The 135,219-nt window shown below is 38.1% G+C and overlaps 2 protein-coding genes and 1 long non-coding RNA gene across 8 annotated transcripts; 1 reads left to right on the top strand and 2 right to left on the bottom strand.

The window, feature by feature from the left end:
• Positions 1–25,606: 25,606 nt before the first annotated feature.
• On the bottom strand, positions 25,607–106,114 carry trappc8 (trafficking protein particle complex subunit 8). Of its 4 annotated transcripts, none has more exons than XM_081378670.1 (30): positions 105,788–106,074; positions 101,507–101,701; positions 98,055–98,138; positions 92,973–93,062; positions 91,786–91,960; positions 87,946–88,099; positions 84,482–84,566; positions 84,123–84,373; positions 83,140–83,255; positions 82,915–83,065; positions 82,681–82,781; positions 77,683–77,788; positions 76,272–76,403; positions 69,104–69,328; positions 66,829–66,937; positions 58,076–58,270; positions 52,661–52,827; positions 52,488–52,562; positions 52,290–52,383; positions 52,022–52,179; positions 47,364–47,797; positions 45,596–45,773; positions 44,269–44,365; positions 40,680–40,748; positions 40,368–40,426; positions 39,893–40,096; positions 37,319–37,420; positions 32,218–32,360; positions 30,238–30,327; positions 25,607–26,832 (listed from the first exon to the last, which is right to left on the bottom strand). In XM_081378670.1, the coding sequence occupies exons 1-30, from the start codon at positions 105,942–105,944 to the stop codon at positions 26,598–26,600; spliced, it is 4,431 nt and encodes a 1,476-aa protein (XP_081234796.1). In that variant the 5' UTR covers positions 105,945–106,074; the 3' UTR covers positions 25,607–26,597. The 4 variants fall into 4 exon arrangements, with proteins under 4 accessions (XP_081234796.1, XP_081234797.1, XP_081234798.1 ...); XM_081378671.1 differs by having other exon boundaries at positions 98,055–98,123; XM_081378672.1 differs by lacking the exon at positions 98,055–98,138 and having other exon boundaries at positions 105,788–106,114.
• Positions 106,115–107,114: 1,000 nt separating this feature from the next.
• rnf125 (ring finger protein 125, E3 ubiquitin protein ligase) lies at positions 107,115–110,476 on the top strand. The gene is made up of 8 exons (XM_081378683.1): positions 107,115–107,409; positions 107,915–108,002; positions 108,096–108,178; positions 108,258–108,635; positions 108,715–108,765; positions 109,288–109,396; positions 109,620–109,727; positions 109,833–110,476. The coding sequence occupies exons 1-8, from the start codon at positions 107,327–107,329 to the stop codon at positions 109,899–109,901; spliced, it is 969 nt and encodes a 322-aa protein (XP_081234809.1). The 5' UTR covers positions 107,115–107,326; the 3' UTR covers positions 109,902–110,476.
• A 4,879-nt stretch (positions 110,477–115,355) lies between these two features.
• Positions 115,356–118,763, bottom strand: LOC308698557. 3 transcript variants are annotated; one of them, XR_014031076.1, is made up of 6 exons: positions 117,999–118,763; positions 117,753–117,817; positions 117,426–117,481; positions 116,993–117,073; positions 116,450–116,557; positions 115,356–115,902 (listed from the first exon to the last, which is right to left on the bottom strand). It is a non-coding gene; the product is annotated as an uncharacterized lncRNA (long non-coding RNA). The 3 variants fall into 3 exon arrangements; XR_014031075.1 differs by having other exon boundaries at positions 116,993–117,033; positions 117,753–118,763; XR_014031074.1 differs by having other exon boundaries at positions 116,993–117,033; positions 117,426–118,763.
• Positions 118,764–135,219: the final 16,456 nt, after the last annotated feature.

Raw genomic sequence — 135,219 nt, 5'->3', positions numbered from 1 at the left:
AAGTGTTTTTGAACCACTTTTTCAACTTCTGATTCCATTTCTAGCAAGAAACTAGTAATTAAACATTTGCTTAGTAATCACAAAAGCTCTGTCTCTATTTTGTTGTACATCATTAAAGCATTATGCTGCCTCAGAAGTCTGTCTGAAATCAGTTTTGTGCGGTAGCTTTGTGTGCAAACACTGTCTGCAAAGTCATTGACAACAAGTCAGCCGCAGTCCTGTGTTTTTGGATGGAAATTTACACAATTTATACAAAAATATGCTGGGGAATGTATTAGTGTCACATGGTACCCAGAGACGATAATCATTATATTTTTCCATTTTCCAAATGTTAAATAAATGTTGAGAAACGCATGCATTAAACCATAATTTAATGGTAATTCATTAACTTATTGATTCAGGTAGAGGTGATATAGCAACAAAAGGGTAACTACAGTTTCTGCATTTTTTAATTATGTTAAGGCATAAGTTAAAGCAGCACTAGGTAACTTTTCAACCTTCATTCTATATATCCAAGACTCTTGTGATGGTACATCGACTTACAATAGGTTGAATGACACGTCTGCCATAGCCTGACAGGGTCTGTATCGTTTTTAATCGTACTTTTAAACTTCGGGGTTCGGGTAGTAACCCGCGCACAAAAAGAACTACAAAATTCGACTGCTTTAAGGCATAGGCTGTGTCAATCTCCAACATCACATGCTGTTGGACTTGTAAGTATATTGCTTATATTGTATATCACTCGGACAAGCTTTCACTCGTTGTGAGCTAAAAAGCACCTGGCGTTCTTGTTGATGGATTGGTAACTTAGACATCTTCGGAGGCTAGCTGTGCTTGTTCGATGTCCGACGATTTGTAACGCGTTGTGTTTATCCCCCAATCGAACTCGTGTAACTGTCTGTCACACGTTCTACCGTCCACAGCATTACTTGATAGACAAAAATAGGACAAGAATGAGCATCAAACAGAAACAACCCGCTTACGGGGTGTTCGAGGCGCACATACAATACAGACTGCCGACAGTTAAACAGGGCGCGCGCAGCTCTTAAAGGGGACACACTTTATTTCCACTCGTTACAGCTTCCATCCGACCAGAGCCCGTCTACGGAGAGCCTACCCACTCCTTATTAAGTCCTATTGTACCGAGTTTTGGTTGTAGTTCCACCAGAGTTCCACTGGGGGCGATCTTCCATGAGTGCAGAATGAATGGGAGTCTATGGGGCTAGACGGCTAAATGTGTCTCTTTCACCTGATTGCCGTTGAGAAATGTCAGATTTGATTGTAGGTTTTGCAAGTTCAACATGGGTTTTAGGTCGAAAGTTGAATGAACGAGTACTTATGTCCTTTCGATTTCTTACAGGTTGAGTTGTTGTTGCCCATAACACGCTAGCATTCTGCTAATGAACACTGATTGGTCAGTGAAGGACTGATTACGACCAGAGATACCGCTTGATGGCATCGTCGCATCCGAAGCGGGACCAGAAACAAACAAAACAAAAACTCTTCTAGCACGTGTTTTTACCTGTGTCAGCTGTGTTGTCGATGCCTTGAGTGAAAAGAAAGTGCAGAGCGCGAACGCAACAGAGTGACTGAAGGATTGCCGTAAAGCAGTATCTCTGGTCGTACGATGTGTATGACGTCATTGACATTTTAAAAGACTTTTTAAAGCAAATAAGTGACTCTAAAAAAATCGAACACCCAGCAATGTGTAATTTCTTTGCATCTCTTTTCGAATACAACATTCAAATTACTAGACAAAAAATTATATCCTGAGAAAAGTGGATTTTGATGTGTATAGCGCCATAGACCTCCATTCATTCTGCACTCGTCCTGTGAGCGCCCTCATATGGAATCAGAGTGGAACTGCAACCAGTTCAGAAGCCGGAAGTGTACTGAGAGTGAACCTTCTCCCCTTATTAGACATTCTCTGATCCGACTGAACAGGGACCGGTATACAGGGGGGAGGGGATCAGGCTGTGAGTGAAGAGACTGCTCTGTGTGAGTGGTATTTACGACAGTAACGTTAAATACAAGTAGTCCACAGCGACTGTAGGGGTCGTTGTTTGACCAAAACGGAATTCCTACCTAGTGGGGCTTTAAACAATTTCTTTAAAGAAAATGGCAAATAAAAATGCTTTGCAATACCACACTTCATTGCAGCACATGTAAGAATAAAAAGTAGTTATTATTTGTGTTTTTTTCACCACTTTATGAGCAAATTTGACTTAAAATCATGCTATTCACAGAAATCTCTAGTTTTGTAAAGCTGAACGAGCAACAGTAAACAAGAGGATGGAACTTAGTGAAAAGCCAATTATTCAATTCTTGGAAGGGCTGCTGTTGTGTATGAAAACTTTGTGGCCAGAAACAAGCCATTAGAAATAGCTTGGTGCCGTATGTCATTTCCCTGAATTGCGCGCTAACAAGGACACTAAACACTGCATTCTCTACTGTCAGTTTCCAGCGCAGGGCAGAGAATTTGACCTGCACAGCTCTCACTAGCTGACCTCAGTTAGTTGCACACGCAATGCAAGAGTGGATGTCTGTTTATCATAGCAGAAGCAAAGAGAAAATAAGATGAACGAACGACAAGCACAAAAAATGTACTTACAGTACACAAGAGTATATACAAGCAAGAGTTGGTTGTTGGTCTCCATCAGCAGCAGCAGCTCCAGACAAACAATAACACTCAAAACTGTCCTGCTGTAGCTAACATTAACAACAGCATATCTTGGTTCTGTGAAACTGCAAAATCAATGTTACTCGCGTATCAAGCAGAAACAACACAACCTCCTGACCTGTTTTCAGGTCTTCCCGCTCAGGTCTCTCCAGCGTTGGAAAGCTTTTCTAATATTAACGCGGGTCCTAAAGCTCTTGGCCTGATTATAACCCATCATTTTCTAGTGATATTCCTCTGAGCTTTTCTCTTTTGTAATGTCTCTCAGCCATCTCTTTCTACAGTCTTTCTTCAAAACTCCCTCTCGCTCTCTCTCCTCCCCCACAATGAGTGGACACGCCCCCCACTGCTGATTGGCTACATGTTTGTTGTGCTGCTCGGTTTGACAACTTTTTTGAAAAATCGCTTACTGCACCTTTAATGTTGGTTGATATTAGATTACTAAACAGATTTACATTATTATAGATTTGATTTAAGGCTTTAAGGCTTAACAACAATGATTTGAAGGAATATTCCTTGCCTGTCAGATTTCAGCATTATTAAATCCGCTTTAATCAGATTGGAGAACACACTCACTCAGCTGGTTAGAATACTTCATAAAATGCATTTTCGGTTTATTAAGCATTTTGACAGAAATGATCAGCAAACCACCTTTAGATCATGAACCATACTGTCATCTCATTAAATTTATGCTGATATTGGCTAGCTTCAAATGCGCTCTGAGCCCTTCTGTAAAGGAACAGCAAGCACATAACTGAAGGCTGAAACCTTGGCGATAAACTTAAGCTTTAATGCATGTAACACTGAGTTATTTCATCAATAAAATACGCCATGGTAAAATTCCCATTACAGGTATCATGTAAATTAACCTGACAGAGTTGTCTTGTCACCTTGTTCAAGAGTTCAAGAGCATAGTTCTGCTCTTTAGTTCATAAACGCCAGAGGAGAACTGGCCCCCGACTGAGCCCGGGTTCTCCCAAGGTTTTTTTTTCTCCATTAGGTCACCTGATGGAGTTTTTCGGTTCCTTGCCACTGTTGCCTTTGGCTTGCTCAGTTGGGGATATTTGGGGATATTTAATTGAATTAATCAATCAACGATACCATTGATCAGCATTACCAAACGTGGACGTTCCACTAGAAACAAACATTGATGTATTGTTTTAATTTATTACTGTGAAGCTGCTTTGATACAACCTATGTTGTGAAAAGTGCTATATAAATAAACTTGACTTGACTTGACTTACCCTTGTAAAGTTGTATGAAGACAGACCGATTGTACATTATCCCTTTTGGTACAGCTTCTTATCAAATAAATGGAAATGAAATATGGATTTTAGAATGATTTTATGTTACTTGTAAAGTATATAAAGCTTCCACTAACAGACTTTTTTCACAATACTCCACTATTGCATTCCCACAACTTTCCAAAAGAGCAAGAAAATGCTGAGAGATGGATGGTGAACTTTAGAGAAAAGATTTACGATCAGAATTATCATCAAATTATCAGTCAAAACCTCAGAAATATTTCTAAAACCCTAACACAGGATTGTTAGCAAAGTTTATTTAATATAACAAAGTGATGGCCATATTAATTATTTAAAAATGAATAAAAAACTTCAACTATACATACAGTACATACATACATACACATACATACATACACACACACACACACACACACACACACACATATACACATATATATATATATATATATATATATATATATATATATATATATATATATATATATATATATATATATATATATATATATATATATATATATATATATATATATATATATATATATATATATATACACACACACAGAATAATTATATTTATTGATTTGGCATCTTTGTTGCTGCCAATTTCTACACTTGTGCAATCTTCTAAAACTCATAATAGTAAGAATACCAAATTTCTTAAGGACTATCTTTTCTTTCTTACTGATTGAAGTTTCCTTACTTTTTTCCTTCCATCTTCCTTTTACGTTCTTTTGTATGTTTCAAATGCAGTTCTTTTTCTTCTTTGCAATCAACAATTAAAGACTCAGATACTCCATTACAATGTAGAAAACAATATAGGAGAAGTGATACGAGAAACATTAAATAGCAAAGGAATATTGCCAGGGGCAAATGTAAAATATACAGTTCAGTAGTCAAATATTTGATAGTTCAATGGTCAGAATCAAGTACAGATGCAATGAGAGGGAAGAAAAGAGAGCGAGAAGCAAAAGACACCAAAGAAAGGAGAAGGTCAATGCTTTGTATGTCGAATTGCAAAAGCCAATTAGCATATGGCACGCAAGTATTCTGGCATTCAATCCACCTCCATTGTTTCTGTCCCAAACGCATCAATAATTATGATGCTGAAAGTGAATACTTTCATCAACCACATGTCTAATTATTTTAATCACGCTGCAATGAACTATGCAAGGAACTGACAAAAAAGAAAACAAATAAATAAATCAGTTAGACCAAGGATGATCATAAGTTGTTCTGTAGTGCTCAAGCTTTTTCTTTTTCCACTTGTGTTCAAGCTGTATGTGCAGGCATAGGTGTTACCTTCAATCCAACCATTCATCAAACAGAAAGGACACAGCAAAGTACTTTATTGTGGAACATGTAGCCTATATTTTGTATGCATTTGAACTGCCGAATTTGCTTTAAAAGTTAACTAAAAGACACCAAAAGAATTTCTTTGAGGGTATTAATGCTGCAGGATCCTAAATAAAAATTAATAAATCAAAATAAATGATTTGTGGAAACAGGAACACTTAATTTAAATGTTATCTGATCAGTTTATTACCCCCTAATATCAATTAGAAATAATTTTTACAGCCACATAAGAATATTTTGGTTTAAACATATCTGCAGGTGCATCATGGCCATAACCAACAATCTGGACATGTGTAATTATTTCATTTTCACAAAACAGAATTTGAGGTTATATAAAACCGCCTGAAAAATCAGCAGTAGAATAACAGTAGAATAACATCGGCTATTTCATTCATTTTAGAAATGACGTAATTTGCAAAGTACACTAAAGGCCAAGTTAATTTAGCAATTGTAGAATGGCAAAACACACTATGTATTTTAAAATACATATGCATTGCATGTCAGCAATCACAATTTCATTTTAGCGTTCTGATAATCACAAACCTAATCAGTACCTGCATGTGTAGAACAATCATATAAGAACATCCAGCACTGGAGATATAAACTGAGCTCAGAACTGTACACATGTGCACTGTTTCACTCACGTATGTTAATTTAAGGGCATAGGATGCCAGAACACAGCCATGCAATTGCAAGTGCAGTCCACACTTTCTCTCAGCGGTAGATGGAAAACCTGTAATTCGGTTATGGTTCATAGAACAAACTTGATGAGAATGCAGATGAAAAAATAAACGAATTCTCGCTCTTACCAAAAAGGGAGTAAACCACGCCCACTGTGATGTCAGCAGCCACTGGTATGTTAGACTGGAAGCTGCTGTTGTCCAGTCCTCGCATCTGTAAAACAGAGAGAGAGAGAGAGAGAGAGAGAGAGAGAGAGAGAGAGAGAGAGAGAGAGAGAGAGAGAGAGAGAGAGAGAGAGAGAGAGAAAAAACTCTGTTTTTGGTATTAAGAGCCAACATTCAGACTTTAAAAAGGAAATTCATGATTCTGACATCATAATACTGCAGGAAACATGGAATGTTAGGGATTTGTCCACTGGCTGCCCGACTGGATTTAGGGAAGTAGTTCTACCATCAACGAAACTAAGAGGGGTGACTCAGGGCAGAGAGTCAGGGGGGATGCTGATATGGTATAGAGCAAATCTCATAGACTCAATCAAAACCATACAAATCAGAAAATTTTACATTTGGTTAAAAATCCAAAAAGACATCGTCTCCACAGACCGGGACATATTCTTGTGTGCTATATACCTCCCCCCAGCCGAGTCTCCCTACTATAGTGAAGAAACCTTCTCCATCCTGCAAGATGAGATTAGCCATTTCCAGATCAAAGGGAATGTGTTAATGTGTGGCGATTTAAACGCCAGAACTGGAAACGAACCAGACTTTGTCAGCACACAGGGAGACAAGTATACAAACACCAGCCACCCTCTGCCTTCATACCAGCTCAGAAATAATTATGACCAATTTACAAACAGAAGTGGGAGAAGTCTACTTGAGCTCTGTCGATCACTGGGCCTGTATATAGTGAACGGTCGCATACGGGGAGACTCTTTTGGTTGTTATACCTTTAATTCTTTCCTGGGCAACAGTACTGTCGATTATTTCATCACAGACATTGACCCAGTGCATCTCAGAGCATTCACAGTCAGTCCTCAAACACCTCTGTCAGACCACTGTACAATTACGCTATATTTAAGACGAACTCATAACAATGAATCAAGCAGACAGCCCTCCCATTTACTGAAGCTGCAACAGCCCTACAAGTGGACAAAAAACAGCACAGAAAACTATCAAAATGCAATAGAAAGCCAAACGATCCAATTATTATTAGACAAATTTATAACTAACACATATTCACAAAATAAATTAGGCATAAATCTGGCACTAAGTGAAATTACCAACATTTTCCACCAAACAGCATCCATGTGCAATTTGAAAAAGAAATCAACAAAAAGAAAACCAAAAAACACCAGCGAAACGTGGTTTGACAGTGAGTGCAAACATATCCGAACAACAGTACGAAATCTGTCAAATCAAAAACACAGAGATCCTGACAATGAAGAACTCCGCCATCAATATCATGAAGCTCTTAGACTGTACAAACAAACTCTAAGAGTAAAAAAGGAAAAACACACAGAACAATTATTTCAAGAAATGGAGGAGTCCATAAATACCAGTAACTTCTGGAACAACTGGAACAATCTCTATAGACCACAGCAGGAAGAACTGGCCATTCAAAACGGGAACATATGGAGGACACACTTTGAAAATCTGTACAAAACACCTGAAACAAATCCTGCTCGAAATGAATTAAAAACCAAATTAGAAATCCTGAAAGAAAAAATTAAAGACAACCAGAACCCCCTAGATTTCCCAATCACTGTAGATGAGCTTATAGAGAGACTACATGCTTTAAAACCCAACAAGGCATGTGGCATTGACGGAATATTAAACGAAATGATCAAATACACAGATGACAAGTTCAAAACCGCAATAATCAAATTATTCAATATTGTTTTGAGTGTAGGATATTTCCCCGACTCCTGGAACCAAGGCCTGATTACATCGATATTTAAACAAGGAGACAAATATGAGCCAAACAATTACAGAGGTATATGTGTCAATAGCAACCTGGGGAAAATATTCTGTTCGATTGTTAATATAAGACTGCAGAACTTTCTTAAAACACACAAAATTCTGGACAAAAGTCAGATTGGTTTTCTGCCCAAACACAGAACATCTGACCACATCTACACCCTCCACACCATCATTGATAAACATGTTTACCAGAATAAATCTAAAGTCTTCGCTTGCTTTATTGACTTTGAGAAGGCTTTCGACTCGATCTTTCACGAAGGACTCTTCCTAAAACTACTGGAAAATGGGATTGGAGGGAAAACATTTGATTTGATAAACACCATGTATAAAAACAACACATGTGCTGTAAAAATAGGGAATAGTCGAACAGAATTTTTCCCCCAAAATCAAGGAGTCAGACAAGGTTGCCCATTGAGCCCCACTCTATTTAACATCTATATAAATGAATTAGCCAAAGCCTTGAATAGCTCCACTGCCCCCGGCCCAACCCTGACGGACTCAGAGGTCAGATGTCTGCTCTTTGCAGATGATCTAGTCATTCTGTCAGAAACAAAAGAGGGACTACAACAGCTCCTCGACGTCGTAGAGACATTCAGTCTAACGTGGGCTCTCAAAATTAACTTAGCTAAAACAAAAATAATGATTTTTCAAAATAGATCCAGGTGTAGGGAAAATAAATATGTCTTCAGAGCAGGAAACCAAGTCCTCCAACACACCCACGAATACACATATCTGGGACTAAAGCTGAGTTCAACAGGGAACTTCAATCTGGCTGTGAATGAACTGAAAGCGAAAGCAATGAGAGTCTTCTACATGATTAAAAACACTATTCGGCATGAAATTCCAATTCAAACCTGGCTAAAAATCCTTAAAGCAATAATTGAACCCATTGCTCTGTATGGCAGTGAGATATGGGGACCTCTCAAAACCCAAGATTTCTCAAAATGGGAAAAAGAAGAAATCGAAACTCTGCATACCCAAATTTGTAAAAGCATCCTATAACAGAGCGACACCAAACAACTCGTGCAGAGCTGAATTAGGACAATACCCCCTGCTGATCACTATCCAGAAAAGAGCTGTGAAGTTCTACCAGCACCTGAAGCGCAGTGACCCGAGCTCATACCAGGCTGAGGCCCTGCGGTGTCAAGAGCAGAACCGGCACCGGAGCGCACTCTCTCAGCTGATGCTGAAACTACAGCCAGACCAGCACTGCACTATCTGGCCCAACCAAATTATTAAATTACAAAAACAAAATTACATTACCTATTGGAAAGATGCAACTAAATCACAAAAGAAGATGGAACTCTATTTACTCCTGAAAAGAGATTATAAACCAGCAGAATACCTGAGCTGTGTGAAAGAGCATAAAGTGAGAAAGACCCTGACCAAGTACAGGCTGAGTGACCACAGTCTGGCTGTAGAGAGAGGCCGGCACAGGCAGAGATGGCAGCCGAGAGAGCAGAGACTGTGTTCACTGTGCTCTCAGAGAGAGGTGGAGACAGAAGAACACTTCCTGATACACTGTGATCACTATCACAGCATTAGATCAGACTATTTCACTAGATTCCAACAACTAGAACCACATTTTATGGCACTACCAAATTCAGAAAAATTAAATCATATTCTGGGAGAGAACTTCAGCTCAATCACAACAGCAGCAAAATATGTGACAGCCTGCCACAAACTACGAGAGTCAGCCAGTGGACAAAACTAAAGTCAGAATCATCCTTATCTCGTCTGAATGTTGGTACAAATGTACAAAGGTGTTTTTTTTTTTATATATATAAATGTATTCATGCATTTGTTTACTGATTGATTTATTGAATTTATTGATTATCTGTGTATGTAATGTCCATTTATGTAATGGCCAATGCTTTGGCAATACTATACAAGTCATGCCAATAAAGCTCATTTGAATTTGAATTTGAGAGAGAGAGAGAGAGAGAGAGAGAGAGAGAGAGAGAGAGAGAGAGAGAGAGAGAGAGAGAGAGAGAGAGAGAGAGAGAGAGAGAGAGAGAGAGAGAGAGAGAGAGAGAGAGAGAGAGAGAGAGAGAGAGAGAGAGAGAGAGAGAGAGAGATTTCAAGCTCACACATTTACATGTCGATTACAGAAGACTGTTGTGGGTTTGTAATGAATTGCCTCATTCTTTGAGTACATTATTTTGACATATATGAGTCAGGAATCGGTGCCATATCCCCATAACTTACTAGTGATATAATTTATGGGATATTGAACTTAAGTCTCATTATTTAATGAATTATTTTAAATGTCAACCAATGTGCATAACTGTGTCCATTACAATAGTACATAAATAATTAATTTTAAACATTTTAAATATAGCTTTTATTGAATTTATATAAAGTTTATATAAAGAATATCGTCGCTGTCGGGTGGAATCCTCGCATCTCCGAAACCATTATTTTTCAGGAAATTAAAAAAATGGCTTTTTTTTTTTGAGTTATTAAACATTGTACCGTTAAAGTTGGTATTTTACCTTATATTGCTATCATATACTGTTGTGTGCCAACATTAACACAACATTTCCCCAAAATCATGTTTAATTAGAGATACAAGATTTATGACTTGGGAGCCTACGAGATTACGCTGTCATTGATAAGAATGGTACGGACACAGACGTCGCTGCTGCCAGCAGTGTTCATCAAAGTCTGCGGTCGCTTTGAGCCTTTTGACAAGAGACAAGGCTTTAAGAGCTGATCAAAGCTAATGATTGTGGCAACATACATCTTCCTAAACTCTATTTTAAACGTTTAAGAGCTATGAGTGATGCAATACCAAAATAAAACGATAAGCTGACTATCTAATAGGTGAAAATTAGCCTAATCTAGACAGTGAAAGCTTTATATTATAAAGCTTGTCTAGGTTTTTTTTTTTTTTTTTTCTAAAATGCATTATGCATTTCAAAGAAAATACATATGCCACTGCATTTGTGTTTAGCTCAATCAGTCTAGCCTAGGCAATGGATCATGTTTGAATGCTTGAAAAAATGTTTTATGTGTAGCTAAAGCATCTGCTAAATGCATATGTAAATGCAATTAAAGTTGTTACACATTTCACAGTTAATCCTGACATCAACCTGGCTGTTCACGAGAAAAGTTTTGTGCGAAGATTTGTAAATAAACGAGTCAAAGCTCTGAGTCAGATGATCAGGCTCTCAAAACCAGTCTGAATAAAATAAATGGATGACAGATTGTTCATTTTTAACACCAGCTGTTCTTTTAACCTGCTTGCAAACACAGCCACTACAGATGAGAGACTGTGAGAGAGAAGGAAATGTGGTGATTGTATGTAAAAATATGCTGACAGTTATTCTTCTATCGCATAGCCTCCTTATCTTACAATCATTTCAGAAAACATTCGGGAATGCCTGCTCAATCCTTCCTAGTAATCTCCTTTTTAGTAAATCTGGAGCATATTTCTCTGAATTTTGTTTTATAAATGTGTGCATGTGTGCTCTATAGACCCTTTTAGTTTTAGAAGCATGCTTTGCTGAGAGTAACAGTTGTGAACGATTGTTAAAAACTGTGTCCCATAGCCTTTAACCTCCATTTGGCTAATTGCCAGGCTCTTTAAATCGCATCTGTATAAATATTCCATCTCTCTCTCTCTTTTTGTCTCCCTTCTTCCTTATCTACTTCCCTCAAACGCACACATGCAGCATACTGATCAGTTGTGGAGCGAAAGGCTGAGTCTGCACACACAAACCTCTCCGGAGATTGAAAATCCCAGACCTACATTTCCTTCTACGCAAATTCAAGTGTCTTAAGAATTAGTCTGAACAGCTAGCAGTCAAGTCAGTCTTAAATTCAAATAAGACCAGTCAATATGTAAATATCTAGTTCAGCCATTAAACATAGGGTTCAGGTTAATCGCAGCATTACTGCATGGCACAAGCCGATTGGTCTCTGCTGATCCTGCAGCCAATGAGAGTGCTTGCTCAAAATTGAAATAGTCTGGTTCAGTGTTTGCTGTAAGCTAGTCCCAGCACGCTATCAGAGTTCCTCTGATACCCTCCACCTCCCCTAGCTCCACCTGTCTAGATCTGCTACAGGATTTATGTCTATTTATGCAGAGCATAGCTGTAGCAAGTCCAAACTTGCTCTGCAGAAATAGCAGCAGCAGATCTAGTCGACCAAAACAAAATACATTAACATTGCCATATTCAGTAACATGCTAAAACTATTCCGAGAGTTGTCATGAACTGACTTTAAAAAGTGATTACAAGTCTTAAAAAAAAAGAAGGCTAACAAGCAAAACTAGTCTAAGCAGTTTATACTTTAAAGTCCACATGAAATCAAAATTGACCATATTTACTTTGTTTGCCTAAATTGATCGTTTTGTGGTGAACAATTCATCCATGCAAGTCAATCCACACAAAACATTTTTTTGGCTTCGTAATCTTTAATCAAAATCTGAAAATGCCCCTCCCTCTGCTTTGGAGGACCTTCTCTGATGACGTCAGTTTGACGGCTTGGGTTGGGAAACGCTTAACCACTCCCCTCAAACCGTTAGTCTGTTATGAGCAGAGATGGAGAGGAGGAGTGCTAGAGTAAAACCCTGCCCTCTGTTCAATATTCCGTTTCACTGGGAAGTACGTCACAACACTGGAGAAAAGTCATTTGCAACTTCCGGTTCACGCAGACTTTAAAATTACTGGAAGAACGTTTGCTCATAGGAATATATAAATGAGTGCCTGTAAAAATGGCAGATATCATCAACATCTTTTGAACACTCGCTTCTATTCTGCCATTACAGCTTGACATCTTTCTTCTCACGCACACAAACACACATTCATCTTTGTCGAGTCTCATCACTGCGCTCAAAGTGTTATTACTAACGGCAAACATTCGCACAGCCAAAGGCAGGTTGGGCTTTACATTCCTCAAGCCCCTGTGCCAAATGTAATAACCAAGTGAAAGAATTAACAAAAGTAGATTCTGCTCCAAAATGACTTCACACCTTTACAACAAGATTATTTAAAAACACTGCAGCCTGGAGTGTTTGGTGCCAGTGATGTTGCAACATATCTCATATTTCTTATTAAAAACAGCTTCAGAACCGCCAAAACACACACAGGTGGGCATGAGTTTGTGAAAGCCATTTTATAGCGTATTAGCCTGCTAGGCAAAGAGCAATATTAATGACAACTGAAATAAGCATAACTGATGTTGAGCAGATGAACGCTCACAGCTCAAATTGTATAACTCTATGAGGCTACACACTCATCCCAACACACACAGAGAGTGATAAATCAGAGAATGTCTTTAATTCACCTGCTGCTTATCAGCTGAGAACTGAGGATCAGTCAGCCAAAGAGTCATCCACTGATCACACACACAACGACTCATGAATATACGAATGCAGTGCCGTTCACAAAAGAAAGGTCTGGGGACTGGGGTCTCAGTCTGTGATTTAATAAAAGGAGGGACCACGGGGCTGTCTCCATCAGATTGTTCTGGCCTGGACAAAAAGTCTTCATGTCTCCAGATATGCATTCATAACTCAATCTATATGTATTCCAAACCACTCTCAGGGCATGCATTTGAGCCAGTCAGCCGCAATGATTCAAAATCCATCTGGATTTATGGTCGATTCCAAGAAAAAAGGGTGGTTTTGTCATTTGTGTTTCCACCGTTGTCACGTATAGACTGAGAAAAGTCCACCTCACATCTTCCTGAATTCAACAGTTCTAAAGATATTCTCAAAGCTCATTAATGAGGAAAAACAAGTGGTAAATATAAGTAACAAGTCTTGTGAAAGTCATATGATATCAACCACAGCATTGAGATCGATCAAATATTTAGATAAGTGGCATAAACTGGCATTTCCCACTGGATGTGACTATGCTGGGGGGACTTCAGACCCTCTAGGGGGTCCCGTAAAAAAATTTATTTTAAATGCATTGGTTCTGGTGCACTTTGAGGGCAAATTTAAAGGAACACTCCACCGTTTTTTTGAAATAGGGCTTATTCATCTTCTTTCCTACATTTAGATAGGTGGGCAAATGCATTTTTGTCTCAGTGCATGCATTGTTTTAGTTTGACAGGGTCGAGCTAGCTTAGCTTAGCATAATGAATGGAATCCTTTGTTGCCAGCTAGCATGTCCTGAGTAAAAGTGATATAAAAAAAAAAACAAAAAACACCTAATTACTTCTTGTGGCCTGCGTATTCACAACAAGTACAAATAGCGATGCAGATTAACACTAGGCGATTTCTATAGGCAGATATTGACTTGAGACTATATTAGGGGGAAGCACAGGTGAAGCACTGCTACTTGGGCGCAGAGATATCACGCCCAAGTAGCAGTGCTTCCCCCTAATATAGTCCTTAATATATAAGTCAATATCTGCCTAGGAAATCGCCTAGTGTTAATCTGCATCACTATTTGTACTTGTGAATACGCAGGCCACAAGAAGTAAATAGGTGGTTTTTTAAATATTTTATATCACTTTTATTCAGGACATGCTAGCTGGCAACAAAGGATTCCATTCATTATGCTAAGCTAAGCTAGCGCCGACCCTGTCAAACTAAAACAATGCATGCACTGAGACAAAAATGCATTTGCCCACCTATCTAAATGTAGGAAAGAAGGTGAATAAGCCCTTTTTCAAAAAACGGTGGAGTGTTCCTTTAAGAGACCCGGTAACACTTTACATTAGTTAACTACCTTAGTTAACATGAACTATGAATGAACAATACTTCTTCAGCATTTATAAATCTTAGTTAATATTAATTTCAACACTTACTAATACGTTATTACAATCAAAGGTTATATTTCTTAATGCACTGTGAACTAACATGAACATACAATGAACAGCTGTATTTTTATTAACTAACATTAACAAATATTAATAAATACTGTAACAAATGTATTGCTCATTGTTAACTAATGAACCTTATTAAGTATTACCAGAGAGCCTTTTCAGTGATCAAATTGAACAGTAAAAAGAAAAACGTCTTTGCATTGACTTTTGCCTGAGCTTTTTAGGTCCACGTCACATTCACACTGGTTTTAGGATCTGATTTGACTGAAATGTCATCATTGAAATTTGAATGTAAAGATATCAAATTAACAGAAAAAACAGGAAATAACTGTTTTAAGTCATTTAACTAAATATTTAACAAATAACTCAGAGTATAGATTTATGTAAACAATTTACAGGCTTCATAATGCATTAAGCTTTCAAATATTTTGAACACATTTCACCCATCTATCCCAACAAATCTATTGTAACTTTATTCCACTCTGATAATAATAGTATTTTTATTATTATTAACTCTAAGACAAAAACATATTACTAGTACAACTGCACTGTAAAATGAAAAATAAATTGTTAATTACTGTATAGGACAAGAGTAAAATTACGTCTTGATTTCTTCGCCTGCAGTTTTTATTGTAGGGGAAATCTCCAAAGAGTCATTTCTGTTTTCAGCAGGTCAAACGCTGTATTTCATGGGCTCTGCCAATCGCTGATTGACCTCAAACTAATCCAGCACTTGTTCCACCGCTCAATTTTGGTCTCTATTCTCTGCCTTGTTCTGAAAGATTGAAGACCCTTGTTTGAGTGAACTACAAAACCCAACAAAAAGCTTACTGTAAGTGTCAATCATTGTGTGACTTTCAAAGCTTGATTTAAGTAGCCTATATTATTAACAGGTACAGAAAGTTTTTTTTTTTTTTTTTTTTAGATTTACAAGACAGCCAAAATACCATAAACATTCCTGATTATAATCACAAACGGATTGCATTAAAGGTAGGGTAGGTAGGAATTGTCTAAAAAAACTTCTTTTCCAAATTTGTTTAAACTTTATTTATATATCAATACATAATTAAAATGTAAGTACTCTGAAAAAGAGTATAAAAATCGAGTGTCTGTAGACCTCTCACGACTGTTGTAAACACAGCTCATTATTTCCATTCACTCCACCCCCTCCCTTCTGAGCTCCTTCCAAAGCCACGCCCCCAAAACACATGAACGCACGACTCCGACCGCTGAGCTGGAAGACACATTTATTTACCTGAGACGAGTAGAGAGGAAGGAGCGCAGTGCATGTAGTGACATCATGTCAGAATCACATGTAATAAAAAAATCTAACTTTATCATTATGAATATAAACAAATAAGATGGCTTTTAGTACTCACTATCAAGCTAGCATATTGATATTGGTAAAGTTTAAAATATATATTTTTTGATTCGCTAACGAGCTAGTTATATCTATAAGGCAAAGCTAAAAACAGGTTGTATTGATACACGTTTTTCCATTACCATCAGTTACACTGTGATGAAGATGAATTTCGTGTAAGATTCATAACATATATGGTGTTCTGCTAGTAAGAGTTTCCATGATGAAAACATTGTTGACTCTGATGAGGACTAACGTTACACTCCAGAGACAATTAGCCTACCGCATCGTCAGCTCGAGGACAGGTCCGGGGTCGAGGGCGAAGCAGAGGAGGTCGTGCAAGAGGCCGTGCAACTAGGGTCCGAGGATATTGACAGGCGTTTTATTTCTTTGTTTATCCAAATACTTTTTTTTCATTACCTTTTCTAGTACTGTCTTCCTTTTTTGCCTTGTTTGCCTTCGCTAACTGCATATGCCGGTAATGTGAATTTTGATTGCTCTTTCTCTGCCATTGTTTTGCTATTTCTAGGTTCTGTGCCTCTTGAATTCCTCAAATCAAACAGGTTCGCGCAAGTGGGCAGATCCTGTGGCAAAAGGGAGGTTGCCATGGTTGCGAAGGAGTGACAGTCGCCTAAGCCAATCAATTGTTTTGTCCCGAATGGAAATAATGAGCTGTGTTTAATGCAGATTAAACGGTCTAGAGTCACTCGATTTTTATACTCCTTTTTTTCAGAGTACTTACATTTTAATTATGTATTGATATATATATAGAAAGTTTAAACAAATTTGGAAAAAAGTTTTTTTTTATAAAATTCCTACCTACCCTACTTTTAAGTATTATATGCTTTCCTGTCTGTTTTGATATGCCCCACTTTCTGGCACTCTCATGTATTCATCGGAGTAATATACTTAAGTAATATGCTGACCTGTTAAAATCACCATAAGAATGCCTGTCAATTTACTATATTGATAGGAGGAAGGGCTGCAGTCAGGGACAGGTGAAGGAGGAAAGAAAGCGTTACATGATGAATCCCTGCCAGGGCTCTTCATCTATGAGTGTTGAGTCTGAGATGACAGACTCCAGGCTCAGACCACAGGCACAGCTAAAGGCTGTTAGTAATGAACTTCAGTGGGAAACACACTAGCAAAACTTCAGATTTGAAAGGAAAAGGCATTAAATAGGAGGTATTGGATTACTGGAATATTTTAAATATTAATATGAGTGAATAATAACAAAAAAAGGTTATTAGCAGGGAGTGTTGTGGGAAATGAACTACAGATGGGGAGAAATCACTATCACACATGACCTTCACCCCCCTGAGGTGACAGTAGAACATGTAAGTCTCTGTGTGAGAAACAACATGGCTTACAATTTGATATGTTAATGGATTTTAAATGACATACTGTAACTGGTTACATCTTGTTTAATTTATAATATTTAATGCCCACTTCTCATCTAGATTTGAAAATATAGTGGTTGACCAGACATTAAGGGTTTTAATTACTGTAAAAAAATATTTTCATTATTTGTAATCACAACTTTTTATCTTTTGTCAAATCAACTTAATTAATGTGGTTCAGATAACATAATATTTTGAGTTTCTATTGATTAAACCAATCTCCTTCATTGCATTAACTCAATTGTTTAATTTCAATTAACTCAAATTTTTAAGGCAACCAAGTAACTTACTTTTTTTTAAGTTAAATCAACAAATTTTTTACAGTGTACATATCTAGCATCTTTGACAACATGTGTTTTTACATTGCATTAACTCATCAAAATAAGTTAAGCAATTTTCCATTTTTTTAAATAAATTATATCCAACTCATTTTTTTTAAAAAAGTCAGTTTAATGTAGCCTAATTATGACCGCCGCTAGCGTAGCTAGCGAAAGCGGTCATATAGGGATTGTCAAAGTTTTTTTTTTTTTTTTTTTCGTCACCTTACTGAATTTTTCGTCAACGATACCAGGGACACCGAAGCACCGGGGAACATGAAATTGGGTGGGCATGTAGCCCCACTAGACTTCTACGGAAAAATTTCGTTTGGTCCCCGGGGGCCACTCCCCCCCCGCGCTGGGCCCCCCCAACCCCAAAAAAATGCAGTTTTTCCTAAATAACTACCTGAACCGTGGCACCGAGGATGAAGAAATTTTTATGGTATGTTGGTCTACTAGACTTTTACGGAAAAATTTCGTTTGGTCCCCGGGGGCCACTTCCCCCCCCCCCGCGCTGGGGCCCCCGTAAATTTTTCGTCAACGATACCAGGGACACCGAAGCACCGGGGAACATGAAATTTGGTGGGCATGTAGCCCCACTAGACTTCTAAGGAAAAATTTCGTTTGGTCCCCGGGGGCCACTCCCCCCCCGCGCTGGGCCCCCCCAAACCCAAAAAAATGCAGTTTTTCCTAAATAACTACCTGAACCGTGGCACCGAGGATGAAGAAATTTTTATGGTATGTTGGTCTACTAGACTTTTACGGAAAAATTTCGTTTGGTCCCCGGGGGCCACTTCCCCCCCCCGCGCTGGGGCCCCCGTAAATTTTTCGTCAACGATACCAGGGACACCGAAGCACCGGGGAACATGAAATTTGGTGGGCATGTAGCCCCACTAGACTTCTAAGGAAAAATTTCGTTTGGTCCCCGGGGGCCCTTCCCCCCCCGCGCTGGGCCCCCCCAAACCCAAAAAAATGCAGTTTTTCCTAAATAACTACCTGAACCGTGGCACCGAGGATGAAGAAATTTTTATGGTATGTTGGTCTACTAGACTTTTATGGAAAAATTTCGTTTGGTCCCCGGGGGCCACTTCCCCCCCCCCGCGCTGGGGCCCCCGTAAATTTTTCGTCAACGATACCAGGGACACCGAAGCACCGGGGAACATGAAATTTGGTGGGCATGTAGACCCACTAGACTTCTAAGGAAAAATTTCGTTTAGTCCCCGGGGGCCCTTCCCCCCCCGCGCTGGGCCCCCCCAAACCCAAAAAAATGCAGTTTTTCCTAAATAACTACCTGAACCGTGGCACCGAGGATGAAGAAATTTTTATGGTATGTTGGTCTACTAGACTTTTACGGAAAAATTTCGTTTGGTCCCCGGGGGCCACTTCCCCCCCCCCCCGCGCTGGGGCCCCCGTAAATTTTTCGTCAACGATACCAGGGACACCGAAGCACCGGGGAACATGAAATTTGGTGGGCATGTAGCCCCACTAGACTTCTAAGGAAAAATTTAGTTTGGTCCCCGGGGGCCCTTCCCCCCCCGCGCTGGGCCCCCCCAAACCCAAAAAAATGCAGTTTTTCCTAAATAACTACCTGAACCGTGGCACCGAGGATGAAGAAATTTTTATGGTATGTTGGTCTACTAGACTTTTATGGAAAAATTTCGTTTGGTCCCCGGGGGCCACTTCCCCCCCCCGCGCTGGGGCCCCCGTAAATTTTTCGTCAACGATACCAGGGACACCGAAGCACCGGGGAACATGAAATTTGGTGGGCATGTAGACCCACTAGACTTCTAAGGAAAAATTTCGTTTAGTCCCCGGGGGCCCTTCCCCCCCCGCGCTGGGCCCCCCCAAACCCAAAAAAATGCAGTTTTTCCTAAATAACTACCTGAACCGTGGCACCGAGGATGAAGAAATTTTTATGGTATGTTGGTCTACTAGACTTTTACGGAAAAATTTCGTTTGGTCCCCGGGGGCCACTTCCCCCCCCCCCCGCGCTGGGGCCCCCGTAAATTTTTCGTCAACGATACCAGGGACACCGAAGCACCGGGGAACATGAAATTTGGTGGGCATGTAGCCCCACTAGACTTCTAAGGAAAAATTTCGTTTGGTCCCCGGGGGCCACTCCCCCCCGCGCTGGGCCCCCCCAAACCCAAAAAAAATGCAGTTTTTCCTAAATAACTACCTGAACCGTGGCACCGAGGATGAAGAAATTTTTATGGTATGTTGGTCTACTAGACTTTTACGGAAAAATTTCGTTTGGTCCCCGGGGGCCACTTCCCCCCCCGCGCTGGGGCCCCCGTAAATTTTTCGTCAACGATACCAGGGACACCGAAGCACCGGGGAACATGAAATTTGGTGGACATGTAGCCCCACTAGACTTCTAAGGAAAAATTGCGTTTGGTCCCCGGGGGCCCTTCCCCCCCCGCGCTGGGCCCCCCCAAACCCAAAAAAATGCAGTTTTTCCTAAATAACTACCTGAACCGTGGCACCGAGGATGAAGAAATTTTTATGGTATGTTGGTCTACTAGACTTTTATGGAAAAATTTCGTTTGGTCCCCGGGGGCCACTTCCCCCCCCCGCGCTGGGGCCCCCGTAAATTTTTCGTCAACGATACCAGGGACACCGAAGCACCGGGGAACATGAAATTTGGTGGGCATGTAGCCCCACTAGACTTCTAAGGAAAAATTTCGTTTAGTCCCCGGGGGCCCTTCCCCCCCCGCGCTGGGCCCCCCCAAACCCAAAAAAATGCAGTTTTTCCTAAATAACTACCTGAACCGTGGCACCGAGGATGAAGAAATTTTTATGGTATGTTGGTCTACTAGACTTTTACGGAAAAATTTCGTTTGGTCCCCGGGGGCCACTTCCCCCCCCCCCCCCCCGCGCTGGGGCCCCCGTAAATTTTTCGTCAACGATACCAGGGACACCGAAGCACCGGGGAACATGAAATTTGGTGGGCATGTAGCCCCACTAGACTTCTAAGGAAAAATTTCGTTTGGTCCCCGGGGGCCACTCCCCCCCCGCGCTGGGCCCCCCCAAACCCAAAAAAATGCAGTTTTTCCTAAATAACTACCTGAACCGTGGCACCGAGGATGAAGAAATGTTTATGGTATGTTGGTCTACTAGACTTTTACGGAAAAATTTCATTTGGTCCCCAGGGGCCACTTCCCCCACCCGCGCTGGGGCCCCCGTAAATTTTTCGTCAACGATACCAGGGACACCGAAGCACCGGGGGAACATGAAATTTGGTGGGCATGTAGCCCCACTAGACTTCTAAGGAAAAATTTCGTTTGGTCCCCGGGGGCCACTCCCCCCCCCGCGCTGGGCCCCCCCAAACCCAAAAAAATGCAGTTTTTCCTGAATAACTACCTGAACCGTGGCACCGGGGATGAAGAAATTTTTATGGTATGTTGGTCTACTAGACTTTTACGGAAAAATTTCGTTTGGTCCCCGGGGGCCACTTCCCCCCCCCCCGCGCTGGGGCCCCCGTAAATTTTTCGTCAACGATACCAGGGACACCGAAACACCGGGGAACATGAAATTTGGTGGGCATGTAGCCCCATTAGACTTCTACGGAAAAATTTCGTTTGGTCCCCGGGGGCCACTCCCCCCCCCGCGCTGGGCCCCCCCAAACCCAAAAAAATGCTGTTTTTCCTAAATAACTACCTGAACCGTGGCACCGAGGATGAAGAAATTTTTATGGTATGTTGGTCTACTAGACTTTTACGGAAAAATTTCGTTTGGTCCCCGGGGGCCACTCCCCCCCCCCGCGCTGGGGCACCCGTAAATTTTTCGTCAATGATACCAGGGACACCGAAGCACCGGGGAACATGAAATTTGGTGGGCATGTAGCCCCACTAGACTTCTACGGAAAAATTTCGTTTGGTCCCCGGGGGCCACTCCCCCCCCGCGCTGGGCCCCCCCAACCCCAAAAAAATGCAGTTTTTCCTAAATAACTACCTGAACCGTGGCACCGAGGATGAAGAAATTTTTATGGTATGTTGGTCTACTAGACTTTTACGGAAAAATTTCGTTTGGTCCCCGGGGGCCACTTCCCCCCCCCCCGCGCTGGGGCCCCCGTAAATTTTTCGTCAACGATACCAGGGACACCGAAGCACCGGGGAACATGAAATTTGGTGGGCATGTAGCCCCACTAGACTTCTAAGGAAAAATTTCGTTTGGTCCCCGGGGGCCACTCCCCCCCCCGCGCTGGGCCCCCCCAAACCCAAAAAAATGCAGTTTTTCCTAAATAACTACCTGAACCGTGGCACCGAGGATGAATAAATTTTTATGGTATGTTGCTCTTAAGGGCCCACATCAACCTAGCCCATAATCACTCATTTGTGATTTGCGCCCCTCCCATAAAAAATTAAAATGCAATATTATTCTGCTTTAATCGCCCCTATCTTCAGTGGAGATGTTCAGAACTGCACCATATTTCATGTGTATGATTAACTTGACATCCTCTGGGGGTATCCTCTGCTAAGTTTTGTAGAATTTCATCCATGGGGGGTATAAAATAAATTCATTTATGTGCACATTTAGTGACTGTACACTCATCGGCCTGTAGATGGTGCTCTTGAGCGAAGGGTTGCTGGTTTAGGATGATACTGTCACACACACACATGCAGGAATACAAACAAACGCAAGCATGCACACACACTGACATCCACACGCAGACACACACCCATACACACACATACAAATCCACATGCACAGACACACACACACAAACACACACGCGCACACATGTACGCACACATACATACACACACGCACAGACACACACACACACACACACACACACACACAGACACACACATACACAAACACACACACATACACACACACACACAGACAGACATGCACATACTATTACTTTTTTTAGGTATATACATAAACACGCAATACAGCCAAATTACTCGACGTCATTTATTTTTGTGGAAAGCCAGTGCAGGCCTGAGCGGCGGTCATATTTTGTATACAAAATATGTATACAAAATATGTATACAAAATATGTATACAATACCGCGATGCGGTACATCTAGTTTAAGTTGAAATGACTTAAACACCCAAGTTGATAGTAAAATAAAATAAAATAAATTGTTGCCTTAAAATTAAGTACAGTCTAATGTACACACTAAGATAGTACAAAATGAGACAAAAAGGCACACACACGCAGGTTTCCATGTTTTGTGGGGACTTCTTAAAGACATAATGGTTTTTATACTGTACGAACTGTATATTAACCCTACCATCACAGAAAACTAGTTTATCATTTTGAATTAAAATGAAATTAGCTGATGATGCAACGAGCTGATGAGGGAGGTGATAATTATTTTGAAATAAGTACATTTGATTGCTACAATAAAGTCATGCAATGTCCATGTATATTTGGTGTTACAAACACCAAAGTAGTGGGGTCGATTGTAAAAGCACTCTTTTATGAAAAGTTGTGGATTTATAAAATTTGCGATTTAAAAAATACAATTTGATACATACAGTGCAAAATAACACAGACGTTTAAGAAAAATGTGTTACAACACTGACCGGTCTCTGTGCGAAGAGAAAGCGCAGCACTCATCCAATAAGCGCACAAGCCTTCAGCTTCTTTCATTCACTAATAAGACCAAAACTAAAGCCTGGGAAAACACCACATGACTTTGGATTACAACCAATCAACAAGTGTATGGGGTAAATGCATGCAGAATGCCATCACTAAACCATACAATTGAAGAGAAAAGCGGAATAATCGCAGACCCTCGGGTTCCGGGCGCGCGCCTCGGCACCAAACTCTCGCTTCCACACCTGTTCCCTTTGCGCGCTATTTATCTAAATGCACCTGCTTGCTGGGACCTATTCGATGTCATCACTCGGCAAATTCCTTTAATGCAAAGTGGTTTCAAAGAACCATGACTGCTCTCTTCCACTCAACATCACCCCCTCTTACCGTGACAGCCGTCAGCCTCGCCTCTCCTCGGGAAGCCGAAGGGATTCATCCGCTTTATTCGTGATCATTCGTCAAAGCTCCTCAGTTCGGACCCACATCGCGGTGGCACGCGCAGTCGTGTGGATGCGCGTGGGAGACCAAAAGCGACATCAGACCTTCCGGTGATCAGATGAGTTTTTGCGCAAGACTGTGTGCGCGCAAATGCACGTGCAGGTGATCCCGAGTGATTCACAGTGAGTTGTGAATGGCCCCACCACTACGGTTTGGAAATACACATATCACATTTGACGACAGCAGCCTCTCGTGCCTTTACACGCACTCACTGGGTTTTACTGGGACAGCAGGTTCACCATTCCCGTTCAAGTGCAAAATTATTAGTGCGCTTTTTTTTGTTTAAACTGAATGTATGAATAATTACAATAAGCAAACAATAAAGAAGAAAAGAGAAGGCATGGAAAGCAACGGAAAGACACTAACAGAGATGAAAAGGAAGGAGATGAAAAAGGAGGAAGGGACAGAAGAGGAAAGAACGAAACGCAACAAAAAGGAAGGGGAAGGAAGAAGAAAACAAAGGAGGAAAAATGTGCATCTAATTAATAAAATATATCGGTAAGCCTTCATCTGGATATTCAGAGATTAGCTTTAAACTATTTAATCCCACGCACCATTTGTAAACAAAATTTACTTTTGAGGTTAAAGGGTCTAAAAAGTTGCTGTATTTAAAATACACAGAATTATGAGTTCAAATAAGACAGGCGGGCTTTCAATTACGTTTGGCGACTTTGTTAAGCTACACCAACGTACAAAAAAAAAAAAAAAAAAATCACTAACTGTGCAGCGTTTCCTCAAACGAGAGCGCGCGCACATTAAATTGCACGTGAGCGCTCGTTCAATCTGAAGCGCGTGGATGCAGCGGCGGGAAGCGTGTACTCGGTGACGGAGCATCACCGGGCTGAACAAACCTTCCTTCCAGCGTCGTTACCGTTGACAATTTACCTGAACATCTTACGGAAAGAATCTGCAGAAAATTATGATTCAAATGTATGGAGGAGTCAATTTCCAATATTAAAAGGCAGGGAAATGCATTTGGACTTTTTGGAACTATAAAAACCAATATAAAACAGACATTAGCATACAGAGAAAACCAAATATGCTATACCTGTATTTGCTACAGATGGGAACACATCTAATTTGTATGCTAATTTAAGTGCATGAAAAAAAGTTCAGAGATAAAATAGTCATTTGTGCTATAACAAAGTATGATCAAATCAAAATTGATAGAAAAAATAAATAATCAATCAAATATGTGGGCACACTTATGTCTATTGCTCTGAAATTTGTCACATTCCTTTCACTGATGTTTCAGCTGCCATTTTCCACAGAATGATGTTCAAGCATGTAGATTTTTCCAGCTAGTTTGTTTGTTTCAGGGACAAAATGCAAAACATTTTAGACATACCTAGAGGTTCAGTTCAGCTGTCCAGCCTTACATACAGGAAATAAAAGCACAATACCACTGACAGAACCAGCCGTGCTGAATGATTTTAGTCACGAGAAGCATTTCTGGCACGATTTTGAAGCTCAGTTTTGTGTAACTTGTTAAAAATTCAAGAAGCTGATAGCCAGGCAGAAAAAAGAAAAATACTCTTATTAAAAACAAATCAAAAGCCTCGCATTTATCAATTTACCACCACGTTCAATTACATGCTTCCCAGGGATTGCATATTAGAGAACAACCTTGCATGTTGTGCTTGGTAAATGGTACTTGCCAAATCAATATAGTAAATTACATTTCTAAAGCAAAAACTAAAAACACCTAAGGACGCAACAGGCAGCCAGGATCTTGGTTATTGGTTACATTTTATTCTATGTACAGTAATTTGTTATAAATATAATACATCATTTTTTTTTCTCTCCAGAAAAGCAGTCATGTAGATACATTTAAATAACAGTTTGATCATAGTAGTGGAGATGAAAATGAAAGCTGAGGTGGTGGGAGAAGATGATTGGTTTGTAGAAAATTAAAAATTTCTTGAGAAAACAGCACAGCCCACCCACACAAAGATGCACAAACACAAATATGCTCTCAAACGGTGACTTTTACCCTCTTGGTGTTCTTACAGGTCCTTAAAAGTCTCTGCTGTTTGACTGGGCAACATGGATTCTGCCAATTCCTTACTGGGTTACGAACATTAAGATGGCTCCACATTGGACTTCGCCAATTCCACTGGCTTCTCATAAGGTGATGTTGAGTTCCACTTAACTCCACATTTGCAGACTGACTGGATTCTGCCTTTCAGCAGTTGCAAAGTTATCAACCGGTTACAGTGTTTCATCTTCTGGTTTCAAGATAGCACTGGAGATGTTTTTATGTTACTGAGGCAACAGATCACAGTGGGCAACCATGAAACATCCAGTAGGGCAGTACGAGGCAGAGATGCATAGCCATTTACATTACCACATGTTTGGGATCTTGAAAAATATATAGTTCTAAAAACAAAAATATTTAATAAAACAAGCAAAAATCTTCAAAATAATACATGGACTGACATGAGAGATAAATTAACATGGGAAAAAAACAAAAAAAAAAACAGATCCAGTCACACTTCAGGTGCATTTAAGACAAAACATCTAGAGTCTGTTTGTGTTTAGCTCACCATGGCAAGCACATCAGATGCAGTGTTAAGTTGAAATATTTGTGTTCAAGTTTTTTTAATTACTTATCTCTCTCAATTAGATTTTGTTTTAGCAAGAAGTAAAAAAAAATCTTGGACTCCGGTCCGTTTCATTTATTTAGGTGGGCCGAGAACAGGGAAACATTGTGGAGTTACCTCAAACGCTGTTGATGATAATAAGTGCAGGCATGGCGCTCTGCTGGCTGGTCTCACACATAGCGCTGGTCTGTGCCAACTTGGCGAAGACACGAGGTGTACCCAAATTATAAACTCCAGCCTGGAAGAAACAGGCTTTCAAGGAAAGCATGTACACCTCTTGAGCTTGGAGTTGTAACTTATATTGGGTCTGGCCCAGCCAGCTAAAGGAACCATGCACTTCCAGTGACTCCGGGCTGCATAAAAAGATAACATACAAAGAGAGTGAGAGACAAATACCTTTCATATTTATAACATTTGCACCTAAAGGCCCCGATATACTCATGGTGAAGTTCTTTTCATTCTTCGCTTAGGGGTAAAAAGATGTTCGAAATACGTGACCACAGGTATACTGTCAGTGAACACCCCAACCCCGCCCTCACTGCTGAGAGTGATGTTTAGATGAATAAGTAAATATATGCTGCACTCTTGCAATAACAATATAAATACAACAAAAATGACAGTGGTGAGAAAACATGAGTTAAAGGGGGGGTGAAATGCTATTTCATGCATTCTGAGTTTTTAACACTGTTAAAGAGTTGGATTCCCATGCTAAACATGGACAAAGTTTCAAAAATTAAGTTGTACGTTTGAAGGAGTATTTTTGTTCCAAAAATGCTCCTTCCGGTTTGTCACAAGTTTCGGAAAGTTTTTTTCGAGTATGGGCATGTGTGACGTCAGATGTAGCGGAATTTCCTTATATGGGTCCTAAGGGCACTTCTCCCGGAACAGCGCGCGCGCACACGTAGACCAGAGCAGAGACATTGACTGACCAGAGCGAGAGAGCGAAATGTCACCAAAGTGTGTTTTTGGTTGCCAGGGCAAGACAACCCTGCACAGATTACCAAAAAAAACAGCATTAAGGGACCAGTGGATGGAGTTTATTTTTACAGAGCATCAACGGAGTTGTGCAAGTGTTTTTGTTTGTTTCCTGCATTTCGACGATGCTTGTTTTATAAACAAAGCCCAGATCGACGGATTTGCAGATCGTCTAATGCTTAAGGATCGAGCAGTCGCAATGATAAAGGTTCGCGGTCGTGCGTTGGAACCGGGCGGTGAGTAAAACTGCTTCAAATGTCTCTGTGTGTTGTTAGCTCGGCGCGTTAGCACAGCTTTAGCTTCGCCCACACGGCCCGCCTCCAGCCGCTCGTTTTTTTCCGGAAAGACTCAGTACAGCCTATCTTTCTTTTATAAATATAATAAAACTAAAGACTTTTTGGAGATATGAAGGATGCAATACTACTCTATAGGTACTCAAGATTAACAGGAGATTGAGTGAAAATGAGCATTTCACCCCCCCTTTAAAAAAAGCATCTGATCATAGTGATGTGGATGTTTGCAGCAGCTCTGAAATTTGGCACTTCAGTAAAGTCACGTCACATTTTTTTATTTAGACTATATAGCAATAGATTGTTTAAAGGGGTCATGAATTTGAGAAATCAAATTTTCCTTGAGCTCTGGACATAAGAGGTCATCATACTATAAAAATATCCTGTAAGTTTCAAAACTGAAAACTTCCTTGATTTCATTGTAACCAAGTCCAGAGAATGGCTCATTATGGAATGTAACTATCTATAGGTGACCTATCATTAAATTATATATAGAAAGCAATCAAAGAACGCTCCCTTTATAATTGCTGGAGCTGTCAATCAAACAGTGCGAGTTTATCAGTGAAACTCCTGATATAATCAACAATGAATCTCTTATTTACATCGTGTTTGCACTGTTAGATATAATAGCATTCATGAAAGTGCAGAAATCGAGTTACAATGACGAGATCACTGCATTCATGCGCTCAACATGTCTGTAATCCGCTACAATGCTCATCGCCCCAACCTTTCATGCCACAATCTAAATATGATGCTATATATCTAAATATAATACTATAATCAACATCTTTTCAGGAATAGTTAACTTTGACAGCTGTAATAGTGAAAATGTGGTAAAAGTTTACGAGAGTTCCACATGTAATTCTTAGCTATTTCATATGCAAAGATTTTAGCCAATCACAGCAGTGGGCCTCTCACAGCAGACACGCCCCTTCAAACAGAGCGTTAGCTAAAATCAGGGTAGGAATTTGGGTGCTTTTATTTATTTATTTATTTATTAAAACATGCTTTTATTTTTTTAATTATGACAATTTTTTATACTAAAAATCACACTAACATTATAAGTGAACCACAGGAAACATTCTAAAACAATAAAACATTGCAGTTCATGACCCCTTTAATGTAAAGCAAGCAGCTTTACATTTTTAAAAAAGAAAAAGTGTCAGTATCTTTTTCAATTACAAATACAGTACCAGTCAAAAGTTTGGAAACGTTACTATTTTTAATGTATTTAATGTTTTAATGTATTTAATTAATATTTAATGTTTTTGAAAGAAGTCTCTTATGCTCATCAAGCCTGCAGTAAAAAAAAAAAAAAAAAAAAAAAAAAAAAACGTAATATGAAATATTATTACAATTTAAAATAATGGTTCTCTTTTTTAATATACTTTAAAATGTAATTTATTTTTGTGATGCAAAGCTGAATTTTCATCAGCAAGTACTCCAGTCTTTGGTGTCTTATGATCCTTCAGAAATCATTCTAATATGATGATTTATGATCAATGTTGGAAACAGTTGTGCTGCTTAATATTTTTTTTATAACCTGAGATACTTTTTTCAGGATTATTTGATGAATAAAAAGTTAAAAAGAACTGTATTTATTTAGAATAAAAATCTTTTGTAACAATATACACTACCGTTCAAAAGTTTGGGAACAATAACTATTTTTTTTTTTAAGAAATTAGTAATTTAATTCAACAAGGATGCGTTAAATTGATAAAAGGTGATGGTAACGATTTATATTGTTAGAAATGTTTTTATTTAGAATAAATGCTGTTTTTATGAATAAATGCTGTTAAAGTTTTACTCATCAATGAATCCTGAAAAAAGTATTCCAAAAAAATATATTAAACAGCACAACTGTTTCCATCATTGATAATAACTGAGTATCAAATCATCATATTAGAATGATTTCTGAAGGATCACAAGACACCAAAGACTGGAGTACTTGCTGATGAAAATTCAGCTTTGCATCACAAAAATAAATTACATTTTAAAATATATTAAAAAAGAGAACCATTATTTTAAATTGTAATAATATTTCATAATATTACTGTTTTTTTTTTAACTGCAGGCTTGATGAGCATAAGAGACTTCTTTCAAAAACATTAAAAATAGTAATGTTTCCAAACTTTTGACTGGTACTGTACATCATTTATTATTATAAAGCAGCTCCCCAGTGTGTTCATGTTTTTACTCGCAGATGTCTGACCTCAACGGATTGAAGCGAAGAAATGAACCGCAGAGGATTTCCATGTCAAAGAAGGCGGAGTCTCATTTACAACATCGCCACGGACCAATGGTAGTTCGAAGGTGTTTACCAGCTAGATCGTACTTTTCCGGAAAGTTCACCTTGGCAAGCGGTTTCGATCTTCCGAAACAAACACCAAACGAACTTCGTTTTGACCTGATTTAGTTTGAAATGATGTCACACCAGTTTGTTTTTGTTAAATATATTGGGGCCTTTAGGGATCAGGAAAAGCTGAGATGTACCTGGTCGTTTTATGCCGCAGATCAATGATGACATCTACCTTAGCCAAGGAACAGTTGGACAACGTCAGGGTGACTGGTACCATACATAAACTAGGGGAAAAAAGGGAAAAAATGTCAAGTACAGCAAGATTTGAAAGATGGGTTTCAGATGTGTGTGTAATACTGGAAATTTATCCTCTTGATGCAGTGCTTGTGCATCCATAAAAGCAAACCAAATTCAAAAATGCACTAGAATACATTTCTTGCATCTCATGACCACATATCATGAGCCCAAGTTTTCAAGCTAGACAAAATTGATTATTCTCTTGATTCTCTCATCTTCAAACTGAAATTGATTATTCAATTTTGTGATGTAAAATAGAGAACTCTTGATTTTCATCTGGATATTACTTTGATAAATGGTTCTCATAACTTCTGTTAATCTTACACTGGTGCGCAGCAACTTTAAGTCATTTGTCCTGAAGCACAAATATGGATGAACTAAACCTCTGCCTCTTGTCCGGAACATTCATCTCATCATGCTACAAGATGTTTAGTTCAATTTCCTGGCAAATTTATGTTCTTTATGTCAATGCTGTAGCACAGTGGGATGTTTTTAGGTTTTCAGTTCTGTTCCTCCACTTTCCTATCTCCCTCCCCATCCTAAATTTAAAAAGAAAATTATTCAAATTATTTAAAATAATTCCTTAAAGTGTATTATGTTGCCATGGCATGAAAAAGAACCCTATATATTTTGTAAAAGCATGTTATAGATCTTTTGAATGATTCTTCCATGAATGTGTTTCTCCTTTTTCGACATTTAATCAAAATGTCAATTGGATTTTCCAGTGAAAAAAACAGACTTCTGGTGAAGTACTGCAAAACTTCAAGCCATTTGTCTGTTCACATTAAAAGCAGCAATGACTATGCAGCAATACGCAATCAATCTTAAAATATCTGATTTGCAGTATACAGTTATGCTGTGTGGGATTTTTGGCCAATGAGATTCGACTGTGGGCAGGGCCACCCAGCAAAGTGCAGCCAAAATAGAAAATGTCCTAACGCTTGTGTTTGGTTAGGTCTAAAACTTGACAGTAAAGAGCTTTTTAGTGCTTGAAAGTTGATCAGATTTTATTAGGACACTTTGTAAGGGTTGTTTATAGTATACCTCAAGAAATAAACTCAGAATTGCTTGCTTATATCGCAATTCTGACTTTATAACACGCAATTGTGAGATATAAAGTCAGAATTGCATGATATAAAATCTCAATTGCGTGTTATTATATCTTTATATATCTTGTTATTATATATTTTGTTATTATATCTTTATATCTCACGCAATTGTGAGATATAAAGTCAGAATTGCATGATATAAAGTCGCAATTGCGTGTTATAAAGAAAGAATTGTGAGATCTAAACTCGCAATTCTGAGGAAAAAAGTCAGTCTTTTTTACCTTAGAATTGGACTTTATAACACTTGCATTTGCGAGTTTATATCTCACAATTCTGAGAAAAGATGTCAGAATTGTGAGATATGAACTCGCAATTGCGTGTTTCTGATTTTTTGTGACTTTAGATCACGCAATTCTGACTTCATATCTCGCAATTCCGACTATGTCAACTCGCAACTGTGAGATAAAAAGTCGCTATTATCTTTTAAAATGCTTTATTCTGTGGCGGAAACAAGCTTCCATACTTTGTTCCTCACAGAACGACCAAACAAACGTATGTGAGCACATTCGCACAAATCTATCTAATCTAGCTATGAGTGATGACTGTCTGCTTAGAGTGCCATAACCACGAAATGGTCCAGTTTATCTCCATCTTTCACACTTTCATGCGAACACACCTACTTTCCACGCACCACTGCAGAACTAGGCCAGAAAAACGCTCCTGTGGGCGTGACTGGGCATTAGTGTACGTCTCTGCAAGTCTTATCACCTCTGAAACACAGTCTGTGGATTTCGGGCAAAAAATAGTGTTTGTTTGTGTGCGTTTCACCTCTTTTGTGGGAAAGGATGATCATAAGACTCTGGGTAGTGGAGGCAGGTCTTTATGAGATGGGAAAGCTGTTCAAGTGAGGGCTTGCTTACAGGAGGTGGAACGTCAGGCTTGAACTTCAGAAGCACCATCTCTTGAGTTTCCTAATAGACAAAGCAGAAGTTTTATTTAATCTGAAAGCTTAAAGGAAACTTCTCAGCTCCAGCAGAGGAAATTGCTTTGTTATGTTTTTCATTCAGTTTAAAGTGCGTGCGTGGCTGAGAGAAGGGAACGGGGTGGATGAGACAGATTGAACTCTAAAGGGAGAAAAAACACAAGCTCACGTGAGTGTTTCTATAAAAAGACTTTGAGATCAACATGTGTGACGCCATTCCCTCACGTGAGGCACTTCCTCTGCAATGAATGAGTGTTGCTATGCTACGGGTGCAGAGGGAAATTTCAGACTGGATAGAATCAGGCCCAACAAGTAGGAGGGAAACAGAGGGGAAAATAAACAACTGACAGAACAAGGGAATGAATAAAGAGCTGAAATGGAGAAGGAGAGACACAGCTTGAACATTGATGATTTTCAAAGGAAATTGTAAAAATCAGTCAACACACACACACACACACACACACACACACGAAGGTCAGAGCCTTTCTGCTGTCTGGCTCTGACTGTTTAAAGCACCTTGGGATTGTAATGGAAATTTTACATTTAGATGTGTTCTTTTACATTTAGGTGTGTGCAACTTGTTAACGTTGAACATTTATTTTTACTCATAAGCATTTAAAGAAATATAATCATATAGGCTTGCAGGGGCAAAATGTTCTGGGTAGCAAAGAGACTATGAGTACTCAAAGTGACCTATTGTGTACTTCAAGTGTGAAAAGTATGTGCGCAGCTTTGATGAAAATAGAGATAGGCAAAATGTGTGAAATCGAGCAGCAGCTAATAACAGGAAACTTTTGCAGACATGGTATATTTTTGCAGACATGGTATTGTCCTGTCTAGATAGAATTTATGTTAGAAGAGATCTCGAACAAGACGTGTTGCCTTTTAAGGTAAACCAAGGCGATCTTTTGAGACAGACCAGGATGTGTTAAGGGTATATAAGCTTGGCAAAAAGGAGAAGTCAGCGCCTTCTCATATCAGACTCTGACTGATGTGTGAACAGCCAATTTCTTGCAAGAAATAAAGATCTTTATAACTTTTGAAATCTCCAGCTGTCTTCCAATTATTATTTAAAGTTGAGAAAAGAATTTCCACAACAGGATGCATCCATCTTCATAAAGAGCAGGACTCACTTACAGTGCTCTCAAAGTCACTTTGCTCTTGCACTCTGTCTCGAATGGAGAAAATAGAAAGTCAAATTATGAGAGGAAGACTTGAGCGAGAGCCAGAGCAGAGGACATTTGTCTTGTATTCGAGGGCTGTACAGTATGCACTTCTCTTATCATGGTGTAGGGATTTAAAGTATATTTATTTAAAATAGAGTAGCATCATACAACCTAATTTGAAGTTAACACACACTGAAATAAATCTAATCAAAGCCAAAAGACAAAGACAAAGTGCATGGTGCGAGACACTGAAAAAAAGAGATGTAATGCAAAGGCCAAAAATGTCCATCTGTGATGGGCTCTCTTGAGTTTGGTGTGCCTTAGAGGGGTTTGGGTTCCTCTGGAGTGCTCACACGTCCCCTGAGAAAGTGTGAAAACCTACAATTTACTGAATGTCACAGAGTTTTTGCAAGGAACACAAGCTTATTAAACGGATAGTTCACCAAAAGAGTAAAATTCTGTCATCATTTAATCACCTTCATGTCATTCCAAACTAATAACACTTTTGTTCATCTTCAAAACGCAAATTAAGATTTTTTTTATGAAACATGACATTTGTCCATTCCACCAAAACTGACACTTTATAAAGCTCATATAGACATTGTAAAAGAAATCCATATGAAATCATCTGAAAAAACATGTTTGCTTTATATGACGAACAGATTTAATTTATTAACATATAAATAGATCAACATGCATACATGGCACTCATCAAATATGTGACCCTTGTCCACAAAACCATTCATAAGTCGCACGGGTATATTTGTGGCAATAGCCAACAATACATTGTATGGGTCAAAATTATCGATTTTTCTTTTATGCCAAAATTATTAGGATATTAAGTAAAGATCATGATCTATGAAGATATTTTGTAAATTTCCTACCTTAAATGTATAAAAAAAATATTTTGAACATAATTGGACAACTGTAAAGGCGATTTTCTCAATATTTACATTTTTTTGCACCCTCAGATTCCATTTTAAAATAGTTGTATCTTGGCCAAATCTGGTCCTATCCTAACAAACCATACATCATCAATGGAAAGCTTATTTATTCAGCTTTCAGGTGATGCATAAATCCATAAGACTGGTTTTGTGGTCCAGGGTCACATATGGTAAACAGAATCTCAACAAACCTCACTGGTTCTTGAATGTCAAGCAAGTATGTTTGAGCCTCCGTTTACCATATTTGATGTCCTCTAGGTATGTGCATCATATAAAGCAATTGTGTCTTTTCAGAAGACTTGGGTTAAACTACTTGATTCACGTGGATTGCTTTTACCATCTTTTACTTTTTATTTTGAAGTGCCATAGTGTTGATGGAATGAACTTTCAATGAAAGGACAGAAATCTCTTTAGGTTGAAGAAAATCGATGAAAAATGAACAGTATTTTAGTTTCCGTCAATGTAGTGAACTACTTTTTTGGCTTCCACAAGAAGTTTCAAGGTCTCTAATATAAATCACACACTATGATGAGCCTCAAGGTCTGTGTCCTCCATTTTATCCATCCTTGTGCTGTGAACACTAAATAAAACTTCCTTCCAACCTTTACCCTTCTTCATAAAAAAAGCCAGAGGATTTGGCCAGGAAGGTCAGGAGACTGAAATTATTTCTTTTTTCACATTCTTCAAAGTGCCTTTATAACCACACATGCACTACAAAAGCATCAAGGCTCTGATGGACTCCTGACACAAAGCACACAAAAAAATGACTTGAAGCGAAAGTGTTAACAAATGCCTTAACAATTCCGACGTCCATTACTTGAGCTATAACGAGAGATAAACACAGCCCTGAATTAAAATAACTTTGATCTCTTTATCATTGTTGGTCTGATCTCTGATGGATTTTATCAGAAAGTCATTCACGAAAAGTGTGCCTTTAGTGGGCACGTCAGTGTTTTGATTCAGCGCACAAGTGTGTTATCTTGAGTTAACCGTCTGCCAGTCAGTGATGAATTGGCTCACTAAATTTGAATTCCATCCCTACTTTATGAGACAGACGTTCTAGAAGGGTGTGTTTGACTACCACAGGTTCAAAAAGACACTTTTCTTGCAGCGTCAGAAGACAAGACATTAAAATTGAAGGCCAAAAAATAGACTAAAAATTTAATTTTAATGTCGTGTCTTCTGGCAATGCAAGAAAAATCTGTATAAAGTATTATAGTTCTGAGGATTGTTACACTGAGTTCAAACTCTTTCCCAAGAGGGATATCACTGATACACCGAAAAAAAGGGCAAACTATTGCTTGGCAAAGCTAAGTTTGTATTCATTCAATTGAGAGCTTAAAGCTATGTAATTTCTTTCGCCGCTAAGGGTCGCTAACCTCTTACAATAACAAAGGCATATGTTGATGTCGCATAAGCGGAATTATGGAACTTGCCGTCATGCCGAAGGATCTAATAATGTTTATGGATGAGTGAACACACTGATGTTTTTAACATGACTTTGGTATCAGCAGAGACAGATATCAGCACCACACGCCGCGGATATAAAGGAATAAGGACATTTCATTTCAGGACATTTGCTGAATAATACTCACACAGGTCAGTTTATTAGATGAATGAAACTTGTGAGGTAATGCAGCGCTGTTTCATTTGGTCTACACTATCACACTAAACTGCATTTGAGTGTGTTGAAAGTTATAATGTTATTTTGTTAGTTTATCTGTATGAGACTAGCAGTAAGCTATATCAACATTAGAATAACATACTGATCATATTCTAACATTTCATCCTGTTGAGCTATATACCATCGATTAGTTTTATGTACATTTGCTCACCTTTCTAATAAAGTACATGCAAGACGTCTCTGTTAAGTCGAAGTTTGTCACGGAAGTGGAGCTCTCGGCATCTTGAAAACGCCATGCTGATATTGATCCTCATTTTTGATGATCTTTTGTCCAAAGTCTGCTTGCCATGGTCCATAATGTTTGAAACGAAACAATAACAGCGCAAGTGTGCCGCTAGACGTAACGCAGTTGTCCACGTCTGTCGCCATGGATACTATGGCAGTACGAGCGGAAACCAGGGATAACGCGGATATTACATCATTGACAGGTGACAAGTGGGACAGGGCGACAGGGATGAGCCATTATTTAAAATTGGAATTTCTCTGAAATTAAAAATCTTTGGGAAGTTTTGGGATATTGTAAGTACACAACTGCAGGAAATATATCTCACTGTGCCAGGGATTTTTGGATATTTTATTACAAAAATCGTACATATTGTAGCTTTAACCTGAATGTACTAAGATGAGGACATCTTGGTCTGTAAATGGTCACACACACAAAATATTATCTAGTCATGTGCATACTAGGCTTGCTGCGATGTCGCGTGTTCAGCGTGCGCTGAATGAGAGACACAGCACAAATCAGCAGCAGGAGTCAGATTTCACCGCACTTCGACCATTTCGCCTCACTCTTGACTTACAAGACGATGGCAGAAGATTTGGTTTCAAAGCGAAATGGAAAAGCACCTATTTAAGTGAATTTGTCATTGTACTGTTTTGTTGTGTTTTTTCATTAAGAATAATAATTAACTCACCATTCAAGCAACTGCCGGCCCTGAATTAGCGTCAATTCGGGGGCGGTAGTTCAAGTCACATCCCTAGTGCATACATTGGTATACACTCACCAATTCTCTTTGAAAAGATAGAGTGGTCTCCTGCACTAGAGGAAGTACATTCTCTATAGAGTGAATCTATATTTATGTACATTTATAAAGCACCCAACGTGAAGAGCCGAATAGCAAAAGCGTGTCATTGTGTTCTGTATGTACCGTACCTCTTTCTGCGAGAGCGAGCAGGCCTCTTTGCCAATGGTTTGCAGTGCAACATGAAGCTGCCCCTCTAAAATGAGCTGTTTGTTATCCTCCACAACATATGCCTGAAATACAACACCATATGATTAATACAATGACATTCTGACCTCAAATCGTAAAGCATCAATACTGTCACCAAGCATTATTTACATCAAAAGTTCTTTGAGATAAAGGAACTGATTTTGTATTGACAGAAAAAGTCATTAACACCAGCAGTGTTTAGCTCTAGTGCATCGATCCAAAACCAACACTTGCTAAGCGCAAAATAGTCAAGTCAATTACTGGTAGTTGGCGAATAAACATGAGTAACTGGCAAGTTGGCTGGTAATATTTTTAGGAAACATGTTCTTATAAAGGGTTTAAATTTCCATGGGGTCAGTTGAACAGTTAAAGTGCTTACAAACATTTTTGGAAGGTGACAGTATATAGTAAATAAGGTGACAATTCTAATCACTATTGGAGGAATAAAAACTATATGCACTGTACTTCGTATGCTGCGTTCACACTGGCGACATGCAGCCATTAAGTAGTACTGGTAGTGTGAAGCTTTACTGTTAAAAAGTAGTAGAATAAAATAATCATTAATCTCATGAATTCTGAACAGTCTTTAGGAAAAAGAAAGAATAAGAAACGGTCATATCAAATTTGGTAAATGCGTTATTGTGCTATTTGGTAAATGGTAAATTACTGCCATAGACATATATCTTAGGCTAACATGTTAACTTTGCTAGTCCTAATAATAATTGCTTTATAAACAAATACAATTACCTGACCCCCACCCCCCCAAAAAAAATAAAAATAAATAATAATAATTATATATATATATACATACAGTGAGGAAAATAAGTATTTGAACACCCTGCTATTTTGCAAGTTCTCCCACTTAGAAACCATGGAGTGGTCTGAAATTGTCATCGTAGGTGCATGTCCACTGTGAGAGACATAATCTAAAAAAAAAAAATCCAGAAATCACAATGTATGATTTTTTAACTATTTATTTGTATGATACAGCTGCAAATAAATATTTGAACACCTGAGAAAATCAATGTTAATATTTGGTACAGTAGCCTCTGTTTGCAATTACAGAGGTCAAACGTTTCCTGTAGTTTTTCACCAGGTTTGCACACACTGCAGGAGGGATTTTGGCCCACTCCTCCACACAGATCTTCTCTAGATCAGTCAGGTTTCTGGGCTGTCGCTGAGAAACACGGAGTTTGAGCTCCCTCCAAACATTCTCTATTGGGTTTAGGTCTGGAGACTGGCTAGGCCACGCCAGAACCTTGATATGCTTCTTACAGAGCCACTCCTTGGTTATCCTGGCTGTGTGCTTCGGGTCATTGTCATGTTGGAAGACCCAGCCTCGACCCATCTTCAATGCTCTAACTGAGGGAAGGAGGTTGTTCCCCAAAATCTCGCAATACATGGCCCCGGTCATCCTCTCCTTAATACAGTGCAGTCGCCCTGTCCCATGTGCAGAAAAACACCCCCAAAGCATGATGCTACCACCCCCATGCTTCACAGTAGGGATGGTGTTCTTGGGATGGTACTCATCATCATTCTTCTTCCTCCAAACACGTTTAGTGGAATTATGACCAAAAAGTTCAATTTTGGTCTCATCTGACCACATGACTTTCTCCCATGACTCCTCTGGATCATCCAAATGGTCATTGGCAAACTTAAGACGGGCCTTGACATGTGCTGGTTTAAGCAGGGGAACCTTCCGTGCCATGCATGATTTTAAACCATGACGTCTTAGTGTATTACCAACAGTAACCTTGGAAACGGTGGTCCCAGCTCTTTTCAGGTCATTGACCAGCTCCTCCCGTGTAGTTCTGGGCTGATTTCTCACCTTTCTTAGGATCATTGAGACCCCACGAGGTGAGATCTTGCATGGAGCCCCAGTCCGAGGGAGATTGACAGTCATGTTTAGCTTCTTCCATTTTCTAATGATTGCTCCAACAGTAGACCTTTTTTCACCAAGCTGCTTGGCAATTTCCCCGTAGCCCTTTCCAGCCTTGTGGAGGTGTACAATTTTGTCTCTAGTGTCTTTGGACAGCTCTTTGGTCTTGGCCATGTTAGTAGTTGGATTCTTACTGATTTTATGGGGTGGACAGGTGTCTTTATGCAGCTAACGACCTCAAACAGGTGCATCTAATTTAGGATAATAAATGGAGTGGAGGTGGACATTTTAAACGCAGACTAACAGGTCTTTGAGGGTCAGAATTCTAGCTGATAGACAGGTGTTCAAATACTTATTTGCAGCTGTATCATACAAATAAATAGTTAAAAAATCATACATTGTGATTTCTGGATTTTTTTTTTTAGATTATGTCTCTCACAGTGGACATGCACCTACGATGACAATTTCAGACCCCTCCATGATTTCCAAGTGGGAGAACTTGCAAAATAGCAGGGTGTTCAAATACTTATTTTCCTCACTGTATATATATATATATATATATATATATATATATATATATATATATATATATAAAAATTCAAAATGTTTACAATTTCTCAGCAATTGTAGGAGTTACCTTCCAAAGGATGATGATGTCAAGCTCTACTTCGCTGCATTTTCTGACGATGTTTGTAACACCTTCATCAATCTCGCTCTGATGCGCGAGGCTGTGTCTCCGCATTTGACTAGCACCGCCTGCAGACACGCCTCCTCTCCTGGGTTCAGCGGGCAGACTCCTCCGGAAGAAAAAATCAGCACATGGAGTGGTAGAGCTGACAATCTAAAAGAATAAGAGGAAAAGCCAAAGAGAGAGAAATATGTTGAGGACAGTTGAGAAGCTGAATGAGGATGACAGTCAGTGACTCTTAATCAGAAAATCATTCACGAAAAGCGTGCCTTTAGTGGACACTTCAGTGCTCAAATGCGTTATCTTGAGTTAACCGTCTGCCAGACGGGATTAATCAAACGGTGTTTAATCGCCTAACATTCAACAAAATTTGATTCGAGTCAGTATCACTGAAATAGTAGTGAGAACAAAAGGGCTTTCTTACTTGTTCATTGCCAAGGTTGAGGTCAGCAAAGGTGTATTTTTTTGCTGCATCTGAGGTAGCTTAGATGTTGAGAACAAAAAAAGTCAGCATGTTCATACATCAATATGTTAACCACAGTTTGCTGCATTTTAATTGGCTGAGAGCAGCTGTGATTGTGGATTGAAAGTCACATCTAGGAATTTATTTGGTAAATGTGATTTGAAGTTTATGCACGTTGTCTTGCACATTAAAAACTATTTGCTTATTATTCTGTATTTCAGAATTTGAGGCTGTGAAGGTTTTGTGTATATGCGCATATACTGAAAGCCTTACCTTCCTCTGTTCTGCATCTTGTGGCTTTGAAGCACAGCTTTCCCCTCTCCCTGCTGGCCAGCTTAGAGTCTGCAAACATAACATGAATTGAAGGAAAGGCAAGAAAGAAGATGAGCGTTCATCCACTTATTCTCCAAAAATCTTTCTTTTTGATTCTCCTACATCATAGACCCCATACACAAAAACAGTTTAGATGTCAAGGCCAGTTAATCAAGCATGTTAAAGTTAAAGAATTTCAAAGTAGACTGATGAATGCAGGGCACTTCAAAAGTTTTCCTTTTTTCTTTATTATTGCTTCAAAGGACACGCTTTAATTAACCATTATTAAAGAACCATCTTGAAGAACATATTCAGCCTTTTTGTATGCATCTTTTTAATATGCGGATATGTGAAAGATATAAAAGATACAGAAAATGTTCCGTGTATAATAGCTTGAACATATATGATGTGCTCTATACATGTCCAAATATGAGAATAAAAGTGTAAATTAAATCTGTTCATCATATAAAGTGATCGTGTCTCATCAGGAGACTTGGAGTAAAACACTCAGTTCATATGGATTACTTTTACAATGTCTTTATATACTTTTTGAAGCGTCAAAGTTTTGGTGAAATGTACTTTAAATGGAGGGACACAAGTCTTCATTTGTGTTTCAAAGATGAACCAGTCTTTTAGGTTCTGAATGACACAAGCATGAGTAAATGATGACAATTTAAAATTTTGGGGGAACTAACAATTTAAGTGTGAGAAGCAAGCACGAGTATGCAGCTATTGTGATAAACAGATCAAACTTTCAGATTAGATCTTCAGAACTCAAGATCTTTCAATCCCATGATACCTGGTGTGCTTTCAAGTCTTAATCCTTTTTTTCTTTAAAAAAAATAAAAAGTATTCAAAGACTAACAACAAGGAGGTATTCATTATTTGTTTGTAGCTGTAGGTCCGTCCTCCACCATCTCCTCAGGTTAAAGCCACTGTTCCATAAGGCAGATAAATTAATTAAAATTACTGAATTAATTAACTTACAAAAGACGATGCAGCGTAAGCACAAATACCGCTAAACAACAAGCCGCTAGGCTTCATTGAGAGACTTTGAGAGTTCACACACTTAAGCACAAGCAGGAAACTGATTTAGCCTTGGAGTTGGAAGTGTTGCACTCGCTTAAAGATGCATTGTTTAGAAGCCATGAATTCATATCTATATTTTCACATCATTACATTTATTTACCCATCTGAAGCTGACACTACGAAATGAGGGCACACACAGGATTCAATTTGCAATTTAGTGAGCCACTAAAATGCATGCGCCTGCATGTTTCACGCACTCAGCACAATTTGAACGTGACCTAATTTCATCTCAGCATTTCAGAGTTGCTGCATCACTCTCTGCAGAGTGTGTAGGAGCACACCCGTCCAGATGACTCAACACAAACTCAATGTGAACCATTTTCAATAGGCCACTTAAGGGCTGCCGGTCACGGAGTGTATCATTGTGTGTTTGTTCCCGTTCCCAGCTTCTTTTTATACTCTGCCCGCTTTTCTGGCAAGCAATCAAATTCCTTTCCGTCAATATTCACAGTGCTGGCGGTATGTATGGATTTATGTATGCAGATCGCTCTTTACAAGGCACTTTAAAGAAAGGTCCGTGTGATGTTTCAAAGGAACTACAAATGTGCAAACTAGTAAAACTGACTATAGAGTTCTCAAAAGTACAGACTTCGGTACCAAATCTGTACTGAAATTTGAAAAATGTGACAATACCAACATCTCCATCTAGCATTTTGAGCACTGTTAAAATTTCAGACTTTTGACAACTCTAACCGACTAGTTGGTGGGTTGTCTGAAGTAGGGGCTTCCAAAATCTTTGATTTTTGATGATTTCCCCCCTTCTAATAATAACCAGCTATATAATATTTACAAGAAACCCATTTGTGGAAAAAATCATAAATGTTTTTAGGGCTGTAATTGGTAAACGTGTGCAACGTGTGTCAGCACATTTGATAACCTTTCTATTTCATTCTACTTATTTAATAAAAAAAATGTATGGAAATATGAGATTAATGGCAATTATTTTGTCCTGCTGGAGGCAGCACTTTTTTTTGACCAGTCAGAAGAAAAAAAAAACAAATTTGCATCAAAAAATTTAGATACATTAGTCAGTTTCTGGATGACCATTCTGCCAACCCTTGAAAGACATATCTACACAAATCATACACACAGACACAATTTCACCACCACCATCATCATTATCTCAGCCAGCGGGACCAGTTATATCCAGCACCTGAATGCAGTCACTGTATCCATAGTAACTACAAAAATAACATGATAACTGCAAAGGAGAAGAATCAAAATGATTATACTTCTGATTATACTGAGCTACATTTGAGACAAAAGGACAAAAGACTCAAAATACATATTTAGCTTGGTTTGGTTTTAGTAGCTTGGTTTTAGTTTTCAGAGCTTTGCATGGTCAGGCACCCTCTTATATTAGTGACCTGATTCAGCGCTACACCCCTGTGCGTGCTCTGAGGTCTGTGGATCAGAATCTGTTGACGGTTCCGCGCACTCGCTATCGTACTAGAGGTGACCGATCTTTTCAGGCTGTTGCTTCTAGGTTGTGGAATGACCTCCCACCTTCTATGCGCTCTATTGACTCTGTTGATGCCTTCAAATGCAGACTAAAGACTCATCTATTTGTTCAGGCTTTTAATTAGCTGCTTGTGGGTTGATATGATCATGTTCTGTCTATGCTTTTATTGTGTGTATTTTATGATATAAATGTTTTTGTTGTGAAGCACTTTGTGGCCTTATACCTGTGAAAGGTGCTATATAAATAAAACTTACTTACTTACTTACTACTTACTTATATTTATGAAGGACCACCATTATTAGTTTTTGGACATTCCTAGTGTGGACATTTTGCAACATTTCCTTTTGTGTTGGATGGAATAAAAAAAAAAATTATACTAGTTTTAGGAACCAAATTCGATGTTTGGATGAAATACCACACACAGTTTCTGCCAATCCCATGTTAATCTGAAGAATCTTTAGTTTTATCAGATTTATATAAGACATATGCTGTACTGATTCTTTCCGAAAACAGCCGAGCTCCTGGAGGTGTGCCGTGGCCGCAGCTAAAGAGTCACGCGCTATCCCTGGAAAACTTTTGATTCACTATACTTTCGTATTGTTTACATTATATACACTTACGCTCCAATTGCCAACAAAACACTCTTCCGGGAGAAGTGCCCATACGAGGAAATACGCCCTTTATGACGTCATATAGGGCCATACTCAAAAAAAATCAGAAACTTGAAACTCCGAATCCTGAAGGAGTGTATTTGGCACAGAAATACTCCGTCATACGTCCATCTCTCTCTCTTTTTTTATTTTTACTTTGGCCATGTTTAACAGAGTACATAAGTCAAAATGCATAAAATAGCATTAGACATTCCCTTTAAAAGGAGCGATCCACATTCTAACAAGCAACGTTGAGCAAAACACTTAACCCCAGGTGGCTGAGGGAGGAATAAAAGGAACTGAAAAGCAGCTAAGTGCATGTTTCCAAAGCATTCTAGAGGATTCATACCTTTCTCTCCCACAGGGTTGATGCACTTGTGCAGCCTCCATTGCCGACTGCTGCTAGACACCTGAACTATGTGGAATTCACGAACACCTGCTTCACTCTGAGAGCACGAGAGAAAGAGAAGATTCAAATCAACACATATCATTTAGAAGATAAGTTTAAACTGATCTCCACAAATAAATCAACTCAGATCACAGAGGAATGGGTGGGAACTGTGCAAACACCAATGATTTGGGCAGTCAAATTAATACAATATACTAATGTAATAGACTGTAATATACAGTTATATACTAATGTAGTATATGATATGATTTAATACTATTCTTCTAAAGCCATTTTTTTAAGTGTCTATTCAATGCTTCATATTCCACAATAACGTAATGCATTTGAATATGATACAGATTATGTGATTAATTGTACTTTTTTATTTTCATTTTATTTATTCATTTTTAAATCAGCTGACAGCCCTGCTTATGATGTGTTTATCTTAACCTGTATGGGAAAAGTAGTTAACTATAAAAATATGTGTGTGTTAAAGCGTGTCAAAATAAGTTATTGGGCAATAGTAGAATTTTTTTAATCTGTACGAGCAGTTATTGAATATTTACTTGTGTGAGCTTAATTACTTTATTTTAAAATGTAGATTACCTCTGCTGTCATCTAACACTCGCTTGAAGATTAAATTGAAAACACTAATAATAATTTAATAACACTGGTAAATGTAATCTTAAGCAAATTGCAATATCAATATTTTTTTTTGCTGTAAATAATGGTGTGATGCCTCAATTAATTTGTAGCATTCAAAATTTTAGATTTAAAATTTTATATTTATTTAGACAGTTTATTATTTTATTACTTTTTTTATAATTGTATAATGCTGACAAATCGATTAATCGCATCTAACAAAAATTTCGTTTATACATGCACACATACATATATACACACATATACATATATATATATATACACACATACACATACACATATATATACACATATACACACATACATACACATATACACACACACATATGTATATGTGTGTGTATATATATATATATATATATATATATATATATATATATACACACACACACACACACACACACACACACACACACACACATACATACATACATACATACGCCAATATATTATGTAAACAAAAACCTTTATGTTAGATGCGATTAATCACGAATAATCGATTTGACAGCACTATAATTTTATTATGTGTGCATCCGTAATGCCATAGTGCAAAAAGAGAAAGTATTATTATAAAAAAAGACACAGCAGCTCTGCTTGAGTTGTCCATGTGTGGGAAAGAGCTCACCGTGTTAATGTTCTCCACGTCTACAAAGACCAGCATGTTGCCATTCTTTTCCTCCCTTCCTCTGCCCTCTTCTCTCTCTCGCTCTCCGTAATGCAGCGTGTTGCTGCGGCTGGCCGTGGCTCTGACGCTGAGAGAGCGACTTGCACAGATGAAAACCGTGTGTCGAAGAACCCTGTGACTAAAAGTTTCAGAGAAAGTAAAGATGAGTCACGGGAAGTCATGCGGTAATTTTCAAACACTTAATTATGTAGCAGGTCAATTAGTCCCCTTTAAACAGACAGCAGATTTCCAAATGAAAATGTATGCGCTCATGTTAGATTATCAGCCACTATCAAATTGCTCAGCATCAACAGTAGCCAATGAAAGGAAATTAAACTCTTTTTCATCTTTGAAGAAAAATTAAAGATGTTGTTTAATTTTTGTGTTTGTGTCAATCTTTAACACTCTATATGCAGAATAAGTAATATTGTTGGGCTTTTTTATTAAGATAGTACAGTCAAGAGAGAGAGGAATGGGGTGGAGAAAGGACCACAAACCGTGACTCGAACATTTGTCGCCCGTATTGTTGCGCTATACGTTGGCACACGTTGGTTTTTACTTAGTTATACATTTTTTAATACCCATAAATGCTGCCATTTGCTGAGTCCCTAAAACAAATGGCACCCTTTTAACAAGAAACAACAGGATTCACAGGTAAAGTAGCTTACTTACAGAACATATTGTATTTAACTTAATCATAAAGTACTGTACTTTAATTTACATTAGAGCAGGGGTGTCCAAAGTTTGCAGCTTGTCTATTAAAATACATTGCATGTGGCCCGCCACGTATATTTTACAAATCATGCAGTTTCACAATGTCAGCACAAGGTGACAGTACTCGATTTTAGGCTAGGAGTTGCACTAAACCGTGAGTAAAACAAAACTTGATAACTGAAAAGCGCTGCCATTTCTGTTGCTTATGAGAAACATTAAACGCGGCAAACGCGGAACGCCGACTGGTCTCCATCACGCGGCCACTACACAGCGCAGTGAGATCCAGTGACAAGAGTTCGATACAAGAGGTCTACGATGCAAACCTCAAACGTCTCTGTGATTTAAACTAGTTTAAAGCCGAATGAAACAGCTGTGACATTCTCAGCAACACTGACGCAGAAAACAAGAAAAGCATTGAGCCAAAACGAATACTTTTCAATTCCCAAATCTCCAACATTTACCATGGATTTACTGTAATAATAACACAAACTTTAAACATGGTATTGTGGCAAAAATGTGGGATATTCATATTGAATTTTATTAGATAATATGTACATGCATTAAATATTAAAGGAGAAATTAAATATAGGGCAAATTACAGAAACCAATGGTTAACTTTAATAAGTGAAGAGTTCTAACTCAGTAAGAATATTAAAAAATTAGGCTGTTAAAATTTTACAGATGTTACTCTGTGTTATGAAATAAATTTACGGTACATCAGTCCCAGCTTGAGTCCTAACTCAAGCTATTGTCAAATGTGCATTTCCAAGAGACAAAACATTGGATGGATGGATGGATGGATGGTTCAAATCTTTCTAAAAATCCCTCTTTTGAACCCATAAATCCAAGTGCAAGTAGTAAATCAATCAAAAAAGACAGTCCAACAAGATTTTCCAAAATGACAATTGAGTGAATACAGCCAAAAAAGCTGCACTTGCTTAATAAGGAAACCTTCTCAAACAAACCCAGTTCATTGTATTGTCTATTATTAGTAAATAAGTATACAGCCACATACCTGAGCTTGGCAGTCTTCTCTGTACTCTCATAGTAAAACAGGAAGTTGATTTCATGCACACCCTCTAGTTCAGGCCCCCTCAGCCACAGCGGGATCTGTAACGCCTCCCCTGGTCCCAGCACACCTCGTGACAAGGGAATCTCCGCCACCATCGGCCGGTCACCGCTTGTGACCCCGAATGCCGCTGGTGACACGAGCGACACTGTGGCCACTGACGGGGGCATGGACACAGTCTTGTAGGCGGAGCAGTGCTCTGCTGCTGTGGGGGTCACTGGGGTGAGGTCAGAGGCGGCACTCCCGAATGTGAAGAACTCTGGGTGTGTGGACGCCACCCGAAGACCAGTAAGAGGGACTGCACTCACGTTCACAAACTCCACCCACGCTTTTCGGATCTCACCACACAATAAACCAGTGGGGAAGTTAATAAAAAACACCTGAGAGGAAAAAGAAAGAGAAATAGTGATTACATGATGGTTTGTCTCACAGAAGACTGACTACTTGCATAAAGACTGGTCCACACGTAGCTTATTCTCGCCAAGAACCGCCACTTAACCCTTTTAGGCGAAGAGAGAAACTGCCAGTTTATTTTGTTACCCCTTATATATGTATAGTCGTGTGAAAAAGAAAACACAATCAAAAATCATCTGGTCCTTGGTAGGTCTTAAAATTACATAATACAACCTCAGATGAACAACATCACATAACATTACACCATGTCATTATTTATTTAACAAAAACTAGGCCAAAATGGAACCCTTACTGCTTCCATAGGAATTAAGAGGGCGAGCAGCAGTCAGGCACTGCTAATCAACTGTCTTTGATTAATTGATCATCAGGAAGTGTGATCACCTCTATATGTTTTGGCAGTTTGCCGTCTGGAGCATTCAGGTGTGTGTTAACAATGCCAAGGAAGAAAGACATCAGCAATGATCTTAGAGAAGCAATTATTGCTGCTATCAATCTGAGAAGGGTTATATGGCCATTTACAAACAATTTGAAGCCCATTATTCTACAGTAAGAAAGATTATTCACAAGTGAAAAAAATTCAAGACAGTTGGCAATCTTCCGAGGGGTGGACGTCCCAGCAAATTCACCCCAATGTCAGACCGTGCAATGCTCAGAGAAATCACAAAACACCCAAGAACTTCACCTGAGACTAACATGTTAAAATGTTAAAGTTCATGGAAGTACAATTTTAAAAAGATGGGACAAGTATGGCATGTTTGGAAGGGTTGCCACCAGGAGAAGCTTCTTCTCTGTAAAAAGAACATGGCAGCATGGCTTAGTTGCATCTGAACAAACCTCAAGACTTCTGAAACAATGTCCTTTGGACAGATGAGACCAAAGTAGAGATGTATGGCTATAATGCACAGCGCCAAGTTAGGAGTAAATCACATACAGCATATCAGCACAAACACCTCATACCAACTGCCAAGCACAGTGGTTGTGGGTTGATGATTTTTGGCTTGTTTTGCAGCCACAGGACCTGGGCAACTTGCAGTCATTGAGTCGACCATGAACTCCTCTGCATACCAAAGTATACTAGAGTCAAACGTGAGGCCATCTGTCCGACAGCTAAAGCTTGGCCGATATTGGGTCACGCAACAGGACAATGATCCCAAGCACACCAGCAAATCTACAACAGAATGGCTGAAGACCTCAACCCAACTGAAATGCTGTTGCGGGACCTAAAGAGAGCTGTGCATAAACAGATGCCCACAAAACTCAATGAAGTGAAGAAATATTGTAAAGAAGAGCAGGCAAAAATTCCTCCAGAACGATGTGAGAGACTGATACGGTAATACAGAAAACAATTCCTTTAACTTATTGCGGCTAAAAGTGGCTCTACAAGCAATTGAATCATAAGGTGTACTTAGTTTGTCACCCATGGCTTTTCCAGTTTGGCTATATTTTTGTTAAATAAATAATGACACAGTGTAATATGTAATTTGGTGTTACTCATCTGAGGTTGTATTTACCTAATTTTAAGACCTGCTAAAGACCAGATGATTTTTTATTATGTTCTGATATGTAAAACCATAAAATTCTAAAGGGTATCCTTTCTATTACACATGACTGTGTGTGTGTATACTATCTATTTATGATGTTATTTTTGAAAGCAACCTCACTTTACAACATTTTAAGTGCCTATAACTTTTCACAGTACTGTAATTTAGCAGGTAGGTTTCTTCAAGCATCTTGGAGGAAATTATTTAAATCACTGCAATATTTACACCATAGCATAATTTATATACCTCCATCTAAATCAATCTCAATATATTGCGAATATTCAATATATCCCAGCCTTGGAGTGCAATCTGAGCACTGCAAATCATTAAACAGTCTTGATTTAACTGTGACTAATGGTTTTATACTAAATCTGCTCTTAGTTCTCAGGACGAGGTTAGGTCATGTAGCTTATTAAAGTCAGCATGAAATCAAATTGTCAAATATATATATATATTTTATGGAATATTGCAGTATTTATTATAAATGATTTATCTATGCACAACATTTTTTTTTAATTCATGTGCCGTCAATCTTTAATCAAAATAACTTCCCCTCCATCTTGCAGCAACATCTCTTCTCTTCTCTGATGACAACCTGTCACCCAAATGACATCACAGCAATATCAAACCACATCCAATCAATTCCTGATTCACAAAATCAAGTTCGGCCAACATTTTTTTCTTGTTCAAGAAGCAGTTTCACTTGGATATACTTCACAACAGGGGGAAAAAAAGACTATGCCGTCTTTAAAACTTAAAAGTGCCCCATTATGCTTTTTTGGATATTACCTTTCATGTAGTGTGTAATATAGCTGTTTGTGAAAGTTCTGCAAAGTTTCAAAATTCAAAGTGCACAATAAATGTAGTTATTGCCTCCCAAAAGAACAGATTCTGAACTGCCAAATTGTCAGTAATTCCAGCCTTACTTCCTGAACAAACCCACATAGGTTTATAACAAATTTGCATAATGGCAGCCTTTAGTCTTCACTGGCTGCCTGCGAACAATGTCTACTTTGACCTTCAAACACTGTACTTGTAACTGAGGCCTGGAAGAGTTTGGTTCATGTTGTCAACATGATAAAAAGATGCTGTTATCTGCACTAAAAAGCAAATCAAGTCAAGTCAAATCAGAACTCAAGCTCGAAATGATACAGTAAAACTGACACCATCGGTACTGTTCGTATCACCGTGCATCAAGTGCTCCAGGGCTGAAATTCAGATACGCTAATTGGAGTTTCAATTCTGATGCGCTGTAAGCAGTTGACCAATCACAACAGACAGGGCCCCCTGATCAATCAGAGTAGAGTCGGCTTTCAGAGATAAGAGGTTTAGAGAAAATTAATCCTTTATCAAACCATTTCAGACACGGCCAGAAAATAGGCGATGCTCGCCAGACACTTTATTAGGTGCACCTTTACAACTGCTTGTTAACACAAATATCAGCCAATCAAATGGCAACAACTCAACGCATTTAGGCATGTAGTCAAACATGGTCAAGTTGATCTGCTGAAGCAACTTTGAATGTGGCATTGTTGTTGGTGCCAGACAGGCTGGTCTGAGCATTTCAGAAACTGCGGATCTACTGGTATTTTCACACACAACACTCTCTAGGGTTTACAGAGAATGGTCTGAAAGAGAAACCATCCAGTGAGCAGCAGATCTGTGGATAAAAATGGCTAGTTGATGCCAGAGGTCAGAGGTGAATGGCCAGACTGGTTCGAGCTGATAGAAAGGCAACTGTAACTTAACCACTCGTTACAACAGAGGTCTGCAGAAGAGTATCACTGAACGCACAACACGTCGAACCTTGAATCAGATGGGCTACAGCAGCAGAACACCACAGAAAGTGCCACTCCTGTCTGCCAAGGACAGGAAACTGAGGCTACAATTCGCACAGGCTCACCAAAGTTGGACAATAGAAGATTGAAATAATGTCGAGTCAGAATTTGGTGTAAAACAACATAAAAGCATAGATCCATCCCTCCTTTTATCAACGGTTCAGGCTGCTGGTGGTGTAATGGTGTGAGGGATATTTTCTTGGCACACTTTGGTAAGTAACAAATGAGGATTGTTTAAATGCCACAACCTTCCTGAGAATTGTTGCTGAACATGTCCATCCCTTTATGACCACAGTGTCCCATCTTCTTATTGCTACTTGTAACGGGATAACGCACCATGTCACAAAGCTCAAATCATCTCAAACTGGTTTCTACAACATGGGTAACTATCCTCAAATGGCCTCCACAGTCACCAGATCTCAGTCCAATAGAGCACCTTTGGGATGTGGTGGAACAGGAGATTCACATCATGGATGTGCAGCCGACAAATCAGCAGCAACTACTTGATGCTATATGAAGTCATGTCAATATGGACCAAAATCTCAGAGGAATGTTTCAAGCACCTTGTTGAATCTATGCCACGAAGAATTAAGGCAGTTGTGAAGGCAAAAAGGGGTCCAACCCAGTACTAGCAAGGTGTAGCTAATAAAGAGGCCGGTGAGTGTATATCATGAGAAAATACCTTGGATGCATGTAAACCTATTGTAGGAGACAATATATATATATATATATATATATATATATATATATATATATATATATATATATATAGGGGCACAATAAAGTCAAGCTTTGATTGACTTAAACACACCTCCAGTGAGGGCATTGGAGGGGTGATGATGGGGTCCAGGCGGCGGTCTGGTCCATATTTGACTGAAGTCTTTTCTTCTTTGGTTACATTGAGTCTGGGCCCCTGGATCTCCAGATTCTGCTGTCCACGCACACACATCAGATCACCAGGCAGTGAACCTGCAGCACAAACCAACCGCATCTACAGTTAGTGCCACATCACATAAATCACATTAACTAATTGTTTCATTGTTTACATGCATGTCAAAGAATGTGCATTTGTTTTACACCTTCACTGTTGCCCACTTCTCCAGTGTCCAGGTTGTACACCACACCGAGAACATGCAACTCTCCTGTCTTACGAGGAAGCAGCTTCAAACGAGCCTGAGAAAGCAGGAGAGAGAGAAAGATAAAAAGCCAATTCAGTTAAAGCAACAGAAAAAAAGAGAGAGTAGACGGAGAGAGAGAAGAGAAAAAGGTGCTCGAACCACTTTGGTCTCCTCTGGACTTATGTTGAACTCTGGAATGACTTGCGTTTCAATTATGTCATTGAGGGCTGTGGTCTGGAACGGATTCAAATGCAGAGAAGTTAATCAAACTGATGAAAAACCCAAACCTGGATGCCTTAGGCATGATGAACTGAGATGACTAACAGCCTTACTTCTTTTAAAGACGCTGCCTCTTTCTCATTGGTGATGGTTTCTCCAGTTGTGCCACCCTGAGAGCCTGAGAAGTCTTTCAGAGTAAACTTCCACAGCAGAGACAGAGCCGACAGAGCCAAGGGAACCTTCAAGGGGTTACGGAAAACCACCTCCACAATGATGGGTTCTGTGGGTTCACAAAATGATAAAGAAGCCAATGTTTTAATAGCAAACGACATGGCAGAAAATTATGGGGAAGGAGAACAAAACATGACTCGGGATCTGAGGATGTACCAGGTGAGCTGATACAGTGAAAATGCAAAAGGCTAAATAATTAATGAAGTATCCTGAAGCTTGATACGTCACATAAAAATATACATTTATTTACACAAAAATACTTGATATTTATTACAATAGGTTTGTGTGAGAATTGTTTTCTTTATTTTCAAAGTTGCTAAATACCATGTTCTGTAATTGTTATTAAATGATTCACAAAAATCTGATAATTTGTAGTTTAGGCCTACATGATGACTTATACACTACAATTTCAAATATACACTACAAAAGTTTGGGGTCAGTTACATAAAAAAAAAAAAAAAAAAATAATAATATATATATATATATATATATATATATATATATATATATATATATATATATATATATATATATATATATATATATATATATATATATATATATATATATATATATATATTTTAATATATCTTAAAATGTAATTGTTATGGCCATTTTTTTTTGCCCTGAATAAACGGAGTGATTGATATTATAATAATGTAAATTATGTAAATACTTTATATTATCTTTGTATTATTTACATTTGTATTCTGTGTATATTTCCATTCAGACATTCCAATGGATCCTCGATACACTCAGAGCTTTGAACAGTTGGATTTGAAACTATAAGGCTTGCTTTGGTTTGTGAGTACAGAGGAAATTAAGATTTTAAAAAAAGATTGTATTGAGAGAGCTGGTTGGACTGTTGCCGAAACCTGATATGTTATGAGCGAAGGACGCCTCAAGAATGTAACGCCTATGTGGACAATAAATGAGATTGCGTTTGACATAGGAAAGGAGGTAAACCAATGATAATTATAAATGATAAGAACGCATAATTAAGATGATGGAAGGAGAGGATCAATCACTTACTTATTGGCTCTCGTAGAGCCGTAGAGCAAGACTGGGCATTTTAACGAGAAAGGTAAATTAGCTTCAGAGTTTTATGAAGAAAGGAAATGTGGAAAACGTTTTAAAAGGTGTTGATGAATTCAGTGAAACACTAAATGAATTTAATGATTAGCATGCCTCAGTACAGAGGCTTTGCTCAGGTGGATTGTATGAGCCAACATTTCATCGCTTTATTGATTTTCAAAGGGAATCGGATATATGGGTGGATAACATGAGCTCATTAAATGTACCAGCCCAGCCCAAACAGACACTGCGCAGGCCCAGTCTGATAACACTGGTGCAGTTGATTTACATGTGAGCCTGAGAAGACAGTCGCTTCCAGCAAAGCCTCTAAGGGTTCTTCTTCATCTGCCCGTGCACAAGCTGCTATAATGACACAAGCTGCTGCCTTAGATGAGAAACATGCTCAAGTAAAAGGTGATTGAGCAGTTCGAACTATCAACTCAAGTTTGTCCTAATGTGCCTAGGGATGGCATGAATGCTTCAAATGTATGATCCTTCTGATGCAGAACCAAGCTTACATTTTAAGTCATGTTGTAAGGGACTCCAGAAGCAGTTCAACAAGCTCAAGTAAATTTAGCGCTCCTGTTCTAACCGGAGTTCTGAAAAAGAACTGTTGACTTAATTGCAAGGCAACAGAGTATCTTCACTTCCAGTAAGGGAAATACCAGGGTTTGATGGCAATCCACTTAAATGTTTCCTTTATAAGAGCGTTTAAACACAGATTTGAGGACAAGACAGACAATGCCAAGGATAAACTGTACTTCTTAGAGCAGTATACCAAAAGAGCTGATACAAAGCTGTCTGTACATGGATCCTAAGAAATTATTCTTTGAGGCATAAATGAAATTGCTCTGCACAATTATGAACTATTTTTGAGAGCTTCTCTGAATGATACAAAAAACACTGAGGTGGACACTTCAACCAACATCAGAACTATTGTCTCTAAACTTCTATTCAAGCTGAGAGACAAGTGGAGAAGCTGTGCATGTGATCTGTCTGATATGCAGAACAAAAGCGCAAAGTTTAATGACCCAGTGGAATTTGTAGAAAAGCAGGCACGAATAAGTCTGGATCCAGTTTATGGAAATATTATAGATCCTGTGCAGAAACACAGCAGCCTCAGTGCGAATCCAGGTCAAGGCTCCAAGCAAAGCAGAGCAAAGGCAATCCAAAATTGCATCCACAAATAGAGAAAGTAGTTTTGACACAACAAATCCATCCGTCATAAACAAACTCCATGTGGCTCCAAGGGGTTAATAAAGTTTGTGTAAGAAAATATTCATATTTAAAACTTTATAAAGTAAAATAACTAGCTTCCGGCCAAACGAACATACGGATTCGACTTAAGTCTAAGCGCAACTTATGCGAGTAATGCAACGTACTGCTGATATTTACACTACACCATGACGTACTACACTACTGCTGACGTCATAAGTTGCACAAGTAGACTGCGTATGGCTGTTTGGCCGGAAGCTAGAATTTTACTTTGTGTGAGAAAATTATCCATATTTAACACGTTACAAACTCATCGCTTTGCTTCAGAAGGCCTGTATTAACCCCTTGGAGCGATGTGGAGATTGTTTATGATGGATGGATTCACTTTTTTGAGCTTCAAACTGTTGGTTGCAATTCACTGCCATTATAAAGCTTGGAGGAGCCAGGATATTTTTTTAATAAAACTCCGACTGTATTCATCTGAAAGAAGAAAGCCATATACACATAGGATGACTTGAGGGTGAGTAAATCATGGGGTAACTTTCATTTTAAAGTGAACTACTCCTTTAAGAGAAGCTATAAAGAGTATGGATCACAATACAATTAAAAAGATACTCTCTGAGGACAATATGATATGGATATTCAACCCTCCTTTAGGTGCACACCATGGCAGTGTATGGGAAAGAATAACTGGATTGATAAAGAAAACCCTTAATCCCATTTTTAAACAACAAACGATTGATGAATTTTTGCAGACTGCTGTGTGAAGCTGAAGCCATCCTAAATGATCGTCCCTTAACAGCCTCTTTTAACCTCAATGACCTTGAACCTTTAACACCCAACCATCTGCTTCTTCTGAAAGGAAAACCAATAATGCCAACACTGGCCTGTTTAATAAAGATGATGTGTAGCAGGCTAAATACCTGGCATATTTATTCTGGGAACGGTGGGTATGAGAATACCTCCCACCTATGCAACTACGACAGAAATTAACACAAAAGATGAGAAGTTCCGAATGTGGATGTATTGTTCTAATTGCAGACAACACTGCAACCTGCAAGTCATTGCAAATTAGCAAGGGGATTGAAGTATTTCCAGATTCCAAAGGTCTGGTTCGTCATGTCTGCATCAAAACAAAGACCAGTATCTTGGAATAACCCCGTTAATAAATTATGTCTGCTACAAGAAGCAGAAAGGGAATTTTTCAAAGGGTTTAAATAAAGAACAAAATGGATTTGTTATGCTTTGATTTTGTTACTTATGGAGCGAAATGTTTAAACTTGTGGACTTATTACAAAATATATCCAAGGGAACAATTAGGGGCTTAAATAATGTTATGGCCACTTTAATGTTTCATTTTTTTTTTAAATGTTTTATTATTTATATCATAATTATGATAAATATTAATTTATTTGTATTATATTTGTATTATTTACTTTTGTATTTTATGTATATTTCTATGAGCTTATTTCTATTGAATTGTACTATTGTCACCCCCTGTAGTGACACACATTCAACTAGTGACAGGAAAAGGCAACGGGTGGGAGCGAACCAGTTTTTAAAGGCAATATAAATGTGGCAGTGTATGCCGAACAAAGGAAATAAGAAAATAAACTGCTTATTACAAAGAGGAAATACTGGACTGCTTGTTTGATACTAGCCCTCCGACGGAGAAGTCAAAGCTTAATGGTCTGATGCTTTTACAGTCATTTATTCCTGTGATAAAAGCTGAGTTTACAGCATCATTACTCCAGTCTTCAGTGTCACATGATCCTTCAGAAATCATTCTAATATGCTGATTTACTGCTCAAGAAACATTTCTTCTTGTTATTTATTTGAAATCGAAATCTTTCGTAACATTACAAATGTCTTTAATGCTACTTTTGATAAATTTCATTTGTACCTAATGAATAAAACTTTTGGATGCAAACAAACAAAACAAAAAATCTATGTTAATAGTGGTAATATTATCTATATTGGCAGTATTGGGAATGATGATTCTTGGTAAATATTTTTATTTTATCAAAATATTTTTTATTTTTACAAATATTCTTCAAAATATTTTTGTTTTGTTTTAACTACAGAAAAGTGTGGACTTAATTAGTTAAATATTTTTAACCGATTCAAATCCTATATTAAATTTATAGCAGATTTATTTTGTAAATAAGCAAAGTTTTTACTGAGCATTTAAAAGAATGAAACCGCTCATATTTTTCCTTGTCGCCTGTACTTCACATCATTGCTGAAGGATTCAAGACTGAGCACATTCTAGAGGTTCCATTAGCCAATCAGGAACAGGAATGCTACCGGACAGCTTTCTCCAGGTATCGCAGACTTCCTTGTCTAAACCACGTCAGAAAAAAACAGAGAAGGGTCAAACCTGTGCAACAACCAAATAACTACTTGATCTAACATAAAATCTATTGAACCGTGATGTTTACAAATAGTATAGTTTATATGATGTGCTTGGCTGCTGAAATATTTGCTAATAAGGAATACAAATAAGTAGGAACATAGCAACATCAGCAAAGGGTATTTGCATGTTCTTCCAGTTCCTCTATAATCATCCCCTACGAGGTGTTGAAAGGTGAATGTTCATGTAGTATGATAACTAATTCAATTCAAAAATCAATACTAGTCTCACGTGCACTACTGAATATTCTACTGAAGAGGCAGTGAGGCAATTCGGTCAAATCCAGGTAAAGGTCTCTCTGCTTCATTGGTTCTCTCATAGGAACAGTCAGTTTCTACAGATTTCATGAAATAAAGAGGAAAGCAAATGGTAAATAATTGATTTCAGTCCAATTAAAAATTCACTAACAAACCAAAAACGCAGCCACGGAAGGCATCAAATGGAATAATGAAGACCCTTAAGTGCATCAACACCTCAAGAGAAACCAAGAGTTTGTGTCAATGGAGCAATCAAAGCAATGGAGGAATCAAAATTTGGAAGACCAGATATACAGCACACATAAAAATGCTTAAGCAGGTGGAGGGGGGAAACGTACCCTCCACCACGGCGAGGGGGTATCTGAGGTTGTCAGTCTGGCTGTTCAGGCAGCACTGGGAGGGCTGGAAGGTGACGGGAACCGTCCCTCTGTTCGCCACAGCGACAACCCGCTCCTCCAACTCCCTCCACATCTGGGAAAGATCACGGTCAAACTCCTGGTCCAAAGAGACATGTGTTGCGGCCTGTTTCTCGCCTGTTGGAAAACAAGTCAGAGATGCAAAATGCCACTGATTACATAATGATGACATGGGCATATCTAGAATTTAGGTTCAAATTGGCTTAGATGTGTACATAAAAGTTTATATTTTAATAGTGGTCATTGGCCATTTTTATTAATCACTAACTTGTTTAAATTGTTTAAAGGCCTGTATTCATAAAAATGATTCCATGTTGTCTGCATGTATAATTGTACAAGAAAAAATACTGATTAGTAGTCGTCAAGATTTATAATATAATATAATATATATAAAAAAAAAACTTATTAAGCAAGGATGCATTAAATTGATCAAAAGTGACATAAATCTTTTCTAACAATGTAAACAATCTTCTATTTCAAATAAATATTGTTCTTTTGAACTTTCAAAGAATCCTGTGAGAAAAAAAAAAGAACAATAAGAATAATATTTTCAATAATAAGAAGAAATGTTTCTTGAGTACCAAATCAGCACATTAGAATGATTTCAGCAATACATTACATTTTAAAGTGTTAAAATAGAAAAAAAGTTCTTTACTGTACTATACTGTTGGGCACTGTGCGGGGTCTGAGATTACACTAAAAATCTGGGATTCAAAACTCGGAAATGAGCAGGACGTTTTAGGATTAAAAAACAAAGCAACATTCCAGTATGACATAAATAGTGAAGAATCTTAAATGTTTCTTATTCATTTTACAGGTTGCTAGTCAAATAAGTAAATTTGTGACATTGATTATGTGACACTTTACGGACGGATCTTTACAGATGCTCTTCTTCCACTGAAGCTCAAGACACTCTTTGGATCATTCCAAAGAATATGAAGAATATAGAGAATATGATCATCAGGTTACCTCTCACATTTCATCTCTCTGTACGAATATGACTGACAAATCATGGCAGTGAAAAAATTATATTTTGGGAATTAACCATATATAAACTCAACAGAGTTGCCTTATGTCCATTCAGCCGGTGTCTCAGAGGAAAATTGGGATTCAGAGCCTAAGGCAAGCAGAGCACTGGAACATGTTTATTTATCATTCAACACACACCAGTACATCCCCGCTCCTCTTTCAGTGTGAGATCTGGGCAAAGACTTTAATTAAATAGTTTTTCACACCTCCTCTGGCCTGTTCTCTTCACTCCAACATTCAATTCCCTGCTTTTTTTTTTTTTTTTTTTTTACACGCATCTGAGTTTTGTGATATTCCTGAAATTAGTCTTTTTGTTTGCTTCTCTTTAATTGAAGCGAAGCTCATAGCAGATATCGAATGTGGTAGTCCGTGTTCTTTCTCATTTTAAATGTCATTTATTCTGTGATGTAAGGAGCAGCTTCTCAGCACCACTCTTCTCTTTTGAAGTTTTCACTGGAAATTACTTTTTTTTAATCAGAGTATATAAATGGTGCTGTGATCATCTTTATTTAACTGTGGGCATTATGGGAGAAAGGTCATCACAACTTAAAGGGCACCTATTATGCAAAATTCACTTTTACATGGTGTTTGAACATAAATGTATGTTGGCAGTGTGTGAGCAAAACCACCGTAGAATGATAAAAATCCACCCAGTAGTTTTTTTACTATCTCAATAAATCATAAGCACTGTCTCAGAACACCCTGTTCTAGAATTCCCTCACTGTGACGTAGAAATGAGCTAAGCCCCACCGACGTGATTTGATTGACATCTGGTTTTGGCATAGACCCCGCCCTCGGTGATCTGTGTACACCATTGTTTCAACGACAGCCGGTAATGTCTCCTAAGAAGTGTAGGTGTTCTGTTGTGGGATGTAAGAATGGACATAGTCTTCACTGACATCAGAGCCACTGAAAACGCAGCGGATGGATTTTATTTATGAAGAAAAGGCACCACTTAAACTTCCTAAATACGAGATTCATTTTCTGACTGACTGTTTAGTGAATGAGGGTCAAAGTTAATCCTCAAGTGTGGATCGTTGCCTACTGTTCGCGATCCAACGTCACCTCCAGAAGTAAGTGTATTTTATGATTTTTGAGCAAATAGTCATTTCAATCGATGTCAGCCAGTTCAACAACAAATGCGTCTAAAGCTATTTATTGTCGTCGTCATAGGATGTCTCAACAAACAACGTCAGACAGTTTTATGTCACGTAGGCGTTTTTTTGCAGCATTTACAAATGTAAATAAATTAAGGTCTGCTCTATCTCCATAGACAGTAGGCTATATAAACGTCTATCTCCCTCCCCTTAAGAAAAAAATAAATAAATCGTTTGTACTTAGCAAACGTTATCACAGTAGTGTGTGTGTGTGTAGTTTCAAAAAATTGTGCGAACGTTATCACAGTTCGTGTGTGTGTGTGTGTGTGTGTGTGTGTGTGTGTGTGTGTGTGTGTGTGTTGCACATCCATAATGGCAAAGGGGACGCGATTAAAACTTTGTAAGTACATAAATGTATCAAATAACCATTCCGAGACGTTTAGTCCATTCTCATTCGTGTTTATTCTGTGCTTGACTCTCTTCATCATCTAGGTTCAGCAGCAAGGCGGGGGTTATGCAGCTCATCATTCATTTACACAAAACAGCTCTTTTTAAAACAGGCCCCAAAAATGACATTTTCAAATGGTTATAATAAATTAACTGTGGGATATTTTGTGCTGAAACTTCACAAATGCATTCTGGGGACACCCAAGACCAGTATTACATCTTCTAAAAAGGGGCATAATAGGTGCCCTTTAATGTGGATGTTAAAATGCCATTCGTGAAAGTTGCACTGTGCTGTTTATTCATTCAATTCAATTCAACTCACATTTATTTGTATAGCGCTTTTCACAATACATATCGTTTCAAAGCAGCTTTACAGAAAATTACAAGAGATGACTAAAATTGTGTTTGTTTAATACAGAAATGCTTGGAAAATACACCACCGTTCAGAAGTTTGTGGAAAGTAAGAAATCTTAATTATTTTGAAAGAAGTTTCTAATGCTCACCATGGCATTTATTTTATTTATTTTATATACTATTTTAAAATGTAATTTATTCCTACGATGGAATTGTTATTGTTAATTCTCATAATTATAAATGTTAAAAACAGTTGTGCTGCTTACTATTTTTTGGCGGAAACTGTGATAAATTTAAAGGGGACCTATTATGCCCCTTTTTACAAGAAGTAAAATAAGTCCCCAGAGTATGGAGCTTATAATATGACAAAATGATTTGAATTTGAATTGTGTAAATTTGAATTATTGACAAGTATAATCTAACAAAATTTAATTTTATGTGGAATTTTAAATAGTTCTGAATTTGATTTCTTTAAACGGATATTGAACATTTGAAATGTTTTTAATGGCTTAATTTTATGTATTTTCAAACAGCTGAGTTTTTTTTTAGTTCTGAATTCTTAGACTGCAAATATCCAGTTTTAAAAAAGACAAAGTTTTCAAGTTGAAGGAGGAATTCGGAACTTCGCGGAAAATTCATATCGTACAGAAAGTAGGTCACAGGTCATCCACAGGGAAGAGTAGAGGATCTCAGAAAAGTCGAACGGAACATTTTGGCTGCACTGCAATAGTTTTCTGACGCAAATGTGGTGGTGCTTCAAGAGAATCCGTCTATCATTCCTTCAGTCGTTTTTTGATTTAATAAAAGTAGAGAAATTAGAAAACAGCTTGATATTAGATTTCTAATATTCTAATAAAAGTCCTCCTGCTGCTGCAGTTGCAGGAGCTTACGAAACTCTGTGCAAAGAATCACATTTATTGCAACAAGGCTACATTTCATTTTCTCATCAAACAACTAGACTAACGAATGGCTCGACACAACGGAAGAGCCTAGACCGGGCTTTCTTCTGTGTAGACCAGCAGTTCTTAAGTGCCAGGGGGTCCGTGAAATAATTTGCTATAACCTACCATAGCCTATTTTCCGGACTGTAAAGTCACGTTTTTTTTTTATCATGAAACACGCTGTGATTTATTCCAAAGTGACTTAATGCATTTAATAATGCATTTAACTTCGTTTAAATAATCTAAATGTTGACTTTCAAAAGTAGGTGCGCCAAGAAGGCTATTCGCTGTATTTTGGTTCAGTTTTGGTGTGCGCCAGAAAGATCTTCAAGGAGACGTGCTAAAGCAGCGCATCATGTTGTTTTATTTATTTATCAAAGGCATGACATTTTGTAGTCATTTTGAATGTACACAAATAAAAATATACATTTTACTGTTTCGAATGAAGTCATATTATCTGTATGACTAAATGACAGAGTATTAAGTTATTTCCCCCCTGCTGTGGAACAAAATTTGATTTAATCCAAGTGATGGCGCTGGCGCATCGCACACTCACACAACATAGTATCAGTTCTGGCATTGCTAACTTGACATCGCAGCCTGTTCATTATCAAAATAAAACACAGTCAACCAAACATATAAAAAGTTATTCTGCTTAATTTAATTGGTCTGTTGTAGCCTACAATATAAAGGGCAAGGCTGTGCCGCACAGTCCTACTTGTTATTCCAAACATTTCCCTTGCTGTGAAGATGCTTTAGCCTATATGTGTATATTGGGCCTCGATGACTGAAGTATGAAGCCTTCTTTATATTAATAGTTAGCATCCAAATGTTACATTGCAAATATGAAAACTTTGGACCGAATGAGAGATGCGCGAACTCAACATTGGCACAGTTTTAGTTTCGATTAAAATAAATTTGTTTAGGCTTGGTGTTTAAAATTGGCTAAATGTTGTTTGTAATAAAGGGCACAAAAGGCTATTTTTATAGGCTAGGCTACTATGTATATATTATTTTATTATACATGGCTACTTATTTTTCATTCTTGTTGTTTTCTGCATTCGTTTAAGGATTTGTCATACAGTAAGGGAAAGTAAAATACACATAGCCTACATGTTAATAGTGTTTATAATGTTAATGTTGTATTTTATTTACCGGTCTTTTACACTATGGCTAATAGGCTAATAATAAAATGCAGTATTATGTGACGCACGCGCGTTTCTCTCTCAACGTGATCAGGTGTGACTTGCACTCATGAATGCAACTTATTTCCTGGCAAATAGGTCAGTTAATTTTTATTTTTTTTTTCATTACAAAATGCATAGAGTGGAGAGGAGATCATTTGGGCAAAAAAACAAAAACATTTTGTGTTCATTACCCCCACCCACAATTTTGGGCTTAATCACTGTTATTATTTAGCCTGGCTAACATCAGATCTCTTCTCATTGAGACGTGGTCTGGGAACCACATGTTCGAAACATCACATCGAAAGGTAACTTCGCGTCTGCTGCCATGTTGGATCCATAGATGGATCCGCATAGACGCATAGACGTCGTCATTGTCTTGCTGCTCCCTCCCCGTTCTGTGATTGGTTCCCTTTTTAAGGGGAAAATCTGGTCCATGGTGTCCAGGCTTCCTAGCAGCGTGAATAAAATCGCGCTGCGCTCAAGGCAGCATGGGGAAACCCAGGCTAGTTACAGGGGTTAAAGTGAAAAAAATTCCTGAGCCTGAACTTTTTTTGGGGGGGGGGGGGGGGGGTGGAATACTTATTTTCAAGTATTACAGCTGTATCTTAATGGCATCTTTTTATGAATGAAAGCCAGTATCACTAATATTATAGCTACTGATATCTCATGAAAATGATTTCCCCAAAAATTTTAAACGTTAGTCTTCAAAAAAATAAAAACTTTTAATTTAAGTGAACTTAAGACAATCGTCATTAAACCCATAATACATCATATGTCATATTTATCTGTACCATACAGAAATTGAATAAGGTTATAAAACAGTCCGCACTGCATAAATTATAAATTAAATATAAATTAATCCTTATCAAAGCTACAAGCGTTCTTTAGTCAAGAGCAGTGAGTAATTTTCTCTGCTCCCTCTGTTCTTTAGGTCAACTTTACTGACAGACAGAATTAATGGCTCCTGTCACTTTAAGATCTGCCGCTGTTGACAGGATCTCACATCTCATTCTCTCTACCATTTAAGATTTTATTTAACTCATTTAAGACTGTTCTTGTGATGATACTCGACAAAGAGGACATTCTGGCATAAATGTGTGTGTTATTGTTCGTTCAAGCGCGAAAGAGAACTCGATACTGGCGCGCATCTTTCTGTGCGTCGTACGTGTCAGGACATTCACTGAAAGCGCGTTCTCTTTTGTCTTGTCGCGCAGGAATGGTTCTAAAGCATTTGCGTGAATAAGAGCGTGATCATAACCCTAGCTAAATGATGTCAGAAAGAAAGAACGGATGGATGCTGCGTTAATTGCGTTAAATATTTTAAAACGTTAAAGCTGGACAAAAATGAATCGCATGCGTTGACGTTGACAGCACTTTTCATACATTGCTGACAGAAAATACTGCGGTTTGAAGTAAGCTACACAGAATGTTCTACATTTAATATTTATCTAACACAGTCTGAAGTTACCCATTATCCTGACCTGAGCTAATTTCCTGAATCAACCAACTAACATCTCCTTTCTTTCTTTTCATCCATAATGACATTAGCCTGTTGTTGTTTCTCGCGTTTCATCACTAACTGTGTCGCAATCTATTTTTTTATAGTCTATGGTCGCAACGGCTATACCTGCGCATTAGAACTTTCAGTGAACTAATTTTACAGGCTCGGTCCTGCTCCTCTGTGGCAATGACGGCGTGCGGTTAAAAATCACAACAAACGAATTTGAAAGAGGGGGGACATACACCCCCCCCCCCCCCCTCGCTTTCACCGACGACGCTAACGTATGGATCTCAATCACACGGTGTTGCCAGGACCCGCCCTGCTCTGCTTCTGATAGGCTTGTAACGTTAGTTAGAGCAGCGATCCTCTCATATCATTGGTAGGTGAAATCAATTGACTCGAAAATATTGAACCGCATGCAAGTTCCCAATTTTTTTTCCCCTCACGGCCGCACGCCGGAGATCCGGCATGGTGCCGGAATACTTTAAGCCCTGTAGTTATTATTAGGGGGTCCTTGGAAATTTATTTTGGTGTAGACAAATTCACTCATGGCTAACTCATGTAAGAGAAATATAGGCTAGGCTAGTATTATAAGTGTTTATTTCATAAATATGAATGTACCTCGCATCTCCCGGACACTAGCCATTAGTCTACTTCTTTGGCCTATTGTGTTTAGCTGGCCAACTCTCAAAATCTGTGTGGAAAAGCTGTGGGACGCACAGGACAGTGCGGAGAAAACGCACAATGGCTTTGCTTTGGAAGTTTTTTTATTTTACTTTTTTAATTATTATTATTATTTTTTGGAAGTTTAGTTGGCAGAGAAAATAACACAGTTTTGCTTGACATCAATTGATACTCAATATTAATGAAATAAATAAATGTCATGTCAGAGAATGCACAAAGCACATCCTTTTGGGATATAAATTATAATACATTTTAATACAAATAAAACACAAGGCCTATATCATATAACTCAGAAGATTATGTATTTTAATATCTCTGACAGTCAGTCTGAATGACAGTTCATGCGTGAACATTAGGCCTATTATATACCCAAGTCAATGCATTATCCTTTCCTTTTTGTATTGGTGTTTAAAATATTTAATTTGCTACTAATTAAATTGATTTATATCTTCATTTCTTTTTTTAACTTACTGGGCGACCATGCATGCTATGACAGCCGTCATTTAGCCTACCCTTCCATACCCAGCTCTTGCAAAGCATAGGTGAATTTCTATCTACACAAAAGAAAGCCCTGTCTAGGCTCTTCCCCGGTACTGGTTGTGTCGAGCCATTGGTTAGTCTGGTTGTTTGATGAAAAAAAGATTAAATGTAGCCTATACATTTTTACTACGTAGTTGCAATAAACGCGTTAAGAATCCATTCAACTGAAGCAGCGGAGGACTATTATTAGAATATTAGAAATCTAATATTCAAGCTGTTTTCTCATTTGTCTACTCTTATTAAATAAAAAAAACGACTGAACGAATGATAGACGGATTCTCTTGAACCACCACCACATTTGCGGCAGAAAACTATTGCAGTGCAGCCAAAATGTTCCGTTCGACTTTTCTGAGATCCTCTCCTCTTCCCTGGGGATGACCTGTGACCTACTTTCTGTACGATCTGAATTTTCCGCGGTTTGAATTTTAGAAAACTGAATTTGAAGTTCCGAATTTCTTCTTCATCTTGAAAACTTGAATCTGTATTTTTTAAAACTGGATATTTGTAGTCTAAGAATTCAGAAAAAAAAAACAAAACACAAAAAAAAGCTGTTTGAAAATAAATGTCTATAAAATTCAGCCATAAAAACATTTCAGTTCGTTAAATTTCAAATGTTCAATAATCGTTTAAAGAAATCAAATTCAGAACTATTTAAAATTCCACACAATATTCAATTTTGTTAGATTACAATTGTCAATAATTCAAATTTACACAATTCAAGTTCAAATAATTTTGTCATATTATAAGCTCCATACCAGAGAGTGTATCTGAAGATTAGCTTCAAATATCCCCCAGATATTTTTTATTGCATGTTAAAATTGCCACTTTTTTTATTTCTGGTGATCTCTCCCTTTCTTGTGTCTGTGAATGAGTGAGCCACACAGAGGGTTCTTACCTTCGGCGAGTCTGCGTTCATGGCCGAAGAAGACTCGTGTTTGTGAGCTGTGCAGGCAGGGCAGAGGCAGCTGCGGGAGGGAGCTCTCACCGGTCGACTGACTCATGCTCTGAGGGCAAAAGGTCAAAGGGTCATAAATATCAACATCATTTGAAAAACGCCTCTTCTTTCCACCTACAAGTTGTACAGTCATCCACAGAGTTCAGAGTACCTTCCCTTCAATGGATGTCTTCTGATTGGCAAACAAAGGTCATGTGATCCCGAAAATATAAAAATAAAAGCTAATTCAAATATTAATAAACACTAATAGTAAACTAAATGCTAATGTATAAACACTAAAATACCCATTCCCAGTCTCATTTCACTTTAATTATGCAAATTTGTTACAAAAAAAAAAAAATCACATATTGTATCAGTTAAAGCAACACTAAGGTCGCCCTACAGGTTGGAAGTGGAATTGTCCATTACCGCTGTCGTAAATAATTTCGCTGCCGGCAGCCTACCGTCGCACACACGCTCGCTGTTTATCTAGCACCGGCTTTGGAATGAACGATGTCCACAGACAAGGTAGAGTATGTTGCATGATTTCATGAAAGTATGATGTACTGCGACATCAGAAATGAAGAAAAACTAAATAATTTGTAGTTTTCTTATGTCTCATTCGAACTACAGAAACGCGACCCGGTTTGGCAAACTTGCATAGTGTGGTTTAGCAGATATAGGGCCGCAAAGCGAATGCAGAAGTGCCATTCACCCTGTTACGACTTGATGAACCACTGATACGATTTTGGAAACATTATTTTAAGGTAAAAAAAATGTCCTTAGTGTTGCTTTAACTGCATGGATAACTTTGCCGTTTATATGAGAGACTGATTTTTTTACACAACTGTTCCTGGAGTGGTAAATCGGCACCATAAAACTCCCATTAAGAAACGAGGCAAAGCAGAATGTTGTAATTTCCTCTTGTTATGTATTCGGCGCAGTGCTTGAAGGTGATGGAGTTCTGTGGACCAGAACCACCCAAGGACAGAGCGCTGATGAGACAGACTCAACCAAACGATGACGAAAGAGCAGTCTCGCACAGACACAGACAGTTAAACTCAGGGCTAAAGTCTGATTGTGCTGGGGAAAAAACTGGGTCAGTGGCTTAGCAGAGTCTAGCTACTTTCTGAGAGCAAAATAAAAAAATGTAGCATGGTTCAATGTGAAAACTGCTCTTATCCTATGACTGAATGGGTAAATAGTAAAAATGGCATGTGGTGTAAAAATGGGAGGGATGAGGGAAAAATGTATATTTTTCTTTACAAACATGTGTACATAATTATTTTTAGAAAAGTTTCTGAATATGCACTACTGTTTTCTTTTTTTCTTTTTTTAAAGAAGTCTCTTATGTTCACCAAGGCTGCATATTTTTGATTAAAAATTAAGTAAAAACAATAACTTTACAGTTATTGTAACAGTTTAAAATAACAATTTTCTATTGTAATGTTTTAAAATGTAATTTATTCCTGTGATGCAAAGCTGAATTTTCAGCATCATTACTCCAGTCTTTAGTGTCACATGATCCTTCAGAAATCACTCTAATAGGCTGATTTGCTGCTTAAGAAACATTTATTATTATTATCAATGTTGAAAACAGTTGTGCTGCTTAATATTTTCATGTAAATGTTTGGATGATTTTTTCAGGATTCTTTGATGAATAGAAAGTTCAAAAGAGCAACATTTATTTGAAAAAGAAAACATGTAACATTACACATGCATTTACTGTTACTTTTGATCAATTTAACGCATCCTTGATGATTAAAAGTGTTATTTTCTTTTTTTAAAAATGAAACAGTAGTGTATATTCCAAGGTAAAAAAAAGTCTTCTGTACAAATATCATTAATTAGTAATTCAGAAATGTCATTAAGCTTTGCTGGTTGCACTACATGACTTTGATTTGCTAGACAAAAACTTGTATATAAACAAAACTACCTAGCTTATTATTATATTCTACTTAAGGTTTTCTTTTCAAGAATGTCATCCTTTTAATGAGACTCCTAACATTTTTTACTTTATGAATTGTGAACAGATTACTATAAAAAGCTAATTTTATCAAAAATCAATTTTGATTTCATCTTGGCTAAGTTTTAAATAATGTGATACCTGTGTCTGTGTCTGTGTGTGTGTCTGTGTGTGTGTCTGTGTCTGTGTCTGTGTCTGTGTGTGTGTGTGTGTGTGTGTGTGTGTGTGTGTGTGTGTGTGTGTGTGTGTGTGTGTGTGCGTGTTGCTAACCTTGTACACATAGAGGTATTCCCTGAGGAAAGCAGCCTGCTGTACAGCCGACTGTTTGCTGTCGTTGATGAGAATGTGCCGGAAGGCAGCCACAGCGTTTTCCGGCTGCCGCAGAGTGAAGGACTGCCGGCCGATGGTGAAGTTGATGTGATCTTCAGCCAGTGTCCAACCTTTACCTTTATACACCTGCAAAGCCTGGCAGTAGCACCTCAATGCATGTCTCTTCTGTAACACAGAGAGAGAGAGAGAGAGAGAGAGAGAGAGAGAGAGAGAGAGAGAGAGAGAGAGAGAGAGAGAGAGAGAGAGAGAGAGAGAGAGAGAGAGAGAGAGAGAGAGAGAGAGAGAGAGAGAGAGAGAGAGAGAGAGAGAGAGAGAGAGAGAGAGAGAGAGAGAGAGAGAGAGAGAGAGAGAGAGAGAGACTTTAAAAAAGCATTTGATTCAATTTGGCATGATGGTCTACTGTACAAAATCCTAAAAACTGGCATCGGCGGAAAAACATTTGACATTATAAAATCTCTGTACACCAACAGCAAAAGTGCGGTGAAGATCGGTAACCACAGAACCGCGTTCTTCAATGATCTGGCATCAGCGCTAGAGAGCTCTACTGCGCCCGGCCTCACTCTACAGGGGTCAGAGGTCAGATGTCTGCTGTACACGGATGATCTGGTCCTGCTGTCCCGCACACCGGAGGGCCTTCAGCAGAGCCTGTCCCTGCTGGAACAATACTGTCACGACTGGGCCCTGACAGTCAATCTGGACAAAACTAGAGTCATGGTGTTCCAGAAGAAAGCCCGATCTCAGGGACACAAACACTAGTTCATATATAAAGGCCAGGTCCTGCAGCACAGCTCTAGCTACAGCTATCTGGGCATCGACATCAGCGCTTCGGGACGCTTCGGTCTGGCTGTGAAAACACTCGGTGAAAAGGCTCGGAGGGCTTTCTATGCTATAAAGTCACGATGTGGACTCTTAAAATTACCCATTAACCCTCTGAGGTCGGCAATCACGCCGGCGTGATCTGCTCGCTTTTTTCCAAATCAGTTGAATTGAGACCCGAAATACTCTTTTGACTTTGATTTTACAAACAGGTTTCATACATCAATCGATTCTGTTAAATGTGTATTATTTTTGTGTATACTCACAATAAAAACAAAGTGTTGTGCTTTTTGCCAAATAAAGAAAAATAAACACGAAGTGAGTTCTGCCTCCTCTCTGTCAGTGTAGTCCATTCTGAAACGCGTCCGAAAATGAACCATAACTCAGCGAATACTCAGTCAAACAGGCATACAGGCATGAAGCTTGAATTCTCTTCTTTTAAATGAAGTATTTTTTATAAAAAACAAATATTCACAGTTTATGTAATATGTATGCAAAGAGAGAGATGTCAGTCGTTCTCATCTCAGCTAATTAATTGTTAATGTGCTCCGCCCACGGAGAGCGCGCGCTATTCAAACGCAAATCTGAGGCGATCCAAACAAACCTGTGAAACGCCCACATCAGCTGGATAACACACACCGCGAGTTCACTTTCAGACTTATGTACTTTACGATGCTGTGAGGAATAATACTATCTTGATAATAATCCTGCAAAAATGTACCTCAGAAGTTCTGGAAGTATCATTTCGAGGAGCAAACGGATCCCGCTGAGGAATTAGGTCAGTTCTGTTTGCTTTGTTCTAATCGGAATGAATGAACGCAAAGATGCGTGCTGTTGTTGAGCTACTACAGCTGGCAAAAATACTGTTTTAATATGAATCGCGAATACAAAGAAAGATTACACTGGAAATATTGTTACAATTTTAAATGTTGTTGTAATTGTATAACCTTAAAAAAAAAAAAAAAAAAAAAAAAAAATTATATATATATATATATAAGGATAGATGTAAACAAAATCTTAAAAGGTCATTATAAGCCTTCTCTTTAAATAATTGTATTATGCTTTATTAGTGACACATTCGGGAAGAGAATATATTCCAAATCTGAAAATACAGTATGAGAACAATTAACTGCACAATTACTAGAAATGTTTACCTTGGATATTGTACAATTTGCAAGCAAAATTTGTGGAAAAAACAACAAACCAGTTATATATTGTCCTTGCATTCTTGTGGCTCAGTCACACACCTGAATGAAAGGCTCATTACGTATGCAGCCTCATTATGCGGGCCCCATTGACTCTGCAGGTGTGAATCACGCCCATCCGCATATGGCCTTTCCAAACAAAAAGTGTTTTACAAGATTTAAATCAATGTATTGTGTTATGTGAATGATTAGGCAGGATGATTTTCACATAATTTTGAAGAAAAAAATCTAGGCAACGACATCCATTCGTCAAAAGTCTTATTTACATATATTTAGAATGTGTTTTATGGCCTTATTTCAGAAACTTTAGTTTTTTGTTTTTAAAAAAAAACATGCATAAACATTATTCTCTCAAAAATACAAACATGTACATGCAAGTTGTTCACATATTATGGTAGCCCTGTTTGTGCTAAATAGAGTGAATTTACACATTTGCCATTAATATGTTTATAAGCAACTGAAAAAAGCACAAATGTCAGGGCATGTCAGAACATCTCAAGGACCCCAAAAACCCCTCAGACCCCAGAGGGTTAAAACCTGGATAAAATTATATAATTCAATAATAAAACCAATTCTTTTATATGGATGTGAAATTTGGGGACCAGTACTAAATTTAAAAAATTGGGATAAAACATCAGTAGAAAAATTACAATTGGAAAATGGCAAAAATATTCTCAGGGTTCACAGAAACTAGTCCACTGCCGCCTGCAGGGCTGAGCTGGGCCTGTACCCGCTGAACATCGAGATCCAGAAGAGATGTGTTCAGTTCTGGCATCATCTCCATCAGTCTGACCCAGAGTCAGTCCAATATAAAGCCCTCCGAGCCAATGAAACCTCAGCAGAACCTCATCCTCTGAACACACTCGCTCTCCAACTCGTCCATCAGAATATACTCCCCATCAACCCCAAACCTATTATTAACGAAATCCACAAACATCTAAAAGACACCCATGATGAATCACTAAAAGCACATTTTGCCCTCCAGAATAAACTCCAATGTTACTCGACCCTCAATAGAACCACTAAATTGGCCAGTTATCTATTTATTAAACATTTTAAAGAAAGACAAATCCTCTCCAAATACAGATTAAGTGACCATGATTTAGAGAGAGGAAGACATAGACAAACATGGACAGAGAGAGAGCAGAGGATCTGTAGACACTGTGACTTACAGCACATCGAGGATGAGGAACACTTTCTGCTCTTCTGCTCTAAATACACCAGTATAAGAGAAACCTTTCTGCCCAGATTTGAAACCTTGATTCCATCGTTCTTTGAACTGAGTGACACTGAGAAAATGTTCTTCTTACTGGGAGAAGATGATAGTACAGCTGCACTAGCGGCTAAATATGTGTTAGCTATTCACAACGCCAGAGTCAGCTAATTGTCTAGAGAGACCCACTGTATTTATTCATTTATTAGGATAAATTGTGTTTATTTATCTATTTATTTATATTTACTATGCTAATATATGACATGATCTATACATATATGTTTTGTTTGTTTGTTTTATTATTTATATATAATATGTTGATGCTTTGGCAACATTGTGACATTGTGTTACACAGTCATGCTAATAAAGCTCATTTGAATTGAAAAAAATTGAAATTGAGAGAGAGAGAGAGAGAGAGAGAGAGAGAGAGAGAGAGAGAGAGAGAGAGAGAGAGAGAGAGAGAGAGAGAGAGAGAGAGAGAGAGAGAGAGAGAGAGAGAGAGAGAGAGAGAGAGAGAGAGAGAGAGAGAGAGAGAGAGAGAGAGAGAGAGAGAGAGAGAGAGAGAGAGTGTGTGAACAGACACATTTAAAGAATACCTCTATCTATGAGTGCACTTCAACATCTTACTGCGACGTTCAATAGCTTTTACAGCTGTTCAAGCAGCATCAGCTTCCAGGTGAAAATTGACAGCCTGACCATATCTGACCCTTTCCAGCCGGCATTTTGACAGTCAAAAATAGTCGATCTCCGAATGCAACGTAACAGGGAGGAGAGTACAGATGGAAAGCTCCTAAAGCTTAGTACCATATAAATTCACAGATAATTTGTTGTTTTGTCGTTAGTGAAAATCAATATGAAAATCATTCACATTCGGAGATGGACTATTTTTGACTGTCAAAATGTCGGCGGACACAGCTACAGTGAGTTGTTCAAAATCTTTCTTTTTAGTAAACTCTGTGTACACAAACAATGTTCTCAATGCTCGAGTTCATGTGTAGAGTCCCTGGTGATACTTCAAGCAAAGTTTCATGTTGTGTCGAGCCTTCTTAGTGTTTTAAAAATAGCGATTTTTGATGCTATCATAGTCGTGCCCCTAGCACTCCCATTCAAAAGGCAATTTGACTGAAAACGAAAATATGGTCAAACTTAAAAGTGGAGTTTCCATTCTAATTATGCTTTTAAACGAAAGTTTGCCTCAGGTAGATTAACAAAAATACCCTAGGTCGCATTTTGGCGAGAGTTACCCATTAAACTTTAATTAAAGTTTTGTTGATTTTTTTTTTCAATCTCATGATAGTGTTTTACTTTATCCAGCAATTTATAATATCTTAATATTTTATATTGAACTCCTTTATTCATAATAAATTACAATTCCAGCCTTTTAATTTTCTAGGATATTGGTAATACTAGTTATTACATACTTTATATTTGTTGCCTGGTACAGTTTTGCCATGTCTGTTTATTATATTGCATTTTTAAGGGGCTTGTTTTCTTTATTTGTGATATCTGGCAGCCCATGGAGCTTTAACGAAGACAGGGAAGAGTTCAGAAGAGAGTAGAAGGAGAGCAGTGGTATGCAAACTGAACAGCAGCTAATGTTAGTGGAGTTATTTAATATGGTATTAGTTTAAATTATACACATCTTGTAACCACATTATTATTTTACTGAAACGCCGTCGCTGCTTAGCCTTTCATATTCGCCTCTCACAGCATGAGTATTCTGTGATGCATCTTTTGCATCATTAAAATGTGTGATTATCAGATGGTTTCCGATCAGTGGCCGATCTTTTGAAGTTAGAAAAATATAATATGCGCAGTTGCATTCTTAATATTTAGTGATTTAGCCTCAGATACAGGATATGTTCATTCGCTTTTACAAGCAGGCACTTAAAAGACAACACCGCTCATGTTTATGTGACACATTACATACAAGCAACATGTTTCCAACAAAACTGAAAAAGACAAAAAGATCCTTTCATCAAGTCTCTGACGCTGTTCATGTGAGTGTTCTTTACTTTTATGGATTTCATCAAAAAGGTCTTCATTTGGTCTCACGGGTTTGAAACGGCATGATGGTGAGTAATTAATGACAGAATTTCAACAACAGACAGTTGTTGAGGGAAAAACTTAACTGAGAAATATGATTTCAGCTTTATCTTGATTTTTTGCTGTTTTAGCTGTTTTACCTTGTTTTGTCTTATTTTAAATTATTGTAAGCCATCTTGTGGCCTACTTGTAATGTGCCAGGGCCCATCTAGAGTTACATTACTGATTTAAAGGGGTGGTTTACTGCCTTTTTTCTTAGCTTGATTATGTTTATGGGCTGCAATATAACATGTCTTCGTGTTTCGTTTGTTAAAAAACGCCTTATTTTTCATAAATTTCACCTTTATTGTAAGCCGCTTCCTCCTCTGTCATTCGAACGACCGGTTGACTTCCTGATTCTATGAAACCACTCCCTCAGAAAGAGGCAATGAGCTCAGATTGGTTAGTTCGGCCGGTGTGTTGTAATTGGCTAAACTGCGTCCGGAATCTTCACGCCCATTACCTTTACGGGCGACAGTTGCATGTGCTCCGGACCCGGTCAAATGTAATGGTGTCAATATTGCCTCATCAGTTTGAGCCAGAATCAGACCCAGAGAGCGGTGATGAAGAGAGTCAAGCAGAACCTCCGCAAACACGGCTCTTACTAAACGTTTCTGAATGGTAATTTTTTTTAATTATTATTATTTTCTCAAAGAATTCCCATACGCTGTTACTTGAAAATGCTACTGCTGTTTGTTAGCTTTTGAGATACGCTTTCCCCCTGATTAAACATTTAATATAACTGAATACATGACTGAGTAATACCGTTTTTTAAAGATATTGTTTTATTGATAGAATGAACAACCGTTTAACTATTCACAAAACTTACCGGTTACTCAGTTTGTCATTTTCTTTAGGTGTACATGTGATAACAGCAGCTGAAGTTTGCTGTTGCGATAATTTTTTGAAGTTTGTACACGTTTCTTATACACACAAAATAACATCAAACTAACTAGCTACTATAACCAAACAGCTTTGGCATTGGTTTGCGTTCTTGATCAAATCAAAAAATTACGTCATAAAGTATACATGGAAAATACGTTTACAAAATTTGTACATATACAAATTCGGGTCCAAAATGTTTATACGCATCTGTCATATACTAAAGCCAGCGCTGGCATTTTTTTACATCCTTGATAAAACTAAAACGTACGTCTTAAATTATACAGGCAAATACATTTAAAATGATTAAATCTTACTTGCAGGTTGTGGCCTCTGGTTTTAAAGCTGTAACTGCTTCATGTTGGAGTAATAGTTTCTTGTTGAATCCGACATTGAACTCGTGTAGATTCTGGAAGCTGTCTTCCGTAAAATGCGCAGCACAGAGAGCTAAACTACGATTGTAATTGTCAGGAACATAATCAAACTTAAATTTTAACCATTGTTGACGAACTACAGCGTCTGTAGGAAGCCTGAACACAGAAGACCTGACAGCTACAGCTCTCCACTATAACTCCTCCTCTTCGACAGCAGAACATGTTCCGGAGGGAGGGTTGATGTAAATGTATGGGTTAGTTACGTATAAAACCCGGGAAGTATCTCGTTGTAGTCCCATTCGAGTCGTTTTTGTAGGCATTAAACTTCCTGATTTTTAAAAGACAATATCTCCGCTTACGTTGAACTTTCAGCGCAGCAACTTTGCAGATACTGTTCATGCACCAACAGCAACATTACACAGTATTTAAAATGAAAAAAGTGAAATAGCAATCAACCACCCCTTTAATGTAATGGTGATGAAGACAATTGTGTGTATTTTAGGAAAGTGTGTTTCCTGAATCTGCAAACATACCTGTCCAGCTTTGCTGAAACGATGACCAGCCAGTATCATGTGGAAGGCAAACTTCCTCACCATGGGGCTGCGCATATTCATAAAGCAGTGAGCCGCCTGCTCCAATAGAAGTGCACTCCGCAGGTCAGAGTCCTATTAGAGAGGGAAACAAGAAGTGTGAAGTGAATTAGGTTAATGTGAGCAGCATGATACAGAAACAACAGATCAGCCAATAGTGTGAGTTTTGGGCAGGAGCACCTGTTTGCCTCAGCGTTTGTGCAGATACTGTAAAATGAAATTACAAGACTTTCAAGGACTTTTCAAGCAGTACTTTTTGGTTTTCAAGGACTGCAATCAGAGAACTCACTTATCAAACATTATCACGACGCTCAAAGTCATGATCGACGTTCGAGTGCTGACAGGTTAAAAGCCCCCGTTGAAAATGAGTGAGCAAATCAGCGCCAGATCTCATTCAACTCCCATGCCTTTGTTAAAGCCGAAAAGTCCAGTTTGCCATGATTACATGGTAATGTTTGTCGGTGGTTTCCGAGTCAACACACTTTCAGGTTTGTTCATTGTTGTTGCTGATGTATTACTGCACTGCTAATTCTGTCTGAGAGAATGCACTGTTTCAGCGTTAGTACTCAAGTCTCGTATTAAGTGCAAGTGTGTGCGAGTGACTGATCTTTGTGCTACATGCAGATAATCTGAGACAAACGCGGTGTGTTGTATAACTGAACCACTTGGTGAGACTTTGAACGCTTGATTTACCCTTAGTTGTTGTCTCTTAATGTTGTACAAGTCTACTGAATGTTGACCTTACAAATCAATCGTAAATAGCTCTATTGATTGATTCTTACAAGTATCTTTGGAATAACGGTAGATAGCACTTTTCTGTGTTAGTTAGTTGAAGAGTAATTGCCTTCAATTGTATTTTCTGTTTTAAGTCAGCGTAGTTTGTTTACGGCGTTGTATACGCTGAAGATTTCGGTTTTGTTTCTGCATTTTTCTTTTGGTAGGAAGTTTAGAGGCTTGGGATAATGGTTATGGGGATTTTGTTTTGATTATTTTGTTGATTTGGCGACACTTGTTTTCTTGGTTTTTGGTTTCTTCTTATATTTCTAATCTCTTTTTGACAAGCCAGCGGTCTGAAGAAGAACGATTCAGTGGAATTGGCATTCGGTGCCGCTTTATAAAGGCAGAGCTCCAACCACCATTCACGCACTTATACTCTGTTGCGACTTGTTTTCTTTTCATTTTTTTTTTTTTTTTTTCAGGTTCATTTCAACAAGTCAAATTCAAGTACTTCAAGCCATTTAAGAAACCTTGTACAAACCCTGTTGCCTGATTCCTGGGTGATAATGGCAAAGAAATGACTAAATATTTGGTACAGTCTTCAGATGTAGATGTGTCAACGGGGACTTGAGCTCACCTCACTGGTCATCTTGATAAGAAGTGTGGCAGCATCGGAGTATTTGGTTTGACTCTTCAAAATCTCAGCACTTAAAAGACAACACCGCTCAGCCAAAAGCATGTTTCTGTAACACAAACACAAAAAAGTGTCTTACACATATATTATATACATGTTTCCAAAAAAAGGATCCTTTCATCAAGTGCTCAAGTATTAAACCAGCATATACTGTCTGGCCTAAAAACAGAAGCAACAAAAAAAAAAAAAAAAAATTTTTTTTTTAAATACCTATAAAAACATTAAAGGGATAGTTCACCCAAAAATGAAAATGATCCCATGATTTACTGACCCTCAGGCCATCATAACTGTATATGTATAAGTGTATAAGTGTATATGAAGATATAAAAATAAATAAATAAATAAATAAAGATAACCAGCTTCTGACAAAAATCTGTATGCAAGTCAATTTACGGCGGAAGCGTTACCTCTGACACGATGTATGACGTAGGATGTAGGAGTAGGTGAAGGTGAGAATAGACGTCACTCGCAGTTCAAACAATTAGGCCTGGGCAACAAACTCAAGCTCTTCTGCTCTTATATAAAAATCCTCCAACATTTCCTTTTTAAAAATTCTCATTTTAGACTTCTAACTCAGGACCGGTGTTTTGTTTTGCTCTATCCTCTGCATTTCCGCGTTCGTCATTATGTCATGTACTGCGTCAGAGGTTCCCCTGAAGAATCTAATATTATTATTGATTGACCTTCCTCTCAAAAATCCTGGTTGTGTCTCTTTTATCTTTACCAGCTTTAGGAATCAATGTATTCAAGCCTTGCTTCATACATTTTATCAACTCTTTCTTTTCAATACATTATTTTAGGGCACTGAATAATAGATTTCTCAAATCTATTTTTAACCAATTATTAGTGAGCCCATCTGTCCCTGGGGATTTGTTTAAAGGCATCTTCTCCACAAATGAATCAAATTCTTCAATCCTAATATCTGAATTACATAATTTAAGAGAGTTCTCAATACGTGGAATATTGTTCTGGATTTTAGTAAAAAAAAAAAAAGAGAGAGATCCGACTCATCTGAAGAGAAATCAGAATAATAATATAGTTTAGAATAGAACTGAAACACTTTTTCGATTCTTCTAAAATCTTGGATCATTCTAAGATCTTGGAACATAAAACTACAGATAGAGTTCCTTTGCTGTCTATTTTTTTTCTAAATAACTGAAATATGAAGAGTTATTTTCACCTTCCTCGATCCACTTGGCACGCAATCTTATAAAAGCACTCTGTGCCCTCAAGATACAAATTATCTAATTTACTTTGAAAGTCCATCACCCTATCATTTTCATAATTATTTAAAACTGGTTTGTTACAGCACTGATATATTTCCCAAATTAAATTTCTTTCATACTTTTTTTCTTTGTTTATTTTCTTAGAGAAATCCATTGAAAATTCCATAATTTTAGAAATTCCCATTTACTTATATTACAATCAAAATAATAATTTCTCTCTATACCCCTTATTAATTCCTTGATTTTTATTGCAAAATTCTTCATTTTGTAAGAGAAAGGCATTGAACTTCCAATAACCTTCATTTCTAAATTGCTTAAAGGAATACTCCACCGTCTTTTCATATTAAACTATGTTATTCCCTAAACTAAGACGAGTTGATACATACCTCTCTCGTCTCAGTGCGTGCACTCAATCGCTCTGGCGCGCGGCAAAACTTTGTTCACTCAGTTCATTCAATACGGGCCAAGCAGAGAAGCTACTAAACACCTCCACGTTTTCCCTATTTAAACACAGTTACTCGCGTAGTGTAACTCGACCTAGGACGGTGACACAAAACAAAACGTTGCGCTTTTCTAAGCGTGTAAAATGGATAACTATATTGTATGGCGGAATACCATAGCAAGTGCTTGTAAGCACTTCGTCTTGGCGGAGTAATATCTTCACCAGAGGGAGCGGGGGCCGGTGAGAGGATTTTTCACGAGTGAAGATATTACTCCGCCTAGTCGAAGTGCTCATAAGCACTTGCTATGGTATTCCGCCATACAATATAGTTATCCATTTTACACGCTTAGAAAAGCGCAACGGTTTGTTTTGTGTCACCGTCCAAGGTCGAGTTACACTACGCGAGTAACTGTGTTTAAATAGGGAAAACGTGGAGGTGTTTAGTAGCTTCTCTGCTTGGCCCGTATTAAATGAACTGAGTGAACAAAGTTTCGCCGCGAGCCAGAGCGATTGAGTGCACGCACTGAGATGAGAGAGGTATGTATCAACTCGTCTTAGTTAAGGGAATAACATAGTTTAATATGAAAAGACGGTGGAGTATTCCTTTAAATGTGGGATCTAAAACGAGACCTATAAAGCAATGATCTATTAACGGAGCTTTAGAAATTGTAGATTGTGAAGCATATTTTAGAATGTTCTCACTAACCATCCAATAATCAATTCTAGATTTGCTCTCCCCATTACGTTCAAACCAAGAAAAACATTTAGGATTTAAATATCGCCAAACATCTTAAGTCTGGGAGGCCTTCTATCTTTCCACTCGTCTGGAACCATATTCCAGTCCCCTCCTACTAAAACATTATCAGATGAGTACAGCACTTTAGTTTCTGATTGCCATCACAAATATCTTCTACTAATTTCTGGTTCTGAGCTGCATCATTAAAGCCATAAATATTAATTAAAATAAAAAAGACCATACATTTTCAGTATCACTATCAACCTATGACCGCTTCCATCAGCTTTATCCATCCCTTCACCAGTCAAAAGCGATCTGTCGTGCTTCTATGAAGCCATATGGGCCGCGAAAAAAAGCAAGCTTTCCTGCCCTCCTTGCTTGTTCGATTTGAGGCCACAGCTTTCATCTGTCTTCCAAATCCTCTCGAGGAAGCAATCCTTCTGCCTTGCAAATAGGAGAATATTTTGCTTCGACGCCAGATTTCATCCTTCACCCGCCTTTGAGTGAACAGCACGATCCTCCTTCCCAGCCTATGGATGATGTCAACAGCCTCTTCCATCTTTGCCTCCATCTGAGGTGCAATCTTACTTAGGATCTGAATGACATGCAATCTGATATCTTCATCTTTTTTTCTCTTCTATGCCTTTGATCCAAAGACACCACCTCATCTTTCTCTCACCCTCTCCTAAAGATCATAGTTATCGTTGTGAAAATGCTCATTTAGTATCTCCAAGTCCTTGACTCTTTTCTTGCACTTATTCACCTCTTTCGAGTTTTCGATTTCGACTATTCACCTCAACCAGTTTTCTGAACCGCATTCATTAAGCTTGCAATCATGGCGCTGCTTTGCTTGGATTGCTCACGTAAATCCGCCAGCTTCTCATCCACCCTCCTTTCCAGTTTTAAAATTGCCTCAAAAAGTTGTTACGCTGGAGATTTCAGCCTTCACTTTTTTCAGCAGGATTTTTACTTGCCGTTCAATAAATGGAGCCATCTCCGCATTCTCTTATACTGTGCACAGAAAACTCTGTGCTCCGTTTCTCTGGCCTCATATTTCTTTTCAATATTAGGCGATAAATATTTCCCTTTGTGGGTCTAGTTTTAGTTTTACAGGTTTAATCAGTATTCATTGACAAAAAAACAGTTGGAATTACTCACTTCAAGCAAACTTTTGGAAATAACTATCACAAGCTTCGCAAAACATGACTGCTCAACCAGTGAACTTTGCACAGCCGCCGTAAGTCAACTTGCGTACAGATGTTTACCGGAAGCTTGTTATTTTAGTTTATAAAGTTTTAAATACTGATATATTTCTTACAAAAACCCATCGCTTCATAAGGCCTTTATAAACCCCTGGAGTCGTATGATACTTTTATGATGGATGGATGCACTTTTTAGGCTTCAAAACCGTGAGCGCCACTTAAGTAACTTGGATTTTTTTAATTAACTCCAATTGTATTCGTCTGAGAGAAGATAGTTATATACACTCGAGTAATTAATTTTTGGGTAAACTATCCCTTTAAAATGCTAAACTATTTTAAAAGCCACAAACACATCTGGCCAAATAAGAAAAGAAGAATGACTTATTTAAATTTTATTTGAATAATAATAGTGCTGTTCCCAATTAAAGATTTTTCTAGTCGACCACTAGTCGCTCATATTAAAAGCCATTAGTCGACTGATCGCATGTTTATATTAATTTAATTTTCTAATGTACTGAACCATAATGCTTTCAATATACTATACAGGCGTAATATATAACCTATTCCAATTCAAGCGCACTATAGAGAGAAATGCAGTTTTTATACTATTTATATTTTTATGTCTAACGCAAGTAGCCTAAACTCAAGTAGCAGTATTAACATAAGCGGCATGGCATCTGACGCATAGAAGCCAAAAGGCACATGCCGCTAAGCTGAGACGCACATCCGATGGCACATCCGGTCTTCTTTGGCCAGTGGATAGTGGCTCGAGCCATTACAATGGACTGTGTCATGTGCCACTGACATTATCGCGGAATGTCACCGTATGTTGTGGCTGGCTCCTCCAGTAGTGACTGACAGATGAGTTGAGCAGCTATACTGACATAATTGTGAATAATTTCATTTTATGGAACATCCCAACGTCTCCAAAACGCTTGAAGAAACCTACCTGCAAAGCTACAGTATTGTGAAAGTTTTAGGCACTTGTATAAAAATGCTGTAAAGTCAGGATGCTTTCAAAAAAGAACGTCATAAATAGATATTGTTTATCAATTAACTTTTATTACCTAAATCAAATCAATATTTGGTGTGAGCACCCTTTGCATTTAACACTAATTTTGTCCTCAGTACACTTGCGCATAGTTTTTCAGGTAGCTTTGCTGGTAGGTTTCTTCAAGCGTCTTGGACACGTTGCCACAGTTCTTGATTTAGTCTGTCTCAGCTAGAAATGTAAACTAATATTTCCCACTGACACACTACAGCAAAAGACATAACTGGCTTAAAACCATTTTTTGGTGAAAATACTAACATGCCTAAGACCAAGTATTTTCTTACTTGCACACGTCTCTGTAGGTCTGAATGGCCGTGTCCATGTAGTGTGCAGGGTACGGCCTCGGTGCCCCACTCTGCAGAAATGCAGCGACAGCAGCCATCTCCTGTAAAGACAGAGACACCAGGCAATCACTCTGAGGCATGTGCAGACAGTATTACTCTTTATAACCACAGAAACAATGCCAGTGTCCCTATCTGTGGAGCTTTTTTCAAGCAGCAGCTTGGTGTGCGTCTCACCAACGATCCCGCGGCATACAGCATGGCCTGGTCGGAGAGGAAGTCCTTTTTGGCAGTGTGGTAGCAGTTGTAGGCCAGCTCATAGTGCTGAACTAGGAAGCAGAGGTCGGCCATCTTCCTGATCTGAAGCTCTGGAGCCTCTGAGGGATAGCTGATATCACAAGGGTCAATGAGATGTATAAAAGAACAACACAAACATTTAAATTTGTACTTCAGGTCACTTACAGCAGCCCTGCAGTGTTCTTTAGCTCAGCAATACTCTTCTCTGGGACCTTCCCTCCACCAAACAACTTCTTAGTGGCGGAGAAAAGAGATCGGCTCAGACCTTTTCTCGAGACAAGCTAGAATGGGAAATAAAGAAAAATGAAGGCAAGATGAAAGAAAAGCTCAAAAGCTGTGTAGAACTTTCAGAAATATAAAAAAAATTAAATAAAATTGGAACAGTATATTTGCATTAGTCAAAAGTTATAAATATTAACAGATCCTCGGCTTGTACTCTTGGGTAATTTAAGCCTATTAGATTTATTTTGAAAGTATGAAAACTGATTTATTATGTAAGAATGCAGCCCAGATGTGCATATTTAAAAAACAGCAAAACAATGGAATAATACTATACAGCCAACAAGAATGAATTATAAAGGTATATATAATGTAAGGAGGTAAACAAAAAAATATATAAGATGCTGGAGCCAATAGTAAAACATGATTTTCTGAGAGATTTTAATGTACAGTATAAGGGATTATAAAATAAATATTATGTACTGCACAATTTAAACAAGACAGATGTGGTTTAGCTTTTCTGTTGTTTATTTTTATTTTTATTTCTTTGTTTCATCAGAACATATTTTTTTGTATGGCAAAGAAAAATAAACCTGAAAAGCATTAATTATATATAATATAATACAATTTTACATAATAAAATTTTAAATTATTTTATTATTTTGTCAAGAAAATATATATACTACCAGAAGTTCATTTTGGGTGTCAGTAAAGACATTTATAATTTTAAAAAAATGTTTAATTCAAAATAAATGCAGTTTTTTTCCCCAACATTCTATTCATGAAAGATCATAGGAACATAACTGTTTTGAACATTGATAATTATAATAATAATAATAATAATAATAATAATAAATATTTCTTGAGGTTGAAATACAGAGACTTGAGATTAATTAGATCTAACATATAATTTGTGTGCGTTTATATACCTGGTCATTTAGTTGTCGTATGTTTTTCTCGATGTGTGGCAGTAATCCTCTGAAAGTGAACTCCTGGATAAACTGCCGGATGTGGTCGTGGTCATTGAGGGTCAGGCAGGTTCCACGAGGGGTCGGGGTGGAGTGAGAGGTCAAGCTGGCCTTCGTCACATCCACGCTGTTTACAGGGTTGTTGCTAGGGTAACCGGCATCAGTGGGCTGGTCCAGCTGCAGAGGATGAGTCTCTGAGATGCCGTCAGTGTCTGCAAACATGAGTGGAACATCTAATTAACATTAGACCAACATTTCTCATCAATATGAGGTTTATAACCAAAATCCCTGGTAATGGGATTCAGTTGGAATGGACTAACCTCTAACTGAAGGATCAAGACCATCTTCCTCTGCACCGATGTTGTTTTCAACCGCATTATTCACTGCACATTCTTCATAAAGCTCCTATTAAACATCACCAGGGTTGGGGAACATTTCATTTGGCAGAACAAATTCAATTTTTCAAATCCATCATAGTCACACGACAATAATTCAATTAGGGCAACACATTTTCCCACAAAAACTAAGAACAATTTTAAAGGAACACTTCGACTTTTTGGGACTTTAGCTTATTCACCGTATCCCCCAGAGTTAGATAAGTCCATACATACCTTTTTCATCTCCGTGCATGCTGTAAGTCTGTTTGACGCACCCACCGCTAGCCTAGCTGAGCACAAAGACTGGATCTAAATGGCTACAGCTAGCATACTAATCCCAGTAAGTGACAAAATAACGCCAACATTTTTGTATTTACATGTTGTGATTTGTATAGTCACAGTGTGTACAAATAACAAGTTCATATGAGACACAGATATTTTTAAACGTTTAAATACTGGGAACTATTTTCTCAGAAGGCGAAGCACTGCTACTTGGGTGGAGTGATTAGCGCAGCACCCGAGAAGCGCCGTGGTGAGGAGCAGAGTTCGCTCAGTGTTGGAGTAATAGTGTCAGCAATTACTAGATAGTAAATGCAAAGTTTACAATCATGGGTGTTCGCTGTATTGTAAAGAGCTGCGACAATAAACAGGGGAGACCAGGTAATACCATAATGTTTCATAGAATTCCAACCAAAAACGCTGACCTGATGAATCAATGGCTACTTGCTCTGGAAATAGATCCAAACACACCTGTAAACATCATCAAGGACTATCGCGTTTGCTCAGAACATTTCACTGAGGGCGACTATTTTGAAAAAATGGAATTTGCCACACGGACCATGAAACGTGTGCTGAAGGATATGGCCATCCCATCGATAGTAAAGACAGGACAAAGTGGATCACCTGCGGCCGCGGTAAGTGTCCCCTTATGTTTTTAGATGACTAGCCTACTGTTACAGTGCCATTAGCTAGATGTAATGTAACCTTAGTGACACTATTACATGAATAGGGTGCTCACTACTATTACAGTTGTTCCCGGGCTCCATGTATCCCCTGTAATGTTAGTAACTTATTGTGTGTCATAAACGCGCTCTATCGCCCCAGTAACAAATAAGCGGCGCTAAAGGTAACTTTCAGCACTGTAGCCTTCAACTTGCTAACGATGTGGAGGGGGGATGGGCAGTTTTTATTTTTGAGAAACAGTTACCTTGTTTGTGAAATAGTAGGCTACTCCCGTTCTGATTTTCCCCTCGACCTCAGTCTGTTCGGCATCTTCTCTATCAGCTTCCAAAGTTTGTAACTCCTCGTCTGTGTATTCTGGCTCAAAACAATATGTTTCTGGATCTTGTTTTGATACCAAATAAAAATCCTCTGACAATTCCTCAAAGTCATCCATGATCACGAATCACGTTCGCTACTAGCTAGTTAGTCACATTGGTTTTGTTGACGGAACGGCGCTTCTCGGGTGCTGCGCTAATCACTCCGCCCAAGTAACAGTGCTTCGCCTTCTGAGAAAATAGTTCCCAGCATTTGAACGTTTAAAAAATGTCTGTGTCTCATATGAACTTGTTATTTGTACACACTGTGACTATACAAATCACAACATGTAAATAGGAAAATGTTGGCGTTATTTTATCACTTATTGGGATTAGTATGCTAGCTGTAGCCATTTAGATCCAGTCTTTGTGCTCAGCTAGGCTAGCGGTGGGTGCGTCAAACAGACTTACAGCATGCACGGAGATGAAAAAGGTATGTATGGACTTATCTAACTCTGGGGGATACGGTGAATAAGCTAAAGTCCCAAAGTCGAAGTGTTCCTTTAATCATTACATCATGCATTTTTCAGATAACTCTCTAACTTCAATATTGTAAAACAGTTAACATAGCAATCAAAACTGATTTTAGATTTACCAATAGTTTCACCACACTGATTTCAGATACATTTATAAAAAGACTATAAAAAGAAGATTCTGACTGAGACTGAGATAATTCATTAGAGGAAATTATAGCAAATAAAAGTATTATATTATAGCAGGATTTCCCAAATTGGGGTTTGATGAAAATTGATGAAAAGCAATTAAATAATTATGAAAATATAAAATTAAAATAAATAAATCGTTTTGAAATAAAAAATAATTTAAAAACAAATTGTTAAAAAGGTAATGAGAATGTATTTTTAAATGATTACTACTTAAAGATACTACTTCAAGAAAATGTTTAATTAAAAAATTATAATTTAATCATAACAATAAAAAATTCATAACATTTAAGTACTAATTTTAAGGACCATGGTGGAAGAACACTATAAAAATGTACATTATGTATAATATTTAATTTAGTAATAGAATAAAATATGTAAGTGTTCTTCCACCATGGACCATAAAATAAACTTAATAAATTAATAAGAAATAACAAAATATTACATTACTTGTACCCTGGATTTGCAAGGTTTATGCCATAGTTTATGCCAAAAAAAATCCTAAACAGTCAAAACAGTCATCGAGGATGAGGATATTGGGCCATCAGAGGCATAGCAGTGCTGATAATTTTTCTATAAACAAATTCAAATATTTAATCAGTTAAGCCCAATTAGATGTGAATATTAAAAGTAAGATCAGATGTTTTATCAAGCTATTATTATTTTCATGCAAGGCAGAAGGCCATGTGACAAAAAATATTCAGGATTATTCAAATATTCAATATTCAGGAATATTCAGGATATTCTTGAAGTTTGGGCCATTTTTATATTTTGCTTAAAATAAATATCTACGAAAAACAAACATCATGAAAATACTAAAAACTCCTTCATCATGAGCAGAAAACAAAGTTAACTAGTAATTTTAAAGTTTAAGTTGTCTTTTCTTGCCATCTACAAATATTTTTTCCCAATCATAACATTGTTTATTATGAAATGCTCTTAACATGCTGATTAATAATGTTAAATTAAAAATGTAAAACATGGCTTGAACGGTCAGAGTCATATGACAGATAAACTATATTTGCTGCATTCTCGTTTTTGGCAGTGTTTTAGCGTATTAATCTATTTTGCTGCTCACTGTGTTTCTGCTACTGTAAAAATAACCTTACCAAAGTTTGGCTCTTGATAAAAATATTAGAGGATGTAGCGCCGAAAGATTATTACCATAAACAACCCTGAATGCTTGTGGTGTGGACCGCTCAGTTGTTCTGATGCACTGTAATGCTACGGTAAAATGTTGCTACCGTTGTCATATGTCCAGTGGTCCGGTTGGAACCAAGCTGGAATCCGGAACCAGACCACGGTTGAGAACACCTGGTTTACGCCTTTAAAACTTTTCTAGCTCTTGGTCAGAAAACAATGGAACGTGGCCCAGACCTTATGACGATAATCAGAAGTTTATGAGTTGCAGTGAGGTTGTGGCACTCACAGGGTTGTGTACGCTGGTCTTGTGCAAGTACTGACTCCAGGGGTCCGGCATCTGTTCGTCCGCACCAGTGCTACCGCTCCGGGAGTTTATCTTGAGCAGATAGCAGCCCTGAGTACCATACCGCTGTTTCATATCCTCGTACACGGAGTCCGCCCTGAGAGACAGAGATCGACATTAATAGTTGTTCTATACAATCATAAATATATATGACAGCCTAATCCTTCTCCCCACAGTCAAGTTGCAGGCAGCGCACGATTACCGTGATTGGCAACTTGTCTACATGCAGTAAGTGGAAAGGAAAGCAAGCATGCCTGTCGCTCAGCTGATGTCAGAAATCAATATTCATAGAAAAGCACATTGCAAATGCAGTTCGTGTTGGCTTAAAGGTTAATTTTATTCTACTCATGCTACTTCCTCTAATTAAATGTACACAATCACTAAAGAAAAGCAGAAATGTTTTCTCCTGACATCACTTTCGTTTAAATCCCTGAGGCAGGATTGGATACATGTTTCCAGTGTTAATCAACTCTTTTCGTTTAATTGCAGAATCAGAACAAGCCGTGGGAATATCAGAGGCTTTGAATGGCATATGGAATAAAGAGCAGTTATGACTCACTCGGCACTGGACAATTTTTGTTATTTTTTTTAAATACAACATTAAGTCTGAGCACAGTTCAGCTAGAAGCAGTTTAATTAATAAACGTATTTCAGTAACAGTAATAAATGATGACTTGCGAGTGAACACAGTCTTCATGCATGTAGATCTATTTTCCTGTTTCCTTTGACCTTTAGCTTACATAAAGTAGAATCTAATTGAGCTACTTACAAATTTAAAAACTGCCTAAAGAGAGAAAACCACAATTATTTGAAAGAATGTACGTGTATTTCTGTGCATATTTTTTTTTGCCCTCGTGTCATATGTAACGACTGGACAGATCAAACACAACCCCTCACCCAGGAAGACTGTGTGATGTCTGGTTTCGCCACTGAGAATTATCACCCTTTTTCTCCACTCAAAGACACTTGGGACATTGATTATTGAGTACAGGCCACAAGAAACAGACATGCAGTCCCTTAGAAATGGAATTTTCTCCACTAATCCATTGACAAATCTGTCTAATGAATGAACATGCATTTCCCCAGTACATTTTGTTTATTAGTACTGTTTGTATATTATCTTTTCATATTGTATAGTGTTATGCATGCCAGATGATATAACTACTAGTTAATGTAGCCCCATCTAGGTGGTGTCACCTATCAAAATATTACTTGTTTAATGCTCACATTTTGGTAGACATCACCTTCCCATAGAATGCAGTGTGTGTTTGTTTGTTATATTTATCAGAGTATAAATAGACACAAACTGCCAGCTTACTACAATCATGCAAATGAGTCAGCTTTTCAAACAAAGAAACTTTCCTGCTTGAGAATTGCACCTTTCTCATTGGTCAAGCCAAAAATCAAAGGTGTGACCTCTGTGGAACTTAAAAGCCAACACAAAGTTCCCTCTGAGCGCTCGCAGTATTTCTGGGGTAATATGGATATTTGTAACACAAAAATAATGATGCCGTGTGGCCGAAAAGAAGCCGTTTCATAACCTAACTGCTCGCTCTGTGTCAGTCTCAGCGCCAACACTAATTTAAATGTTCCGCTGTGTTTGTTCTTGTGAAAAGTTTAATAGACATGGGCGAATTGTTGTCATGTAGGAATGAGATTGTGTGAGTGTTTGAATCAAGATCATGATCTCTTAACGATTAATCGTGCAGCTCTAGTTTATAGTGATCATATGAGTAAAAGTTGCCCAAACGACTTGTGCATAGTGTGATATCAAGTATTATTGACTCTGAGTATTATTAACTGAGTATTATTGAGGGTGTTTTTACACCTGGCTCATTTGGAGCCTTTGTTTTGGAACCTGGTGCATTTTCTCTCTCAGTTCGGTTCGTTTAGGCATATATGAACACGGCAATCGCACTCGGATCCTTATTGAAAAAATCGGTCTGAGATCGACTGAACATGGTGGTCTCTGTCCGATTACAAATGATCTCTGGAGCGGTTCGGTTGAGGTGTGAAAGCAATCCGACCCAACGGACCAACGAACCAAGTGAGCACCACGACGCGTGTGTGATACTGAAGCAGTAGCTAACTAATAATGAGCCGGCGTTCTGACGTAGAACACCAGAAGCGCTGTACTGTGTTTACTACGTGATCAGAGTAGGACACTGACACAGAAGAGCAGAAACTGTTAAATAAAGTCGTTATTTTTGTTTGTTTATTTGCACACAAAAAGTATTATCGTCATTTCATAATATTAAGGTTGAACCACTAGTCACATGGACTATTTTAACAATGTATTTACTACCTTTCTGGGCCTTGAAAGTTGAATTGACATTGCTGCCTATGGGGGGTTCAGAAAGCTCTTGGATTTTATCAAAAATATCTTAATTTGTGTTCCAAAGATGAACGAAGGCCTTACGGGTTTGGAACGACATGAGGGTGAGTAATTAATGACAGAAATTAAATTTTTGTGTGAACTACCCCTTTAAGGATGTTAAGTTGTTAAAGGTGGGGTAAGCAGTATTTAAAAAAACACTGTTTGGAAGTTAGTCAGACTGACACACGAACAAACAACAACAAATGTGTGTAGCCAATCGGCATTAAGGGGCGTATGACGGAGGAGGCGAAAGAACGAACAAGAGGGAGATTTGAAGAAAGACAGCAGAAATAGAGATGAGACAATATAAAAGAGAAAAGCTCAGAAGAAATCAATGGAAAACAAAGGGTTATGACTGAGCAAGAGCTTTTGGACCCGCGTTAATATTAGTAAAGCTTTCCAGTGCTGGAGAGACCCAAGCGGGAAGGCCTGAAAACAGATGCGGAGGTTGCATTGATTCGGGTCCACATGTGAGTAACACTGGGTTTGAGTGTCATTGTTTGTCTGGAGCTGCTGTGCTGTTGGCAACTAACAACGACTTCTTGTTTGTAATTACTATTGTGTACTATACGTTCATTCATTGCGCTTCCTTGTCATTTGTTCATCATCTGCACTTTAATTTTCATGAAGCATTATTTTGTTGCTCTTCTGCTATGATAAACAGACATCCACTCTTGGATTGTGTGTGTAACGGAGGCCAGCTAGTGAGAATCAGTCACCCTGACGACTGCTAGAGAATGTGGTGTTTAGCGTCATTGTTAATGCACTCGCCTTGTATACCGCCGGATCGGGGTTCGAGACCGACTCAGAGCAGGGCGGTTAGGATTGGAGGGTGAGTTTTGGAGGCGGTTTGTGTTTGATTGGGTTGATTTCAAATATCAACAATGTCCAACAGCATTTTTGAAATACCGCTTACCACAGCGTTGTTTCTTTGTGTTTTATATAATGTCCACTAGGAGGTGTTTGAGGCATGTTTTTCTTGATTGGTTTTCCCTGAAGAGATATACTTTGTTGTTGAAACCGAAAGTAAAACACATTCGTTGCGTTTTACCGTGAAATGATAGCTCTGTGTCTTTATTAAAATTAACACATTAATGATTTATCTCACATCCATCCACGACCCACCCACTATTAATTGGAATGTTATTTTTTAATACTTGGCCCACCTGAGCCACGTATTATCAGCAGATATAACCGCATCACTAATTCACATCATTTAAGCGTGAGAGCTTGATTAAGCATGGGGAGAGTGCCAAGCACAATAAATGCTGAGACAAGTGTGTGGCATAGAATATATATAAGATTTTTAGTTTTGGTGATCCAAAAGTTTAGCAGTAAAAAAGTTTATTTCGACCCCTGTACAAGGAGAATACTTGAGACTGACGTGCACACACACACACACAAACCTCTGCTCGTCTCCGTCACTGATATCGTGAAGCAGCACGTAATATTTGAGCGTGTTTGGGATGAACCATTTGGGGTGGGTGTATTCTCCACTGTGCTGGATTCTGTGCTGTTCCTGGGACAGCTTGAGGAACTGCTCTGTCGGCACCGCCTCATGGGACGACACCACCAACATACCTGCAGCCGAGTTCAGGAGATCTCTCACAATACAGATGGAGGGAAGAGCAAAACAGAGACTGAGAGAAAAAAAATAAAAATACAACAAAAAAAAAAAACAACAAAAAAAAAGAGGAGGAGGAGAAGAGAGTGCTAAATGCAAGAGTGACAAAATATATATATATTCTTGCCCGAAACGAACTCAATCAAAAATCTGGATAGACTGGGCAAGTAAGCATATTAGAATCATGTGAAATGTAATATTTCACCATATTACAGTTTTTACTGTAGTTTTGATCAAATAATTGCAACCTTGGTGAGCATAGGTGAGCAATATACCCTTGGTGAGCAATATACCCTTTTTTGTATCAATGGACATCCTTAAAGGAGAACTCCGGTCAATTTTAACATTGAGCTCATTTTTTTGTACATTTGGAGTGCAAAGTAGTCGATTGCTGAGTTCACGCGCGTGATCATAGGTAACTAAACCTATGCGTGTGAACTCGACAATCGACTACTTTGGACTTCAACCGAAAACAGGATGTAAACACAGGTATTTGCGCTGGCTTAAATAACATCATTTTTATACATATCTTTCACATCTACTGCAGTCAGATTCACTCGTGTTCACTCTGAAGGAATCACTCACATGACCTGTGCACTTGTAATGACACATCAAGGATGTTAAGAGGCTAAAAGCAGGTTTAAAACTTGCCCCATTGAAGTCAACAGGGTGCAAATTTTAAAAATAGAATAACTCGGTGTAGGCAACACCGATTTTTGTCGTTGTTCTCTGTATTGACAGCACTCCAAATGTACAAAAAAATGAGCTCAATGTTAAAATTGACCGGAGTTCTCCTTAGATTACATTTATACTTTATTAAAATAATTTATTATAGAAAGTTTTTTACAGTCAAAATTTCAGTGCGTCTCTTGTGGTAAAGAAAGAATACGAGCATAAAAAAAGAGAAGCAAGGTCGAGTTATTAGGAGAGGGGCAAAGAAAATTGTTTTTCCTGTGTTTTAAAGGATACAGGCCAGGTAGTGGCTGAGGAACTCGTGCTCTGATGCCGGCATGGACTGCAGGAAGTTCTCGCGGTAAGTCTCAAACCATGGTGTTGTGGCTGTAAGATAAACACACACACAAAGAAATATTATCTTGTTTCAGAAACAAGATTAATACAGGCCACATGACCAACCCTCCAGGTGGAAGAGGAGAGAAGCACATTATGAAAGGCAGGACGAATAGGGGGAAAAACGACATTTGATATTCAATAGAAGCTTAACAGATCACATTTTAAGAGTCTTTTACAACAAAATAACAGATCGAAAACATCCTAATAATTTTCCAATAATTTGTTAAAATGTAAATTCAGCTCTTCTATCAAGTGGCACTTTTGAAGCAAAAAGGTCCGGTCACATTAGCAAAATTTCAGTTAAATTTTGTGGGCAAAAAATGTCTATTGTTTATTGTCAATAGTGTAACGATGTCTGAAGCACAGCTCACACAGACGTTAAACCAAGCAGCTTTCTGTTGGTCAAGCCACTGGGAAATCTGTGTGGGGAAATCTTTCACCTTTTCGTACCTTAAATCTAACATCACTTTGAAACCCTTAATGATAGAATTAAGATTCAACCCAATTTTGTTTAAAGAAAAGCAGGTTGTTTTGAATGCACGCATCAGCATTCATGATCAGTTTCCCCGTTTTAGTCTATCCAGCAATGAGAGAAGATGAGCATGAGCTGATTTTTATGCTCCAGATTCAGTTCCTTGACATTTTGTCTCAATCAATGGTCCTCTCTGAATCATAAGCAGAAGGCATGATGCACTCCACTCTGGCAGCCTCACGATCAATTCTTTATCTGAATCTTTACAGAGAGGGTAGAGCTGAAACACCATGTCGACACTACAATACAACAAACCATATCTAGCACATTATAATCAATGAAGCACATCTCTTGTTTGCAGTGTAGCTCTGATTATTACAATGGTAACTTTCTAGTGAGAAGAACTAGACTAATTTACCCATTTATATATATATATATATATATCATGCCGTTCGGTTCAATTTCTGAAGGGAGGGCATCATGTTCTGCCTCAGAATGTCGCAGTACATGATGGAATCCATGTTTTCCTCAATGAAGCGCAGCTCCCCAGTACCAGCAGCGCTCATGCAGCCCCAGACCATGATGCTACCGCCACCTTGCTTGACTGTAGGCAAGACACAATTTTCTTGGTACTCCTCACCAGGACATCGCCACACATGCTGGACACCATCTGAGCCAAAAGAAGTTTATCTTAATCTCATCAGGCCACAGACATGGTTCCAGTAATTCATGCTCTTGGACAGGTTGCTTTCAGCAAACTGTTTGCAAGCTTTCTTGTGAGCCAGCTTCAGAAGAGGCTTCCTTCTGGGACGACGGCCATGCAAACCGACTTGTTGCAGTGTGTGGCCTATGGTCTGAGCACTGACAAGCTGACCTTCCGCTTCTGCAATGGCAGGACTCATGCGTCTGTCTTTTGAAGCCAGCTTCTGCACCTGATGCACAGCACGAGGACTCAACTTCTTTGATTGACCCTCACGAGGCCTGTTCTGAGTGGAACCCGTCTTGGAAAACCTCTGTATAACCCTGGCCTGTACTGTGACTCAGTTTCAGGGTGTTACCAATCTTCTTATAGCCTAGGCCATCTTTGTGGAGAGCAACAATTCTAATTCTCAAATCCTTAGAGAGTTCTTTGCCATGAGGTGCCATGTTGAACATCCAGTGGTCAGTATGAGAGAATTGTACTCAAAGCACCAAATTTTAACTGCTCTAATACAAGATACACACATTTGTATGGTCCTGTCAAGCAGACAAAAACATGAACATGATAAATAGGACATGTGGCTTTGCATGGTTAAACAACAAACTATTATCACTTAGGGTGTACTCACTTTTGTTGCCAACTATTTTGACAATAGTTATTTTCAGAGGACAGTATATATACTGCTATACAAGCAGCACATTGACTACTCTAAAATATATCCAAGTTTCATTTCTATAGTATTGTCCCTTGAGAAGATATACAAAAATGTTTGCTGAAATGTGAGGGGTGTACTCATATGTATTTACTGTACGGAGATACTGTATACATGTATGTGTGTATGTGTGGGTGTGCTTTAAAACAGGAGCTTTTACCAGTGCAAGGACCCCTTGATGGTTTTATAGGGACCCCCTGTTGCATACTGTGTAAACTGTTAAATTATGGCCTGGACAATTAAACATTTAGCTGAACTTCGGCTGAACTTTAGCTGTGGTTAAATGTATTTTTGCATAATGAACATTTTTTATTTGTTTTCAAACAATAATTAGCACACCCCCTGCAGTAATGCTGTGTATCCCATTGAAGCCCCCTGTTAAGAAGACATTGTGTTAATGTAACGATAAAGGCTAATCACATTTAAAAATATTATAACTAATTTCCATAAATAATAATATAAATTTAACATCTCCTGGTGTCTGATTGGTGTCTCATGAACATAACATTAAACAAGTCTATTATATAAGCTTCTCACTAGGTTCAGAAAAAACACAAGGCATTTTTGAAAATGTGTTTTGCATATTCTAAATCCAAAAGTTTAAATAATATTCAGCTAACTTTTTACTTGTCTGAGAGCATTAGTGTATTTATAGAATGTAAAAATATATGTAATGTGTACAGAAAGTGTATATATGCAAGTTAACTGCAAGGTAACCTTGCCATATACAATGAAAATCTGTAAATGTTTTAATATTATATGAAATTTCACTGTAAAATACTGTAAAATTAGTTTTTTTGAAAGTAAAAATTATGAATAAACATACAAACCCAAATGTTGTAACATTTTGTAAAACGCAATAAAATCAAGAATCTGTGATTGTTAATTCTCTTTAACCTTTATTTAACTGACAAAAGTACAAAGAAAAGCAGCTCAGAGATCCACTCCTTGATGATCACACGTTGTCCTGATTGGTTACAAGGTAGTTTGTGACATCAGAAACACCAGTAATCAAACCGCGTTTTTGAGACCTATTCGGACGGTAATTATTTCTCACGTGGACGTCTGTAAAAATAAATTTGCATGGCACCTCAGTGATAAAACTCATGCATTCGAATGGTGATTTATTCACCATGAAGGAGCGAGTTTTGTGATCCTATGAACCCGGGAGCGCGCTGCTTATGTGGTCAGTCGCATGATTGTCTGCTGTAAATAAAATGGCATATGCTTGGAACAATACGAATGAATTCATATTTAATTTAATAAGAAAATAGCCTAATGTCCTATTTATTGTTTGATTATTTAAATCGGTTTAAAAATAGGAAGATATACGCACTAGTTAAAATGATTGTCTGTATTGTATCTTATCTCAAAACGTGAATTTATCTCATTTTAAAAATGTGAAAATTAGCGGAAACAAGTTAATACAGTCTCTTATTTACATGAGGTAAACACAAAGCTTATTTTTTAATGTTTATAATTGCTGCCATAATAACAGCCCATTTCAAATGTTAGCATGCTTTTCTTCTCTTTTTCTTTTGAGTGGTGATGAAATATTGTTCTTGTAAATACTCTGAATTGATCTCTTCTTGTAAACTCAGAAATGTGGATTCGGACACCAATTCAATTTCCACATGACCTTGGTATAAACAAATAAAAAAAAAACAGAAGGTAATTCGGCTGGGGATTTTCATGTGAGTGGCGGGAGAAAAACACTGACATTCTGGATTCATACAGCAATAAAAATCACAGACTAGCCCCTGTAAATGATGAAAATACCTTACAACCCTATGAGAAACAAAAACCGTCCGAATATGGCTTTTGGTTCACTGCAGTTTCAAGGAGAAAATACTCAGCAATGGTGTTGACTTGTGAATTTACACATTTGTCTTAAAGCATATTAAAAACACCACATGGACATATAAACAACATTAAAACCTTGATTTCCACCACAGGGGGACTTTAAATAAAGGTTAAAGAGAATTAACAAAATCACAGATCCTTGATTTTATTGCATTTTACAAAGTCGCAACTTTTCTGCATTTGCAGTTGGAAAACTTGTGTAAAAAAAAAAACTGTAAAAGGGCATTCCCTGAAGTCTTTGAATGACTCACAATATATGATTACATTTTATATAAATACTTTATAGGTTCTTCTCCTTTTTAGTATCAGTAATGTACAATAGGGTGTTTAGCGCTACATTTTCTGTTATTCAGTTAATGAATATTGCATTATTTTAGTGCAGAGTGTTTCCCAGATTGTGTTTTGTCTTTGTGTGCATAACCCTGTGAAAGTCTATTTATGAGTATTGGCCAAGTGTAATGCACAAGCCACTTACAATGAACAATGATTCATCATGTGGCTTTCTAGCTTCAGTATCAGTACACTTTAAGGTAAAAATCAGATTTTGGTACGCATCAAGTTGATTGGTTTATTAATATATGAAATATACGGTTATAAGTTGTTTAATATACAGGCATCCATGTGCCATCCTGTAATACCTGAAACATTGTCATTTCCAGCAACCACAGCTGCCAGTATTTTACAGTAAATTTAACAGGATATTTCTTACAGTGTATAACAAGAAAGAAACCAATATTTCACATAAAATCAAACTGATTTGCAAAAAGTGCATGTAAAGTCAATCTCTACTTCACAGCAACAGGAACAGTGGATCTACAGAGAGGAGGAGACACTAGACTAGAAAGAGAGATGGATAAAATGACTCATTGAGCTGAAAACCTTACAAAACGAACTGAACCAACAAAAAAAAGAAAGACGGTCGAAACAATCGTTAAATAACGTCTGACTCTCAACTGGAACACAAACTGATTGGATATAATGAAGAAATCGCTAAACCATTAAATGACAGTTTCACCACAATGAGTCATTTCCCTTGGATCTATCTCAAACACACACAAGAAGCTATAGGACCACCACCAACATCCTGAGAAAAAGGAGGAAGCTGGATTGGAAAGAGGAAAGGAGATTTAGCGGCAGGTGTGCTACGGAGCGAGCTAGGCCAGGAAATGATTTGGAGAAGGCGTCTGAGGAAAGCCCTCTCACGCACTCCCAGCACGGGAAGGACGGGAATACCTGTGTAGTACTTGGACGAGCTCAGTTGGGTGAGTGTTTCTTTCCAGTCAGAGTACCAGGGAACGCTCGCTTTGACCGTGCGGTCTGAGAGGAGAAGAGACAGGCAGTCTGATTAAAGCTCACTGACAGGAACCACAAAAGCCTAACGCATCCAAAACCAAAAACACAAGACAAAGCCAGTATTGTGCATTCATCTACGCTCATTCAGTTAAAAGGAGGATGCGGCTGGTGTAGTTTGGCGCGTTAGTGTCATGGCAGGGGTTTGTCGGGGCTTTAGGCCCACCTAAGTGATTGGTGTAGCAGGGGGGCTACGTGGGGGGGACGGGCTCTACTGGCAGCCTATGATCTGAGAGGGAACCAGACACATCACACTCATTGTTTAAAGGGTTAACAGCACAGCACAGCACAGCACACATGTGTGTGAGACCTGGCATACACACACTGAAGGAAAGCATGTGTATGACGGTAAGAGCTCTTACCAAGAATTCGTCCACAAGAGAAGTGTTTGGGGGGAGAAAATTTGACAAATGAAAAACAAGATCAGAAACGATAAATCATAAATGTGTAATGCAAACCAAACCCTTTAATTTCATGGACAATTATGACATTGGATTCTCACTCTTTTCCTCAAGGGCTCTGCTGCCCTCATCAGGTGCTGATATGAGAGACTATTATGAAACGAGTCCCATAAAATAAAAAAAAAGTTGATATTATGAGACTGCTCATAATATACATATTCCTCTCCTCAAATGTTAACATATCCTCTACAGATTTAGAGAAGTCTTAACATTTAGCCATTTAAAAAATTTTATAAATGTCTGTAAAAAAAAACAATAAATCAGGATAAATGTGCAAAGCATGTTAGTTACATTTGGGGGGGAAAACATGCTGAACAGACATAGATAAAACAGTATAATATTTATTTATTTTTAAAGCCCTTTCACTACAGTGTTCATGACTATTTAAATAGTATAAAATTTGTATATTATAAAATCTAAATTTAACACATTTCTGATGGCTACCATTACTTTGACAAACAATGTTGCTGCTAGACGATATTGAAAATGTCAAATTTACTGTCAAATAAGTCATGCTGATGTTACAAATGAAAAACAGGCAGCTAGATTGCATTTACACTAAATGAAAACAGCTTATTTCCTTAGCGATATGCTATTTACACCAAGTGAAAATAGCGATAGACTATTAACACTATGTAAAAATAGCAATATTTTCTTTGCAAAAGGTGTAAATAGTAGTTAGATGCTTTTTCTACCTAGAAATAGTGGCAGATACTATTTGCACCTCAGTGTTGTTGTACATTAAATGGTATGCAATAAAAACAGTGTAAATGACTATATTTATTAAAATTATAAAATGGATGCCACCTTATTAGGACAATAAAACCCTCCCTACACCTACCACTAAAAAATAAACACTATTATTAAACACGTTAGACATTTTATTTCCACTTTTCGAATATTTTCTTCATTTCTATTGAAAATAAATGTCTTTCCGATCTGATATGTGATGGGAAAAGGGAGTAGAGCGAGTTCGAACTCGTGTCATTTTGCGCCAAAACTTTCTACCACGCGCCCTACACTATTGCTGCTGTTAATAATCCAGCATCTAATGTAATTTTGTCTGGCCCAACCAAACGTCAGCCTCTGCCAACAAATAATATATTATTTTGAAAAGTGTAAATGAAGCGGAAAACAAAATCACTTAATTTGACCTCAGGCATGTGTTGGTTTTCTCTGTGACATTAAGCAGGCTATTTCAAATGGATCACTGAAATCACCTTTTTTCTTCTGAGATTTTCTTAATTTTTTAGTTTAACATTATGGTAATTAGTCAAGACATCCCTATTGTCCATAAAGAACGTGTATATTGTGATATACATTGTTATCAACCAAAACGAAGCATACTGAGATATAAATGCTTGCTTATATTGCCCAGATTCATTTATGGCTACTGAAAAATGCAACAAATAGCCACATATAGATTCTGCAAGAACTGTAAATATTAGGGCTGTACTGTCCTAGTTGATTAGTCGATTAGTTGGTCGATACGTTCTGGTTCGACCAAAATTCTGATTTGTCGATTTTCTGCCGCGTTTATTTCATCAGTTTTGCCGCGCTGAGGCGCGCTCATTTCATCAGGTGGAAAGCACTAACTGCTAATGGGGGTGTTTCAGAGTACCCTTGTTTCACTGTAACAGTCTGTCTTCAAAACACCCCCCTTGTTTTCACCTTTTTTGGATTAGTCCAACCCAAGAGAGCGCGTCGAGCATAGAAGGTTTGATGCTGAATATTATTTATTTAATTGTGAGAGCGTCAGTCCTCTTCTAACATGTCAACAACAAAGAAATCGACAGTGTGGCAGCATTTTGTTAAAATTGATAACAGGAAAAAGGTCGAATGCAAAGTTTGCAAGCAACAGTTTTCCACAGCTTGACGACAAACATGACATATCATCTAAAAGTGGTAAGCTCACTTGTCTGCGTTAGCTTGCCCTGTCTGTTTTGAGTAGGCTATATGAACATATCAGAATTTGCATATTTCAATGTTTTAGTGTGATAACCTATCTTTTTTATTTTTTATTTGGAGCCTAGTGCGCAATTGCGCTGTGCTTGTGTTAGTTTTGAGCCTAGGATGCTTTATTTTTCAGTTATGCACTTTATTTCGTTACTGCTCTTGATCTGGTTTGTTTAATAAATATTATTTTTTTATTAAAGTGGACGTGCCTTTTGTGTTTATTAAGAGTAAAAGCTTTAAGTTAATATTAATAGTCTATTCGTGTCTCAGCTGCGAAGCTGAGCTCATGTTCAGCCTCGCTCGGTGCGAGGACATGAAATGATAGTGTCTGACAGTAATAACTTATTATTATAACATATGACAAAAATAATTGTCTAAATTATGTTGCATATTCCTCAACAGTTCTTGTGATGATATCACTAGTTGACAACATAGTACTATTTTCGGAAATCATAAGCTATGATATTGCGCAGGTGCACGTGATGCAGCGCTGTCAGAGCCGACAGACTCATGTGTCAGACTCATTTCAGTACAAAATAATTAGGTCAAAAACTGTACAATATTCTGCAAATAGCCTACTAGTTGTTTATGTTTATTTATAATTCATTTAGGCGGACAACAAGGCTACCAAGTACTGCGCACAGTCACAGTGCGCATCTAATTAATTTAACGTTTTTTTTTTCTAACGCCATTTTTAGTCGATTTTTAGTCGAAAATTTCAGGACTTCAGTCGACCAAGATTTTCTTTGGTTGAGTACAGCCCTAGTAAATATGTTGCATTAGGAAACAATCTGTCAGTTCCTGTTTCTGTTCGCTTTAGGCCATTCCACTTTCCTCCTTTAAAAACGTGGCAATAACATAATCAGGTCCTCAACGGATTTCCCCACCATGAACCGAAAACTCTTCACAAGCACTTACCGCTGATGTTGAGGTCGTAGTCTCCAGCCGAGATGACGTTGGCAGGCGAGCCTTCAGGAGGCTGGCAGACAGAAACCGCCTGGCTGAGGAGCCTTTGCAGCTCTGGGGTCTGTGGAGGACGTGTGTTGATCCCAGTCACGCTGATCCGGAGACCCTTCACCACAACCACCTGGTTGTTGGGATCACGCAGATGACCTACAGTTCAGTAACGAGGGCCAAAAAGGAAGAAGGGAGAGGAGGAGGAAGTTTGTCAGTAGAACTAGCTGATGCCAAATTTATAATAGTAGTATTGTAGCTGAAGCTTTTATCCTAGCCAACTTAGTGTCTAGCAGAACCCAAAATTGGTTGTTCCTGGGCCATGATATATATTAGGGCTGTCAAACGATTAAACGCGATACATGCATGTGTGTGTATTTATATATATAGAAAATAATTATACACCGTACACACACATGTATTATGTAAAAACAAACTTTTATTTTGGATGCGATTAATTGCGATTAATCGTTTGACAGCCCTAATATATATATATATATATATATATATATATATATATATATATATATATATATATATATATATATATATATATATTATTTTTTTTTTTTCCTATTGTAATATATTTTAAAATGCAATTTATTCCTGTGATGCAAAGCTGGATTTTCAGCATCATTACTCCAGTCTTCAATGTCACATGATCCTTCAGAAATCATTCTAATATGCTGATTTGTTCCGCAGGAAAAATTTTTTATCAATGTTGAAAACAGTTGTGCTGCTTAATATTTTCATATAATTACACACATACATACACAAGAAACACAATCACATGGAAAAGAATGTTGTTGATTCACATGGAACACTGAAAGACATTTTATTTATTTACATATTTATTTAAACCTTTGTGATTTTGTACAACAATATAATAATATAATATAATATATAAAATTACTTAATGTTAATATTGATTAATTTTTTGATTACTAATATTGATTATATTTTCTGACTAAGGTACAGCTCTGAAAAGGTACTATTCTATTTTTTGTAGATGCTTTTGAAATGATATTTAATAATATAAGCACTATATAAATTTAATTAATTCTTGGCAGTGGACAAACTTTGAAGAGAGTATTTAGGATTTATTATTTCCTTATTATACAGTGCATTATGGCTGCCTGTCAACTCAAATAAATGGTTGAGTTTAAGGAATGGCACAACACGGCTGGGTTTCCACTAAGCTTATGACATCTGCTCACCTCTAGACCTCACCTCATCCCTCTTCATCCACCCTTCCCTGTTCAAATATGTTGCCACCCCTTAATGTTCACACCCTCTTCTGAACACTTTCCAATAATGCGCCCATGTTTTCTCACTCCACACTTCACATGATAAGCATAACATGCAGAATAAAGATGAGACTTTGCTCCTCTGCTCCCATGGCATTCCTGAATAAATCCAATCACATTACCGAGGGACAAACACACACACAGACAGAGAGCACTGTGTTCATTTGGGTCACCCTAACTGTGTTAATAATATCATTTCTACGAATCCACAGCTCACTGCAACATATGAATAGTAGAAATTGTTCTTAGTGTCTGAAAGAGTTATCTGCTAAGAACAGACAAGTGAATCAGAGCAATAATGACTGACTATGAGCTACAACAAAACATGTGCCATATTTTCAAATAATTCCTAAATGGCCGATATTCTGTGTGTGATGTCGTAGCTCAGACAGGGATTTAAAAGCTGTTCAATGACCAGAAACTAAAAACGAATAAAATAAGAAATGGGCACAAAGTCCCTTCCAAATGTTTCAGAGTAAATGCTGGTAACCAGCTAGTAATGTTATTTTGTTCCAACAATTTTCCATTAAATCAAATAATTTGTTGCAGTAAACTTTCAGAATTACACCCCGTGCGGGTCTGCAAATCTTTTCATTGCCCATCATGTGTTCTTCTGAGGGGTTCATGTGTCCAGTGTCGACAGATTCCGTAGCAAGAAGGCAATTCAGTCAATTTTGTCCTAATCGGGTTGACATTTGGAATATCTCACAAAAATATATTTTCTGCACATTTTGTTTCTAATCCCTGTGCTAATAGGAATACTTATTGTGGTAAGAGCGACTGACATTTTTAATGAGCAATTTAAAATGGCATCTGTTGTCAAGTGTACACTACCTTTCTTTTTTTTTCTTTTTTTTTATGTAATAAAGTACGGTAATGTAAACAACCAGTCTTCATAAGTTGAGCCAGTTGATCTGATTGCCTGCCTCTTTAGGATTATCCCATATACTTTACTAGATATAGGCTGGTGATTAACAGCACAGGCCCAACACAGACCTTTATTTCCGTGGTAATCTTACCCTCACCAACAGAGGAATCTGATCTGTGCTGTGTCTGTCTGAGTCTCTGGTCACTAAATGCTCAGATGAGCGGAAATCAGATCGGATTTCAGGTTATGACCCTTTCCAGTCATTTGACTCAGACTCAGGGCTGGATTATACTTACAAAGGAAACACTAAGGACATCTAGCGCAGGGGTTCCCAAACTGTTTTTGTCAGCTGAACCCCTTAGATGTAAATTGTTTACTTGAAGTACCACCTGATATTTTAAATTAGTATTTCAATAATTTAACAAAACATTCACATGTTCATGGTTAACTGATACTGGTTAATGGTCACATGACATGCAAATAAACAGATAAAATTAATCTTTTGTTAGTAAGTGTTTTGACTGTTTAAAAAATGTATTTTTTTACACTGCAATGCTACTATTTTTGCCTTAAATTCTACACTTTCAAACGTTCAGATCTTTGCATTTTTGTTTTAAAGAAAATACTGGTGAAATGCTGTAAACATCTGTCCACAGAAATGCTGGAAAAGAAAGTGAACAGAGCACACTGTGTTTCCAAAATGCACATTAAACTCGGTGAGAACCAGCATTTACTGTGAACTGAGCTGAAAACACTGTGAGATGTAATACAGTGCTGAGCTTTACTCTAAAACATGCAGCACAACAACATACTATATGTGACCCTGGACCACAAAACCAGTCTTATGGGTATTTTTTTTAAAAAAATTGAGATTTATACTTCATCTGAAAGCTGAATACATAATATTTCCATTGATGTATGGTTTGTTAGGATAGGACAATATTTGGCCGAGATACAACTATTTGAATATCTGGAATCTGAGGGTACAGAAAAATCGAAATATTGAGAAAATCGCCTTTAAAGTTGTCAATTTCTATTGGCAATAGTGCTGCATCCATTCACAAAAATAAATGTTTTATATATTTAAGGTGGGAAATTTACAAAATATCTTCATGGAACATGATCTTTACTTAATATCCTAATAATTTTTGGCATAAAAGAAAAATCTATAATTTTGACCCATACAATGTTTTGTTGGCTATTGCCACAAATATACCCGTGCAACATATGACTGGTTTTGTGATCCAGGGTCACATATACATATTTAATCAAATTGCAGCCTTTGATTTGATAATCACACTAAGTCATATCATCATGTCAGCCATATCATGACCAGTGGAGCCCCAGGGACTCAAGGTGCAGAAAGCTCCAAATTTCTAAACACACACAGCATTTGCCCATAGGGCCCCGGGCCCTTCAGAATACAGTGCAAGATAGGGCCCAGAAAACTATATAACTAATGCTATCAACCAAAACATGACCGTTTCACTTAAAGAAAGAGGTCTGCCACTATGATCGACAGTGGCTGGGGAACCTCCAATGACGCCTGGCCAGGGGCCTCACCGTACAAAGATCGGGCCCCTAAAACTCTAGTGAGCTGCCAACCTAGACAGCATTTTCGGGATGTCTCTCAAAACTTAGTGACCCACCTGTTTAGACAGCATTTTGGGGCGTGACTAGAAATCCAGTGAACTGTCAATCTAAACAGCATTTTAGGGCGTGTGTCTCAAACCCTACTGAGCTGCCTGCCTAGACATCATTTACAGTGTGTCTCAAATCCTAGTAAGCTGCTATCCAAGAAAGCATTTTAGGCATGTCGCACAAACTCTACTGAGCTGCCTCTCAAAGCATAGCTAAGGTTTAATGGCACCTAGTCAGTTTTAGGCAATGTAGCTTAGGCAGACAGCTCACTAGGTTTTGTGAAAGTGTAGTATGCGTGTATGTATAACACACAGCCTGTCTGTGTATGTGTGTGTGTGTGTGTGAGTGTGTATGTATAACAGCCGTCTTCTCGAGTGATAAGCAGTTGTGATGCGTGATCCGCGGTTGTCTGCTCAGCTGGGTTCTTACCCTCGGACGTCAGGCGGCAGAAAGGCCGCAGCAGCTCGGGGAAAGTCAGGTTGTTTTTGCGGGTCACTCTCTCCGCATCCTCGCTGCACAGGACGGCCACCATCGGCACGAACGAGTCCTGGATGAACTCCTGCACTGACTGCACGCACTGAGCCATGAGCGCGGGCCTCGTCTGTTCTTCACCGAGCTCACGGGTCTGCTGTTGACTTGAAAACAAATACCTCCTTTACTGACAGCCGACGGCAGACATGTTGAAATCCACTGCTGCCTGCTGATCGATTTTGCCCAAGAAGCTTAGCGGCGGTCAGGTGATTTCACTTCCGCAATAAAATAAAAGCCCTACTTCTTCCATAATAAAAGCCCTTACACGTAAATAACCTTTTACTTTCGGTATTTATGATAGACAAAGACAGACTGGCAGATTTGTAATACAGGGTGTTGAATAAACACAACATTTGTGTAAAAAAGTGTAACATTAAAACTTAGTGAAACTCAACACGGAATACAAAATTAAAACTTTACGACTTTTTGCTTGCAACTGCGAGTTTATATCTCTAATTCTGACTTTTTTTCCTCAGAAATCCGAGTTATAAACTCGGAACGGCTAGAAATAAAGTCAGAACTGCGAGATATAAGTTCAAAATTACAAGATGTAAACTTTTGAGGCAGAAACAAACTTCAATAGTGGACACAGGCTATATAAACGAACCTGAACAACATAATCAATGTTGATTGTTGATACATCTTATATAATGGGTGTTAATTTGACATTGAGGATTTTGTGTTTTAGACAGACAGGTAGTTACAATGTCCCAGCATTATGAAGGTGAGTCAGCAATTGAACGGTAGCCTACATACTCTTAAAAATAAAGGTTATTATTTTATTTGTATTTTTTTGCACTGATGGTTCCATGAAGAACCTTTCACATCTATTGAATCTTTCCATTTCCCAAAAGGTTATTTATATTGGAAGTTATTTAGATTATTAATCTTTAGAACCAAAAATGGTTCTTTTATGGAATCACTGCGGGGGAGAAAAAAATCTTTATTTTACCTTTATTTTTAGTGTGTATCAGCTCTGTCACTATAAGGCATGGCGGAGGAATTAAGTCATGGATAAAAGTGCCTGTTAAATGGCATAATTAAAAAAAATTGCATGTCCAGTATTATGTAAGTATTCATGTAGGCTACCAACAAAACTCATCTCCATATTATCAATTTATCAGTCTGTTGCTTTCATATAAAAATTTTCATTAACTATAGACAGATTTTGAATTGCATAAAAATCTTAAAAGATAGGCCTATACACATTTCTTTCACAGTCTCTGAGTCACGTCACTTTATTTAGAAGACAAGTTCCAGGTAAAGGCGGTCTCATACAGTATTTATCACCAAGAAAAAAGAAAGTAAGCTGAGATTACAGAATACACTCCCTCTTTATGACAATAAGGAAGTTGACTGTATATACTTAAGCAATTGCAATCTGAAAGTGAAGATATCAACAGACTAGACAGCCAGCAGACAACTGACAATTTGGACATGTCAGCTTCAGAGGAAGAGTGTCCTGTGTGCAGAGGGAAAATAAGTAATCCTTCTCAACCTTCACCATGCTGTGGAAAGGTGTAAGTGTGGATTTATATTTCAAAATATATAGTGATTTTGGTTCCTTCGTGTGAACACTTCAAACAGACAAACTTAGATCAATCTTGTACGGTTTTAAGACATATTGAACATAACTTAACATGCTAAATATTTTGTAATTTTATACAGAAATGTCTTGTATACAAAAAATTTATATATATTTGTAAAACTGATAAGTGATCGTAGATGGAACTCATTGAATAAATCACATTTTCTCCAAAAATGCCTGTGTATTTGAAATTTTTTGTTATTTGCTCTTTTTTCATGTGCTATGTTGCTAGAATGTTTCATTTACATTGTTTCCACATATAAATATAATTTCTGATAAACAACCTGAGCTATCAAAAGTGAAAGTATTTCTAAAGGGAAATTCCATCACATGACATGTTGGTTACTTCTATCGAGAGCCACTTTTATGTTCTTCCTGATGATAGCTGATTATTTTACTCTCTCTCACACACTCTTTGTCTTTCTCTTTACTTTTAGATTTTGCCAGAGATGCCTCAATCAATCTTTTCGATTCAGGACTCACTGCCCATACTGCAGAAGCAGTGTTTCTGCAAATAATTCATTGGTAATAATTAAATGCCCTGTGATAAATACCAGTATTCTGTAAGTGGAGTTGTAAAGACTGAATGCTTAAGAATATAAATATATATTTTTGCAGCCTTCTAGTAGACGGCATCTGCACCAAATCCTGCCAGGGAATTTTGATGCAATTAATTCAAGAAGAGGCTCAAACATACAGAAGTAAGTCTCAGGCAAATTTAAACATTTAGTGCCTTATCTGTCAAACTCGAAATAATTTACCATGCTTTTAAACCAACAGTCTCATCAGCCAACTTCAAGTTTCACAGGCACAACAGACAAACGCTGCCGCTCAAGTCAGTCTGCCTAATCAGGCTACCCTGGCACCTGCCCCACAAAACCAAGCCCGTCCTCTTTTAATACCTGCCGCACGGCCTGTTCCAACGCCAAGGATTCGAGTTCAACCTGCAAATGTAGCAACCTTTAATGCTAATCCAGGGGGTCTTTTCCAAGCCGCCCAAAGACCTGCCCCGGCTCCACAGCTGCCAAATCCCGTCCCACAGCTGCTAAACCCCGTCCCACCGCTGCTAAACCCCATCCCACAACTACCAAACCCCATCCTACAGCTACCAAACCCTGCACCGCCCCAGCAAGATTTGCAGGCGATGCTTGATGATTGGTAAGTCCCATCAAGAGGATAATCGTTTGATTGACTCTTAGACTATGCTTGGCTAACTCATATTTTGTTTCATTCACAGGCCATGGCAAACGGAGATCACTCTAATGGAAAATAATGTTCGACCTCAAGGGTGAGGACATCTGTATATCCACTTCCACCCACTTTTCATAAACACACTGCACTGCCAAAAGCATGTGGAAAACCCCTTCCAATGAAACCCTTTGACTATTCCAGTAATTCAACAAAACTACAGCATATGATGACATTCTAGAGCAGGGGTTTTCTTTTAGATGACAAATATGTTTATTGCCAAAAATGTGTTTATTTCTACTTATAATAGTACTATATATATTAATTTATTTATTTTATTTTTTAATATTCAGTTTATTTTAATCTAATGTCATAATCTAATTTTATTTATTTATTTAAATCAAATTTGTGTATATCTCACCCCACTAATGTGCAATATTTTGCTGTAGGCCTACCTCTTGTTAAGTTGGTGCTCATATTAAAGAACATTTTTCTGATTTTTCTTGTCTGCAAAAATTTTGGCCAAATAATCCACCATTAGGCTACATAATTCTAAAAATAGGGTTATTTCAAATTGACATGCATTTACAAGTTCCCCCCTCTCTCTCTCTCTCTCTCTCAGTTTAACTGTGAGGACATTTGTGTGTCCATACTGCCAGGATAATGGACTGGATGAACTCGATCTACGCGATCACTGCAATGACCGTCATGCCAATGACAGCAGACTTGTGGTCAGTCAGGGTTTCTTAGAGTGATTCTAATATCCAATGTGTTGAATAAACTTGCAGCGCATTCATTTGAAACATTAACTAGTTCCTTTAAATCATATTTATCTCCGCATTCTAATTTGAGAAAGTATTTTAACTAGCCTACGCCCGGCCTTCAGTTTCAAATGACTCAGCAGTGCTGACTACACACTCAAGATTGTTGTGTGTCCTCTCTGGCGCCCTCTAGGTGTGTCCAGTGTGTGTGGCGACACCTCACGGTGATCCACAGTACTACAGCCGTGACTTCGTAGGCCACCTCAACCTGCGCCACTGCTACTACATGGACGATATAACTGTGAGTCATATACACGTACACAAATCAAAGAACTTTTCTCAATAAATATATATTCACACACACTGTCAATGTTTAACTGTAATCCTTTATTTCACTGATCTGCAGAACCTGCACCAAACCGATGAGATGAATCTTCAGTGTGCAATTCTAGCATCATATATGAAAAACATTTAGAGCTCATTTTCAGAAACATAACATGAACAACGCTGTTCTCTGGGGGTTTTTTCTGGACAGCATCTAAAATAAGTTTGTATACAAGATTATGGCATAATCGTGAACAACAGTTGAGAAGTGATTGATAAGTCGAAGATGTGATATTGAACTGTTTACCAATAGGCTATGGTTAGAAATTTTGATTGAACTGCTATTAAAGAAACAAAAAAAAATGTTGATTATCTGATTAAGATGTATTTTAAGCTGTGTTGTGTTTTCATATGACACCATTTCATCATATAAATTGAAGTTCTTTTCACATTTTCTTTCTATACGATGCTATTGATCATGCTTTTAACAAGATTTATCAGCTGAAAACATTTTGCACAGTTTAGCTGTTCTTGCACTTTCTTTTTAGATATAATATAGTGTGAAATATACACTTTTTGTAGGATATAGGATGTATCTGTGGAATAATGTTTGAATGAATTAATTGAATGACTTCAGGGTCTGCATACACACTGTAAAATATATATTTGTGAAATAAAAGTTACTGTGAAACAACCTTCTGTGGAAATGTTTTCATCGCAGACTTTATGAAGTGTCCGTTTATAATTTATATAGTGTGCAATTAAACCTCAAACTCTAAGCCAAGTTATTATCAATAACTACTTTTATCATGTAATAATATCATGGTGACTAGTGTTGGGCGATATGCTCCATTCAGCCTGTGAGATCGGCGATACACGATATTATCGTGAGGGGGGCGGGGCTTACTTATTTGATTATTAACATGCTTATTTAGCCTACTTATCAATTTGCCTGTTTTATTACTTCGTTTTAAATGTGAGAATCTTTTTCTATTTTGCTAGCAAAGGTGGAGTGTTTATTAATAGGCTAAATCAGGTTATTTCCCCACTCTAAGAAATATCTGTTTATTAACAGTAGTATTACTGTATATTTTTACAGAAATTGTCCGTAGAACGTCATTTACAGGTGTATTTCTGTTTATTTACGTTTCGAATTGCATTATGGGACTTTGATCTCTGCTGCATCTGCCAACTGCCGTGGCCAGAGACGGACGTTTTAAGCAGAGCGTCTGCCTTTCAGCCGTAAGTAATTTTTTTGGGGAAAATGTACATTACCAAGTGACTTTTATTTGCAGTAGTTTTAAATGTTATATTGTCTGGGTTCATCGTGTGTAACGTTAGCTGCTAACTATACCATTTTGAATTTTCGTTGGCTATTGCTAACTTTGCTGACTTAATGTTCGTGAGCTGCTGTTATTAACCAGCGTTTGGTTAGGGAGAGTAAAGTTTTTTCTCAGAAGATTTAAAACTGAGGAGGTTTGAGTGAGTTGTTTTTTGTAATAATTAGGTCAAAGCAAATTATCATCCCTTATTTGGTCATGTCCCGCTTGAGTCCCGCAGTGGGTCTGTTAATTTAGCGCATTTAGGCCACGCCCACACCCAGGGGGAAAACAAACCAACGGTCCCCATTGACTTTGCATTGCGAGAGGCTGCCTCCTTGTCATTTCTTGCTTCTAACAAAAGACAGGAAAATGCCTAAAAGCTGCTGTGTGACAAGGTGTACAGAAAACAAGCTAAAAAACCCAGAAATAAGTTTTATTAGCTCTCGACCCCAAAAAACGAGTGTTTAGGACATAAAAGTGGATACAGGCAGTTGAGACAGAGCGTCACGTGTCTCATTACTCTGAGAACTAGGGATGGGCGATACCACTTATTTTGTTTTCGATACGATACCGATACTTTCAAGGCCAGTATCGCCGATATCGATACCGATACCGATACCTCTAAACTGAACTTTTAAATTTGAAAATTTCTTAAATTATTGAATTACTAAGATTAAAATGGGTAATGATACCCACTTAACATTATATATTAAAGGCATTTTAACATTCAATATACGCCGTAATTGGAACTTATTAGATTATATTTTTATTTACACGTGATTACAATGTTTACTTGTAGTGGTAACCATGGAAATCTACAAAATATTATGTGACTAGTTGAACTATGATCACTGTAATGTTAATTTCCATAAGGGACTGCCACTGACCGGCTGTTGCACCCATAAAATGCAACCTTTTATATTCTGACAGTGTATGAAAATATTAAAATTAGTTACAGAATAGAACTATGAACTTTTAACATTCAAAAAACAATTTATTTGCACAAACTATGTAGGCTATAATTTAAATTAGTTTATTGTGAAATAGCTCAAACATATGATGTTTTTCTGTCTTCTGTTAATCATTGTTCTGGGCTGCGTTTCCCAAAAGCATCAATGGTTTCTCGAGATACTTTTGGGAAACGCATCCCTGTTTGAATGCATTGTCGGCAGTGTGAGATCGCTCTCTGTGATTGATTGCTTCTGACTTGCAGCATTTGCGTGTGTTCAGATAAGCAGGAAAATAGTTATACTACACCATTATTTGCTAAACATAGGTTATTCATCCAATTCAATGCATATTGTACGCATTAAACTTCTTGTCAAATAAACAAAATCACTGGTAAAAAAAAAAAAAAAAAAAAAAAAAACTGTAGTATCGATATTTTTATTTGAGTATCGATACTTTCGATACTCGACGTCAGATACGCCCATCCCTACTGAGAACTAACGTACGTCCGCTGGAGGAGACCGCAATCGGCGACACAGGATAGTTTATCTTACAGAAATGTAATATATAAAACTGACATTTGGATATTTGACTCACCAGTGACCAAATGTTTAACTTACTGAACACGTAGTGTATTTTTAGTGCATACTGAGTGTCAGGATCCCACAATTTACCCATTCGTTCCAGCCTGTATCCACTTTTATGTCCTCAAACGCTCGTTTTTTGGGGTCGACAGCTTATGAAAACTTATTTCTGGGTTTCTTAGCTTGTTTTCTGTACACCTTGTCACACAGCAGCTTTTAGGCATTTTTCTGTCTTTTGTTAGAAGCAAGAAATGACAAGGAGGCAGCCTCTCGCAATGCAAAGTCAATGGGGACGGTTGGTTTGTTTTCCCCCTGGGTGGGCGTGGTCTTCAGATTATGACGCGTTGCGCTCTGTCTCTATTGTCAGTATTTTTATTTGGAGCGGGAGATTTTGACTGCTGTTTGGAAAAGAAAAAAACCGTGTCTCCTCTGTATGTGAACAAGCTGGCTGTGAAAAGCTTCATCTCCAGCTCCACTTTGCGTGTAAAAGGTAATTTTGAAATGTCATAGAAGTTAACGTTAGTGTTTTTGGTATTGTAAGCTGCAAACGTTAACTGTTAAATGTTCGGTCGTGGTTAAGACAGTGTTAGTTAACGTTAACGTGTTGATGTGCGACATCAGTGGTGTCTTTTTAGGGGCTTAACGTTAAATGAAGGTTCTCTAACGTAATTCTGGGCCATTTTGAGTGAGCGAAAACCCTAACTTAATCCAACATTCACGTTCGTTAGTAAGGTTAAATTAACCCAGCTAACAATTTAACGTTCTGGGAACGTTCTGGGAACGTTAGTTTTTGGTTCCCAGAACGTTCCCAGAACGTTCCCAAGAACGTTCCCTATTGGTTAGCCAGGAAAGTTTTCTTTACGTTAATAGAACGTTCCCTATAGGTTAGGGGAACGTTCCCGGAACGTTCCCGAAAGGTTCCCAGAACGTTCCCGAAAGGTTCCCGCAAGGTTCTCGTAACGTTCCCGGAAGGTTAGGGGAACGTTCCCGGAACGTTGCCGAAAGGTTCCCAGAACGTTCCCGGAACGTTCTCCTAACGTCTACACATCCTGATATGCCTGTACACAAATTGTAGGTCTACAAACAACATATTCTACATTGTTTATTGTTCAAACACTTAAGAATCCTATGAATATATTATTACAATAAATTGAATTTACAGAAACTATCACTAATAAGTAAATCAATCAGTTTGTATTAAATAAATAAATCAGCACACAATCCATGTTTTTGTTTATTCATTGTTTAATTATCAACCTAAAATAAGTCATTAAAAACAGCGTTAGCAAAATGTATTCAGGAACAGTAATTTACATTTAATATTTCAAACATGAAAATATTTCAAATAAAACTGCACAAACATTTTAATTAAAACGATCTTTTTGCAAACTGTAGCCTATAACTTTGGCTATAAAGTTGAAAAAGTATTCATTTATATACAATATACATGAATGTGCCAATCTTCACTCCGCTCAAAACATTTAAACTCCCAACACCATCTGCAAATTTAACAAGAAAATTAAAAGACAACGCGTTACATGGACACACAATCCCATGCCAAAATTCAAGCCCTGTAATGGCATTAATATTCATCTGGAGCAAATGAAAAGAGTGAGGTGGGATTGTGGATCACAATTGTACGGTGGCCCAGTAGTGCACAACACAACGACATTTAAAAAGCAAACATAAGTTCACAACACAACGGAAATAAGCCACAACACAACGGAAATAAGCCACAACACAACGGAAAATCTACAACACAACGAAATAAAGCCACAACACAACGGAAAATCTACAACACAACGAAATAAAGCCACAACAAAACGGAAATGCTCCCGACCACTAGACGGCTCTCGGAGCGCGATAAAGTTAGTTTGACGCGCTTACCACAGCGCTTGATCCCAGAGGAAACGTCTGCCAATTCCTCCAAGTTGTTAAAACGTATAATTTGTATTAATTAAAATTACTTTTAACATTCAAAAACAGACATGTTCAAAATCCAAAGCTTGATTGTATTTGATAGTAGACTGACTTAATACAGGTGACTTTTTTCCAATACCCTTCATGTATTTACAGTATTTACAGTAAACATTTTTTTTAGGAAATTTCTGTAAAAGTTTTTTTTTTCTTTTATCATGTCACAAAGCTTGTGGTTCTAGTGACCAGACTGACTTATTATAGGTGGAATTGTGCCAATACCTTCCTATTTCAACAAATGTTTTTTATTTTTATTTATCAAATTATATTATAATAAATTATACGTTTTAACCACTTGATGGAATTGCCAGACGTTCCCTTATGGATCATGCGCTGTGGTAGCGCGTCCAAGCGTTCTCGAGTATAAATCAAATACGCAGCTATAATTCATGTAGGTTATTTTGAAGTAATATTTTATGTCTTTATACACTGTTAAAACTAATCGTGGTATTGATATATTAAGACTGCTGACTCTATAGAACAATGGCTAGGAAAACTAACGTTACCGGGCTCCGAGAGCCCTCTAGTGGTCGGGAGCATTTCCGTTGTGTTGTGGCTTTATTTCGTTGTGTTGTAGATTTTCCGTTGTGTTGTGGCTTTATTTCGTTGTGTTGTGGCTTATTTCCGTTGTGTTGTGGCTTTATTTCGTTGTGTTGTGGCTTGTTTCCGTTGTGTTGTGAACTTATGTTTGCTTTTTACATTTCGATGTGTTGTGCACTACTGGGCCACCGTACTATTGGGATCACAAGCTGTAGGAGATATGAGCACGAGCGCTGCTGGTATCATGTATTTATTCAGATATTTCAGCATCAATGTGTATAGAAAAATTTATATATTTCAAAACACTACATTGCATTTATTTATATTGCACTATTTATTATTTCAGACTACAAATCAAAAAAGGAATGTTTTATATAGGGGTAAGGATACCCATATTAAGCCTCTCTCTCTGAAGTCAAATAAAAAACAGAGAAAATAATATTTAAGTCTAGTGAACTCTGACCTGCGAATTCGCTCTACCTTTTATGTATAAGTCTCACCTCCAATGAAGAATTTGAAAACCTGTAACTGCTGTGTTGTTTATGAGAAAGAAAGTGAAAAAAAGTTTGAAACTGCTATCAATTTTTTTTTTTTAATCTCTGTGACTTTACACCTACAAATTCCACTGTCACAGGTGCTCAGTTTTGCTATAATGAAACCCTCACAGAACATGGTAATAATCAGCCATCCATGCAAAAGCAAAGGTCGGTGTAGTTTACAGGTGCATCTGTCCAGGCCAACATCTGATGCCTTGATGCCTTCCGCTGGGATCCCAGAAAACCTGAAATAAAAAAATAGTACAGTTCAAAATCTATCATACATACATCTCATCTGGTATCACAAATTATCATTCCAGGTTCACTTTAAGATATGCTCAATATTAGTGCTGCACAATATTGAAAAATTTAGAGTTTATTTAGAGATATCAGCCGTATGGTTTAGTGCATGCGCTAACGGCTCCAGGTTTGTATCTGGTAAATTACCCCACTAATAATGCCCAGAATGGTACCAAACTACTACAGTAGTACAAATAGGTTCTGTACTCATTAAACGAGGCATTGGAAAGTTTGTAAGTACATCAGGAGTTTATTTAAATAACACTTGCCTGACGGCGAATGCTACTGCTGATGTTGACGTCACTTTATGAGTACAGAACCTATTTGTACTACTCATTTTCCCCGACATAGAGCAGACCGGCACACAACAAAAACTGCTGTTCGGATGTTCCCTTTTCTGATATTTTAGCCTTCGTGACATTTTAATTAAAACAGAAGTAAGAATTTTAGTGTAATAAGCAAAAATTAACAGTAAACTCAGAGATCACCTACCGCTGCAGATGTGTACGGAAGTGAAAAGCGGAAATGCTTAGACCTCTTTCCGGTTCAACCGCTGGGCGCTCCGCATAACCTCTATTGGGGGGATTTTGTAGAGTGAACCTGCATAGAAAATTACAATAGATAACAAGCATAGATAAATACAATAGAAGAAAAACACAGTTGAAATAAGCAGTGCATTATGTTTTTCAGTTAAATCTAACTTATAAGGTACAGAAATTGATTTATCAAAATGTAAAATAAGTCTTCAGTGTAAAAATAAAATAACTATAAAATTAATGTATCTTTGCTAAAGCTACAAGTCATTCTCTCTTTTGATGTTTGATCACCATTGGCGACACAAGCAGCTGCGGGTACGTTAGGCTGCTGTCCCTTTAAGACGAATGCGCAGAACTAATATAAATGACACGCATCCGTTTTCTTTCTGTTTAAAACACAAGACAAGAGGAAACTCGCCATTTTGACTTCATTTTGCGTGCACGTGTCTGTTTAAGCTAAAAAAAAAAGTGAAAGAGAACTGAATTCGGCTAAACTCACCTTCTTCATCTACTGACTGTGGATGGCATCAAGGTCTTGTCCTGAAGAATACAGGGCCAAACAATAGGGATTTTATCTCATCTGGTAACAAGAGCAAAGCCATAACTTTAAGAACTCTAATGATATATTTACCCCCTGATATTGCATTGGGGATATCAATTCAAACATTTTTAAAGGCTAAGAGTATGAGCCACAGCTGCCCAAGATATCTAGGGGTTGCAAATTAGTCATGGCTATAAACCTGTATGCATGGCATCTACTTTGTATTTTTTATAAAGCAATGTTCTATGCATTTGTCCCTGTCAAATAAACATTAAATAAATAAATCTGTGAAAAATAACTGCCTAAAGTTGTCGACCCCCTGAACCGCATTTAAAAGTACAAAGAATTTCAGTATTGATCAATAAAAAAAAATAAAAAAATACATAAATACCTTTGAGTTGGACAGTATGTTGTCAGTCTCATTGGCCAACATAATTCAAAACAGACCTAAAGAAATAAAATAAAATATAGTAATCATCAGGATATCATGTTATCATAATAGTTAAATGAATTATTATAACTATGACCATTATAATATTGTATTAGTCGCCTATTATTTAGCTGATTATTTAGCTTACAGGCTTCTCAAGGACAATCTCACTGAAAAAACTTGGGGTTAATGATTTTAAAATGTGAGACTTATTTCAAAAGCATAAATCTTACAGACCCCAAACCTTTGGACAGCAGTGCACTGCATGTTTGAGGTGGTTTTGCTTACTAGTCATATGGTTCATAGAGATTTTCTTGGACAGGGAGTGCAGCAGGCCATCACAGCATGATGATCTAGGAACATAACATGCTGTTTGTCACAGAGCCAAAAATATTACATGTGATAGGTTTATTACAAGGAACCAAGCTAGAACAGAGGTGAAATGCAGAAAAGATAAATATATACAAATCTTAAGATAATATATTGTGAAATAAATGCATATGGAATTATCATCATGATTAAACAATAACTCACCCCTTGTTGTAGAGTTTTATTTTTTCTCTCGCTATTCTGAAATCACATTTTAGCAATATTGGTAAGTAACGTCACTGATTAAGTTAACAATACAGTGCATTCTTTTTGGTTAGCCTAAATAAATTAGCTTACTTCCCATTGACAAATTACCAGCAAAACTATCAAAAACTGTTATCTACACTAAATATGTGTTTAAAAACCCAAACTTTCATAAGACCTCAACTTAACGTAACTTAGGCCTAACGTTGTCTTTTGAAACCGGTTAGCTAGCGTAGATGCTAACGGACTTTTTCAAAGACATAAAACCATTTCTTTAAAATAAATATTTAACAGAAGCGTGTCAATTACACGTAAGAAATGTGTCAGGGGCGTTTGTGTGTATTATTTGTGAGATTTTGTTGTCTAAACTTACCTGAAAGCAGTGAAACCAACAGCGAGAGACGGGAGTTTTGTTGTTTGTCAGTTGTCGATGACGTTTCCATCTGCTCTCGAGCAGCGCACGTGCTCCAGTGTTTGATCACGCGCATGCGCATTAAAACACTTCAAAGTCATGCAGCATTTAAATAAACATATAGAATTAAAATATAACATAATTTAAAATATCATTAATAAAAAGTTATTGCGAATAGATCTGAACGTTGTTGGTTATCTTATAACCTTAGGGGACCGTACTGACGACGTTGTCAGTTGGTAATCTGCCTGTTAATAGTAGGCTAAGTGATATTAAAATAATAACCTGCAGAGAACGTTCCCAGAACGTTCTCTTTAGGTTATACAAATAAAACCTAAAACCTGCAAGGAAACGTTCTGGGAAGGTTCTCTTTAGGTTATAAAAATTAAACCTAAAAATAACCAGCAGGGAACGTTCTGGGAAGGTTCTCTTTAGGTTATTAAATAACAACCTGCAGGGAACGTTCCCAGAACGTTCTCTTTAGGTTATAAATTTAAACCTAAAAATAACCTACAGGGAACGTTCTGGGAACGTTCCCTTAAAGTTATAAAAATAGATCCTAAAAATAACCTACAGGGAATGTTCCCAGAACGTTCTCTTTAGGTTATAAATTTAAACCTAAAAATAACCTACAGGGAACGTTCTGGGAACGTTCCCTTAAAGTTATAAAAATATATCCAAAAAATAACCTAAAGGGAATGTTCCCAGAACGTTCTCTTTAGGTTATAAATTTAAACCTAAAAATAACCTACAGGGAACGTTCTGGGAACGTTCCCTTAATGTTATAAACAAAGATCCTAAAAATAACCTACAGGGAACGTTCCCAGAACGTTCTTGTTTGGTTCCCAAAAAAATAACCAAATGGGAACCAAACGGGAACGTTAGGGGAACGTTCTGTGTTTGCTGGGAACTTGCTTGCTGCAGGCAGATCTGCCATATCTGTGTGTGGCTGTTTACACAAGTTTACTTAAATATTTTACTACTAAATCCTAATCTAATCATGGCAAACTATATATCGTTGGAAAGGTCTAAGACTCAAGAATACATATTTGTTGATGATTTTGCAGAAAAATCTATGTTGGAAGAGTAATGGATTAATGTATGACAAGAGTGCGCATTAAAAAATCATTACAAGAGTTTTCACCTTTGTAACAAAACGTCAACAACTACAGTTTTAATCATTCAAACTTTGATTTTCATGCTCAAAGTTCATAAAAGAAACATTGATTCTAGTACTATTTAGCCAAAAATATTCAGAAAATATTAGAGATTATCTACCTAACGTTAACCCTATGCTGTAAGATTTAAAAATAGATTTAGCATGAGACTGCTTCAATTACTGGCATGATGTCCATAACTTGTAACTGTTAGGCTAGTTTAGCTCTGATAAAGTTGTAAATAGTTGTTAACAAGAGGGAAAAAAAGTTGTAAATAGTTTAGATTGTAAAAAGTTTTGTAAAATGTTTGTGGTTTAGTTTTCTTTTTTGATTCATAGACCAATTTCAAGCCGACGTCACAGTTACGTCACGGCGTTAGCTGGTGGCAAAAGGAAGAGCGGCCAATACAAACAAGCACATATTCGGCTCATTATAAGGAGCTTAAATTATTATTATTGTTATTAAATGTCATCTTGTTGTGTTGTTGGGTACAAGAATCAACGGAGTACAGGCTCCAATTTGAAATTTTATCGCATAATGTTTTCTAAATGATTGTGATTTTTTGTGAATCATCTATGATTTTATACATAGTTTTGATTGATTGTGACTACTTTTTGAAGAACCTGGTAAAAAAGGGTAATCGAAATAAATACATAGTTAAAAAATGAATATGCTGTATCTGGAATTTTTATTTAATCGCATTCGTTAAAATTGCACCGTAATGTCACTTACATTGTCGTCTTTGTGTCTGGTGGCCGTGGCGCTGGCCAGGCAGAACTGCGGATCGGATAGGCTACCACACAAGTCTTGTACGTGGCCATTACAGTTATAGGCATCTAAAGATTTATATGCCCTCAGTTTCTGTTTACGCTCAGTTTCTCTATCGGGTAGGTGTAGAAGTCAGTCCACTCAACCGGAGACGTTAATGTTAATCCTGTCAGATCGTCCATTCATTGACTGCGTGTATGGTCAGCCAATCTGGGATGTCTGTTAAAATTAACTTTTGCAAATAACAATCGCGGTCCTGGACAGTGAATAACCTTGCACATTAAGATAAAATCGGATTTTCTCCAGTCATTATTAAAAAAACAAGCTAACAAAACTTGCAAACCTACGTTAGTGAAGCGGCCAGAGGGCTCGTTCTGCCACCACCTAAGCTCCGCCCACACAAAAACGTCACCATGTTTACCAACTGAAAATTGGTCTATTGTCTTATTTGTTTGTTCCAAATGATTTTTTTTATAGAAATGTAACATGTATTTGTATAAAAGCAATCAAACAAAGGCTACGTTCACACTGCAGGCTGAAACGACCCAATTCCGATTTTTTTGCCCCTATGCGACCTGTATCTGATCTTTTCATGACAGTCTGAATGACACAGATCCGATCTTTTCAAATGCGACCCAGGCCACTTGGGTATGTGGTCCAAATCCGATACGTATCCGATCTTTTGAAATGCGACTTAAGTCTGAACGGCCAGGTCGCATGTATCCGACCCGCACGTCATTGATACGCAAAAAACGTCATAATTCTGTGTTGAAGTAGGCGGGAATGAGAAGATAAACAACAACTATGGCGGACGATAGCACACACCTGTTGCTAGCCAATACACTCCAACGCGTTTCTGCACTGTTATGGGCCGCCGCAGACGTGTCTCTTTCCGTGACAGAGTTAATCGAAGGCGCTCTGTATGAGACGAGGACGGTGTCTGTGTCTGTCAGCGTCGCGCCGCTGTTGTAGAGTAACGTTATGTGAATGGAAACATCAAACTAACGCACATTAACCCTCTGGGCTTCTTCGCCCGAAAACGGGCGAAAACTTGAACGTTTCGAATTGTTTAATTTTTTTTGCTTCATCGGTTGGGGTGAAACTTGGTGACTTTTGTTTTATTACCTATATGAACAAAAAAATCAAGGAGATGATTCTGATATGTTAAAGGGTCGTAAAAAAAAAAGTCACACTTAGCTTCCTCCCGCCCGAAAACGGGCGACATAGGAAATGAATGGGAAATACGAAAAATAGGAAAACTCAGAGAAACTTTTGGTGGTACAAGCTACAGATCAGCCACTGTGCTGAAAAAAAGTGTACAGCAATGAAGGGGTGACACTCTAGTCAAGAGTGCAAATAAGACACCCCCCCCCCCCCCCCCCCACACACACACACACACACACACACACACACACACACACACACACAGAGAGAGAAATGAACTGGTAAGACTGAAACAGCAAATTTTGCCCCAAACTATATAAAAATGATATAATCATAATAACTCCAAAACTATAGCAAGGAGAGTCAAAAGGTAGGTATCGTTTTAAAGGACTCTTTTTAAATTTTTTGAAAATATAAATTACATTACATTTGGACATTGTCCTGCCAAGAAACAGCGGATAAAAGACAATATATATAATTTTTATTATGATTTTGCATATCTTTCTTATTTGTCATGGAATAACTCAGGAAGGAAATAAGGTAGGAGGAAAATTCTTTTTTAGTGAAGTCCCCCTACATGTTAGCTGCATCTGGATAAAAAAAATAAGAATTTTTGGACAAAGGAATCAAAAGTTACAGCATTTGGAAAAGAGATAGCCTTTTTGTACAGTCTTTGACACCCCCTCATGGGCAATTTTTTCTCCATGAAGAATATCTTGTCATAAAAGCAATAGATTATGTTAATTTTGGGCTCATTTTAATTGTAATAATATGCTGTAAAAAATGAAGTGCCATTTTCAATTATCTGAGAATGTTTCATGAGCTGTATGATGTTTTTGACACATTGCAGTACATTATTTTATAGATTATGAAAAAAAAAGAAATTCTATTTATCAGCAAATAACTCAGCAATACTTAAGAGTTTTTCAAAGTGGATACATTCACTGTAAAGTTCAGACTCTAAGCTTTCAAATGACATCAACTTTGTGTTAATCAAGGCAAGATTTTTTAAAAATATGGTAAAGAATATTTTCGCAGCTAGGTGGCGCCTGCTGGCGGTACACTCGGTTTTAGAGGGATTACATATTTAATGATATATAATTTGTGTTGTTCCATTCAGTGGTTGCTTAGTAATAATTTTTTTTCTTTCCGAATGGGAATAAATCAAATAAATAAATAAAAAAGCTATAGGCCGCCTATAGGCGGTTATAGGACATGACACAAATTAATACATTTTGAAGCCACTAGATGGCGCTCTTCTCAGTTGAAATTTTTTTTTTTTTAGGCCTGCACTCTATTTTGATGTGAAATGTTGCATTTATTGGAGAAAAAAAAAAAAAAAATATATATATATATATATATATATATATATATATTAATTCTAATGGAAAAAATAGCTCATAAAAATTATATAATTAATGCAAAATATCATAAAAAATTCCAAAAATTCTAAATAATAATCAGAAAACATTATAGAACAAAAATATATTTGATTGGTTATCCTGGGAAAAAGTAAAGTAAGATTTTAAGGCTTCGCCCGTTTTCGGGCGGGAGGAAGCTAAGTGTGACTATAATACGAAGAAGCCCAGAGGGTTAAACTTACATTGTGTATGTACTTTTTGTTTTCAGATGAACTACTACCAGTGCCAACGGATGACTCCCTAAAAGCTCCGCAGCCTTGCTTACCAACCTGTGCACCTCCTTTCTACTGGTAATTCTTTGAAATATTTTTATTAAAAAAAAAATATATATATATATTTTTTTTAAGAACTACTAGTGCCAACAGTTGAAATCCTTAAAAGCCATGCAGCCCTTTTAAGCCTCTTTGCTATTGAGATATTTATGAGATCAAGATGAGATTTCTCATTTACTTACTATGATGTTTCATTGTGGTATCTGTGAGTTTATCAGTGCCTCAGTTTTGGACTATGTAAAGCACGTCAGGACCCATAGAAACATTAGCCGGGCAATTTTTCCTTGTGGTTTTCCAGACTGTGGAAGAAGCTTTTCCTCTTACAATTCTTTAAATGTGCACTTGTCCAGAATTCACAGTGAAGGGAGAAAGCAGTCTTTTAATCGTCATATATCTGTGCAGTTAAAGTGTTCTTGGGAGTTTTGTGGCAAAGAGTGTGGAAGCATAAAATGTCTTGTATCCCACCTTAAGTGTCACTTGCAAGAGGGTCTTGAAGTGACATGTCCTTCAGTGTTTCCCACAGAATTAGATTCTATTTGCGGTGGTGTGGTATTTGGGGACCGGGGGGGGGGGGGTTAACTTAAATATATCATATATATATATATATATATATATATATATATATATAATGACAATATATATATATATAATATATATATATTATATATATATATAATGACAAGTATTTTTATTGACAAGTACACATTCCCATTGCCAACACTTAGTGTCAGATAACTTAAAGACTTTGCCATTGCTACACTTTCTATGCTATGACTGCTCCACAGACTTTTTGTTGCAAATTTTGCTCACACACAAACCTAGAACTGGACACACACACACACACACACACACACACACACACACACACAAACTCACAAACTTACTGACACACTCAAACACAGGCTCACACACACTCACACATTCAAAAAGACTCACACACACAGATTCAAACACAGACACACACTCACACACACTCAGACCCAAACACAGACTCAGACACACACAGGCTCACACACACACACCAAACTGGATCTGGAGGTGGACACACACAGACTCAGACACACACGCACACCTGGAGATTGAGGTGGACAAAAACCAACACACACCAACCTGAACCTGGAGATAATAATAATATAATGTCTAGTCTGGTGGCTGTGATATGAACCTAGCAACGTCCGTTGCAATGATTTTTGGAATGACTGATCGCGAGAACAAATTACTTTTTAGTCGCATAACATCGGTTAATGGAAACGCCGTCATTTCGCAATAGTTGTAACGTTAATTGATATTTAGAAAAAAAAAATCGCAAAAGTTTTGCGCGAATCTGTAATGAAACGCGACCGCGCTTAACATCTAGACAACTTCTCAGAGTTATGTTGAGCAACAGTGTTCATTATACTAACCATTCAACTCCGGATTGATTCTGGAATCTTCGCTGGGGAATAAGCATTAAGCACCGGCAACAATCCGCCCTCTACATGCTCATGTTTTGATTCAGATCGTGCGGTAAGAGAAGGAGGGGCTAGTCGTGCCTCCATTGTCAGTTTGTGAGAGAGAGGAGGAGCAAGCAGCGCGAATAAAATACAATTTTACCCATATTAAATAGTTTAAAAATCTGAATCAATCCGTGGCGGTCAGCGTTGATATGTGGCGGGCCGCCACAAATTAATGAATGTATGGGAAACCCTGTCCTTACAGTGGATGTGCAAAGACTTTCAAAGTCAGATCCTCTTCTCATTTATCAAGATGTCACAAGCAGTGTGATGTTACACATATTGCTCAAAGTCATATCAGTGAGACAACAGAGTATGCACCTGCTGATTCTGATAATGGGCAGCCAGAAATTGATAGTGAAGTCCAAACAGTGCAGCAAGATAGAGACTCTCTCCCTGGGTCAACCCAGGATGGATACACTGAAAACATGGCTCTTTTTTTTCTTGGCTTACAGGCAAAGTATCTTGTCCCTGCATCTACAGTCTCATAGATTGTAAGTGAAATGAGAGTACTTCAGGATATGCACAGGGAACTACACTAACCTTTTCCACTGGTGGCACTTGCGCTACTAACTTTTTCAGTTACTGGCGCAAAACATGATTTGGTCGCACAAATTATTTATAGTAAGCCGCTCTGGATAATAATGAACAATAATGAAACTGTATTGCATACAGATGTGCTTTTTATTTTACTTGCCATCTTTTAAACCACATGCCTTCTTGTTTTTGTTTTCTTTAACATTGGTTGGGATAGATTTTCAGTACACAATAAAGTGCAAAATGGATTTCAACATGCTATGGTTGGCACAGATGGGCAGACTCCTGAACTCTTAAGTAGTGATGCACCGATGTGAAAATTGTGGTCGATACCGATAATAACCGATATTAATATTGCTGTTATGGCATAAATAAGTAAAAAAAAAAAAAAAAAAAAAAAACAGGAACATTGTGTACAATTAAGATAGGCTACATTAGATGTGGGCAATATGGCAAAAATATCATATCACGATTTTTTTTCAGGAAAATCACGATTTTATCACGATTCTTTTTTATGTTGGTTTTACTATTTTGTGACTGAGCATTACAGCCAAACTAATGTCCATATTTTAAAAACAAAGCCTTAGGTAACAAAATAAAAAAAATGGCAGAGAGGGGCGAAGATAAAAATATTTGTCATTATTTTCTTTGTTATTAAATATTAAGATCAAAGATACACATTACACATACACAACTTAATATACAAATTAAATAAACAGTTTTATGTTTTCAGCTTCAGTAGGTGTATTTAATAGTAGCATTAAATAAAGTAATTAAATGAACAAATATGAAAATAAAACAAAACAGACTTCACTGTATAAATTATAGAGCCCGATCTCACGGGAAAACGTACAAATTCTACGAGGTGGCTTATTCGTACGAATTCATACGACCTGACTCGTACGAATTAGTACGTTTTTTGCAAAATCGTACATATTTTACGAATTGGCCAATTCGTATGAATTCATACGAATGACCTACCCCTGACCCCGCCCCTAAACCTACCCATCACGTGGGTTTAGACAAATCATACAAATTTGTACGAGTGAGGTCGTACGAATTAGCCAACTTTTTATCATTCGTACGAATTCGTACGAATTGGTCGTGAGATAGCGTTGAAATTATACGTTGATACTTATTAAAGCTACTTTAGTCAATAGCAGTGAGTGATTTTCTACTTGCATTGTGTTGTTTTATTAACATTAAAGGAATAGTTCTCCTAAAAATTCAAATGGTCATATTTTACTCTCTCAAGTTGTTTTAAACTCGAATAAGTTTCTTTCTTCTGTTGAAAATAAAAGTTATTTGGAAGAATGTGGGTAACCAAACAGTTGATGTACCCCAGTGACTACCATAGTAAATTTTTCTCCTATGGAAGTCAATGGGGACCAGCTACTGTTTGGATAGCCACATTCTTCAAAATATTAATATTAGAAAAATATTAGAAAATATTAGAAGGAAATTAACACAGGTTTGGAACAACATTAGAGTGCGTAAATGATGAGAGAATTTTTTTATTTTTGGGTGAACTATCCCTTTAAGGACAAGCGGCAGCTTTATTGCTACTGTCTCTTTAAGAGTTGTGCGCGACGCGTCTATAACACGCATTTGACAAGCAGATTTTCTCTCAATTTTCTCAAGTTTACTTTCACTTTAGACATAACCGACTTTGTTTATCTAAACCTTGTGTGTATTTAACAGTATAAGCACAATAAGACTCGAAAGATAACTTAGTCCAGTATCCAGGCTGGCAGACAGGCTTAGTGCATGTGAGCTTCACATGTAGGCCTACGCGCTGAGGAACGCACACGTTAGAACCTATTTTTTACAGTCTATGGTTAGAACACGTTAAAATTTAAACTATAGCCCGTCAATTTGCGCGTCCGTGTTTGTGTGAGAGAGAGAGCTCGCGCAGCACTGATACAATGGTAGGCTACGTTTTAATCTAAGTAACGGTCGCGGGGCTGAAGCCAACTTGATGTTTTGGCACATTATAAAACATTTCTGTTTTAATAAATGCTCATAGTAAATCATAGCATATTACCTAAAACATAGGTACAAAAATAATCAGTGATACATTTGCGACCCATTAAAAATTAGGGTCGCAATGGCATTTCAAAAGGTCGCATATGCGACCATTTTGGTCGCAGTGTAGTTCCCTGATGCAGCATGAGTTTACTATGGATTTGTTTTCAGAGGGTCTCCAGGAATATGGTGTGCCTGATGAGGCATTACAAAATCTAGGGAAACGTGTGTATGAGCAAAGTCCTATGCAGGCCACACTACATGCGAGTAGTGGCACCTTAACCACACACCACAAAAGACTTAAGTATTACAGGAAAGTTTTTAACTTGGTAAAACCAGTACAAATAACATTAGGTCATGATTACAAAGGCAAGACAAAACACTTTCACTATGTTCCCATTTTAGAAAGCTTAAAAGCTGTCTTGAGCAATGAAAGTGTACGGCATCAAATTCTAAATCCTATTCATGCTGACGAAGGCAAGCTATGTGATATTGGAGATGGCTGTGTGTCTAAATCCAATGAATTGTTTGCATCTGATCCGCATGCTCTTTAGATCATGTTGTTTCAAGATGCTTTTGAAGTCGCTAACCCTCTAGGGTCTGCTAGGCAAAAACACAAAGTTCTCGCTGTGTATTACACTTTGGGTAATGTCTATGCACACAACCGATCCACTGTTGACTCAATACAGCTTGTACTTCTTTGTCTGGAGAAGAACTGTAAGCTGTTTGGACCTGAGAGAGTTTTTGATATTTTGATGTCAGACTTGCGTGACCTGGAGTCAACAGGCATTTGCATTGAAGGTAAAACCTTCAGAGGCAGTATTGCGTGTGTCATTGGAGACAATCTTGGGTCCCACTATCTTGGGGGATTTACGGAAAATTTCAGCTGTGCAGAATATTTTTGTAGGTACTGTCACATTAGAAAAGAGGATTTTCAAAGAAATCCTCTTTCTACAGCCACAGAGAGAACGCCAGCTAGTTATAGGGAATCATTGATGGAGTTGGAAAATAACCCAGATATGCAAATGCACAAAGGCATCAAGTCAAACAGTGTTTTGAACAAATTGACACATTTCCATGTTTGTGCACCGGGCCTTCCACCCTGCCTTGCCCATGATTTATTTGAGGGCATAGTTGACTATGATTTGGCCATGTACTTGCAGTTCCTAGTAAAAGCAAGGAAGTGGTTCAGTTACGATGTACTTAACAGCAGAATTGTTAATTTTACAGGAGAGAGTCAGAACAAGGCTAATGTTCTGCGTAACAATGGGACAAAACTTGGGGGGCATGCTGCTCAAAATTGGTGGCTTCTTCGGTTCTTGCCAGTACTGTTACATGACAGGATCAGAGACCTTAAGGATGAAGTTTGGCAACTCATACTGCTACTTAGGCAGATGGTTGAGCTTGTATGTGCTCCCGCACTGTCAGAATCACAGGCTGCCTACATGAAGGTCCTCATTGAAGAGTACATAGAAACAAGGCATCTCCTCTTCCCACTTAAAAAGCTTAGACCCAAACATCATTACCTTTTACATTATGCAGATCTCACATTACAGTTTGGGCCATTAATTCGCACATGGACAATGAGATTTGAAAGTAAGCACAGCTATTTGAAGAGGTGTATTCGGGCAAGTAAGAACTTCAGAAACATCACAAAATCCCTTTCAGAGAGACATCAGTTGTTGCAGGCCTACCAAAGCAGAGGAAATGTGTTCTCCCCTGAGTTGATCATGTCTGACTGTACACGGTTTTACCCAGAGTTGTATGATACTCAGATTAAGGGTGCATTGAAAGCATTCAATGTCACATCATCAAATGCGGTAGTGACAGACAGAATTACTGTACGAGGCACATGCTATGTAAATGACATGCTTGTCATTTTGAGCTGTAATATTGGAGAGTTAATTCTCGGGCTGATTGCATGCATTGTAGTGAAAGAACAAAAGACTGTGCTTCTTGTGCTTAGACAGAAAAAAGCAAGTCTTGATCCAGGTCTTGGTGTTTTTGAAGTAGAGAGTAAGGGTGGTATTTTTATTTGCAAAGGACTTGATGAGCTTCTTGATTACATTCCACTCAGACACTACAGCAGAGGTGGCAGACTGCTGGTTGCTCTTAAACACAGTCCACCATGGAGTCTGTAAGGGAGAAGATCAGAAGCACACTGCATTCACTGGAAGAAGAGCAACTGGAAACTACTATCAGAAAGTTGACAGATGTTGGAGTCACAAATCTGGAAGACTGCACATTTTTAAGTGCAGCAGACTTAGATGGGATTTTATCATCTATACAGTCCAGGCGGCTGATCAGTGCATTTTCCTCAGGTATGTTATGGGCTTGATCAGACATTGAACAGTACACTAATTTCTTTAATTTAGTTAAATTCAAATAAGCTTTATTGCCATGATCAATCAGAAACCTATATTTTGCAGCTAATACTACACACTGACTTTTCTCCCCACATAAATATGGCAGTATCTGAGGATGAGGGGGGTGCATAAACTTGGGATACGTTATTTCTTTTTTCAAAGAAAATCAATCTTTCTCTCTCTCACAAGTAGCCTAAGGCTGCTCGATTATGGCAAAAATCATAATCAGAATTATATTGGTCAATAATGACATCATGATGATTTAATATTACTCAAAGATTTCGGAAACATGAATTTATTGAACTTTTTAACATTGGATTTCCTTGATCTTTAAATATAATTTAATTGAAAACAAAAAAAGCTACAATTATCTTGTTTTCATAATCGTGATTGAAAATACAACTTTACAATTGTATTAATCGCCCAGCCCTACTTACAAGTGACAGTTTGTTTGCTATTGTTCACCTTTTGGAGTCCACTTTTTAATTGTTTTTTTCCCGCCTAGTGTCTCAGAGCACCTTGGATGTGTCCTGTACTCCCAACCTTTGTAGTGTTACCAAGAATCTGATGGAGATGCCAACTGTTACACATCCAGAGATGTTTCAAATCCCATGGCAGAAGTTTCCAGTTACAATGATGAATGCGCTGAAGGAGAAGAGGAGGCCACTACCAAAAGATAGAAGACACGTGATCAGGATCATCATGGAAGACTTGATGGCTAAAGACACCAGACCAGGCAGAAGCATGCTGAAACAAGTTGCACAACAGCTGGTTGAGAGATACTCTGATTCCTTTTTGGATAAATCTGGCACAAATGTAGTGGGTCCAGGTTTTGCCTCCCTTGTTCTGCAAATGGAGAATCGAGTCGAGAACATCAGGCGACAATATGCTTTCGGCACATCCAATGAACAGAGACCAAAGAAGAAATGCAAATCATCTGACCGTTACGGCTGTCGTCAGTGGCAACCCGAGTCCCCAAATGACTTTGACAACAATGAGGAAAAAAAGAAAAAGCTGCAAGATGCCTTTAAAGGAAATGTTTTACCTGAGAGCGACATTGAAAGATTAATGGCTGAAACATGCTGCGCCCAGCGCATCACTCTGAATACCGAGGACAGTGTACTCAAACTCATGGAAGAATGGCCATACCTCTTTGAAGCCACCTGTCTACTTGACCACACAGAGAAATTGCTGGGATTTTCTGTTCAAACCAAACTTGTGAACCAAATTGAGGAGAAGGGCAAGACCATCATGAAGTTTCTTGTGAGCAAGGGAATCAGAGGAGTTACTACAGATCCAATAAAACTTCTCCAGGGCCTGATGGAGTACTTTGCGGAGGAGCCAAAGGTGCTGCTGCTAAACGAAGAAGTAAGCACACAGCATAAAAAACTCATAATTTTATTAGAATTTGGTTTAGTAGGTAGGGAAGGTAGTGACACACTGATACAAATGTTACCACTGCCAATACAGAGTCCTGAGCATTGCAGGGAAATTCCACAGAAAAACAACATTTTGTGATTCAGATATGTCTGTCTTCACTTCTTACAGGATGCCTTAGCAGAACTGCCAAGCAACCCGTGCATCATAGTTGTGGGTAAGGATATTCATGTCTGCTCTTAAATATTTGAAAGTGCTGTATATTTGTTTCATTGATTAAAAAATGTATTGTTGTTATTTACATGTTTTGCAGATGAAGGAAGATACAAAATATCAGTGGATGAAGTCACAGTAAACCCAGAGGTGGGAGTAAGTCACACATGTGCAAGTCACAAGCAAGTCTCAAGTCTTTAACCTTCAAGTCTCAAGCAAGTCCAAGTCAATTTTGAGAAAAGCAAGTCAAGTCAAGTCAAGTCACTGCTTTATGTCAAGCAAGTCAAGTCAAGTCGCAGCTTGGGTCACAAGTCACTGGCAAGTCACAACCAAACCTTGCTTGTTTGATGATTTCACTGAATTTATATATTAAAATAAGTTAAAACTACAGAAGTTGTGGACTATGGGTTTAGTTGCAACATTTTTTTTTTTAATATGCATTTCCACATACAGCTGAGTGGTTACTACAATAAAAATCTAAAAAATAAAAAATAAATAAAATTTCAAACTACATAGCCTAAAATGTAAATGTAACTGAAATTAGGCCAACTTTAAATCATAAAAAAAAAATATGCCTCAAACATTGCAGAAGACCATTAAAAGGTATTATTAAACAATTCACGATTCAAGTATAATGGTTCCTATGCCACCAAATGGCATTCTTCAAACTGGCATCCCCTTTATATAAGTTATATATTTTTAAATATGAAGTTAAATCCGCCTAGGCTAATTATAAAAATAACTCAAACTAGGGCAATTTGTCCACCACATTTTGAATTTTGGGTGCATATTCATTCTGCTGGCATTTTGCCCCCGACCCCCTGATAACATCTAACCCTGCTTTAAGAGAAACATAAAACACGACAAAACATTAAAAAAAATTATGTTGTTTTTGTCATTGGAAAGAACGACATATTTGGCTTTAAAGCATGATTGGAAAGAAATGTGGCAAATGTTATACAAAACATATGCCATCGTTAATTATCATTTGAATATTGACAACATTAAGCTACATTTGAAAACATAATTGTGTATAAAGAGGCATGCTGTTTTGACCAATATTCTCTCTAGATTTAAAGATTTAGTTTTATAGAAAGTCAAATTAACAAACAGGTTAAACAAGCCATAGCTTACTTTTAGACGTGGTGAATGAAGTTCGACTGTTCGAGGTTATATCTGTTATATCCAAAAAGAAACGATGCTGGGAGATGTTTTGTATTTAGCGCGCGCTCACCGCGATGTGTTTTTTCTGTGCTTGTGCAACGTCACGCAATCGCGCAGAATCTGATGACTGGCGTCAATGGTTCCGTTGCTTTCATTTTGTTCATCAATTGATGTTGCGATGATTTATATAAAAATGTATATCAAGTCATTCTCGAGTCATACAGTTCAAGTCAAGTCAAGTCTCGAGTCATTGGATCTCAAGTCAAAGTCAAGTCGAGTCATTTTCTTAATTTAGTCAATCAAGTCACAAGTCCTTAAATTTGCGACTCGAGTCTGACTCGAGTCAAGTCATGTGACTCGAGTCCCCCATCTCTGGTAAACCACATCATCAGCTGTTCTCTGGTTGCTGTCAGCTGTTACAATCACGCCAGACTCCACCCTCACTCAATCACGACGCACCTCCTCTCCCGAATACTGATCACACACACCTGCTCATCATCAAGTCTTCAATCACCTCCAGCACTTAAACCCCGCTCTCACTCTCACTCATTGTCCGGTATCATTTGCATCTAAACTCTATCTCCATGCTTACCTTCAGGACTCCACTGCTACCTACCTGTTCCGTAGATTCCTCTCCCAGCCTTCCAGTCTTCCTCGTGGGTCTTCGTCTCCTGTGTCCTCCTGAGTCTTCTCCGGGTCTGGTATCTCCTTCCGTTCCCCATCTGCAAGAAAATCAAACTGAGTCATTCAAGTCTACATCATCGGGACTAATTCAGATCCACTCACCTTCATCTGCACTGCCAAACTCTCTGCTGGTTGATTATAATAAATACTCTCTTTACCTTATCCGTGTGTCTGCCCTTCTGTGTTGTAACAGAATACTGGACCAAAACAACGCACGCCAGCATGAGCACTTCGGATCCCTTTGATACCATCGCGGATGATCTTCGTCAGGCACTTCCCCCGGTTCTACCCGCACCTCAACTTGCTACCACTTCCGCAAACATCGTCACTTCTTCACCCCCGGTAATCGCCAGTCCCATGGCCCGACCGGCGCCCTTCTCAGGATCGGCGGAGGATTGCAATGGATTCATCCTGCAATGTTCGCTGGTCTGGGAGATGCAACCGCATTTATATCCAACTGACATCTCAAAGGTAGCGTTTGTAATCTCACAGATGAATGGGAAAGCGCTTCGTTGGGCCGAATCACTCTGGTCACAGAAGAGTGACAGTATCCAGACGATCTCCAGTTTCATCACTCACTTCAGAGAAGTTTTTGGAACGCCCACCAGGGATTCGTCGATTGGAGAACGACTGTATCAGTTGAAGCAGAATAATATGTCTGTGAGTGATTATGCCCTACAATTCCGTACATTAGCTGCTGCCAGTGGGTGGAATGAACAAGCCCTGATTACCACATATCGCCAAGGGTTAAATCCTCATATACGGTTGCATCTCGCGGCATACGAGGATTCCATCGGGCTGGAACGTTTTATTCAACTCTCTACACGCTTCGCCACTCGTTTGCAGTCGTGTCTCGAGGAGCACCCAGACCAGCCGCTCACTCTTCCATTCCTCCGCCGACCTGAGTCCATCAGCCCTCCAGAACCAGTCCACGAACCCATGCAGCTGGATAATGCAAGGTTATCACGCGCTGAACGTCAAAGACGGATAACACAGCATCTATGCCTATATTGTGGTTCTACTGAACATTACATCTCAAGATGTCCCATTCGTCCTCCTCGTCCCATGGTGAGTGCAATAGTTCCTTCTATTGAACAGATGAAGCCTCTCACTACTTTAGTAGAACTAATTACTGCCGATCTTGTTATTCCAGTCCGCGCTCTACTCGACTCAGGCTCCGCAGGCAATTTTATCTCCGGCGCCCTCTGCAGGCAGCTCAAGCTCAAATCCACTGCCACGAAATCCGTCTACCAGGTCAACTCGATAACTGGCAGACCTCTCAGTCGGAGACGAGTGAGTTTCAGTGCTGGACCCGTTCAACAAGCATTACATGTGGAACAACAACATCTACTGGTTCTGGAGGAGTCCACCGCTGATGTGATTCTGGGGCGCCCATGGTTGGAGCAGCACAACCCCATCATCTCCTGGAGGACAGGAGAGATCCTGAAGTGGGGCAGTAGCTGTTTCCCGAGCTGTTTTTCCTGCACTTCCGATTCCACGTTCCAAGAGGTTACCCCTTTGCTCTACTTCCATCGAAAGCCCTGTGGAGAAACGTTCTGTGGATATTCCTCCTTGTTATGCCCACTTAAGTGATGTCTTCTGTCCCCAGCGAGCCTCCAAGCTGCCTCCACATAGGCCATGGGACTGTGCCATCGATCTGCTTCAGGGTGAGCCAGTGCCCCGAGGTAAGATTTACCCTCTATCACTGCCGGAGGAGAAGGCCATGGAAGAATACATCAAGGAGGCCCTGGAGCAAGGCTACATTCGTCCGTCTACGTCCCCTGCTGCTTCCAGTTTCTTTTTTGTGGCAAAGAAGGATGGAGGCTTGCGGCCCTGTATTGATTACCGTGCACTCAACCGTATCACCGTCAAGTTCTGCTATCCCCTTCCTCTCGTCCCCGCTGCACTGGAACATCTCCGAGGTAGAGGGCTGCATTGGGATTGAGTCCCGCCGGGTCCCGCGGGACCCAACGCAAATCTCGCGGGAGCGGGCGGTTTGAACTTTGCTGCGGGCGGGAATGGGCGGCTAAAAAAAAACACTGCGGGATCGGGAGGTAGCCTTGCAACATGATGGAGATGTCAATAATGGCGCTTTTCCACTACACAGTACCAGCTCGCCTCGGCTCGAC

The sequence above is a fragment of the Scardinius erythrophthalmus genome (genome assembly GCF_964197995.2).
Source record: "Scardinius erythrophthalmus genome assembly, chromosome: 11".
Lineage (NCBI taxonomy): Eukaryota > Metazoa > Chordata > Actinopteri > Cypriniformes > Leuciscidae > Scardinius > Scardinius erythrophthalmus.
The sequence above is the reverse complement of the archived record's forward strand: the minus strand, read 5'-3'. Positions and strand labels throughout refer to the sequence as shown.

What these genes read in the sequence shown, in the direction of transcription:
- rnf125 (XM_081378683.1), top strand. Translation starts at nt 107,327, where the DNA reads ATGTCAGCTTCAGAGGAAGAGTGTCCTGTGTGCAGAGGGAAAATAAGT. An exon ending in TCACCATGCTGTGGAAAGGT is followed by an intron (nt 107,410 to 107,914) that starts GTAAGTGTGGAT and finishes CTTTACTTTTAG; the next exon opens with ATTTTGCCAGAGATGCCTCA. An exon ending in ACTACATGGACGATATAACT is followed by an intron (nt 109,728 to 109,832) that starts GTGAGTCATATA and finishes ACTGATCTGCAG; the next exon opens with AACCTGCACCAAACCGATGA.
- trappc8 (XM_081378670.1), bottom strand. Translation starts at nt 105,944, where the DNA reads ATGGCTCAGTGCGTGCAGTCAGTGCAGGAGTTCATCCAGGACTCGTTC. An exon ending in TCTTGATCCTTCAGTTAGAG is followed by an intron (nt 84,374 to 84,481) that starts GTTAGTCCATTC and finishes TCATGTTTGCAG; the next exon opens with ACACTGACGGCATCTCAGAG. An exon ending in ACGTGGAGAACATTAACACG is followed by an intron (nt 44,366 to 45,595) that starts GTGAGCTCTTTC and finishes TCGTGCTCTCAG; the next exon opens with AGTGAAGCAGGTGTTCGTGA.